The sequence below is a fragment of the Colossoma macropomum genome, unplaced genomic scaffold (genome assembly GCF_904425465.1).
Source record: "Colossoma macropomum unplaced genomic scaffold, Colossoma_macropomum, whole genome shotgun sequence".
NCBI lineage: Eukaryota > Metazoa > Chordata > Actinopteri > Characiformes > Serrasalmidae > Colossoma > Colossoma macropomum.
Window position 1 is genome coordinate 48,039,086 of NW_023494787.1, and position 131,234 is coordinate 48,170,319.

At 39.8% G+C, this 131,234-nt stretch overlaps 3 protein-coding genes across 3 annotated transcripts; 1 reads left to right on the forward strand and 2 right to left on the reverse strand.

Annotated features, from left to right (window-relative positions):
* Window positions 1-19,761: 19,761 nt before the first annotated feature.
* Window positions 19,762-21,212, reverse strand: LOC118805141 (transmembrane protein 74). Its single transcript, XM_036565750.1, has 2 exons — window positions 20,918-21,212; window positions 19,762-20,824 (listed from the first exon to the last, which is right to left on the reverse strand). The coding sequence occupies exon 2, from the start codon at window positions 20,806-20,808 to the stop codon at window positions 20,017-20,019; it is 792 nt and encodes a 263-aa protein (XP_036421643.1). The 5' UTR covers window positions 20,809-20,824; window positions 20,918-21,212; the 3' UTR covers window positions 19,762-20,016.
* Window positions 21,213-38,341: 17,129 nt separating this feature from the next.
* On the forward strand, window positions 38,342-41,542 carry trhrb (thyrotropin-releasing hormone receptor b). Its single transcript, XM_036565565.1, has 2 exons — window positions 38,342-39,112; window positions 41,159-41,542. Exons 1-2 carry the CDS (start codon window positions 38,342-38,344, stop codon window positions 41,540-41,542), a joined length of 1,155 nt encoding a protein of 384 aa, XP_036421458.1.
* Window positions 41,543-61,907: 20,365 nt separating this feature from the next.
* nudcd1 (NudC domain containing 1) lies at window positions 61,908-116,998 on the reverse strand. The gene is made up of 10 exons (XM_036567659.1): window positions 116,759-116,998; window positions 114,979-115,133; window positions 105,993-106,181; window positions 103,460-103,637; window positions 98,217-98,405; window positions 86,091-86,298; window positions 80,250-80,394; window positions 78,044-78,169; window positions 67,143-67,302; window positions 61,908-62,530 (listed from the first exon to the last, which is right to left on the reverse strand). The coding sequence occupies exons 1-10, from the start codon at window positions 116,871-116,873 to the stop codon at window positions 62,244-62,246; spliced, it is 1,752 nt and encodes a 583-aa protein (XP_036423552.1). The 5' UTR covers window positions 116,874-116,998; the 3' UTR covers window positions 61,908-62,243.
* Window positions 116,999-131,234: the final 14,236 nt, after the last annotated feature.

Sequence of the window (131,234 nt, forward strand, 5' to 3'; positions counted from 1 at the left end):
CGAGAACTCAGTCAAAACTTGGTGAAGGACACGTCTTCTGAGGACGTGAATGAATTGTCTACTGATGTCACAATACCTTTATCAGTATAGTGTTGATTTTGAGATCATTTGAGACCTAAACATCGAACCAGACCTTCTTTTTGAGCGTATGTGTGTGACATTAATACGTACAGACGTATGACATGGTGTGAAAAACTCCCAAACCCAACGCCTTTGACTTATAAATGATTATTTCAGGCTTTACAGGGTGACTCATGGCAGCACACACTCACAATATTTTAGCCTGTTTGTATTCTCCTGACTCAGTGATGATACATCTTTTAATCATAACAAAAACACCTTTAAGTTGATGAGAGTTTAATATGATTTTGTTTAAATATGCTTCAGAATGTTACTATTTATTTGAGAATTTTTCATTACTGCAAGCTAAAGTATGATTTTAAATGTGTTAAATTAAAATACACTTGAAATAGCACAATTCAAGTATACTATTGATGCAGTTAAGAATGCTTCCTTTTCACAAGGGGTCTCATGAATCTCCACTGCAAGTGGGCGTACACTCGGGGATTATACGCCACCCCACCCTGTTTAAGCTCGCAGCTTTGACAGATGGCCTCGTTTATTCTGAAAAGCTGCAGGAACAGGTTGCAGGTACACGGTCATGGTAACCAAAAGACTGCGGGGGAGCTGCCAGCATCACAGCGCTTGTCTTCAGCGCTTTCTGCATGGAGGTTTGCATTATTGATGATGATCGCTGGCTGACGATCGCCCTAAAGGGAAAAAAAAAAAATTAATAATCCATCCATCCATCTGCGTGCTCACTTCGAAACTGTAAAGCGAACGGGCGTCGTTTGCCCCCTGCCTGCAGACTTTAAAGGCCAGACTGGGCTAAGTCATGTGGCTGAGTCATCCAGCCAGAACAAGGAGCAGGGCTATTAGCTACCAAACTGCTGATGCTGTAGCTGCCCAGTTGTTTTTAATCTGAAGCATGGGAGAAGTGCTTTATGGTCAGTTTGGGGCTGAGATAACAGAAGCATGCTTTCATCACTGGAACACTGAAGTCAAAGGAGATACTGGCCTGTTTTCATCTGGACCCTAACAGTGGTTTTTAAGCGAGGCCCGTCATGAGTGATTCTGAGTTTTCAGTTTTACTTAGTGCCCCCGCTGCCCCTGCGCACTTAAAAACAGGAGATCGATGCAAAATGGAAAGTTTTCATCTCGGAGCCGTTGACGGAGCCGCGGCAGGACCTGCCAGACTCTGTAATAGCAGCATAAATCAAAGGAAAGGTGAATAAAGTGGTTCCACCGCCAGATTAATCTCACCCCACTCCGCTGCTAAATTATGCATCGTGCAGAATTATGGGGTTATGAGGCCTCCATTCAGGCTAACCAGCCATCTCCACATGCTCTGTGTTCCAGCCTCTCCCATGCTGGTGAGTCAGCACTTTGTGTGTCTGAGTGGTGCATGCTGGCTGACGGATCAGGAAAACTCAAGAAAATGGACGTCACGTTCTGCTGTTTCACACCTGATCAGTCAGCGTCCACCATCTGCCTCTCCTTGTAAACAGATCTCTTATATAAGGCTCTACTGTTATTGACAAGTTGGTGAAATAGTTGGTGAGATAAAACATTGCATGTTGCAGCAAAAGAACCTCTTTTGTGATCCAGACTGTAAAAATTCCTACTTTGCAAGAGATGATCTGATGGTCATTTCTGCTCAGCTTTATTTATATAGAACAAACGCTGCCCCAAAGCAGCTTTCCAGACCCTGACTGAGAAAACCAGTGAAGACAGTGGCAGAAAAAAACACACTCAAAAGTAGAACCCACCTAAGAGCATTAAGAAGAACCACTGGGAGGAAATGAGACTCAAAAGGAGAACCTACCTAAGAGCATGAAGAAGCACCACTGAAAGGAACCAAGACTCAAATGGAGAACCTACCTAAGAGCATGAAGAAGAACCACTGAGAGGAACCAAGACTGAAAATGAGAACCTACCTAAGAGCATGAAGAAGAACCACTGAGAGGATCCACATCTCAAAAGGAGAACCTACATTACAGCACGTACAAGAACCACTGAGAGGAACCAGGATTCAAAAGGAGTACCTCGCTAAGAGCATGAGGAAGAACCACTGAGAGGAACCAAGACTCAATAGGAGAACCTATCTAAGAACATGAAGAAGCACCTCTAAGAGGAACCAAGACTCAAATGGAGAACCTACCTAAGAGCATGAAGAAGAACCACTGAGAGGAACCAAGACTGAAAATGAGAACCTACCTAAGAGCATGAAAAAGAACCACTGAGAGGAACTGAGACTCAAAAGGAGAACCTACATAAGAGCATGAAGAAGAACGACTGAGAGGATCCACATCTCAAAAGGAGAACCTACATTACAGCACGTACAAGAACCACTGAGAGGAACCAGGATTCAAAGGGAGTACCTCCCTAAGAGCATGAGGAAGAACCACTGAGAGGAATCAAGACTCAATAGGAGAACCTATCTAAGAACATGAAGAAGCACCTCTGAGAGGAACCAAGACTCAAATGGAGAACCTACCTAGGAACATGAGGAAGAACCACTGAGAGGAGAACCTACCTAAGAGGATGAAAAAGAACCACTGAGAGAAAACAAGACTCAAAAGGAGAACCTACCAAAGAGCATGAAGACCACTGAGAGGAACCAGACTGAAAATGAGAACCTCCCTAAGAGCATGAGGGAGAACCACTGAAAGGAACCAAGACTCAAAAGGAGAACCCACACAGGAGCATGAGGAGGAACCACAGAAAGCATGCGCGGTTTGGGTGGCCAGTGCTCTCCCTAAAATCTGACTGGCCACCACAGATGCCACATGGTCAGCTTCAACCTTACTTTGGGGCAGATGATTTCACCTTCTAAAGGAGAGATGTTTCACTATCGACGATCTGCGGAACAACTGTCCAACCTCTCTCCAAACCCTCCAGATCTGCCTCTGACTTAGAGAAACCAAGACTCAAAAGACAAACCTCCCTAAGAGCATGAGGAAGAACTGCAGAGAAGAACCAAGAATCAAAGGAGAACCTATCTAAGAGTATGAGGAAGAACCACTGAGAGGAACCAAAACTTAAAAGGAGAACCTCCCTAAAAGCATGAGGAAGAACTACTGAGAGGAACCAAGATTTAAACTGGGAACCTCTCAAAGAACATGAAGAAAAAACACTGAGAGGAACCAAGACTTAAAGGGAGAAACTCCTTTAGAACAGAAGACAAACCACTGAGAGGAGTCAAAAGGAGAACCTGCCTAAGAGCATACAGAAGAACTACTGAGAAGAACAAAGACTCAAAAGGAGAACCTATCCAAGAGTATGAGGAAGAACCACTGAGAGGAACCAAGACTTAAAACGAAAACCTCCCTAAAAGCATGAAGAAGAACCACTGAGAGGAACCAAGACTTAAAACGAAAACCTCCCTAAAAGCATGAGGAAGAACCACTGAGAGGAACCAAGACTTAAAACGAAAACCTCCCAAAAAGCATGAAGAAGGACCACTGAGAGGAACCAAGACTTAAAATGAAAACCTCCCAAAAACCATGAGGAAGAACCACTGAGAGGAACCAAGACTTAAAACGAAAACCTCCCAAAAAGCATGAAGAAGGACCACTGAGAGGAACCAAGACTTAAAATGAAAACCTCCCAAAAACCATGAGGAAAAGCCACTGAGAGAATCCAAACCTCAAAAGGAGAACCTCCATAACAGCATGAGGCAGGAACATTGACAAGAACCAAGACGCAGAAGATGAACCCATCCCATGCTGGGCCTCACAGAGCAGGCAGTGGAGTCAGAGCTAAACTGTATTTCAAAGCGTCCACTTACAGGAGAACTTACATTTACATTTACATCATTCAGCAGACGCTCTTATCCAGAGCGACTTACAAAAAGTGCTTTGTCTATCCAGAGAACGTATCTTTGCCAGTTACCAACAGGTTAGAGAGAAAGTCAGTCCTGAGCTCAGATACTGCTAGAAACAGGAAGTCATTATTGACACCTAGAGAAAAAGGGACAGAGTTAAACACAGAGCAGTGCAATACAATACAATACAATACAATACAATACATAAGTGCAGTACAATACATTACAATCAATACTTAATTCAGTGCTCATTTAGGTGCTGTATAAACAGGTGTGTCTTCAGTCTGCGTTTGAAGACCGCAAGAGACTCTGCTGTACAGACAGCCAGTGGGAGTTCGTTCCACCACCTGGGTTCCAGTACAGAGAACAGTCTTAATGCTTGCCTTCCGCACGCCTTGAAGGATGGCGGGTCAAGCCGAGCTGTGCTTGAAGCTCGAAGGGCTCGTGGTACAGTTCGAGATTTCACCATTGCCATCAAGTAGGGAGGGGCTGGTCCATTTTTGGCTTTGTAGGCAAGCGTAAGGGTTTTAAATCTGATGCGTGCAGCTACAGGAAGCCAGTGAAGGGAGCGCAGGTTAAATGACCAGAGACACCCTTCACTAAACCACAAAGCCACAAATCCATTAGCAAAACTAAAGAACGAACTTATAGACGCCAAACAAGTCTTGGCTGATCGATTAAGCTGGAATATAAGTGGAAAATTTTGCCATCCCCCTGTGGTCCACACCGGACAGTGGACAGCAGTGCTGAGGACGTAAGAGGTCACAGTGATACAGGTTGTACCTCTAGCCCAACTGAACAATCCTCAGCACATGTTAAACATTTACGACACTGATATGTGTTGCTCCAAGTGATGCGTCATTCACACTCAGACCTAGCAGACGACATCTCTCCTTAGCAACAGGGGGAACTTGGTTTCTATGGATATCTGCCCTTCGTGTGTTCTCACAGGACAGCGGACAGACAAAGGGACACTGGTGTGTGGGCGACATGAGACCAGTCGTGAGCATATTCATGTAGGGAGAGACTCAGATGCAGGGAAGCCAATGGGTGCCATGTAAGATAAAGGGTTTGTTAGAGGTGAAAGAGCTGGCTACTGCCAATGTAGCCATAGCGTCCAGCAGATCTACGTACACTCTTAAAGAAATAAATGTGGAAAAGTGTTTTCTGAGATAATGCAATAGAACAGGGGTCCCAAATTATCTTCCTGCTTCATACGACCCCTAACATGTTCATAAGTTATGCTGAAATTTGGCCCAAATCATATTTTCAACTTTTGTCTGCTAAATACTAAACTTACATTGATGAGTAGATTTGAGATTTGGTTATAAATTAGTTATAACTAACTTAGATTGTGTTCTAATTTAGATCAATAGTTAGTTCAATCTGTCTTTAAGGATTCAATCAGGTCACAGTGGTACACGTTTTAAAAAGATGGTTCTTTGAAGGTAACATTCTGACCACCTCCTTGTTTCTACACTCATTGTCCATTTCATCAGCTCCACTTACTATATAGGTGCACTTTGTAGTTCTACAGTTACAGACTGTAGTCCATCTGTTTCTCTGCATACCTTTTACCCTGTTCTTCAGTGGTCAGGACCCCCATGGACCCTCACAGAGCAGGTACTATTTGGGTGGTGGATCATTCTCAGCACTGCAGTAACACTGACGTGGTGGTGGTGTGTTAGTGTGTGTTGTGCTGGTGCGAGTGGATCAGACACAGCAGTGCTGCTGGAGTTTTAAACACTGTGTCCACTCACTGTCCACTCTATTAGACACTCCTACCTTGTCGATCCACCTTGTAGATGTAAAGTCAGAGACGATAGCTCATCTGCTGCTGCACAGTTTGTGTTGGTCATCCTCTAGTCCTTCATCAGTGGTCACAGGACGCTGCCCACAGGACGCTGTTGGCTGGATATTTTTGGTTGGTGGACTATTCTCAGTCCAGCAGTGACACTGAGGTGTTTAAGAACTCCAGCAGCACTGCTGTGTCTGATCCACTCAGACCAGCACAACACACACTAACACACCACCACCACGTCAGTGTTACTGCAGTGCTGAGAATGATCCACCACCCAAATAGTACCTGCTCTGTGAGGGTCCATGGGGGTCCTGACCACTGAAGAACAGGGTAAAAGGGGGCTAACAAAGTATGCAGAGAAACAGATGGACTACAGTCTGTAACTGTAGAACAACAAAGTGACCCTATATAGTAAGTGGAGCTGATAAAATGGACAATGAGCGTAGAAACAAGGATCATAATGATATGCCTGATCAGTGTATAGAACTATTTGCATGCTTAAATGGTTCTCTGCATTGTGAAATGGTTCTTCAGATTGATAGAAAATGTGTTGTATATAGTTCTGTATAGAACCTTTTTGAAAATGGTTCTAGATAGCACCAAAAAGGGTTCATCTATTGTTATAAGCTCAAAATCATAACATTAGCAGAATCTTTTTTGGCGCTATCGCAGTTCCTTGGTTCCTTAAAAGCAGGTTCTACTTTTGAATCTTGGTTCAGTGGTTCTTCTTCATGCTCTCAGGGCATTTCTATTTTTCTACTCATGCTCTGAGGGTTTTTTCTGCCACTGTCTCCACTGGTTTTCTCATTCGGTGTCTGGAAAGCTGTTTTAGGGCAGCGTTTGCTCTATATAAATAAAACTGAGCAGAAATGATCAGTAAACATTTATAAAAGACGGTTCTTCAAGGGTTCTTTAGTAAAAGTGATAGTTCTAGTTAAAACTATGAGTTTTATATAGAACCTTAAGCATGCTTAAATGGTTCTCTGCATGGTGAAATGGTTCTTCAGATTGATGGAGAATGTGTTGTTTATAGTTCTGTATAGAACCTTTTTTAAAAAAGGTTCTATATAGCACCAAAAAGGGTTCTTCTATTGTTACAAGCTTGAAATCATAGCAATAGCAGAACCCTTTTTGGTGCCCTATGGAACCATATACAACACATTCTCCATCAATCTAAAGAATCATTTTACCATGCAAAGAACCTTTTCAGCACCCAAATGGTTCTGTGTAGAACCCATAGTTCTACAAAGAACCATTACCTTTACTAAAGAACCTTTGAAGGACCATGTTTTTTAAATGTGTAGATACAAAAGTCATAATTAAGAAATTAACAGAATTATGCAATAACTTCACACACATTCAGCCGGAACGCCAATGCTTTCAAAATAAAAGTCCCAAATAATTCTTTTAATGTAAGTTTACTTGATTTAATTGAACACTAAAATATTAATTAAAAATGATTGATACTAATAATAATGTTAATATCAATAATAATGATTCTGCAGATAAAATTCATACTTACAAAAAAAGGGACACTTTTTTCTCTGCACTTATCAACAAGCCCCCTGAGAGAGGCTAATGGTAATTTGAGTTTGGGACCCCTGATATAGAAGATCTGGTAACACTTTCTATGAATGTGACATTTGTAAGCATCTATAAACACATTTATAACATGTTATGATGCCTTCATACGGCATTATAAACATGATTATAAACATTTATAAAAATGAATTACACTGGATTACACTTTATAGCCATGTTTATTATACATAACATGTTATAATGTCAGTGCCAAAGAAGTCAGTCCCAGCTTGGAGAGTGTAAAGTAAAGACAAATACCAAGCTAACGGTGGTGAACATTACCTTTCCCACATTGGGTCAAACACTGATGGCAGCTCTAGTTTAAACTCTGACATTTGAAGCCTGTAATGTGCTTTACTGTGAATGTTTTAGTGTTTCAGTAAATCCTTCAATAAATACTTCAACTTGAAGCCTCACTCTGAACGCTGGAGGAGGCTTTAGTACAGTACGCTTCACTTTACTTAGAGCGGACAAATACGACTTATGAGCTCTTATAATTTGTTATGATCAGTACTTATATTAATTTTATGTTAACAATTCATAATGCATAATAAGCATGGCTATAACGTGCAATGCATTTTTATAAATATTTATAGCCATGTTTATAATGCCTTATGAATGCATTATAACATGTTATGAATGTGTTTATAGATGCTTACAAAGGTGACGTTCATAAAAAGTGTTACCGAAGAACCATTTTTGGATGTTTTTTTTAACCATTTTTTTAACCATTTTTGTAAACAAGATATTCCATCATGAAGAAACTTTGAAGGGAGTTTAAAAATCTCCACATAATGTAAAGGCTCTAGAGCGATTGCAGGCTTTTCTACAAACCACAGTTCCAAGCCAAGAACCAATTAGGAGCCTTTCTGTTTAGGAGTGTAGGCTTTTCTTCTACATTTACAGGGAAGCATTTTTAACCCAGTATCACTTCTTTGTCTCACTCTGCTTTTGCTTATGAGATCGCAAGGCCTATTTAAAGGGCCCAACTCCTCTTGCTCAGGCTCGACTCCCCCTTCTGTCGCTCCTTGCTCTCAAAGGAAGTGCGCATCCTCACTGTTCCTCCTGGGGCTCATTACCTTCCGAATCTGGGGTAAGGAAAAGTCAGGGATCTCTTGAAACTGCAGTCTGATATTTTTTTTCCAGCATCCATAACACCGACGTCTGAACAGAACACAAGCTGAAGATGAAAAAGCTCCTTTGTACCGTCGCGTAGGAGCACGTCAACCACACGCTGTTGTCTACCTCGATCACAGCTGCCATGAATTCTGAAGTTGAAGTGGAATGACTGTCTTTCCACCAGAGATCTGCTTCCACAAAATTGAATGAAATTTTAATTTGGTAAAGTCTTTCGCTTGAAATGGTTTGACAAGGTCCTGTTTCATTTTGTACAAAACGAATGCTGGAAACTTTATTTTCTGTACACTTAGAAAAATAAAGGTTCTTCAATCGTTCTTAACTTGAATATACACCGATCAGGCATAACATTCTGACCACCTCCTTGTTTCTAGACTCATTGTCCATTTTATCAGCTCCACTTACTATATAGGTGCACTTTGTAGTTCTACAGTTACAGACTGTAGTCCATCTGTTTCTAAGCATACTTTGTTAGCCCCCTTTTACCCTGTTCTTCAATGGTTAGGACCCCCATGGACCCTCACAGAGCAGGTACTATTTGGGTGGTGGATCATTCTCAGCACTGCAGTAACACTGACGTGGTGGTGGTGGTGTGTTAGTGTGTGTTGTGCTGGTCTGAGTGGATCAGACACAGCAGTGCTGCTGGAGTTTTTAAACACCTTAGTGTCACTGCTGGACTGAGAATAGTCCACCAACCAAAAATATCCAGCCAACAGCATCCTGTGGGCAGCGTCATGTGACCACTGATGAAGGACTAGAGGATGACCAGCACAAACTGTGCAGCAGCAGATGAGCTATCGTCTCTGACTTTACATCTACAAGGTGGAGCGACAAGGTAGGAGTGTCTAATAGAGTGGACAGTGAGTGGACACTAAAAACTCCAGCAGCATTGCTGTGTCTGATCCACTCATACCAGCACAACACACACTAACACACCACCACCACATCAGTGTTACTGCATTGCTGAGAATGATCCACCACCCCAATAGTACCTGCTCTGTGAGGGTCCATGGGGGTCCTGACCACTGAAGAACAGGGTAAAAGGGGGCTAACAAAGTATGCAGAGAAACAGATGGACTACAGTCTGTAACTGTAGAACTACAAAGTGCACCTATATAGTAAGTGGAGCTGATAAAATGGACAATGAATAGAAACAAGGAGGTGGTCAGAATGTTATGCCTGATTGGTATGTGATTCTTGTAAATCCTAGATTGTTTCATTGGTTTACACTCTTAAAAAAGAGAGAACCACAAATGGTTCACTGACCAATGCATGAACTATTCAAAATTATTCACTTGAACCAATCAATCATTCAAACTAATTCAAATTAATCAATCACCCATTGACTGTGTTTTTCCTCTCTTTCTTTTGCCGAGTTGAACAGCTGCCCATCCTGCTGCTGATGCTGCTGCCTCTGCTGCCTTGATTGGGTGCCACTGCTCACCGTGCAAACCTCACCCTCACAACCTGACCCCACTGATGCTGCTGCTTCTGCTGCATGAACTGAACTATTCAAATTAATTGTTTCCTTCACGTTTTACCCTGTTTTTTTGTACTATAATACTTTATACTAACAATGTTTACTATCCGGTGTCGACCAGAGGAGGATGGGTTCCCCTTCTGAGTCCTGGTTCCTCTCAAGGTTTCTTCCTGTTTCTCTTAGGGAGTTTTTCCTTGCCACTGTCGCCACTGGCGACGCTCATGGGGGCTTGGACCCGGATTTCTTTTTGTAATGCTCATTTCCTTGTAAAGCTGCTTTGTGACAACACCTGTTGTAAAAAGCGCTATATAAATAAACTTTACTTACTTACTTTACATAGAAGAACCACTTTTGGTTTCCTAAAGAACCATATTTGAGGAAAGATTTGTGAGTGTGGAGAACCTTTACAAAATGTCAAGCTTCTACATCAGTTTAAGGATTCTCTCTATAACCATCACACTATGTGTAGTTTGTAAAGGTTCTTCACAGTCATGCATCTGTTTTACAAAAATGGTTCTCTAAAGAAGATTTCTTTAAAGAACCCTTTAAAAGAAAGAACCCTTTTTGGCACCTTTATTTTTTAGAGTGTAAAGCTTTTACCTCATGTTGAGGTTCTTCACACATCTCATTTCCAAAACGTGGTTCTCTACAAAAACCATCTAGAGAACCAAATCTGGTTCTTCTGTGGAATCATGCACATAACTCTTTTTGACGTTTATTTTTCAGAGTGTAGAACCTTTCCATTGCTCAAACATCTCATTTACAAAAATGGTTCTTTAAAGAACTATCCACTGAAAGATTCTTCACCATCCTGTTGAGTAGAGGTTCATTAAACTTTGAAAAGGTTCTTCTTCTTATACGTCTCCTTTATAAAAAGGGTTCTTCAAGAAGACATCCACAGAAAGGCTCTAGGGGGCAAAAACATGTTTATTCTATGGCAATGTGCCAAAGAACTCTTTTTAGGGTACTTATTTAAGGGTTCTTCTTAGAATCTTTATGTTTAGTGGAGGTTCTATGTGGGATCGCTTCAAATAACTGTTTTTAGGGTACTTGTTTTAAAGTGTACACTCCTAAAAAAGGTGCTGCAAAGGTTTCTTTAAACTGGTACATAAGAATGACCATAGGTTCCCTTAAGAACCATTTTTGATAAAGATATTTATGAGTGAAGTTTAAAGAACTTTCATATAATGTGAAGGTTCTATACCAATTTAAGAGTTCTTCCTACATTCTTTACATTGAGTGGAGGTTCTTAAAACTTTGAAAAGGTTCTTCACACTTATACGGCTCATTTACAAAAAGGGTTCTTCAAGGAGCCATCCACTGAAGGCTATGGGGGGCAACAAAACATGGTCATTCTTTGGGATCGCACCAAAGAACTCTTTTTAGGGCTCTTATTTTTAAGAGTGCACTCTTTAAAAAGGTGCGTCAAAAGGGTTCTTTAAGCACTGACATAGAAGAACCACCATAGGTTCCTTAAAGAACCATGTCTGAAGTGAAGGTTAAAGAAATTACATATAATGTAAAGGTTCTATACCAATGTAAGGCTTCTTCTTAGAATCTTTATATTGAGTGGAGGTTCTTTAACCCCTTAAAGTCCCAGGCTGATTACATACTAAGGCTTATAATTCAGTAACTACAGGGATTTCAATGCAAACGGGCTGAGCTATTCTTAAGTTATAGTGTGGGTACCACTTTAAAACAAGATTACCCTTATAAAGTGTTCATGAATGGCTGAAAATTAGTTTATTAGTGATTATTAATTAGGTCATAAAGACCTTAAAATCATTAATGAGCAGTCAAAACACGCAAATAAAAAGGGCAACAGTGACCTGTTTGCTTAATGGTTAACCCACATTCATTTATACTGTTAAATCTCAGATTTTTATGTTTACTGATCTTATTTTGTTTTCTCCATCACATTTATTAGTGTTATAACTGCTTATTAATGGTATTTAAAATGTTTATTACCTAACTAATAACCATTAACAAACTAATATTAAATCATGCATAAATGCTTTATAAGGGTAATCGGTAACACTTTCTATGAATGTCACCTTTGTAAGCATCTATAATATAACATTCATAACATGTTATAATGCATTCATATATAAACATAGCTATAAATATTTATAAAAATGCATTATACGTTATAGCCATGTTTATTATGCATTATGAATTGTTAACATAACACATTATAAGTACTGATCATAACAAATTATAAGAGCTCATAAGTCGTATTTGTCCACTCTAAGTAAAGTGAAGCGTACTGTACTAAAGCCTCCTCCAGTGTTAAGAGTGAGGCTTCAAGTTGAAGTATTTACTGAAGGATTTACTGAAACACTAAAACATTCACAGTAAAGCACATTACAGGCTTCAAATGTCAGAGTTTAAACTAGAGCTGCCATCAGTGTTTTACCCAATGTGGGAAAGGTAATGTACACCACCGTTAGCTTGGTATTTGTCTTTACTTTACACTCTCCAAGCTGGGACTGACTTCTTTGGCACTGACATTATAACATGTTATTAACACTATTTATAATGCATTATATTAACAATTCATAATGTATAATAAACATGGCTATAAAGTGTATTTCAGTGTAATTCATTTTTATAAATATTTATAACCATGTTTATAATGCCTTATGAATACATTATAACATGTTATAAATGTGCTTATAGATGCTTACAAAGGTGACATTCATAGAAAGTGTTATCGGGTAATCTTATTCTAAAGTGGTACTGAAGGATGTAATTAAACTTTGGGCTCACCGGTGGGCCCTGGCCATTTAAGGGGTTAAACTTTAAAAAGGTTCTTCACACTCACATTTCATTTACAAAAATGGGTTCTTTAAAGAACTCTCTATTGAAAGGTTTGGAAGCCAAAAGTGTTTCTTTTATGGGATTGCACAAACAACCCTTTTTTTACACCTTTATTTTTAAGAGTTATCCATTCTGCGCCCCGGTCTTGTTTATCTGGGCCGCAGGACCATGTTTACAAATGCCTTCCAGAACCTCATCCCACCTAGGGTCACAAAGGACACTGCGAAGGTTCATTAACGCAGAGCAATTACTGGATCGGCCATCAGTTTTCCACCGCAGCTGTGGGCTATTCTGGTTTAATAAGTCTCCATCTCCTGGACAGCTGAATGGTTTATATCGTTGTTAAACCAGATCTCTCACCACACTGGAGGCAAATTATCATAGCAGGTGAATCCTGAGTCCATCTGTGGTGCTGTTTCCAGGGATACTGACTGCGCTTGCTTTCTCTAGTTGAGAAATGTAGTCCTGTACTCACACGTTCTTTAGCCTAAGTGATGTTGGCTGTTTTTCACTAACTATGTGCTTTTTCTCTTCATGGCCATCTCTTCATTTAAAGTCACGGTGACTTTTTTTTTTTCCTCGTCTTTGACTTTCGCCGTTGCTATGCGACAAACTCCAGGAAACAGGCATCATTTTGTTGAACAAGCTATTAAACAGCATGGATCTAATGGCTGTGCTGGTCCAAAGCGTGACCTGTTCGTAAATAATTGCGATGAGCGGAGCGGAAAAGCAAGACAGAATATGCAGTGAGCTTTGGAGGCTTTGTTTTAGGTCTGCGTGTTGTGGGAGGGAAGAGAAGGTATGTATTTTTATGTTTTCATCCAGTGCTGGGAGGGCCACACCCATGCCCTTGACCCCAGCCGACCCTGTCATCAATCCAATCTCATTTCCTCCTGCCAGTTGCCCTCCCTGATTACACTGAGTGATGCTAGAGAGAGAGAGAGAGGGAGAGAGAGAGAGAGAGAGAGAGGGAGAGAGAGAGAGAGAGATGCCTCCTAAAGCATCTGCTGATCAACAATAGAGCAGAGCTTTCCATCTGGATTTTTCTGAATTGTGCCTGTCAGTGCATTAAATCAGCCTTCATTCATATAAAAGGCCACTGTGCATGTAGACATGAAACTTAAACCTTTCAGTGGTTCTAGATTAGGCCTACCTTCTCAAAAACATAGGTGCCTTGAGGGGTTCATTGAGCAATGCCATAGAAGAACCGCTTTTGGTACCCTGAAGACCCATGTTTGTAAAAAACAAATAACCTTTTAGAGTTTTAAAGAAAGTTTACAAAATGTAATGGTTCTAGGTTAATTTACGGGTTCTTCCTTGGACCTTTGCATTACATGGAGCTTTAAAACGTTTAAAAAAGTTTAAAACGTTTTCACATTCGCACGTCTCATTTAGAAAAATTGTTCTTTAAAGAAACATACATCAAAATGTTCTTTAGAGAACCAGTGGTTGTTCTATGGCATTGTGCAAATAAGCCCTGTAAGGAGAGTTAGTCAAGGGTTCTTTAGTAAAATAAATGATTATACGTAGAACCATGACAACTCAAAGAGCCCTTTGAATGCTTCTTTGAATGGTTAAATTGTTCTTCTCCATGATGTAGAACCTGTTGCATATGGCTGTTTGAAGAACCTTTTTAAAAAAGGTTTTCTGCTAAGAGTAAGTGATGTGTGGGATTTGTGAAAAACCTTTTGAATGTTTTCTAACCTTCACACAATATAGGTTCTATACCAAAGAGTTTTTCTTGACCAAACTACCACGGAGGAACCTTTATTTTTAAGAGTATCCTTGGAAAAGGAGGTTAACCAATGGTTCTTTAGGAGTTGCAATGATTATACACTGTATGGCCAAACATATGTGAACACCCTCCTAATTATTGAGTTCAGGTGTTTCAGCCACACCCATAGCTAACAGATGTCTAAAATTTAGCACATTACCATGCAATCTCCACAAACACTGGCAGTAGAATGGGTCGTACTGAAGAGCTTACCTACTTTAAACATGGCAGGATGCCACCTTTGGCAAGTCAGTGAAATTTCTGCCCTGCTAGATCTGCTCTGGACACCTGTAAGTGCTATTATTGTGAAAAGGAAATGTCTAGGAGCAACAGCTCAGTCACAAAGTGGTAGACAACACAAACTCACAGACCGGAGCTGCCAAGTGCTGAAGCATGTAGCTTTAAAAAATCACTTATCCTCTGTTGTATCACTCACTACAGAGCATCAAACTGCCTCTGGAAGCAACATCAGCACAAGAGCTGCAAGTCATTAACTTCATAAAATGTGTTTCAATAGGCCGAGCAGCTGCACATAAGCCTAAGATCACAATGCGCAATGCCAAGAGTCGGCTGGAGTGGTGTAAAGCACACCGCCTTTGAACTCTGGAGCGGTGGAAACATTCTTGTTTGAATCATGCTTCACTGTCTGGCAGTCTGTTGGATGAATCTGTGTTTGGCGGATGCCAAGAGAACATCACCTACTGGAATTCACAGTGCCAACAGTAAAGTTTGGTGGAGGAGGGATGATGGTCTGGGGCTGTTTTTCAAGCCTTGAGCCACTTAGTTTCAGTGAAGGGTGATGTTAATGCTACAGCACACAAAGACATTTTAGACAATGATGTGCTTCCAGCTTTGTGTCAGCAGTTTGGCGATGGCCCTTCCCTGTTCCAGCATGACTGAGCCCCTGTCCACAAAGAGAGCTCCATAAAGACATGGTTTGAGGAGTTTGGTGTGGAGGAACTCCAGTGGCCTGCACAGAGCCCTGACCTTAACCCCACTGAACAACTTTGAGATGAACTGGAACGTTGATTGTGAGCCAGACCCTCTCGTCCAATAGCAAATGCTCTTTTGACTAAATAGGCAAAAATTCCCACAGACACTCTACAAAATCATGTGGAAAGCCTTCCCAGAAGAGTGAAGGCTGTAATAGCTACAAAGGGGGACCAACTCCACATCAATGCCCATAGTTTTGGAATGAGATGCCTTATATAGATGGTCAGGTGTCCACATACATTTGGCCATATGGTGTATGTAGAAGCATGACAGTTTGAATGCTTCTTTCTTAAGTACTATAGTAGAACCAGTTTTGCTGAGGGTTTGTGACAGTTTTTGATGTAGATGATGTTTTTTCTTGAACCAAACTTCCAGTGAGGAACCTTTATTGTTAAGATTGCCCTTAAAAATGAGACATGTCAGTGGTTTCTTAGTAAAAGCGTAGGTTATCTATAGAACCATGACAAGTCAAAGAACCATTTGAATGCTTTTTTTGCATGGTTAGATGGTTCTTCTCCCAGATTTAGAAGCTGTTGGATAGTTCTTTAAAATAACCTCTTGAAAATTGTTTGATATAGCACCGAAAATGGTTCCACTCTTGTTGCAAGTCACAGAACCTTTTTTTTGTACCACACTAGAACTGTGAAATGTGTGGAATTTAAAGAACCTTCACGTTCCGTAAAAGTGTTTATCCCAAAGGTTTTTTAAAACCACATGTTCAATCCAAGAGCCATTGAGGATCATCTATTTTTAAGGTCATTTAAAATATAAAATTTCCATATGTTTCCATTGAAAACTGGCTCTGAGTTATAAATATTTAAGTAATAGTAAGCCCCCATCCTGGTCATAAGTACTTCTGCATTTGAAACACTCTCAGGAGGCTTTGTTACGGCCTTCGGTTATTAGCAACCTGTCAGCTTTACATACCATTAGCTAGCATTACTCACCATTAGAGTTGTCAGTGTAATGAACAAATGTTCAAAGACACCCTTAAGTTAACCAGACACACATTCAGCTATTAAAGCGCTCTTGGTTACACTGTGTGAGGGCCAGAATGAAGGTGCTGGTGTCAGGACTTTGTGGTGTGTTGGTACAGCAGTCCTGCTGCTTCTGTAGAGCAGGATAATCTGATCCGGCCCACGGTAAGCGTTTCCCATTCTCAAGCTGCAGTGCACAGCACTCCTCGGCAAGAGCAAGAGCAGCTATTGCTTGTGCAAAACCTCCTAAGCATGTATTTAGCCAGCCTGCAACCTGGGAACGAAGCTGAACCAGCACATGAGAGGGAGGGTTAGAAGGGAATTTGACAGATTTTTCAAAAGTCATAAAGATGTAAACAGATTCATTCAGAGAGGTTCGATCTTCAATGTTTCATTGTAGAGAAACATACAGAAAAGTCAGAATTGCTTACAGTGGTCGTGATAGGAACCAGACGGCTGAAGAGTTTAGTGAGAAAGTTATTACATGAAATTTGTTTTCACTTAAAACATATTTTTTCACCTTTGCCACTTTTTTCCATCATCAATATTACATATCAAAACTCATTTATGCTAATTTCTGCTATCACCTCAAAGGGATTTCCAGTGTTATGTTAGCATAAGTTGTGAGATGCTTATAGCTGTGCCACAAATTGGCTTCAGTTAATTGGATTTTAAGACCAGATCTGTCCATTTAATAAGACGATATTTTCATTATTAAATGATAAAACGTTGAATCGATTGCAGTATATAATATTATTTGGCTGAAGGTTCCTCCTTCAGCAATTCATGGTTGCTTGGAAACAACAGCATAGTGTAAACAAACTACATTTCTTGGTGGAAGAATTGATTATTTGTGATTATTATTATAACTATAAATATAACTAAAAGGGCTCTACACCTTTGTCATATTCTGTTGTTTTCCTTTTTTCCTTGAGGTCCACTCGTGTCATATGTGTGATTTTATATGCTAAAAATGGTCATAATTTATCACTATGTACATGTTCTAATGTAAGTCAATGGAACCAGACTTTTTGAGTCATTTCCTTTGGTCCATTTATCATAATATTTACATACAGTGTAAAGGGCAACAGGTATTTGTAAATTATGTCAATGTCAAGACTGAAACGCTCCTTATAACTTCAGCATGAATGGGCGGGGCTAATCTGCTGCAGGCTGTATAGGCAGATGTATGACATCACAAAAACAATGATTTCAAAACAGGCTGATTTTCAGCTTAGTTTCCATATATGGACTGGAGAGGGAGTGGCATGTATTGAAACTCTAGCATTGTTTACATACTATGTTGAAGTCTTTTTAGTTCAGTTTTCCATTTTTTTATGAATGGAATAATCTACAAGAGGCCGTGTGTTACTGTGATCTGACCACGGTCAAAAGATTTTTACTCTGCTTCACGTTTTCCCACTTCCGTGTAACGACCAGCCTCTTGGGGATTACTTCTTTATTTTGACACAAAAGAACTACGACCACATAAATAACTAAACGCATTCTACATTCACATTTTCTTAAGAACTTCAGATCTTAGAACATTTTAAATAATTGCTTCTCTCACTTTACTTTTTCATAAAACTGTCCTTGGCGTTGTAATGCTTTCACGCTTGTAGGAATTAAGGGATCTCATGAATTATTTTGCCGCTCAGACTGTTCTTTCAGGTCATGTTCCGTCTCTAATGAAGGCTTTCTCCTGGGAAATGAGGAGCGCTCCTTTGGGTGTGCTTTACTCAGAAGGCTCGCTGATTAGTGAGACGTGTGCGTTTGTGTGTGTGCTAGTAAGAGACATCTGCTTACACTGATTGCACCCTCTGTTTATTCGGAATGTAGTCTAGTTGAGTATGACTGTATCCCTATTTAAATGTCTACATATTCATTATATGAACAATGCATGCAAATGCGAGAGTTCATTTGACTTGGAGATGCGACATTTGCATGATGACAAGAGATGAACTGAACTGTCACGGTGATAAACTGCAAGAATGCAAAAATACTGAGCGAAAGCAGGCGGCATGAGATCATCTTTATGCTGCAAAATAGGGACTCTGTGTGCGTACAGTACTGAGCACTGTGCAAAAGCCAGAGTCCAGCCTTCATTTAATTAATTTCCAGTCATAAGTACATTTTTCAGGAGATGTTTCCGAGGTGATTAGATATAAGATAATCCACTTGTATCAGGAAAGAGAAAGCTAAAGGAAAATAAGTGAGTTTCCAGAACTGGAGCTCCAAAAAATGAGAAGATAGGACTCCTAACAACCATGCAAGCCATGGTAGACCACCAAAGCTACCCAGATAAACACTCAAAGCTTTTATTTTCGAGAAAGAGGCTCCACTCTTGCTTCAGAATAAACCAGTAAGTGTTTTCGTCCATCCTTCAAGAATGTGTAGCTGTTACTCAGAAAAGGTATCAAGCAAAAAACTGCTGGTGTTCTCAGAACAATGGACTGACCACCCCAAAGTCCAGACCTCAACATCACTAAATTTGTTTGGGATCACTTCAGAAAATGCTAAACCAGCTTCTAAGGCTACTTCCACATTACAAGCCTCATCGCTCAAATCTGTTTTTTTGCTCAAATCCGATCTCTCTGACATGATGGTTCACACTCGTTTAGGTGATTCAAATCTGTCATTAATGTGATGAACTGGCGTCCTGAAATGACCCACATGACCAGATCCTACTCAGCAACGTCACGTGAATGAATCATGTTCATCATCAGCACAAACTAACGAGCAGAACGAGCTTCGCTGAGAAGATAATTAACTCTGATCAGCTCTCAGCTTCATTATTAGAGCGAGACGAAGGTGAAAAAGGTGAGATGAGCTGCTTTTCCACCAATTACAGGCTTTAACTTCTGTTTGGCGCTGCTGCCATGGTAACGCTGAATGATGGTCACACACAGTGGAAAAAAGCACATGAATTCCGATCTAGGCGTCACATTAAGGTCACATGAATTGGATACATATCCGATCTAGGACCACATATGAAAGTGGCTCAGGTCGGATTTGAAAAGATTTGATTTGCATGTCCACACAGCTCTGACAACATCAGATCTGAGTCACATTAGGGCAAAAAATCGGATTTGTGCCACTTCAACCGCATGATGGCATGGCTGCAGATTTGTTTAAGAAACTGGAAGTGAGAAATGGACGCTGTAGTAAAAGTAAAGAGTGGACACACTAAATCAAAGCTTCTGTGCAACTTTGACTGGAAATAAAATAAATGAAGGGTGGTCTCTGACATTTTGCACAGTACTGTATGTGTATCTGCTGGACGTTGCTGCTGATCCCACCATGAAATGCACCTTTTACATTGGTAACAGAATTTATTTCACACTGAACATTTACTATGACACACACAACTCACAATGCTCAGCCTCATGCAGTTCCATAATTGTGATATTCCAACATTCATGGGTTTGGCACGTTTACCTTTTTGGGTTCTTTCTAAAACAAAAACCACCATACATTCAGTATTTGGTTCCCTAGTTCTCTGAAGAATAACATAGTCAACAGCTGTTATAGGACTGACCGTTGCACTCATATGAAGCTGCACAGGTCTCAGCTGGAGATGTCAACAGGCACATCGTCTTCTTCTAGCAACAAATGTGAGGGAACATTGGTTGGGCTTCCAGCGTCTCTAAAGCTGATGGAACCGTAGAGTTTGGCTGAGTGTTTGGAGTACGCAAAAGCCTGCCTCCTCACCATCTCGCCTTTATACAGGGAGATCATGAGCAGAGTCGAGAGCACCACCCCACCCAGGGTGAGAAGACACAGCCCTGCAATCACACACCTGTCCAGGTGAGCGCCCACCCTGGCGTTCTCGCGCTCCAGCCGCTCCATTTCTCGAGCCGAAACGGTGTCCGGGTTGACCTGGACGTCTCGAGGGATGGTGTAGGAGACCACCACCAAGGAGATCCCAGTGACTAAAAACGTGACAGCGCTTATGAACCCATAATCCACTGACTTCTCCGCCGGCTCTGTCATGAAGTCGTCCTCGGGAAGCGCGGAAAGATCTGGAACGGGTTCTTGGAGATCGCTGCAGCTCAAGTTGTCATAGTTGGTCTCCAAACTGTTCGTCCAGCCGACCACGTCGTCCACGCCGGTCTCAAGCTCCTCATCGTGGCATATGTGAACTTCTTCATCAGTCCCCCATTGGGAGAACCTGCGAGGCGGCTGGGGCGCTGTCCGTGGTGCTGAAACCTCCAGCGCCTCCTCCGAGTCTGCTTCAATCAGCAGAGCTCTCTCTGAGTAATAACTTTGCTGATGCTGTAAAGTCCACTCGGCATCCTTCTTCTCCAGCAGGCTACTCGCAGGACCAGAACAGAGGAGCTTTAGCTCGGCCATCCTCATCTCACCTCATCTTTAACTGGAACAAAAAAAGGATGCAGATTAGTAGAACAGCCAGTAAAGCACAGATAATCTGCCTGCAGTTGTAATTAGGCTGATTGTTCCTTCTTACCTGAATGTTTCTCTCTATGGAAACATCCTATTCACCATCCAAGCTGCTTCTTTTTCCATCTGAAGACTTGATTTCTGAGCTGACACAGAACATCATCTCAAAAAGAAAGGGAAAAAGTGGCTCCACCCACCATCAGCAACACTTTTCATGTGTCATTCCTGATTCATAACATCGTAGCCTACCTCGTGCGCCACGCTGCTCCAGCCTTTCTTTCCGTGGCATTTAAAGAAAAGTGACCAAGACACACAATGCTGGGCTGAAGATGTTAATCAGTGAGACGCGAATCGCCCACCCTTCCCTGCACCTCCTCTCTTTCTCTCTCTCTCTCTCTCTCTCTCTCTCTCTCTCTCTCTCTCTCTCTCTGTAGGCTAATCTGGAGGGAGGTTTCTCCGCGTTCCTCCTCCACTCTGATCTGCTCGCAGCACTGCCGATTAGAGTTCTGGGTCCTCCTCCTATCCCACACACCACCCCCAGTCCTCCCCACACACCTCCCACCAAAGAGCGGTGGGTTTTCCAGAGAGAGCAGCGCGGACGAGCGAAAGAGAGCAAGTCCTACAAACATGCTCATTCAGTGTCGACTGTATTTGGCTGACAATACGAAAGAGGAGATGAACATTATCAACATTATAAAGTTGACAGCCAAATAAGACAGTCCTGCTGTCTTTGAAGCGATGTGACTCTTTAAAAAGCTGTTCTTCAAGGGTTCTTTAGTAAATGCAACTGTTAGAACCACGACAACCAGGACAAAGAACACTTGGAATTCATAAGTGGCTCTTTGCATTGATAAATGGTTGATAGAAAACCTGTTACATACACACTTCAAATGATGGTTCTTCAAGGTTCTTTACAAAAGAAAATGGTAGAACCATGAACACTCGAAGAACCCTTTGCCTGATTAAAGCGTTCTTTAGATTGATAAGGAATGTGCTGTGGATTGTTCTATATAGAACCTTTTCGAAAATGGTTCAATGTAGCACCAAAAAGGGTTGTTCTATTGATACAAGCTTGACATTGTAACAACAGAAGAACCTTTTTGGGTGCTATATAGAACCCTTTTCAAAAAGGATCTATAAAGAACCAAATACAACACATTCTCCATCAATCTGAAGAACCGTTTCACAATGCAAAGAACACTTTAATCATGCAAAGGGTTCTTTGAGTGTTCATCATTCTATATAGAACCATTTTCTTTACTAAAGAACCCTTGAAGAACCATAATTTTAAGGTGTATGAGTTGGAAAAAATGAAGAACCTTTTTAAAGTTGATAGAGAAATAAAAAGGAGGTTTTTGGTAAAGGCAACAGTTATATATAGAACCAGTGGTTCTTCACATGATTGAATACCTCTCTACCATAGAAAAATTGTTGTATATTAAGACCAACCAAAAAATAAATAAATAAATAAATAAATAAAGGTTCTATATAAGGGCTCTGCCACTGTTACTCAAATCATAGAACCTTTTCTGGTGCTAGAAACTAGGTTGTATTATTAGTGTACACCTTTAAAATGGGTAAACTATGTAATGAAAATCAGAATTTCCTCAGTTTTTCAAAATAAAAGTTTGATAAAATCCATATATGGACATTAAGCTGAGGAAACAATCCCTTTTGAACTCATTGCTTCTGTCATGTCACAAAAAACACATTTATATACATCTCCATTTTCAGCCTACAGCGGTTTAGCTCCGCCCGCTGGTGTTGATGCTTTTTTAACATGGCACCGTACAGGAAAGCCAATCAGAACAGAGCTCTTTTACATAGAGTTCTGTGCTAAAGTTTTAGCATTTGAAAAAAAGTACATTATTCTTCATAAATGATTTTTTTGGTGCTCTGAAAATGATAATATTAGAAAAAATACTTATCGAATAATACAAAAAGCACTTTTACCTTGGCAATTTTTTTGTCTAACCATTTCCACAGCTCTCCTTGAGGAAGCCCAGTATTAACCCAATCAATACTGCTTTAGTTAATCAATACTTAGTTAAATTAAATCAGGTGCTGTTGAAATCCATGCGATGGCTGGGAGCGTCCAGGAGATAAATGTGGAGCCAAACTTTGGTGTTCAGACTTCCTCACAGGATGTTTTTTTTACAGTACTAATGTTTGTTTTGCATTTATTCTAACGATATATTGTGTTGTTACTTGCAAAAACACAGTTATTGTCCAGATAAACAGTTTTAAAGACCTTTGCATATTACTGCATACCAGTCTTAAAGGCACAGTAACAAAAACCAGCCTGTTTAATTGTAAGGGATAAAGAGAGGATGGAGAATAATGATGTAAACATGGATTATGGCTGTTTTTTTGTATATAAAACCACACAGACTTCATAAACGGACCACAGGGATAAAAATAAAGTTAAACTGAAAAAAGAAAAATGTATGATATGGACATTTTTATAATCTGTACATGTAAGAAATGACACACTAATGTTCAGAACGGTCCATTTATCAGTCTTCACCCAAAGTAGAAAGCAGCTGGGTTTTCAAAGAAGGCTTAAGAAAGAAAATGTGGGAAAATGCCGTATTGTCTCATCACAGTGATGGTGTGCTGTTGTGTCAGTAGGTGTAGTCGATGCTGTTCTGAACAGTGGGCTGTACGTGCTGTTCTCTGCGTGTACACAGAAATATCATGACCTGCTTATTGCACTGACTGAAGGCTGAACTTCTCTCAGTGACTGTATTAAACCAGTAAGATCAACACTGCTGCTGCCCTCAGCAGGTTAATGGGTTAATGTCCAGCCTCCCCGTGAGACTTCACGTGGCCCAGCGCTGCACTGACCCCCCATCCTAGCATAATGCGAGTCGGTGGAGCACGCAGCGAGGCTGCCGTGGGTCATAATTAGCGCGCCTCGCTGCTCCACCCCCCCTCCATCAGCGCGAGGACGATCAGATACCGCGGATACGAACAGCACGTGCTGCATGTGCATGGAGGAGGAGAGGGAGGGAAAGGAGACAGCAAAAGAGCAGTAGGAAAGAGAGAGTGATGCACTCAATCGACTTGATTCAAATCTGTTGATGATTTCCATATGAATAAAATACATCACAGATTTACACAGTCACTGCCAAAAGTTAGGAGACTGAACGAAAAAGTGTCTGACTTAATTATTCGTGTGGAAATGATCATATGTACACATTCAAATCAAATCAATTCAGCGAAACATGTTTATCAATGAAGTAAAGCCAGTAAAAGAAATGAAGGGAGCAAAGGTGGGAGACATAACTGAGCAGTAAAGCAAGGAAAAGAAGAGTAACAGAGTAAAGAGAGTAAAGAGAGTAAAAGGAGCAAAGGGGGTTAAAAAGGGAAAGGAGTAAAGGGAGTAAACGGAGTAAAAGGAGTATGGGGAGTAAAGTGAGTGAATTAGTGAGGAGAGTAAAATGAGTAAAGGGAGTGAAAGAAGAAAAGGGAGTAATAGGAGAAAAGGGAGTAAAGGAGTAAAGGAAGTAAAGGCAGTAGAAGCAGCAAATGGAGGAAAGGAGTAAAAGGAGTATAGGGAGTAAAGTGAGTGAATTAGTAAGGAGAGTAAAATGAGTAAAGGGAGTTAAAGGAGTAAAATGAGCAAAGGGAGTACAGGGAGTAATAGGAGCAAAAGGAGTGAAGGAGTAAAGGGAGTAAACGAGTAAAGGCGGTAGAAGGAGTGAAAGGAGTAAAGGGAGTAAAGGAGTAAAGGCGGTAGAAGGAGCAAATGGAGTAAAAGAGTAAAAGGATTGAAGGGAGTAAAGGAGTAAAGGAATTAAAATGAGCAAAGGGAGTGAAGGAGGAAAGGGAGTAAAAGGAGCAAAGGGAGTAGAAGAGTAAAAGGAGCAAAGGGAGTAAAGGAGTAAAGGGAGCAAAGGAGTTAAAAGAGTAAATGGAGTAAAAGGGGTAAAATGAGCAAAGGGAGTACAGGGAGTAAAAGGAGCAAAGGGAGTAAAGGAGTAAAGGGAGTAAACAAGTAAAGGCAGTAGAAGGAGCAAATAGAGTAAAGGAGTAAAAGGGGTGAAGGGAGTAAAGGAGTAAAGGAATTAAAAGAAGCAAAGGGAGTGAAGGAGGAAAGGGAGTAAAAGAGTAAAGGGAGCAAAGGGAGTGAGGGAGTAAAGGGAGTAAAAGGAGCAAAGGGAGTAAAAGAGTAAAGGGAGTAAAGGAAGCAAATTGAATAAAGGAGTAAAGGGAGTAAACAAGTAAAGGCAGTAGAAGGAGCAAAGGGAGTAAAGGATGTAAGAGGCATAAAATGAGTAAAGGATGTAAAAGATATAAAATGAGTGAAAGTAATAAAGGAAATAAAGGGAGGTGAAGAAGTAAAGAGATGCAAATGGGTAAAAATGTAAAAGGAGCAAAAGGGAGTAAATCTTGGAAAAAATACTAAAGCCAGTAAAGGAAGAAGAAAAGGAGGTAAAAGGTGTAAGAGAAGTAAGGGAGGAAAAGGAAAACCAGAAGTAAAAAGAGGCAAAGTTGTAAAAGGTATAAAAGGAGTGAAAAATAAAATGAGAAAAGGAAGGAAACGGAGTAAAGGACGTACACACACACACACACACACACACACACACACACACACACACACACACATTTTCTAAGCCGCTTATCCTCCTGGGGTGCTGCAGCCTATGCCAGTGCTCACTGGGAGAATGGCAGGAAACAAAGCAAAATGAAAAAGGAAGCACAAAAAGTAGAGGGAGTAAAAGAGTAAAGCAAGTAAAAGGAGTCATGAGTAAAGACAGTAAAGAGAGTAAAAGGTGCAAAGGGAGGAAAAAAGGTTTAAAATGTTTAAAGGATGTAAAAAGGAGTGAAATTAGTAGAGGGGAGAGGAGTGAAGGAAGAAACTGCAAAAAAGGAATAAACAGACTGTTCAGGACCTTTGGGTCTAAAAGAAAAGACATAGTGGATGTGTATCATGTTGTTGGAAGAAAGAAGCATTCTCCCTCTCTCTCTCTCTCTCTCTCTCTCTCTCCCTCTCTCTCCCTCTCTCTCTCCTCTAATAGGATGACTCATTCACTCAGCGGATATGGGACAGAAACCAGGCGAGCTCTCCTCGTGTGGTGACGGTGTGACTGTTCTCTGCAGTGCTTGCTGGTGTAACTGGAGGAACATTGCTGTACTGTGAGTTCAGAAACAACACACAGAGGCAGCGTTTCCTTCAGCTGAGTTTCTGACTGCCACTCACCCGCAGAAGTGTTCGTTAGAGACCGCCGATGTCAACCCGCATCTCATCTGTCAGCACTGACACATTCCAGCTCTCACAGGCATAAAAGTGTGCACTCATACACACACAGAAACAAAAAAGAATCACACATACACTGGCCACTTTATTACAGACACCAACCATGTACTTCCAATATACTTCCTATAATATATATTGGCCACTTTATTAGAAACACCTGCCTTGTACTTCCACTAACTGGCCACTTTATTAGAAACACCTACTTGTACGTCTACTCATTGGCCATTTTATTGGAAACACCTACCTTGTACTTCCACTCACTGTCCACTTTATTAGAAGCACCTACCTTGTGCTTCCACTCAATGGCCACTTTATTAGAAACACCTACCTTGTACTTCCACTCAATGGCCACTGTATTAGAAACACTTACCATGTACTTCACTCACTGTCCACTTTATTAGAAACACCTACCTTGTGCTTCCACTCACTGTCCACTTTATTAGAAACACTTACCATGTACTTCCACTCACTGTCCACTTTATTAGAAACACCTACCTTGTTCTTCCACTCACTGGCCACTTTATTACAAACACCTACCTTGTGCTTCCAATCAATGACCACTTTATTAGAAACATCTACCTTGTTCTTCCACTCACTGGCCAATTTATTAGAAACATCTGTCTCACCTATCTGCTCTGTCCTGAATCTAAGTTTAATGTGTTAGTGTTTGTGTTATGTAGTATTCTGTAGTGCAGCATTATATTCTTCAGCCTCGTCTGTTGGACACAATTCACAATTTTCTATAATTTTTCATGCTTCTCACACTACAATACCCAGCATGCATTATGCAAATACATGATACAACCACTGGTAATCCATGTGGTGTCAACCAATCCTGACTGCAGTACAAAATGGGCACCAGGTACGAGTTTATTTACCCTTTCAACCAGAGAAAAAGAAGAGAAACTGAGGTCTTGATAGCAGAACAGATGCCTTGTTAACTTTGTTGTTCTCCTCATCTGAGGAGTCATTGTTGTCATTTGAGTCCCCCGTAATGATGATTTGACTACAGCTACTACAAACAGCAGCGATGAGCACTAACGTTAGCTATGTACCCTCCTTCTGCATTGGTCACACAAAAAAGTACTTCCTGCCTTCAAGACACACTCACCCTAGAGCCTGCTGCAGCAGGGGAGAGCAGAATGTCTACAGCAAATATAGCGATTTTTTGGCCACAGAGTCCATTTAAAGTGCCCATACTGAGATCCTGCAAACTTGATCTGGAAGATCCTTCATGGGCATCAGCAGCAAACACACTAGACGTCCACATGGTCAGCAGCAGCTGATCAGAAGATCGGACCATAAATAATGTAGGTTCTGTTCCAGCTGATGTGCAGGAATAAGAGCCTAAATCTTGCTTCTTGGAGCTTGTTGCAGAAGAGATGTATGGGTTGGTTCCGAGATGAATAGGGTTGTGTTTATTTACCGCTGCCTCTGATGTGGCATTTCTGCTGATGGATTTTCTCTGAAACAGGAGCAGAGCACAGCTAAGAATAGCTAAAGGCTGTGCAGGAGCGGCCAGGCGCAGGGTGGGTTAGACTGGGACACTGTGCTGCCCTCTAGTCATAGTTCAGATCAGGGAAGTTAAATATATCTAATGTTAGGAAAAAGTAAGATTTTGGCTGAATATGAAAGACTACACACTCTAAGTCTTACCTTTTCTTTCTGATAGATAACGTAACAATTATGGAAAAGACAATTATAATAAAACACAGCAATAATTATTTTTCAATAATTTAAGTCACACAGCTAAATTTGGAGTTTGGCTGGCTTGGGAAGCATCTTGAGTTTATATAAAATACAATATATAAAAGGAAGGAGAAAGTCAAAAGAAAATAAGTAAAAAAACTGGGGTTCAAAATCTGATTAAAAGCTACAGAGAAAACGGGTCTCCTAACAACCACCCGGAAGACCTGGTAGACCCCAAAACTGCCCCCATCAGATAAACAGCACTTAAAGCTTTCATCTTTGAGAGAGAGGAGAAAATCAAGCTGCTTCAGCTTATACATATATATGTATATGAGGTGCTGCTGCTGTTGGGACAAAACCTTATATCTCCATTTTTGCCGTTTTTATTTTTCATCATTTGAAAAGACCAGTTGCCTTTTATGATGTGTCAAAATTTCATAATCAACGAACCAACAGAAACGGTCCAAAATGACTTGGAAAAAGTTATTTATCCATTTACTTCCATTAAAGTTACAATATTTTTCCTTTTCCTGAAAAGTGACCTTTGAAGTGAAGATACAAGGTTTTCTTCCGAAAGCAGCTATATATATATATATAAATATATATATATATATGTGTGTGTGTGTGTGTGTGTGTGTATGTGTGTGTGTGTGTGTATGTGTGTGTGTGTGTGTGTAGGTATGTATGTGTATACATATTTATATAGCATATTTAAAACCAAAGAGCTTTACAATAAAACACAAAAAGGATTTCCTTTCCACCTTCCGATCACCGTACATTAACACAATGGTGTACAGTCCTCAGTCGACAGTTCAACAGTTTAACAGCTGCTGAATAGTAAACACTAAAAGTGTGTTTTTTTTAAGCTTGGTTTTAAAAAAAAAAGGCCAATGATGGAGCATGCCTAATATCTAAAATCTGTGCCCTATATAAGTACAATCATTTACTTTGTGGCAAAATTTCTATTTGCATTGGAAGAAAAAGATCTACTATTGCATATATTGTGCGAATCTTCAAACATAAATTTACAAAACACTGAAAACAGGTCACAGATATACCTCATAGGCTTAAACTGATGTATGTAAAGTATTAAAGGACTGTTTGCTGCACTCTGTACATCACATAATCCTGAAATGTCAGTATTGTAACATGTGCTCTGAGGAGGAACGTGTAGAATTTGATGTTCGATGTACAGAAATCTGGCTCCAGTGGCTGCAGCATATAGATTTCTCACTACAGGCTTGGTTAAGGGTCCTCATGGCAGCTGATGGGGGGAAGGGTCAGTCCTGTTTATGACTGGCCTTGAGTCATCGGCCAGCAGAGCACTGGATGGACACACAGCTGCTGGGCCTCCTTTCGACCTCCCCCCACCCCATTCGCCTGGAAAACCACACAGGCTGTAAATCTGAGCAGTCAAGTGCCACTTCAGACTGTAAATATGCTTTACTGCTTCAGCAGCCTGCTGATGCACAGAGAGAACAGAACTGTAATGTATTCAGAGATGATGGCAGGCCGGTAACGTTTAGAGGAGTAGAAGGAAAAACAGTCCGCTGGCGTGGTCATTATTTGGTAGGATGCTTTTGTGGGCTCATTGTGGCAGATGTGGATGTGTGCTTTGGAGAATAATCGTCTGTGGCTTTAAAAATGCTTTGTTGACACTTGAGGCGAAAGCACAGCGTGCCAAATTGTCTGACTCCCATGAAAGGACCCCAAAAGCATTTTGTTAAAGCTCCAATCAGGACCTGCTATGACAGACACAGCGTTTATAGAAACAAAGCCTGTGAACAAAAAAAAACACTCACACATGCGATTTCATGCTCCCTATTTGCAAACTCTTTTTTGCAAAAGCTTGAACTAAGAGGTTTCAGCAGTTTCTTGATATCTGATTGGGCCTTTAAAGAGCCTCTATCAAGGAAAACTATATTTGCCTTGCTCTTATTTTAATAAAACAGTCTGATGTGTAAATGTAAACATTGTTAAGTTTAAAAATTCACTCACCAGTTCATATAAAGAAGCCATTCTGAAAAAACAGCCTATTTTGAATGGATTTTTTTGTAATGTCACAAAGCCAGCACAATTATATACACCGATCAGGCATAACATTATGACCACTTCCTTGTTTTTACACTCAATGTCCATTTTATCAGCTCCACTTACTGTATAGGTGCACTTTGTAGTTTAAAACACCTCAGTGTCACTGCTGGACTGAGAATAGCCCACCAACCAAAAATATCCAGCCATCAGCGTCCTCTGGGCAGCGTCCTGTGACCACTGATGAAGGACTAGAGGATGACCAACACAAACTGTTCAGCAGCAGATGAGCTATCGTCTCTGACTTTACATCTACAGGGTGGACTGACAAGGTAGGAGTGTCTAATAGAGTGGACAGTGAGTGGACACAGTGTTTAAAAACTCCAGCAGCACTGCTGTGTCTGATCCACTCAGACCAGCACAACACACTCTAACACACCACCACCACGTCAGTGTTACTGCAGTGTTGAGAATGATCCACCAACCAAATAGTACCTGCTCTGTGAGGGTCCATGAGGGTCCTGACCACTGAAGAACAGGGTAAAAGGGGGCTAACAAAGTATGCAGAGAAACAGATGGACTACAGTCTGTAATTGTAGAACTACAAAGTGCACCTATATAGTAAGTGAAAAAAAAAATTATGAATACTAATCTACAAAAACAGCCCATTTTGAGTTCCTTGTTTGTGTGATGTCACAAAAACACAGCACATTTTCATGCCATCCTACTCCTACAGCAGTTCAGCACCACCCATTCAACCCTCCTTACAAGGAGTATTTTAGTTCAGATGGCTTTTTAAACAAGGCACTATACAGGGTTCAGCCAATGTGGTGGTCAAAAAAGTCAGAAAGGTTTCCTTTACTGCTTTAATGCCTGTATTTTCATAAACGTCTGCAGAGGATGCACCCACTTCAGGTGATTAGTTCACACAGTTTTTACCTTCCAAACTCCGTCTCCTCTCGAAATGCATTGTTCTATACAATTTCACCAAGCAAATTCACCCAGACGCTTCTGACATCAGCACCTTACACACGGGCCTCACAGCCCTTTCTTAGAAAACAGCTGGGCCCTTCTGTAAGATAAGGCCCCATTTACATATATCAGTCTTAAAAGGCCCTTATCATGGCAAACCATTTTTTTAATTAATAAAATATATAAAAAGTTTAATTTAGTATGCAAACATTTTTAAGCCTCAAAATTCTCTCCTAATCCATACAGTCCATATATGAATATTAGCTGCAAAAACATTTTGAATTTTTTTGTTTTTCTGAAGTCACAAAAAACAGTGCTTTACATATTAAATCAAGTAAAAACAACAGCCTACACTCTCAGAACATATGGTTCTTCAAGGGTTCTTTAGTAAAGAAAATGGTTCTATATAGAACCCTTTGCATTATTATAGGTTCTTTACATCATGAAAGCGTTCTTAAGAATGTGCTGTAGATGATTTTGCTGTAGATGGTTCCATATAGAACCTTTTTGAAAAAGGTTGACGATGTCAAGCTTGTAACACTAGAAGAACCCTTTTGGGTGCTATATAGAACCCTTTTCAAAAAAGGTTCTATATAGAACCATCTACAGCACATTCTCTATCAATCTGAAGAACACTTTCCTGATGCAAAGAAACCTTTAATCACGCAAAGGGTTCTTTGAGTGTTCATGGTTCTACATAGAACCATTTTCTTTACTAAAGAACCCTTGAAAAACCATCATTTTAAAGAGTGTACATGACAAAAAGAGGTTGTGTCAAAGTGAATTATAGCAGTATTTGGGACATAAATCCACACAATCGCTTTAGAGGGTGAAATAAAACAGAATATGGGCCCTTTAATGTCTTAGTCTAAACACAAGGTGGCAGCAAAGCATCCTTTTGGAAATGCTTGTTAATTCTGAAGGGCGAGTGCTGTCTTAAAACATGTAAACATGGTGTAATATATCAAAATACTCCAGTCATTCATATGTACGTTTATATGCCACTGTATAACATACAACATCACAACATTATTGCATAGGACGATTCATTTGTCAGCCTTATTAAAGAAGCATGGACGTGTATTCATGAACAGATGATGTGCTTAATGCACTCTTGCACAACTCTCATCTGAGGCTTTCAAAAGGAATGGTGTAGTAGGTGTCAAACGAAGGAATAATGACACAGTCCTGACATTGTCTCCGGTGGTACGGCTCCACCGGCTGCCAGGGCGGTGACCTGCCCCCCACTGTTACTCTGACAACGGCCCCTCTAACGTGAGCCTGAAGAAGCTTGGCAGGAACACGGCCATTCTCAGAGCTGTCTTCATGCCATAGTCACAGTTGGTGAGGAGGAGAGTCTTTCTCACATCCATAATGTTGGATGAATAGAACAACTGCGCCGTCCCAGATGAGTCAATTACAGTCATAAAGAGGCCCTGTATATATATGATGGTGAAAATTTCTGCCAAATGTTACTGAACCCATTTGGGTAATGGCTGCAATAATTATGCACACATGAGAGAAAGTCACGATGCGTTACATAAGGAAGGAAAAAAAAAGAATTCATGGACTGCTAAAAAAAAAAGTTTTGCATTAGAGCATGAATTATCCCCCATTTTCATGGATTTCAAGGATTATTATACATAATTACTCATATTTCATATTCTTATTATCTCCTATATTATGTATCAGAAGCCACAAGCACAAGAACAGCATCACTTTCTGATTACTTGCAGTTTAAATCTGTCAGTACAGCAGCCAGTTCATTAATATAGAAGACATGTTTTGTAGAAAATGATTCAATTGAAGGGAAAGTCCACCCATTTTTTAAAAATCACTGCCTAATTCAATCAGAGAGGTGTAAACGAAGTCACGCAGAGTGGTTTGATGTGAAATGTTCCATTCTAGGAAACTGACCAGCACTGGTGGTGGTAGGAACCAGGGGTCGCCATGACTACAACACAAATATAGTCATTTTATTTACTATCCAAAACCAACAGTAAACCTACATGCATATAAGTTTTTATATGAAATGTTGATGATGGTAAAATAATTGTGCATGTTACAAGTTTTCTTTGGGAACTATTTTGCCTCACAATGCCCTGCATGCCACCATGAATGGATTAAAAAAGAATTTTAAGCCAAAATCTTCCCAAAATTATCACATATCTTCTGTGAGGGAGCTTTTAGAGGTGGACGTCTGGTTCCTATCACCACCACTGTGAACAATTTTGACTCAGTATGTTTCTCTAGAATGGAGCATTTCGCACCAAACCACTCTGAATGACTCTGTTTACATCTTAACCATTTAATTATTCATACATCCGTCTTATAAGTCGCTTATCCTCCTGGGTTCCAGGGGTGCTGGAGCCTATCCCAGTGGTCACTGGGTGGAAGGCAGGAAACATACTGACTGGGTCGCCAGTCCATCACAGGGCAGACACACAGACATACACATACACACACACACTCACACCTAGGGGCAATTTAGTATCTCCAACTGGCCCAGCTGCATGTTTTTGGACTGTGGAGGAAACCCACACAGACACAGGGAAACATGCAAACTCCACACAGCAAGGACCCTGGTCGCCCGGGGAATCAAACCCAGGACCTTCTTGCTGTGAGGCCACTGCGCCACCGTGTCAGCCCTAATATTTAATTTTGAAAATAAATAAACAAAAAGAAAGTAAAATAAATGAAGAAATGTTAGATGTACCCAGAATCATAGATGACTGATAATGACTGAAAGCTGTGGAACATCGAAAATGAAATTTTAATAAAATCAATAAGCAGAATGTATTTGGGTATATAAGTGGAAAGAGAAATTACTTGAAAAGATATTTACAGTATATCATTTAACTTCTCAATGTTCCCAACAAAAAACTTTAATTATATAAAACATCTTTTAAAGTACTTTCTGGAAGCTTATCTTATTTCAGTCTAGAAAAAATGCGTTAAATTTAGTAATGAATTGAAAGATAACAAGCAAGTAAAGACTGAAGCAACATGCAACATAAGTAAATATGCAAATGTTTTTCCTTTAAAGTTTTGAAGGTGGGGGTAAACGTGCAGGCGGTCTTTTACAGATGGACGTGTCTGTACTGTACACAGTTTTAATGACCAGCTGAGCAAAACTTTGGTCCAGTTACTTTGTGATTAATGTGAGAGCAGCAAATGTTCTGAAGGAGGTTTATATGTGCACTTTGATCAGACCAAGACATCAGACTAATGGACTTTCCCTCCAGCCATCTCTGGCATGAAAGAGCGTTATTTTGCTGAAAAATCTCTTCTGATTGATCATCTTGTGGAAACAAAATTTCTCAGTAGAAGGAAACAAGCCCTTCTGTGAAAATGTTTTGGTACTCTGTGGCAATGATAGACAGTCAACCGTTCTTCTAGAAACAGTCCTGTTTGATTGTATGTGTGAACACGTTCTCTACAGAAGACACACTTCTGCACATTTAAATGCAATATTTATTGGCTAAATTTAACATATTGAGGAAAAATAAAACATAAAATGTGGCCTGTGCAAATGTTATGGCACATTTTTAGTATTATTATTGTTAGACTGTCTGGGCTGCTTAATTTTTTAAAGTTATTTAGTTATATACTTGAAATAATACATTGATAGCCCATAAAACACAGATTCTTGTTCTGTTAACTTACTATTCAAAATGCAATTAATTCAAAATTTAAGGCAGAAGAAACACTAACTTTTAAAAGTTAAAAACAATGTTTTAAAGCTTTTTCACAAAGTTTTTTAGACTGTCTGTCCATAGCTGACCACTAATCAGCTGAATCAATTTCTGTCCAGATCACACTGACCTAAAGAGCCCACATCATGGAAAACTTTCTCATGTTTATGAAATTACAGAGTTTGATGCAGTATGTAAACACTATTGAAGTTTGAAAATGCACTGTACCCAGTCTGTACTGTCCATATATGGTAACTAAACTGCCCGTTTTTAATTCCTTGTTTTGGTGGCGTCATGAAAGCCAACACATTTACATACATCCATCTATTCAGCTTATAACAGTTTAGCCCCACCCAAGTTTCTTAAGTACATCAATGAGACACTGACCAAAGTAAAAGGAACAGTAGGTGCCAAAACCTACAGTTTAATAAATAAATAATATCAGGTCCAATAACATTTTAAAGGATCCATATTGGAGAAAACCAAATATAATTTTTTTCATTTTTTGAACGAGATGTATGTTAACATTGTTAAAGTTTCTAACTGTACTGTTAACTCCCCAGTCCATACAGTCCATGTCCAACGTTTTGTCATATATGTGGTATATACATATATATAAATATATATATATATATATATATATATATATATTTACATATCTTCAGGTTATATATATATATATATTCCATGTACAGAAACTTAGCTGCAAAACAGCTTATTGTTTTTGTGACATCATAGATAAGTTATAAAGAGTGTTCCTAGTTCAGACTGCTCTTTGAAAGAGAGAGCAGCCAATCAGAACGGAGCTCATTTACGTACATCAGTCTTAAAGGCACAATGACCTATTTAATTCTTGGGGATAAAGAGATGTTGGAAAGCAGTCGTGTAAAAATGAAACGTGACTGTTTTTGGCACATAAAATGGCACAAATACGCAGGTAAATAATAAAATACAAGAGAATTGTAGAATATGAGCCCTTTAATAGTGTTCGACATGAACGCACTGCACTGTAAGCCTGGATAAGCTGAATTTACTTTGAAGATTTGAGGAAACCGGTTGCCTTAAAAAAATAAGTAATGTGTAATGAAAACTTGAGTTAGAATAACTATAATTTTTGAGTTAGGCTAACATTAACATACATTTGCTCAACTCGTAAGGTCTAATTATTTTAATTTAACGTCTTGAAATTGCAATTTAACTCTATGTTTCATTAGGCAATTGAGAATTTTTTTCTATTTAAGTTATATTAACCACTTTGCCAGACACCAAAGGGTTAACCTTTACTGTGAACACGGTCACTGACCAACACGAAAGCCCACTCATCAGCAAAGAGAATGATAACCTTCACTCTTAGCCAACAACACAACGTCAGGGAGCTGAGTAAAGCATATATAAAAGGCAGCCTGGGTGGAACGAAAGCACACTGAAAGTGAGTAAAACAAAGGGAAAGAAACTCTCAGTATGCAAATAGATGGAGCCAGGAGCCAATGGGTAATAAATATACGTTTAATCTAATACAATCGTGTTAACAAAACAAACATGTAACTATTTCACAGCTCACTTAGCTTCACTCAGTTTCACACATTTGTTCAGCAACTTTAATGAGAAAGAAACAATTAAAACCAACAGAAATGTCGTCATTTTTTAATATGGGGTTTCAAAGTTGCCATAGCAACAGACTAAACTAAATAGCAAAAAGTTAATTCAACTCAAAAATGTCATTTGGGTGTACAAAATTATCAGAAACGTTCCCTTAACTTAAAATTGTTGAGCAATGTGTGGGATATACTGAGTTTAATGTACAACTGACTTAATTTATCTGAGTTAAAACTAAATTTACAGTGTGTGTGGACTGTAGGCTGCTTTTTACTCTAAAACTCCCGAACTGTGTTTCATTTAAAAATGCACTCATTCGGTCATCCATTTTTAATTCTTTGTTTCCTTCTTTCTTTATAGCTCAGCGTCCTCCTCATCTCGAATAATGCGCAGATCTCGTGGTAAAACACCCTTGAACTCATTAAAGTTATGTATATCTTTAAGATGAGGGAGAAATATGGACCTGTTCGCGGCCCCTAGCTCAGACTAATTGAGCACGAAAGACGTTCAATACAGCTAAAGCAGCTGCTGTATCGATCACGCGTCCATCCGGAGGATTGGTTTAATTGATCGCGCGTTACTCTCTCGGGAATCTGCGTGTGTTAAGCTATGCGTTCAAAGCCTTTCACGAAATTAACGTTTAAACATTAATGATCCAGCAGTGAACCAACAGCCCGTGCATAAGCCTAGAACAGTGCTCTCCTCCTGGACATCCAAATTCCTGCACAGTCCAGTCCTTCTGTTGTATCTGATCCATCTCCCCAGAAGACCCTGATCAGCAGTCAGATCTAAGACTAATCTCTGTTCTGCAGACAACAGCGTGGAGACCCGACAGCGGCAGGTTCCCATCATTTGAACTCCAGTATTGGTTTCCACTGCTGAGCGAGGAACTTCAGCACCACGGGAGCTGTCCACCACAGACGCGCTGGTTAGTTTCCCCACCCGTATTCCGCCCAAACCCCGCCCCATCGCTCTGATTGGCTGGCTGTATTCCGCCTCTACACGATTGGCCAGTAGCTCGCGCTCACAAGCGCAGTAAGGCGAGGCTTGCCGGAAAACGGGTGGAAAAAAGCAAAAGCAACGTCTAACAGCCGCAACGCGAGACATCACAGCCAACCTCGATACAGCGACAACTCGGAGCCCACCTGACTGCTTCTCTCCCTCTGAACCGCTTACGAGCTCAGCAGCTTTCAGGCTTTCGCAGGAGTCACTTATTTAGATAAGTTATCTCAATAAGACAGAAACTGGGCATCTTTTATAGCCTGTAAGGTCAAAATGACTTTTAATTTGTGTGGTTGAACTACAGGTTTTGTGAGACTGGACTAAAGAAGAAGCAGACCTACCTGAAAACTTAAGAAGATCTAAGCTTTGTAAGACTGAGCAATAGAAGAAGTGGACCTGGCTTAGAGTTTAAAAAGATCTGAGGTTTGTATGACTGGACTACAGAGGACATGGACCTGGCTTAGAGTTTAAAAAGATCTGAGGTTTGTATGACTGGACTACAGAGGACATGGATCTATCTAAAAATTGAGAAGACCTAAGATTTGTAAGACCTGGCAAACATTAAGAAGACTAAAGGCTTGTAAGACCGGACTACAGAAGAATTGGACCTACCCGAAAAAATTGAGAAGACCCGAAGATTTTAAGACTGGTCAACAGAAGAAGTGGACCTAGCTGAAAAACGAATGAGGTCTAAGGTCACAAGAACTAAGGTCATAACACAGAAACTGGGTCTCATTTAAAGCCTGTAAGGTCAAAATGACTATTAAATTGCAGGATTTATAAGACTGGACCACAAAAGAAGCTGACCTACCTGAAAACTTAAGAAGATCAAAGATTTGTACAACTGGACTGCAGACAAAGTGGACCTAGCTTAAAGACTAAGAAGATCTGATGTTTGTAAGACTGGACTACAGAAAAGGTGGACCTACCTAAAAATGAAGAAATCCTAAGATTTGTAAGACTGGATTAAAGAAAAAGTGGACATACCGGACAAACATTAAGAAGTCTTGCAAGACTGGACTACAGAAGAATTGGACCTACCTGAAAAATTACGAAGACCTGGAGATTTTCAGACTGGTCAACAGAAGAAGTGGAGCAACCTAACAAACAAAACTGAGAAGTCCTAAGACTTGTAAGACTGGACGACAGAAAAAAAAATTTAGAAGACCTAAGATTCGTAAAACAGAACTGTAGAAGAATCTGTTTTATCTGAAAAATTAAGTTCTGGACTGCGTCTTCAACAATGGAGAATTTCACATCTCCCAACAACACTCTTGGTCCTTGGACTGACCGCAGTACCGCATACAAGGTGATCAGTGCTTTCCTGGTTCTCGCCATTTGCGCTCTAGGAATCATTGGCAACGTGATGGTGGTCCTGGTGGTCCTCACCACCAAGCACATGCGCACACCCACCAACTGCTACCTGGTAAGCTTAGCCGCCGCCGACCTCATGGTGCTGGTGACCGCCGGCCTGCCCAGTGTAGCGGACAGCCTCTACGGCTCATGGCTTTTTGGCCACGCCGGCTGCCTGTGCATCACCTACTTCCAGTACCTGGGCATCAATGCGTCCTCCTGCTCCATTGCAGCCTTCACCGTGGAGAGGTACATCGCCATATGCCACCCAATCCGCGCCCAGTCCCTGTGCACATACACTCGGGCCAAGAGGATCATCCTGGGCGTGTGGCTGACCACCTCGCTCTACTGCGTCATGTGGTTTTACCTGGCTGACACGGAGGAGCTGGTGTACGAGGACGCGATCGTGGTGGCCTGCGCCTACAAAGTGTCCCGGAACCTTTACTTGCCCATTTACTTTTTCGATTTTGGTGTCTTCTTCGTCCTGCCCCTTGTGCTGTCCACTGTGCTGTACGGGTTCATCGCCAGGATTCTCTTTCTGAACCCTCTGCCCAAAGGGAAAAGCAAGAATGGACACGATGGCCTTTCTGCTGGGAGCAAGATGAACGGCCTCAAAAGTTCAAGCCAGTGCTCAAGTACAACAGCAGCATCCCGAAGGCAGGTGAGGCACATTAGTGAGGTCTAAATGTCCAGTTTTCTGATTACTTTAACAACCTCAAATGGCCAGGGGCCACCGGCAAGACTAAAGTTTTATTACACACTTCTATAACTGAAGAATTGCTCAACCAGTTTGCATTGAAGTCTGTGTAGTTACCAAATAATAAGCCTTAGAATGTAATAAGACTAGGATTGTAAGGGGTTAAAGATCTTTAGTGCACTGCTGACAACAGTAACATAATAATAATAATAATAATAATAATAATAATAATAATAATAGTCAATGCCATGACACGCATTAGATGCATCCAAGTCCATTATTTCACTCTTAAATAATTAAAAAAAATAATTTAATAAATACACAACATATGCCACATTTTTGACAATACCTCCTTTATACACACACATTTTATTGCATCAAAATAAAATTCCTTTTGGGAGGCTTTCTTTTTGAAAGTCCAACAATGTCAGGTGATGTGACTATCCAAACACACATGCAGATTGAGTAAACAATTTAAAAAGGTCCAAATAAAACAGTTTGAGATTATTTTATTTTTGAAACCTTCATAGCAGGTTGCAAAACAAGTTTTTAAAACTATTAAATTCACTAAAAAACTTGATTTCCACAAATGTCTCACAGCACAACTGAAAACAAAAGACTTTTATTCTAACAGGCTTTTAAGAAACAGTAGGCAGCATATTGTATCATATGACAGACCCCAATTAACCTTCATGGTGCAATGCCAAGGACACTATTCAAGACTTGAGTCATTGTTTAGTTTTCAGTTCTAAAAACTCATTTCAGGCCTCAAATCATTAAAAAAATGACATTTTCACTCATTTTTGATATCTTCTGTAAACATTGTTGAAGTTAAAAATGTACTGTTTGCATCCCAGTCTATACAGTCCACATATGGAAAACTGCAAAAACAACCTCTTTTGATGTCATTGTTTTTGTGATTTCACAAAAACGAACACATTGGCAATAACTCATCTATTCAGTCTGCAGCAGTTTAACCCCGCCCACTCGCACTGAAGCTAAAAGAAGTGTTTCAGCCTGGACTGCTTTTTGAATGAGGCACAATACAGGACAGCCAATCAGAGTAGAGATCATTTACATACGTCTTAAAGGTCTTAAAGGTCTTAAAGGTAACAAAACAGCCTGTTTTATTCTAAGGGATAAAGAAAGGTCGAAAAATAGTCCTGTTAGAATGAATTATGACTGTTCTTAGTACAAAAACTCTCACAAACTTAACATAAGTGGTAGGATGTAGTATATGGGCCCCTCGGGGGCCAGTCACACCAGTACAAAGTATCCTGGGAGCCCCCTTATATAGTGGTATCTACAGAGAACACACTTTAATGCACAGGTACTGTTTATTTGCTGAATTTTATTTATTGCGGAAAATGTGGCCTGTGCAAAAGTAATGGCGCATTTAATATTTTATGGGTTTTTTTCTATTATGTCAAACAAAATAAACAGTGATTATGCATTAAAATTTGCTGGAAGATTTCATATTTAGGTTTGTTCTCTGTAGAAACATGATTTGTCCAATGGAATTCAAACTTTTGCATATGATTGTAGATACTGACACAGTTGCACACTGATGAAGTTTTCAGGACAGTTTTTAGGACAGACCCTTTAAAACTTGCAACATCAATTATTGGGTTTATTCACCATTTTTAATGTTAGAATCTTATTTGTCTAATGAGTACTAGTTGGTGAAGTGACACTTTTTGAGCATTTTTTGAGACAAAAACAAAAATCGTTTTTATTAATTAAAAGTCATTTTTGAACTGGGAGTCCATTACATTTTTTTGGCAATGGTGCTCCTATGGCCTTGATGGGAACTGAAGCTTTTTAGGCTCTATTCTTCTCTGTTTGGACCTCATTGATCTGAAATAAAATGCTAAATCTTGAAAATGAGAACAGTGAACAACGACAAAGCGATACCGCTATGAAACCAACAGCCCAGATTGAAATCAGGTATTAGGACGTAAATATGAACGACTAAATGAAAGTGAAACCACTTTTCCCACCCTTCTCCAGGTGACCAAGATGCTGGCAGTGGTGGTCATCCTCTTCGCAGTGCTGTGGATGCCCTACCGCACCCTGGTGGTGGTCAACTCTTTCCTCCAGGAGGCCTACCTGGACGCCTGGTTCCTGCTCTTCTGCCGCACCTGCGTCTACCTGAACAGCGCTGTGAACCCCGTCATCTACAACGCCATGTCTCAGAAGTTCCGCGCCGCCTTCCGAAGGCTCTGCAGCTGCGGTCCACGGGCTCAGGCCAAGCAGGCAGCCTACAGCGTGGCGCTCACCTACAGTGTTGCTAAGGAGACGTCTATGATCGAGAGCACAGAGCACTTCTCAACGGAGATGGACGATCTGACAGAAGGACCAGATGATCTAACAGAAGAGCCCATGGCTAACTAGGAGAGCTGGGGCTGAGCTGCCGTCAATGAGGTCTCATTTAGACACAGCAGAGTCTCATTTAGTCATATGCTTACCAAGAGACTCAATAACATTGGTTCTCAGCACACAGCAGACTATATATAGGCTGTACATTGTTTTAGCTTATCTCCTGGAACCTACCACAAAAATCTTTACAGGCCCACTGTAATCCTTGAAAAATCCATGCAGATTATAGGTCGATTTTCAGTTCCTCTCAGAATAAACCGTGGTGTGGGGGTGCGCTTGCTATTTTTACACACTGCAGGTTCTGCCAGTTCCAATCTGCCAGTCAATTAGCAGATAATAATACATGTAGCTACAATTTTTACTACAAGAAAGGAATGAGAACCACTGAGCAGTGTTGCACCTCAAAGTGAGAAGCATCCTGCATTTGTCAAACGTCAGGGAAGTGAAAAAATGTTTATTCCATCCTTCTTTTAATTCAATAGGCCTCAATAACATGCAATTCAGTGGAGACTGCATAAGAATGATGATGGTAAGGATGCAAAAATACCTATCCCTTTAATATGAGGGATATATTATATCCATGTATATACAGTACCATTGAAAAGCATTTTATGTACAGTACTGTGCCAAAGTCAGAGACCATCCTTCATTCATTATATATACACCGATCAGGCATAACATCATGACCACCTCCTTGTTTCTGTGCTCATTGTCCATTTTATCAGCTCCACTTACTATATAGGTGCACTTTGTAGTTCTACAGTTACAGACTGTAGTCCATCTGTTTCTCTGCATACTTTGTTAGCCCCCTTTTACCCTGTTCTTCAGTGGTCAGGACCCCCATGGACCCTCACAGAGCAGGTTAGTGTGTGTTGTGCTGGTCTGAGTGGATCAGACACAGCAGTGCTGCTGGAGTTTTTAAACACCTCAGTGTCACTGCTGGACTGAGAATAGTCCACCAGCCAAAAATATCCAGCCAACAGCGTCCTGTGGGCAGCGTCCTATGACCACTGATGAAGGACCAGAGGATGACCAACACAAACTGTGCAGCAGCAGATGAGCTATCGTCTCTGACTTTACATCTACAAGGTGGACTGACAAGAGAGGAGTGTCTAATAGAGTGGACAGTGAGTGGACACAGTGTTTAAAAACTCCAGCAGCATTGCTGTGTCTGATCAACTCGTACCAGCACAACACACACTAACACACCACCACGACATCAGTGCTGAGAATGACCCACCACCCAAATAGTACCTGCTCTGTAAGGGTCCATGGGGGTCCTGACCACTGAAGAACAGGGTAAAAGGGGGCTAACAAAGTATGCTTAGAAACAGATGGACTACAGTCTGTAACTGTAGAACTACAAAGTGACCCTATATAGTAAGTGGAGCTGATAAAATGGACAATGAGCGTAGAAACAGGGAGGTGGTCATAATGTTATGCCTGATCGGTGTATATCTGGTACTAAATAGCCATTGCATGGAAATTAAGTAAAGTAAGGCTGGTCTCTGACTTCTGCAAAGAGCTGTACACTATATAATCTCATTCTGAATCATATCTCAGAAGTGGGCCTGTGTATACAAATCTGAAATGAAGATGTTGTTCTGCTGGGTTCCTAAGGGAAATGTAAGATGAATATCGATGTCTAGACAGTGTTTTCAGGCCCTGCTATGCTGATTAATGAGCTTTCCTTCTTCTCCCTGGAGGAAGAACGAGGAAGAACTGCTGATGCTCTGATAGTTCTACTGTCTTAGCCGATCGGTAAACAATGCACTTACTCCAAGTTTGCTGATGCCTACACTCTTAACGATAAAGGAGCCACAAAGTGTTCTTTCCCTAAAAACTTTTTTTATAAAAACATTTGACTTTTGCTTGAGAACCTTTTCAAGATTTTCATAATCTAAAGGTTCACTACCAATTTAAGGGCTCTTCTTTGAACACTTACATTATGTGGAGGTTCTGTAAACTTTAAAAAGGTTCTTTACCCTTGCACATCTCCTTTACCAAAATGGTTCTCCAAAAGAACAATCCATTGAGGGTCTTTAATGAACTAAAAGTGGTTCTTCTTCTACAGTATTGTGCAATGTGTTCTTTTTGCTAGCTTTCTAAATGGCTCTTGGCTTAAATGTATGGCTCTCTTAAATATCATTGAAGAACTGTTTTTGGTTCCCTAGAGAACCATGTTGGAAAAAGAGATTTTTGTGATGAACCTTTTATAAGTTTTATACCAATTTAAGGGTTCTATTAAGAAAGTTCTCTGACATTTTTGCAAACATTCATTTACAAAGACGGTTCTCTACAGAAGCATCCATTGAAAGTTTTTCTTAGGGAATCAAAAGTGGTTCTTTTATAACATTAAGCAAAAGACCCTTGTGGCACCCTTAAGGTATAGATCGTTTCAATTATTTCATTTATTCAACAATATATGGGGGTTCTTTAAAGTTTAAAAAGGTTCTTCACACTCACTTGGTAGTCGTGGGCTGGAGGTGAGGGAACCAGCTTTGTCACCGCAAGGTCATTGGTTCAATCCCCTTGGCCAACAGTACGTGACTGCAGTGCCTTTGAGCAAGGCATCTAACCCCCAACTGCTCCCCGGGCACCGTGGATAGGGCTGCCCACTGCTCTGGGCAAGTGTGCTCACTTCCCCCTAGTGTGTGTTCACTAGTGTCTATGTATGTGGGTCTTTCACTGCATGGATAGGTTAAATGCGGAGGTCTAATTACTCTGTGTGCAAACACAGTTGGCGAATGGTTCTGAATTCAATCAAATTCATATCACACATCTTATTTTTTTTATTCTAAAGAAACATTGGTAACACTTTCTATGAATGTCACGTTTGTAAGCATCTATAAGCACATTTATAACATGTTATAATGTATTCATAAGGCATTATAAACATGGTTATAAATATTTATAAAAAAGAATTACACTGAATTACACTTTATAGCCATGTTTATTATACATTATGAATTGTTAATATAATGCATTATAAATAGTGTTAATAACATGTTATAATGTCAGTGCCAAAGAAGTCAGTCCCAGCTTGGAGAGCGTAAAGTAAAGACAAATACCAAGCTAACGGTGGTGTACATTACCTTTCCCACACTGGGTAAAACACTGATGGCAGCTCTAGTTTAAACTCTGACATTTGAAGCCTGTAATGTGCTTTACTGTGTATGTTTTAGTGTTTCAGTAAATCCTTCAGTAAATACTTCAAATTGAAGCCTCACTCTGAACACTGGAGGAGGCTTTAGTACAGTACGCTTCACTTTACTTAGAGCGGACAAATACAACTTAGAGCTCTTATATTTTGTTATGATCAGTACTTATAATACATTATGTTAACAATTTATAATGCATAATAAACATTGCTATAACGTATAGTGCATTTTTATAAATATTTATAGCTATGTTTATAATGTCTTATGAATGCATTATAACATGTTATGAACGTGTTTATAGATGCTTACAAAGGTGACATTCATAGAAAGTGTTACTGAAACATCCTTCAACTAGTTCTTCTATGGCGTCACTCCCATGAGCCCTTTTTTGGCACCTTTATTTTTAAGGGTGTCCATAACTATTGCGTACCTGTGAATGGTCAGGTCAGTGGTTCTGATCCTTTAATGCATTTGAGTCAATTGAGTCTTCACATCTGCAAAATGCAGACAGTCTTGTGATACAGAACACAGCAGCTCATCTGAGGAAACATCAGACTTTAACAGGCGACATCATTTCATTAATGACTAAGACCAGCTTAAACGATTCCCAACTGTCTGTTCACTGCAGCCATTCAGTTATATTAAACAATCACCATCGTAAGAGAAGATAATGAGAACTCACAATGGGCCTACCCTATTAACAATAAAGATGCCAAACAGGGCTCTTTGTGCAATGCCATAGAACAGGGGTGCACAACTCTGGTCCTGGAGGGCCGGTGTCCAGCACAGCTTCAACACACCTGATTACATTTATCTATTGATTTGCAGGTTTAGTGGGTGTGTTTGAGTGGGGAACCCTCCAAACTGTGCTGGACACCGGCCCTCCAGGACTGGAGTTGTGCACCCCTGCCACAGAAGAACAACTTTAGGTTCTGTAAAAAGCCTTTTTAATGGATGCTTCATTAGAGAACTCTTTTTTGTGAATTAAACGTGTGAGAGGGAGGAACTTTCTTAAAGGAGCAATATGTAAAATGACGGAACCTGTCAAATTCATACTCCAAACAAACAGGGGGCAGCATATCACCAGAAAGCTGTGGTGTCCACCCCGTCATTAGAAGCAAGGAAATGCACAATCCCTCCTCTAACTTAGCAAACATTAACACTTTCAGTAACTTCAAACAATTAGCTACTTTTAAAAGCTATCGCTAAATAGTTGTAACATTAACAGCTGTTTACTTACCAGTCTAGAAGAAACATTGCAAGTTCAGCATCAAACTTCATCCCTTTACTCGCCAAGAGCCCCAGTGGTGAAAACCAAGGCCAATGTTAGCTCTTGTTTGGCTTCTAAAGCAGGCAGCAGTGGTCATACATGTTGCTTGCCATGAGCCTCAGCCAGTGTTCTGTTTATTGTTCCTTTCATTGGCTACCTGTCCTTAATGGTTCAATAATAATACTATAATAAGTTACTTTGATTGACAAGAGGTTGGAATCTGCCCTCAGGGCAGCGCTGCTTCTTCATCCTCTCATATTGGACTGAAAGCGGGCTCAATGCTACAGTGACTCACTATCACCACTTTAGGTACAAAGTGGTATTACAAGACAGGCCGGACCAGGGCTAGTTGGTTAGCATGCTAACTTAAGTAGATATCTCTGCAACACAATACAGAGATGTCTTTGACATAAAGGCAAACTGTTTTTTCTCTACATTCTGTTAATAATTTTAATTTTGGAATGTATGAAGTAAAAATGTTACAAATTGCACATTTCAAGTGTATCGTGAAGAACCCTAAATGCCTAAATAGAACCTTTACAGCATTTACAAATATGGTTCTTTAGGGAAAAAAGAGGTGCTTCAATGGCATCACTCAAAGAACTCTTTGCAGCACCTTTTTCAGAAAAGATGGGTTGAATGTGCAGTTCTGAAAGAATAAAATCACAAAGATTCAATCATTATCCTGTACAAAATGGACATCAGAAACGAGTTTACTTTGTCATTTTAGCCAGAGAAAAGAAGCCAAACTGAGGTAGCATATCTAGATTGCCAGCTACCCTGCTAACTTAGCTTTTAGCTTGTTGTTCTCCTCATCTAATGAGTCATTTTTTGTTATTGCCACTGTAATGAAGTTATAACTTTTATATTATACTTTTATTCAGCAGTAATGTTAGCTATCCGGCTGCCTTATGCGCTCACTGGCTGACTAAAAAACTTAAAAATTCCAAAAAAAAAAATCAAAACAGCCCATGAAATCCACTCTGAAGCAGTTGTAGTTTTTCAAAAGTTCCTCCCAGCTTCAAGATATTTCACATGGAAAACCTACAGCAGCATCGCTGTAGAATACGAGTTAAATCAAAGTAGCAGTAGCTAAATTTTTCTATGTTTCTTTAGGGCCAGAATGTATCAATAACTGTGCTTTTGCTCATCAGCAACAGCAAAATGAAAGAGTTTCTGAACCAATGAATGAATGAACACTGGAACCTTTTGTGAATATCTGTTTGTGAGCATTGAGATTCAAGTTCATTTTGTTGATGTTCTTTTAAGCCCTTAAAATCCCAGGCTTATTACATATGAAGGCGTATTATTCAGTAACTACACAGACTTCAATGCAAACCGATATACAAGTGTGTAATAAAACTTTAGGCCCATCAGTGGGCCCTGACCCCTTAAGGGGTTAAATGTGGTTGAGATGATGAATCATAAGAATTTGTATGCTTTTTGATGTGAACAAACAAATCTGCCATACATGTTTGCATTTATTTAACGCTATTGTGTTCTATTTAATGGAGATTAACTATTTAATGTGAAGAAGAGTTGCCATTCATTGTTGCGCAGTCTTGCTGTTTGAAGTGATTGATAGGTGCAGCTCCAAAAACACAGCAAGCTACTCTTGATTGAGCTGATAAATGATTCAATGGTCTACATTATGCATTGGTTATTTTTTTTAGGCAATCCCTTGAACCCAAGGCAGGTGTTGATTGTTAAATTACTTCTTATTTGGTAGGTACTATGAAAGAAGGGATGTATTGGATTTACCTGATTTGAATTAGCATATAATTTCTACATTAATCAAATACATTAACAAGTTGTAGCCAAAAGTAAACTGAAATACGGAAATGCGCTAATGACGTATATTTTATTCATGTGGAAATGATGCAATTAAATCAAATGAACTCAATGCATTTTTAACTGCACTATGAATTATTTAAGAACTACAATGGAACTAATGTGTAAGTTCTGTGCTTATGAGAGGAACTTAAATGTGGGCCCACCGTTGGGGAAATTGACTGAAAGGTGGGCCCACACTTGACTTCCTCTCATAAGATTAGAAACCCAGATTAAGCTAATGCTACTTTCTAAAAAATTCCAGAGATGATTCACGATTGCCACTGCAGTGTAGTCCAAGACTATAGGCTTAATCCATGTCTGGGAAACCAGCCCTTGTAGTTTAAGGGGTTAAATTCAGATTTTTTTTTTTCAAAAAAGTCATTTGCCAACAGCGTGTTTTTCACACAATGGGCTATAAAGTGTAAAAGACACGCACATACTAGTCGGAGTAATTGTAATGTTGATATAAAAATACTTTTCCTTTCTCTTTTGTGCTCGTGAGTGATTTGGCCTATTGTCTGTACTGCAGGAGGCTTGCTTGTAATGCACACGGCTTTCATAAAGCATGAAATGATCTTTGTAAATGTGTGAAATTATGCTGTCCTTGGGTGGTTAGTGCTCTTACCGTTTGGAATCGTGACCGTCGCAATTTGTGTCTGCTTTTCTGTGATTTGCTGCTGCGAGCATCCTGAATGTCCAAATACAAATGGCACTTTTTTTGTTTTGTGGGGTTATTTTGAAATAAAGCCAAACATAACAGTTCATAAAAGATTTATTTATGTTATTCAAGCTGTGCAAGGTAAAGTGGACGGTTGTGATGAAAGAGTTGTGGCTATCCAGTTCACTTCTGAACTACTAGAAGCTGCTTTTTTTTAAAGGTGCAATAAGTAAAATGTTCCTAGTCACTTTACTGTCAATATCATGCTGTATGATGCAGGTCTGGCAATGTTAAGTCAGTGTTAAAGGGGAATTCCACTTTTTTTTTTCAAAATTTCTGCATAATTCAGTGGTTGAGATTATTTACTATAGAGAAATTTCAGACTCAGATGTCTTTACAGTGGTGGTGATAGGAACCAGGGGTCACCATGACTACAACACAAATATGGCCATTTTATTTACTATCCAAAACCACCAGTGAACCTACACGAGTCTTCTGAGTTTTTATGTTGTGGCATCGGTGTAGAATACGAGGCAAATGCTCTTTTATTGAACAAGCAGCGAGGGAGAACTGGTGCTCTGCACTGCTTAAATGGCCGAGACAGCAGGAGGGTCACTTTTTTGCCATATACTTTCACCTGAAGGCACTAATACTAGCACTAACTGCCCCACAGCTCAACACAGAATAGTACAAATAAACATTAAGTTTACAACCACAACTAACTTACAATGACTGTCTCTCCTACCAGAATGCAACGCTTCTCGAGAGCCTCTGCGCATAGCCACTCTGCATGGCCCCGCCTCACATGCTCCCATAGCAGAGCCAGAGGCAAAACTGGTCTCTGATGTTCAGAATCGCTAGTGTATTTCAAACTGCTTTAACTTCAGGCTGCCACAGACTTCACTTCATTCACTGACATGTACTGACAGCTCTTTTTAAGCAGGCATATAATCAGTGTTAATCACTGAGTGACGGCACAGATAAAAGGATTAGAGAGTGTTTCACTAAAAACTTAGAATCCATTTCAGAGGTCTTTTTGACCCCATATTTTTCACATAAAAATCATAACTAAAAAAGCAAGAGAAGCACAGACATATTACTACAATACAATTACAATTATAACATAATTTGCATGAATCCAATTGAATTTATTTAATTTGAAGTGAAATGCAGTGAAGTGATTCATGCATAAATGTGAATAAGTTGAACTGATTTAAATTCCAGTCAAAATTAAGTACAAGCCATTGAGTACAAGTTATGCATTATTCAGTATAAAAAAATCAGGAAACATAAGTTGTTTGTGTGTGAAATATATATTAATATATCTCTGTAGAGGATGTGTTAACTTATTTTCACTTTGAAAATCAATAAAAGGATATCAGTTAACCAGGGGTTTCAGCATGTCCCTAGCATGATTCTAATCACATCATGCTAAGACAACTAATCACCACAGGTAAGCACAAATCATCCACTGCCCTTGTTACTGAGGGGTGCCTCAGGGTTCAGTTCTTGGTCCCCTTCTCTTTAAACTATACATGTTAACCTTTGAGCAGAGGTCTCAGTTTTCACTGCTGTGTACACATCCAGAAATGTATGAGCACAAATTGAACCACTGAATCACTGTTTTCTCAAATATAAACATGTTTTATGTTAACTTTGTGTAACTTTGTGGTTGTGCATTAAAATGTGCTGCTTCCCAACCCTGGTTTGTCACGTATTCGGCCAGCCAGCCTCAAAACTACGATTCCCAGAATCCTCCGCCTCATCACCTGACTCCAGGAAGATCATCAGCGGCCTATCACCGCTCTAGTTCTCCTGAATATTGATCATTTTCACCTGTTTTAGATAGTATATTAGCCCGGGCTATAGTCAGGTTCAGTGCAAGGTATTGTTTTCCTAGTGAAACTACTGAGCGTTCTTTCTGGTTTTGATCTCCTGTGTTTTGACTTTGTTTCTCGTGCTCACTGATTTTTGGATTTGCCCTTTTTGGTACTGTTGCCTGGTTTGCTGGATATATGGTTTTTGACTTTGATCTGCCTAGCCCTATTTTGTTATGATCGCCTTCTGTGTATTTTTGCTGACTTTGGAACTGACCCATGCCTGTGTACTGACAATCCCCAAGTAAAGCTTCTTCACTGTTTTACATCCGCGAGCGTCTGCTTACTGGTTGCACGTTACATGGTTGAACCACTGACCTGGAAAATCAACAAAACATCTTATTCAACCACAGGTGTCCAAACTTTTGTGCATATCTATACACTTAATAGAAAATTAAAGTTTTGGAGAAACGTCATATAATGTAAAGTTTCTATACCCATTAAAGTTTATTTCTAGAAATGTACATCCGAGCCAAAAACCACTGAGGAACTTTTTTTTCTCAATTCAGATAACATATTAGCGCATTCATATCAGGTATTCAAGCATTTAAACAGAGCGGAAATAGAAATATTCATAATGATGCTTCCGACACGTATGTTAAACACACAAAATGTTAATTCCCCTTTTCTCAGTCTGGAGACTCAGTGACCTTAACAGTCTAAAGCAGACAGTGACAGGAGGTTTCAGTACCTTCAAATCACACTGCTTTGACATCTCAATTTAAAGCTCTTCAGCTGTCCAGGTCCAAGCCAAGGAGATCGTCCTACTGTGTCACCATTACTCGCTTAGTGCTCTTAATATACCTTTATCCTCTCCTCTGCAGAGCCGTCTTTCCTTTAGTCTCCTCCTGCAGCAATCTTTCACTCATATTAAATCTTCTGCCGACTGGTAGGTCACAGTGGGCTGAAAATTAGATTCTGCCGGAAGATAATGGACATACTTTCATTTAAAACGTGATAGATTGAGGAGATTTGGCACATCCATGAACAGCGTAAATCACAGCAGATTCATCTCCAGGTGATTGGAAGAAATGATGCTGTATTATGAACGATCCTGCAATCATGACAGCAAGCGTTTCCGCAAGAACGCAGATGGAGTGAATTTGATGTCTAGACACTTGGCAAAGATTCCCGTTTTCTTAAATGCAAAAGCGTTTGTTTTGTTTGTAAATGTATCCACCATCCTCATTAGAATACAACATAGTTTTATTGCGCATAAATGAGGCTCATTTGCATTTAAATCAACAAAGCAGCAGAAGTACATTTGTGTTAAAGTGAGAATCTGTCTTCCAGATTACCTGATATTATCAGAGTGGGGGGGGCCGGGGGAGTTACCTGCCCTCAAGACTGATGAGCTCAGGTTCGGTACATTCATCAAATTATGTGGGCCTGTTTTAAAGGGACAGCTTAATGAAAAATTCAGTTTATACAGATTTGCCCCTCGCCCTTAACGTATTCAATCAGCCAATACAAGTGTGTTGTTTGAAGTTTGCTCATTTGTTTCTTGAGCTAATGTGGTTAACAAGTAATGGAAGCTTACGCCCCACCAGTTAGCCTGGATAAGGAAGGAAGTCATGTGGAAAAAAGAAAAAAAAAAACAGAAGTTACCAAAACTAATACAAAACTTGTCAAAAACTAGTTAAAACTACATTAGTAACTGTATTGTTACAGTACTGTGCTAAACCAGAGACCACCCTTTCATTTAATCAATTTCCAGTCAAAAGTTCTTCATTTTTGAGGAAATATTTCTGTGAAGATTAAATATAAGCCCATCCACTTGCACAATGAAGGAGAAAAGCAAAGGAAAATTAGTGAAAAACAGGAGTTTCCAAAAGCAGAGTTTAAAAACGATGATATGCTACAGAGAAAATGAGACTCCTAACAACCACCTGGAAGAGCTGGTCGACCCCAAAACTGCCCCCATCAGATAAACAGCACTTAAAGCTTTCATCTCTGAGAGAGAGGAGAAAATCAAGCTGCTTCAGATCTGAAAACATCCACAGGTGTTTCTGTCCATCCTTCCACTGTGAGAAGACGACTCAGCGCTGTGGGTCTGAAAGGATGTGTAGCTGTTCAAGAAGAACCTCACTGAGAAAAGGAGACGGACACATCAAACAAAGAAGCTGAACGATGGACTGACCACCCCAGAGTCCAGACCTCAACACCACTGAATGTGTTTGATTACTTCAGAAAATGATCAACCAGCTTCTAAGTCTGAACTTTGGAGGTGTGGAGAAATGTACCTGCAGATTTCTTTGAGAACTGAGTACGACGGTAATCAATGCAGGTTAAAACGAAAGTGAGAACTGGTGTCTGAGCATCATTATTGTTAGGTAGAGGCCAACAGTGTGAAATGTAATAGAGATGACAAATACAGTAAAAAATCAAACATAACACCAAGACTTATTACAACAAACCAACAAAACAAACCAATCCTGCAACATTGGTGGATTTCTCAAATACACAATGTTGACAGAGAACACTCTAAATTCTATAGGAGGCTTCCTGCAAAGGCCAAATGGTTAAATTTGTTAGGTTTGTGCTCATAAATGTCCGAATGTGTACATAGCAGTGAAAACTCAGACCTCTGCCCAAAGGTTTACATGTATATTTTAAAAAGAAGGGGACCAAGAACTGAACCCTGAGGCACCCCTCAGTAACAAGGGCAGTGGATGATTTGTGGTGATGAATTATTTGTTGGTAAAATGTGATTGGAATTGTGCTAAGGCTATGCCAGAATGCTGATAGAGGAGAGAAGTACAGTCCTAGACAAAAGTTCAGGCTCACCTGGTCAAATTACACCTTTTTTTGTTTTCTAGGTTTTCTGTTTTCTGTGGATTTTAACACACAATTACTATTTATTTGTTAAATTTAACCAATTGGGGGAAAACCATGAAATTCTGACTATGAGAAAACATAATTTATGTTGTTTTTCTTCCAATAGGTCACACTCAGCAAGTAAACAGAAATTCTGCACTAAACTTTGCAGAAAATGTCAGTTTAGTGTGTCCACTGTAGAGAATGAGTTTTTAAAACCACTGTATATCGTAGTTTACAGAGGAGTAGAACATTTCAAATGAATGAGCAAGTCTCAAAAAAGCTCAGTGCTGTTCTGTGTTCTAAAACCAGATTGAAGGGCTTGTAGACATTATTCAGAACAGTTTGAAGATGTACAGCTAAGAAGCAATGACTGAAGTCTGATCTGTTGTTGGCAAGTTCACATTTAGGTCAGTTGTCAAATGAGCAATAGGAGTAGAGACGACAGACAGGCCTTGAAAAGGCTGGTACAGGCAGATCTAGTTGACAGAAAAAGAGTTCGTTTTAGGAATAAATGTGAATGTAATTCATTGCGTACAGTACTGTACAGTCAGAAAACACTCTTATTTACTTTCCAGCTTTTAAGTACATTTTACTTTTTCACCATCTGGAAAAAAAAGAAAAAATAATAAACAGAGATACATAAATAAATATAATATTAATTGTTTCATGCCCTGCGATGGACTGGCGACCTGTCCAGGGTGTGTCCTGCCTTCCGCCCAATGACAGCTGGGATAGGCTCCAGCACCCCACCGTGACCCAGAAGGATAAGCGGTTTAGATGATCTATGTATTAATTGTTTCAGTGTTCAGTGTGTCACTCTTTTCCTTTATTCCAGTTTCCGTTCTTTTCAGGAGACTCACTTTCAGTTCCTCAAAGACTCTGCAGACACACCTCCAAAGTTCAGTCTTAGAAGCTGGTTGATCATTTTCTGAAGTAATCAAACACATTCAGTGGTGTTGAGGTCTGGGCTCTGGGGTGGTCAGTCCACTGTTCAGCTTCTTAGTTTGATGTGTCCGTCTCCTTTTCTCAGTGAGGTTCTTCTTGACAGCTACACATCCTTTCAGACCCACAGCGCTGAGTCGTCTTCTCACAGTGGAAGGATGGACAGAAACACCTGTGGATGTTTTCAGATCTGAAGCAGCTTGATTTTCTCCTCTCTCTCAGAGATGAAAGCTTTAAGTGCTGTTTATCTGATGGGGGCAGTTTTGGTGTCTACCAGGTCTTCCAGGTGGTTGTTAGGAGTCTCATTTTCTCTGTAGCATTTCATCATTTTAAACTCCAGTTTTGAAAACTCCTGTTTTTCACTCATTTTCCTTTGACTTTCTCTTTCCTTATGCAAGTGGGTGGTCTTATATTTAATCTCCTCGGAAACATCGCCCTGAAAAATGAATAACTTGTACTTAATGGCTGTTTTGACTGGAAATTAATGAAATGAAAGTGGGCTCTCTGATTTAGCACAGTACTGTAACTATGCAGTTAATTATCTAATTACATTTAAATGGTTTAGCAAAAACACAACAATTCTGAGGACTAAGACAAGTGCTGGGACACAAAAACAAGAGGGAAAGAAAAGTTCTCATCTTGAGTGTAATAACAAGCTAATTAGAGCGTTCAAATGCTACCATCTTTGAAAAGGACAGTGACTTGACCATCTCTGTTCAGGACTATCAACAAAAGCAGCACTGTATTCAAAACACCTGCTTCTCTTTCATTGCTGTGTCTTGCTTTAACATGAATACGACATCAGCAATGACAAAATTATCACCGAGATGGAGGGAATAAGTGAATAACGAGGGATGAACTGATCACTGGAGGGGAAACACAGCTCATTTTCCAGCCCATTTAGTTTCAGCGGTTTAATGAAAGACTCTTGCTCAGCGATAATAAGAATGCAACACTTAGCACGATCAGAGGGTTAGAGGCGGCGGCAAAGGCACGTTTACCATGATTACAGGCCTGCTTTTAACAAAGGATCATCGCCAGCCTTTGTGAGTAATTATATCTGAGAGGAGCATGTGTAATGTCAAGACCGATGACAGAGAAGATTTGTAATTATTTTCCACCAACAGTGTTAATACCGAGAAAATGTGGTGATCTGTAGGTGTCAACTCCGCAGCGGGGGAAGCTAGATAATGATGGAATTTGTTCATCTTGACTGCTGTCAGCTGTGGTTCGCCTGAAGCCTCAATACAACCTCTAATAGAGAAAGACTAGGCCAAAGAATTACTACAGCACGTTCATTTTACATTCTTAATAGAAACACTTTCCTCGTACTTCTATTCGTCGGCCACTTTATTGGATAGACAAACTTCGTACGTCCACTCACTGGCCACATTATTAGAAACACTAATCTCATATTTCTGCTTGCTGGCTGCCTTATTAGAATCACCTGCCTTGTACTTTGACTCACTGGCTAAATGACTAGAAACACTGACTTTGTGTGTCCACTCAGTGGCCACATTATTAGAAACACTAACCTCATACTTCTATTCGCTGGCCACTTTATTAGAAACACCTACCTTGTGTTTCCACTGACTGACCATTCTATGAGAAACACCTACCTTGTGTTTCCACTCACTGACCACTTTGTTAGAAACACTGACCTCGTACTTGTACTCGTTGGCCACTTTATTAGAAACACCAATCTTGTATTTCTACTTACTGGCCACTTTGTTGGAAACATCTACCTTGTACTTCTGCTCATTGGTCGCTTTATGACCTCTGCCTAGTCCACTATGTAAGTATACAGTTACAGACAAACAGCCCCCTTCTACACCATTAATCATTAGTCAGTTTCTGACCACAGGACCACTGTGTCTAGATATTATTTGGGTGGTGGTCTATTCTTAGCAACTGACATGGCTGAGTGTGTGATGCTGGTGCGAGTGTGTCAGACACAGTGCTGCTGGGGTTTTTACATGTCGGTGTCACTGCTAGTCCATGCTTATTTCAACATGACAGCACCAAGAAACGTTCTGCACGTGATACAACAGCATGGTGCATAATCACAGAGTGCAGGTGCTAGACTGACCTGCCACTGGAAATGTGTGGCACATTAGGAAGCGCAAAATACAAAAATGAATGCGCTGCATGGGTGCGCTGATGAAGACAACGTGTAGCGTAAGAATGGCAAAAAGATCCACTTTTAGAACTGGACCAGTTTGTGTATTCAGTACCCATTATTAGAAACACTAACCTCGTACTTCTATTCACTGGCCACTTTACTGGAAATAGCGATCTCATACTTCTACTCACTGGTCACTTTATTAGAAACACCTACACTGTGCTTGCAGTCACTGGCCACTTTATTAGAAACACCTGCACTGTGCTTCCACTAACTGGTCACTTTATTAGAAACACCTACACTGTGCTTCCACTCACTGGCCACTTTATTAGAAACACCTGCACTGTGCTTCCACTCACTGGCCACTTTATTGGAAACACCTACACTGTGCTTCCAGTCACTGGCCACTTTATTAGAAACACCTGCACTGTGCTTCCACTCACTGGAATGAGTATATATTTACAAAACGTTAAGTTCAACAGATGAAACATCAAATTTTGTGTTTATATCTTTTTTGTAATAAAGCATTGGCCCAAGCATTGATGACATAAAAACCCATAATGCTTTAATTTTTTTTTTTTTTGAGGTGGATTTAAAGAAAATTCCAAGCATGAGTTTAAAAGGTTAGAATTTTTGGTCATTGTGATAAAATCCATCCATCCATCAATCCATCAATCCAATATTTCTAGTGAAAATAGTTGAGCCCATTGTTTATAATGGAGTAAATGGGGCCATTGCGTCAATAATGCAGAAAGTGGTGAACATTAATGCCCATGGTTGCATTTTTCCAACATTCACAAAAATTGCCTTGAATTTGTATATGTACAGCTTTTATTTGTTTGTTGTAGTTTTTTGGGACTAAACATGTTAGGAATGAAGAAAAAATTAATAAAAAAATGATGTACTTGCTTTGATTTTAACCTACTAATAAATTCAGAATATAACTTTTTTTCCACCACAGTGCTACAGTTTAGAGTGTAAACTGTTGGGAAATGTAGTTTTAGTGATGTAAGTCAGACACAGGCATAAAGAGAGTTCTTTAAACAACTGTTGCAGTTTTGCACCAGCGGGTCTCAGAAGGTTAATACAGGCCAAACGGAATTTATTAATTACTTTCTGTTTTCATTAGCATTTCACAAACTGTCCCAACTCTCTGGGAATCGAGGTTCGTAATGTTGCACGATAGTAAACATACTGACACTCAACATAAATTAGAAACTATAACTGGAACAAATACTATGAAAAACTCACTTTTTGGCAAACAACTGTTCATGTTTTACTTCCACAGCTTCTCTAGTGATTCTCTTCACAACGTATGGCTTGATGGTACTTAGATATGGACGACACATTGACTCACACTGCACTCCTTCTAAAGGCCGAGGCTTAATCCTTGAACAGTATGAGTTAAACAATAACCAACACTCGAACACAGCTGCTGTGTGTAACTCCAACAAAATCCACACCGTAATCGTGCACGCTTGTAATGTGAGGCATAGTCAAGCAAAGCTTCCAGCGACTGGTGGCCATTACCATCTCTGGAGCTTTGCAGAAGCAGATGGGGCTCAGAGGAAGGAAACAGGAGCTGTTTAATTCGGTCGTACTATGCGGCGCTGAGCAGATGCTCTTCCATCTCAGAGGCAAAGCTGGTCCCAGTCTAACTCAACTGACTGCGCTTTACCAATAAAGGCCCAAAGTGAACTGAAACTAAGCAAACACTGCTGTTGATCACAGTTTTTTAAACACAGTCATCCTTTATGTATTCATGACTCCGTTATCAGCCCCCTCTGTCAGACGCATTTCCATATCAGGTCAGATTAAAATTCATACGCTGTCATTTGTCTTGTGTTAATAGAGGTCACAGATTGTCTCCTGAACATGATTAACTCCACCAATCCAAACGTCCACTGAAGCACATTAAGGTTACAACAGTATGGTAATGACACATTTTCTATGCATATGTTCAGCCCAAAGGTCGTCCAGTCCGCTGACCTCACCAGACCACAGCCAACTGTATAATAACATATTCATGCATTTAAATAGAGAATTCTCATCACGCAAAGCAAATTTTAAAATGTCACTGATGAACATCTGCACTTTTTCAGGTGTCTCAGATTCTATGTGTACAATGGGTACAATAACAGTTCTAGACTGATCAGTCATAACATTCTGACCACCTCCTTGTTTCTACGCTCATTGTCCATTTTATCAGCTCCACTTACTATATAGGAGCACTTTGTAGTTCTATAGTTACAGACTGTAGTCCATCTGTTTCTCTGATACTTTGTTAGCCCCCTTTTACCCTGTTCTTCAGTGCTCAGGACCACCATGGACCACCACAGAGCAGGTACTATTTGGGTGGTGAGTCATTCTCAGCACCGCAGTAACACTGACGTGGTGGTAGTGTGTTAGTGTGTGCTGGTCTGAGTGGATCAGACACAGCAGTGCTGCTGGATGCAATTTGATCATCCATCGATCTTCTAAGCTGCTTATCCTCCTGGGTCATGGGTGGGGGGGGTTGCTGGAGCCTATCCGAGTGGTCATCAAGTGGAAGGCAGGAAACACCCTGGACAGGTCGCCGGTCCATCACAAGGCAGACACACAGACACACACATTCACACCTAGGGGCAATTTAGTGTGTCCAATTGGCCTGACTGCATGTGTTTGGACTGTGGGAGGAAATAGGAGCACCCAGAGGAAACTCATGCGGGGAGATCTTGCTACATGGAAAGGGCCCTGGTCACCTGGCCGGGGAATCAAACGCAGACCCTTCTTGAGGAAGGGCCTGGAATGTCCTACTAGGGGCACACAAACTTCTGGTACAACAATCTCTCAGTACTCCAAAGAACCCTCCTAAGAGTGTGTGTAAAAAGCATTAACCAAACCATGTTTCCATTCATGCCATTGTTGGAGGACATTAATGTCTCTTAGTCGTCCAGTTGTGCCGGCACAGCAGCTAAAACACTACAGCCTAACCGAGCAGCTGGACTGCTGAACTGCAGCATCTATTCAGCTGCTTTTAAAAGCTCACACCGCACGCTAATTCAACTGTTCAGCTGAAGGCAGTGATTAAATCTGCCTCAAACTAAATGAGGCTTCCACAGCAGGTAAGACAGCAGGGTGAACATTCCTTTCAGCTGAGGATACGAAAGAACATTCGTAATGTCCAGAAGTTAGATAAACAATATCACAGACAGCCTCAACGACAATGACAAGTGCAATTTACTGAGATATGGTGCAGTCAGAGCTGCTGCGCAATTTTTTAATTCAAATGTAATGTTTTCTAATACCATTTTAAGGCCTAAACAAATAAAAATAATACAATGAGTGTGTCTCAATTCAGGGGCTGCTTAGACCTGCAAAGGCTGAACCGAAATGAGACGGTACGGCGGATTTTCTGTTTGCGTCACAGCACCACTGTTCCCACCCTTACTGTTGCGCCACAAAACACCATTCTTGTCAAACTATTTTAAAGTTTTTTAAAGATGGAGCCAGAAACTTTGATTTTAGTTGTTTTACGTTACATTTGTATCGTTTGCCATTCGCCTCAACTACTTTCTACTTATATTTAAAAGTGTCTCTTCAGCCGCCGTTCGCTTCTCTGTTGATGGCGCCATGTTCTCGAACCCTCGCCGGTAGGCAATGAACCTCGGGATATGTTGGCTGCCGAAGGTTCCACCCGTTGGATCCTTCATTGCCATGGAAAAGAAGGACACATTTCTCGGCCACATATGAAGGAGGCTTTGAGATGGGACGGCCTAGTCGCGCCACTGTGACGCAATCGGCCTTCAAATGCAGCCTCCAAAAGATGCAGCCCCTGAATTGGGACACACTGAATTTCTGGTTAACGAGTTGTGCCGTCCTCTGTCCCATCATCACTGGTCAGTTTCTGTTGGCAGACTATTCCAAATGGCATCATCTGACAATTTAATTAGTCCTGATTCCTTTTTTTTTTTAAAAAAACTTGTGCCACATAAAATTTTGTTCTTTTCGTTAAAGTAACACAAACACATTTTTTCTAATCAAAAATAGCAAATTATGAGTCACTCAGCCGAATTGGTTCAGAGTTGAAAACACATTTGGGACTTTTAACTGATTTGGACTTTAGACTAAAATCCTAATATGTTTATTAAAATAAATGACTGAATATTCCATTTTGTTACTACCAAAACAATCATAACACTGCCGAAACTTTACAAGATATTTCACTACTGACACTTTTAGCTCATTTTGAGCAGAACTCAAAAACGCAGCCAGTACATGACCAGCAAACACAGCTCTGAACAGCTGTACACAGAAAATCATCATATTTTTTGTAAAACACAAAAAAGTTTACTTAATTGTAAAAAATTGTGTTTCTGTAGTGACAATTCTATGTCCCACACTGTTTTTCAGACTTCGGGACACATTTACTTCAAAACAATGGGATCCAACTGCTCACCATGTGGTCAGGGATGCGGTCTTACTTCCTGCTCTGTAAAGTGAGGGTGTGGCTGAAATAAGGCCCCGCCTACAAACAATTTTTTTTGTGTTTTGGTAGTGACATGAAGACATGGGACAGCATTTTTGACGTTTTTTAATTTAAAAGTCTTTCAACTTCACTTTAAAAGTAATGGGTCTGTGCAGAATGTCTGTTGAGTGATGAATCACACTGTCAGGCTGATGGACGAGTCTGGGTTTGGCGAATCCCAGGAGAACGTTACCTGCCTGACTGCACTGTGCCAGCTGTAAAGTTTGGTTGAGGAGGGATAATGATATGGGATTGTTTTTCAAACGAGCCAAAAAGATCTTTTGTGTAAATTAAAGGGTTATGGTTTGAGACATACACTATTTTGCAACTGAAACCCTATAAATGATGGTTTTGTACAGATTTAGCTTATTATTATGTCCATTAATGTTTAGGTTTTTGACTTGGGACCTCAGTTTGAACTAATTAAGTACCATGATCCATATCACTGCTGTCAGAAGAAAACCTCATATCTCCATTTTTGTTGTTTTTTAGTTTTGACGTAATTTGAAAATACCTGTTGCCCTTTACATTGTGTGTACATTTCATGAAGAATTGACCAAAAGAAACAACCCAAAATGACTTGTAAAGATGTCTGGTTCCATTGACTTACATTAAAAGTAAAGTAGGTTTTTTCCTTCTCCTGTGAAGTTATCATTTCGGAGATACAAGGTTTTCTTCCGACAACAGCGATATCTATGTGGGTGCGCGGCAGTAATGAAAGTAAATTGAATGAAAAATAAACAATTGAACTTGTGTACTTTGGTGTACCTTAGAGAGCTCCAAGTGATCTAAATTATATGAATACATTTTTATTTGCATGATGACTGACACTCAAATATTTACGGACATTGAAATGGTTTCACGAGAACGGCTTGCATTGAAATCTCTACTCCTTTTGATGCTGTATGCCCACTTCATGAATCGGATGCCGTAAGATGAATCTGTGGTAGTTTCTACACAAATTAGGCCAATAAGGGTCAACGCCTGCCTGACACCTGTATCAGGACAGCTAGATCTAAACACACTACTAACACAAATGGGGTTGCACTTGATTTTCAAATGCGCGTTTGGGTAAAATTCAGATATGGGATGCACTTTATAGCCAATTATAAACAGAGCCTTATTCAACCACAACTAAACACATGAAAACTGGGACATTTTGGATTAGACATTAATGTGTTCCAGCCAAGTAAGTTCTTTACTTTTACTTTATTTCTGCAGCGTAACAAACAGTTGTAAAACAGTGTGCAGCCTTGCAGGGAGGAATGTAGATAAAGCTTTTTCATAATGGATAACATGACAAATACACACATAGTACAAACTCATCTCCTGCCTCTGCAAACAGGACCCTCATATAAGGGCTGCTGACGTCTGTGAGCAATCGAACAAAAGCATCCAGACTGCATGAGCAATGCTGAAATCCATCATCATCACTTTAGGTCTTTTTTCTCCACTGCAGCCTCTGAAAAGTACAGTCTCAGAAAAGACAGTTGGAGCACCTCCTGTGGAACTCCTGAATAGCAGATCTAATTATTCACCTTGAGTATAAAGAGGTTGTTGCGGGTTAAAACGAACAGTCTCTCATTAGTGGCCCTGAAGCCCAGCACAGGGTCGCTGGACTCCAAGCTGGCTACCTGTTGCTTGGCAACCTGGCCGATCTGCCGTCCCTGTTTGCGGTTGAAGAGCACCGTGTCCACTGGAGACGGCTGCCGGTAGATAAAGACTCTCCTCAGGCACTCGGCCAGCGCGGCGTAGGAGAAGTTGGGGGCGCAGGTCGCAAACTTTTTATCCCGCTTCGAAGCCTGAACATAACCTGGACAAGGAGGGAGAGAAAGGCAGCACAATGAGTGGACACAGCTATTAATCACTAATCATTCCCAATGTTTGTTGACAACACATGCAAATTCAGTAAAACTTTGATGCTCCTAAAACTTTGATGCTCTAGTAAAGGTCATGGAGTCATATTAGGGTTGCCACTATTGATAACATTGGTAATATTAATCTACTAAATATTTTCATGACATTAATCAAGACATAACAACCGTGGACAATAATAAACCACGCATAGCCTTTAAAAAAATTCAAAATACTTTAATGGAGAAAGATAAACTAGAAGGCCTTTAAAACGACCTCATTAAAACATACACTGACATTGAAACATTTGGACTTGGAATCAAATATATTACAAACTGTAGGCTAAAAGATGTTTACGTTCCATACTTCAAGAATGCGGTCATCAAGAAGTGAATAAAAGTATATATAACATACTACAATCTTTCTCTTCTTTTTTTTTTATCTGTCCTGAGCTATAACTACACTATTAGGACAAAAGTATTCGAATCTTAATCATTGAATTCAGGTGTTTCGTTCAGTCTCATTGCCAAAGGTGTACAAAATCAAGCAGCTAGCCATGCAGTCTGCCTTTACAGACATTTGTGAAAGAATGGGTTGTTCTGAAGAGTTCACTGAATTCAAGTGTGGTACTGTAATAGCCACCGTTGCAACAAGTCATGTCACAAAATTTCTTTCCTTCTAGACAGTCCACGACAACTGTGTGTGGTATTATTGAAAAGTGTAGGCGTTGAGAAACCACAGCAACTCAGCCACAAAGTGTAAGACCATGTAAAGTTACAGAGCGGGTCACCGAGTGCTGAGGAGCATAGAGCATAAAAGTCTTCAACGCTCTGCTGATCAATAACTGCAGAGTTTAAACCTCCTCTGACATCAACATCAGCACAAAAACTGCACCAGGAGCTTTATGGCAGGGTTTCCATGGCTGAGCAGCTGCATGCAGGCCTTACATTACCAAGCACAACGCCAGTCGTCAGATGGAGAGGTGTAAAGCGCCGCCACTGGACTCAGTGGAAACTGTGGAGTGATGAATCAGCTTCTCTATCCGTCAGTCTGATGGACGAGTCTGGGTTTGGCGAATGCCAGAAGAACGTTACCTGCCTGACTGCACTGTGCCAGCTGTAAAGTTTGGTGGAGGAGGGATGATGCTATGGGGTTGTTTTTCAGGGGTTGGTCTAGAACCCTTAGTTCCAGTGAAGGGAACCTTAATGCTTCAGCACCAAGACATTTTGGACAATTATATGCTTCCTTTGTGGAAACAGTTTGGGGAAGAACCTTTTCTGTTCCAGCATGACTGAGCCCCAGTGCACAAAGCAGCTCCATAAAGTCATGGCTGGGTGAGTTTGGTGTGAAAGAACTTGACTGACCCTCACAGATCCCTGACCTCAACCCGATAGAACACCTTTGGGATGAACTAGAACGGAGATTGCAAGCCAGACCCTCTCGTCCAACATCAGTGTCTGACCTCACAAATGCTCTTCTGGATGAATGGGCAGAAATTCCCACAGACACTCTAACATCTTGTAGAAGCTTCCCAGAAGAGTGGAAGCTGTTACAGCTGCAAAGGGGGACCAACTCCATATTAATGCCTATGGATTTAGAATGGGGTGTCATAAACGCCCATGTAGGTGTGAGGTGTAGGTGGTCCCAAAATGTCTGTCCATATAGTGTATGATACATTTTATGTTAGTTTAATTCTCGATTCTATACTGCTTTCACGGTCATTTTACAATCTTCTGTTTGTTATTGTGGATACACTCAACATTTCTTCATTTTTATTTATAGCTGCCTAGAGTCCTACTAATCACTTGAGTGCCTTGCTATTTCTTTGCTGCTGCAGCACTGTGAATTTCCCCGCTGTGGGACTAATAAAGGATTATCTTACCTTATGAGCACATTAAAATCATTTTATGCATTTCTCTGCAGCAAGATTGGTTTTACAATAATGAAAAGAGTGATTCCAAACTTTTGAATGCTAATGTACATGTTTCGAACTCCGACTCAGTATAAGGATCCATTTATAAATGGATGTGACCAGAATCCATTACTTACTGAATTCAAAACTAAACAACTAATCACTGCTGATTCACTGAAGGGGCGAATTTTAATTGACTGATATTTTTGTATTCATATAAATGTAGTCATATAAAGTATTTTCATGTAATTTACATGGTTAATTCACTCAGGTCATTAATGTTGCTTAGTACTCACATTCTTATACATCCCACTTTGTTGTAGTAAAAGTTTAGTAAAATTAGCACTGCCTTATACGTTACAAGGCTCTGCAAGAACATCATTTCCTTTCACTGCGTATGGTATACATGGATGGGATGATCTTCCTGCTTTGATTCTTGACCTTTTTTGGCCAAAAATGCTGCTCTAACTTAAAATACCTTAAATAACTCAAACTCAGAATAGCAAATGCAGCCTTGCAAATCAAACTCATTAAGAGTTACTGGAAAACTAAAATGTATTGAAAGTCTGGAATGAAAGCGTTTGAGCAGAAGGGAAACGGTAATTAGTCACATTGTGAAGGGGGAAGCCGGCAGCTAGAACTCATCTTTGTTGCCTTTATTTAGCAACACTGTCAGCCAGCAAAAGGAAATTAAGCTGGTTAATTTTCTCTGAAAGACACTAAAGATGAAGAAGACTTCACCCAAAATTACACACTAAGCAGCATTTATACTTCATGGGATTCCACTCCAGTTACAACATGGGTACAACTGATACATCCCACCTTAGACCCAGGACAGCGAGAGCAGGAGCAGCGAGGATCAACAGCAGAGAGCAGGACGTTCTTATTCTGATGAGTTCATTCCAGAGATGGGACTTGAGTCAGCGACTCGTACTAGAGGTCTGCAACCTGACCCGAGCCTAAGTACACCTGACAAAAGTTCAGCCCAGCTTCAGACCAAGATGCACGTTGACTTAACTCAAACCAGACTCCCCTTTAAACGACTCTCAACTCGAATCTGACTCACTTTTAACAGAACTGCAATATGAACTGGACTCAACTCCTATTATGTTCTCGAATCTGTTACATGACTGATGTTTGTGAGTCAATTTTCACCCTATATGGCTAAATCGCCTCTAAACAGTCCAACAGCATATGTTGGTTTATTTTATTCAAGCCTACTTGCCATCTACTTAACCCATCAACAAATCAGACTTTAAAATATTTTATTGCTCACAATTACCTTATTTGCCTTAATATATTACATTCGTTTTCATTAGGAAACACATTTTACAGCGTTTTATTGGTTTTTAAACTGATATACTGGGTGTAAAGCTACTCTTGTGGTCAACCTGATTATATTTTAAGGTGCCATTCTACCAAGAGTTTCAGAGGGGGATGAGGGCCACGCTATTTGTGCATTTTTTGACATCAAGAATTTTGCTACACATCAGTTCCCTCATCAGAGGATAATTCTTCATGCTCTGAACTGATTTCAGCATTGTTCTCTGTTTCAGATGCCTTTTCTTCTATTTCACCATCAGCATCTTGTAAATCACAGCCATTTTCTTGATTAATCATTTCAGGGATTTCACAGACTGCAAGTCTCCTTTTAGCCATAATGGTGGCAGCAGATTAAAATACACAGAGAGAAATGTGGGCCTTCACAAAAGATGGAGCCATGAAGTCTGTGTGTGTGTGTGTGTGTGTGTGTGTGTGTGTGCGCGTGTGCGCGCGCGTGTGTGTGTGTGTGTGTGTGTGTGTGTGAAGCCTTACCAAAGTAATAAACTTTATCTCACTCTGTTTCTCCAAACTGCTGCATTCTCAATTGCCATTTTTTTTCAATCACATTTTTACACATTCATTTCATCAATGGTATTTTAGAGACACTGAATCCTGAAAAGGGTTCATTTCGACCCAGCACATGCTGAGACTTGTGATTTGACTCGGACTCGCCTTTCAATGACTTGAGATTTGACTCAGACTCTCCTTTAAATGACTTGCGACTCAACTCAGGCTTATAATTATATTATCCGCGATTCAACTCGCAACTCAACTGAGATTCACCTTTAAACAACTCGTGTCTCGACTTGGACTATGACTTGTATAGTTGCTATGCAAACTACAGACTAACCTACAGTTTCAGGTTTTGTTTCTGTTCTTTAAACACCACATTTACTGTGTGTAGAGCTTCAGTTCTGTTCTGCAGGTTTTTTTCTCTAATGAAAAGTTTGTATTTAAGGCTGTATTAAACCTGACAGGGTTTTAGTAGGGTTTGCTTTTGTACAATGCAGCTAATAACAAGACTAAACTAAAATTTTCTACTAAAAGCTCGAGACTCGACTCAGACTCGCACAAAGCGACTTGTGAAAATCTGTGGCTAGTACAATGCACTGTGTTCTAACAGAGATAAAAATAGGATAAATAATGTCTATTCATGATTGCTGTACGTCATGATGGCATGCTGCATTTAATGGCCAGGTTCATGAGTCACCGTTTTGTTTTTGACTTGCCGCTGGGTAAAATCCACAAGAGCTGCGATTCAGATCCCCTGACTTTTCTACATTTAAAGCAGCAGCAGGTATGCGGGAGTCAGCAGTACACAGAGATTGTGACTCACCTAGTGCGTTGAAGGTTGCTATGTGTTCCCACATGTCATTGGGCTGCTCGGGTCGCGGCTGCCACAGCAGGGCGTCCACATCGTGCCGGAGACAGAACGCCGGCATTTCAGACGGGTTTATGTCCACAGTGAACAGGTACTGATGGCTACCGAGGTTCACCTGGTGATACAGGAACATAAAGCCTTTAAAACAGGTCTTTCCAGGACAAATCAAGGTAAAACACATTAAAATGCACTGGATAAAGATCCACTCAGATCAACACACTGTCTTATGAGAATATTTCACCATGCAAATTCTCCTCATTTCCAGTATTACACTGTTATAACAGTATAGTAAAGGTAGTAATCATTACTGAACGTTTTCTATATTGTGTGTCTTTAAACGACTCAGGACTTGACTCGGACTCGCCTTTAAACGACTCAGGACTTGACTCGAACTCGCCTTTAAACGACTCAGGACTTGAGTCGGACTCACCTTTAAACGACTCAGGACTTGAGTCGGACTCACCTTTAAATGGGTCAGGACTTGACTCAGACTCGCCTTTAAATGATTCAGGACTTGACTCGAAGTTGCCTTTAAACGACTCAGGACTTGACTCAAACTCGCCTTTAAATGACTCAGGACTAGACTCAGACTCGCCTTTAAATGACTCAGGACTGGACTCGAACTCGCCTTTAAACGACTCAGGACTTGAGTCGAACTCACCTTTGAACGGCTCAGGACTTGACTCGAACTCGCCTTTAAATGACTCAGGACTTGACTCGAACTCGCCTTTAAACGACTCAGGACTTGACTCGGACTCGCCTTTAAATGACTCAGGACTTGACTCGGACTCGCGTTTAAATGATTCAGGCCTTGACTCGGACTCACCTTTAAATGACTCAGGCTTTGACTCGAACTCGCCTTTAAATGACTCAGGACTTGACTCTGAATCGCCTTTAAATGACTCAGCACTTGACTCGGATTCACCTTTAAATGACTCAGGACTTGTCTCTGACTTATATTTAAATGATTCAGGACTTGACTCTGATTCGCCTTTAAATGACTCAGGACTTGACTTGGACTCGCCTATAAATGACACAGGAATTTAGATGACTTGCAACTCAAATAATCTTTAAATGACGAAGTGGACTCGCTTTTAAACAGACTTTTAAACAGACAAAGACAGACTTTTAAATGACTCGCTGCATTTTCTGTGTAGTCCTGTGCAAAAGGTGTATGAAAAAGATTTAAAAGTCTTTATCTCAGCATTAAGTGTATTTAACAATAAATATAAATTAACATAAATACAGTAAAACAAAAGAAAAATGTTTTTGTTCAACTCCATCAGCACCTGATTTAATTTAATGAAGGATTGATTAGATAAACTAGGCATTGTACGGTAACTGTTAATAATTATTATGCTAACACACTCAAATAGAACAATCCCAGTGTATTATTTATTTGTTTAATTTTTTTTTTTTTTACAAATAAATGCTTACTGGAAATATTCTAATTCATATCAGTTGATATCATCCTGTCACAGCACTACATACATTAGCGAGCTAACTACACACAGCTGCTTAATTAGCTTAAATACAACTACAAAGTTTTCACCTGAAAAAAATGCCATCTGCTCATCCTGGAAAGCTGATCACACAGAGCTCGTCTAGTGAAGTAGTACGTTAAAATGTTAAACTGGTTAAATGACGCTGCAGCCTGAAGAACTGTAACATTAATCTGCATATTTATTATTATATCACTTATTTGTGTTATTATGTGTTACTCACCGTAGCTTAAAATGATGGGCTTAAACAACACACCACATATTTTGGTCCATGGTGGCTAATTAGCTCTTGGTGAAATGCCAAACCAACATAGTGAAGCATTTCATACAGGCCACATTTAAACCGATTAACGGATTATTAGTCGATTCATTCACACTAATAATCAATTATCAAAATATCCATCTTTTGCAGCCCTATTTTACAGCCATCTTTCCACCATGCCAACAGAAAAGGACACGGAAAAGGGAGAGACCCATTTAAGTATATAAACACATTCCAACAGTCCCCATCCAAATGACAGCATGACAGGACTCACAACAGACAGAGCGGCGATGTAACTGGCAGTTTTGGCAGTTTGTCAGGACAATTTTGGCCACCTTGACATCAGCCCAGATTAGCATCACTCTCATACAAGCAGAGCCTGAAAAAAATAAGCTGAATAAAATGCCACTCTAGGGATGACTGACATCTCCATGACTGCTTTCCCACTCGGATTCAAACGGTGGTGTGAATCCAAGCTGTCAACACTTCCATTCTGAACTGCCACCTAACAATGTTCAAGCCCGGCAGGAGCTCGGATGTGTGTAACAAACTGGGAAAGAAATAATGGCTAATCATCAACGGTTGCATGACAGCAAGGCAAGCCAAACAACGTCTTACCGCGTTACAGTTAACAGGAACAGTTAACACGTTAAGCGCAGATCCACATCCTGCCTCCAATGAATCTCAACTGTACAGCAATTTCCGAAAACTGTTTATTGCGCTACACTTTCCAGCAGCATAGAATATTAAGTGCAGTTAAGTGGATTCTGACTCTTGTCTCGCACTCGTGACCATATAGATGGATGGTTCTGTTTGAGTCTTCAGGCTTCTTAATATCGTTTTCACGCGATTGTCTCTATGCATCTTGTTGCTGGCTGTCCTCTTCCTCTTTTACTTCAACTTCTAACTTTCTACTTCTGTTCCAAACATAACTGTTTAATGTCCAAATGACTTGGTTCTTCATACAAGATGTCAAAAATAAGAGCTTCAGTTTGGGATTTGAGTGAGAGATGAGGCTTGAGGCAGTAGTGAAATGCTGTCCACTGCTTCTACATCTTCACCAACAACAGCAGCGGTGAAGAAAAACCTTTGTTTTCTTCATCCTGAGCTGAAGTTCTGGCCTTCAGGTCTTCCTGATTTACTGCTATGAGTATTGTATCATGTGCATTTCAATCCTAAATCCAGCCCTGCTTCTCTTTTTATATGCTCAGCATAAAATTTCAACAAGTATGGTGAAAACAGGCCTTGTCTTACTCATTTACTGATGAGGAACCAGCCTGTTTGTTCATTTTATGTCATGATTCCTCATTAGAACAAAAAGATACTCTAGTACAGAGGTCACTAATAGGCGGACCGCAGTCCGAGTCCGGACCCAGACACTGTCCTATGCGGACCTAGACCTGTAACCGATAAACTATGGAGAATTATTTGATTTCGACAGGGTCCTATAACTTTTCTAGCCTTTGCGGTAGCTTTAGCGGCCGGGAGACTCACAGACCAATCGCATACGTTGTAAATATGACACGTGACGCTACTCAGCCAATCAGATCTGTGCATTACGATGAGACTTGAGTGAGTGACACACACACAGGGGAGGGACGAGGCGAGAAACAGCAGTCAGAGAGGAAAGTGAGTCAGAGGCAAGTTATTTCACATGTCGTGCTCTAAAAACAGAAAACTGACGATAAATGTTGTTGAAATATGACTGAATTGTACTTTATTTGATTTTACATTCAGTTGTTGAAGATGTTGATATACCTACTAGGCTACTTCAGTAAACAGTATACGGCACTGAGTCATAATACAAGTTAGACATTATGAGGTTTCGGACCTTTGCTTGAGGAAATTTTCTCTAACTGGACCTTATTGAATTTTAATTAAAGACCCCTGCTCTAGTATATCCACGTTCCCCAAACGGAGAGGGGAGTATATGTATGAAAATTGTTGTAATTCCTATACTGTTAACCGGATTTGGATGTAAAAGCCTTTAAATAAAAGCTGAAAGTCTGAGCTCATCACTTTGAGCTCATGTTCATTAGTTAATTTACACTTATTTAAACTCTGCTAATTTACTAATTTAATAACTCTAATATGCTGCGGCAGACAGCAAAAATCACAAGAATTCTGTCAATGTCCAAATGTTTATCGACTTGACTGTAAAGCTGGGGCTACACTACAAGACATTCTGCCGGATTTTAATCCCACTTCGCCCCTTCCGACATCTGACCCCAGGCCTGGAGCTCCATCAGAAGCGATCGACAGCACAGATGATCTGGTGGTGCGAGAGGCGAAACGAGTCTCTCTTTAGCTTTCCGATTGAGCTCTACAGTGATCAGACACTCTCTGATATTTTCCTAACATGTTTGATTATTACAACTCAAAACATTCACGAGTACATTAGTGTAAAATAGACGCTTACAGTTTTAAACAATTCACTGCTGTCTTGTCGTTGAGGCCAACAGTGCGTTCAAATTGGGCGAACAAAGGAGAACGTTTGCAAGCGGTTTTCTGTTTTCCACGAACGTTTACCACGACTCGCGAACAGTTTCAGGAGGTAGTTCTCCATGAACTGAAAGGGAACAAAGGTTTTTCGTTAAAATGAAATGTTTACACAAAATCATTCAAATTTAACTGTTCATAGAGAAGTTTGCCACAAACATTCGCCGCTTTCCCCTCCGCTCCATCAGAGCGCGTCTTCTCTGCAGCAGGGAGGGAATATCTGCTCTCAGAGGACAGCGAGTCTCTCACAAGAGCATGCAGAGATGCTGACTTTCCTCCATTTCAATAAAGTTTCTGCAGAGTGTAGACAGACAGCAGAATGTACAAAGCACAGACTGCACTGTTTAAATGTAAATTTTAATTCAGAAAGATTTTATTTTTAAATGTACTAAAAATAAGATTAAGGGAAAACTGTTGCTGCTACTTTGCACATTCTTGGTTTTAAATTTTGACAGGAAAAAGATTTTGGAGTTTTATTTATCTTTTGTATTATCAGGAATTTACAGTTCAGTAAAAGAGCGCATTTTTTAATAATTTTTAATTTACAGTTCAGTAAAACAGTGAATTTTTAAAAAGGTTATTCACTGTTAGCAAATGCATAAAACAAGCTCAAGCTAAATTCAAAAGCTGACAGCTACATAAGGCCCGAAACTTCACGCAAGGACGCGAATGCAAACGCCTCGAGCTACACTGAGGGGGTTTCACACGTAGTTGCGTTCAAAAATGTGTCACGACGCATTTCATAACGCAACGCAAGCGCAAGCTGCATTCTGAGCATCACAGCAAGGGGCGCTGTAACTTTAGCCAAGCCTGACTTCACGGCCTTGTACCACCAGCGTGTTTTCTCAACTGCCATAGCAGACGAGCAGTTGAGTCTCACGCAAAAACGGCATAAAAATATGATTAATTATTGCATTTCCAAACCAAGAGAAGAGGTAAAGCAGCTCACTCTCCTCTACTGTCCACGTTTAGCTGTTGAGGCTATTGGAATAACAGTAGATCCCTCTCTGATTTGAACTCTATCGCCCCCTTCAGTACTAAGTGTTTTAACCTCCACAACAACTAAGAACAAGTTTGTACAGAAGGACCGAGCGTTTGCAGTGCGTTGGCCGAGCGCTGTCATTTGCGTTCACGTCCTTGCGCAAAGTATGTTTTGGACCTAAGGGTTATTTGGTAAGTGAGCAATTCATATTCCGAATAATTGTTTATTCTCTTCAATAATCGCTAGATTATTCGACTATTAAAATAGTTGTTTGTTGCAGCCTTTGTCTGTATCATGTGATAATGGGGGCTCTGGGATTTTGACCTTTTTTTTTTGTAGCTGAAAATGTGTATTACACCCTCTCATTGTCTTATCGTCCAGTGTGGGCGCCCTCACGACAGAAAAACAAGAACCTGATCTAGCTTTTAAAGTAACGGTTAGAGAAACCAGGGATAAATGAAGGGAAAATGAACCAGATCTGGACCAGATCTACCAAGAGGTGGGCTTAGTTATGCTTTCTCCCTACCCTCACATAACACAATATACCAGGTGGAAAAAAAGAAACAGAGTACAGCTTCAGGCCAGCAAATAAGGGCAACTTCTGCCCATAGCATAATTATGTAGAAACTGCAGAGAGTGTCCAGCTTTGTACCGAGAGGCGTGGATGAGGCTGACTTTTCCAAGTGGTGTCAACTCCAGGCAAAGTCAGGAAAGAACAAGAGGGCTGATAATGAAACACGTCTCTAAATAACTAAAAAAACAGTACCGGCTTCATTATATTCAAAAGCTTTTTCCAACACCTTGGAGAAGAACTCATAAGCTAACAAGGTTTAATTACCAAACACAGGGCCTAAACCTGCAGGACGAAAATGGCACAGAATGTTCAGGATCTGCATATTGTCTTAGAGCGATCTTATTTCCGTCACGAGGCAGGACGGTGCTCTTCTAGATAATAACCAACCACTTCACAAGTCACTCGTTAATAGGAGAGGCATATAGAGTCATTCCTCTTGGTAATACGCTGGAGAAATGCAATCAGCGTTTAATGAAACATCCTTCACCTCGTCTGAAACTCCTCGGCTGGAAGCTTTTAATACGTGATTCGAGAGGATCTACAGTAAATGTCAAAGCTCTTTCCCGAACCAGTAGCTGCCTTAGCTCGATTCGAGAGGTCAGGTGTGAGTCAGAGGAGATACGCCGCGCTGAAGGAGCACCTGAAGACCTTTCGGCTCTGGTCCCATATCCAGCTGGGGCACACAAACGTGCAATTGGAAGTCTCGGGGGCAGCCTTTTCGGCAACGCCAAGCGCGAGGCTTCTTCAGGGAGTGAGCGCACTCAGAGAAAGGTCAGCATCAAAGCAAGTGATTTAGCAAGATGGAGAGTTGATATTGTCGATGGGAAGAAAGAAAGAAGCACGAATCAGGGAGGGTTCTTCTTCTTCCTGTGTAAATGGAGCACCTGGTGCTCCGAGAGACATGCTGCACACAAAAGGTGCATTAAGAGTAAGTATAGAAACATGCGGAGACAGAAAAGCACCACGGCTCTCTGGAAAGGTAGACCGATAACAGCAAGAAAATAAAACGTCTATTATAAGCTCAAAAATAGAGAAGAATGACGTCAAATGAGCAACCAACATGAGAATTAGCCTGACATTAATAAACAGCATGGAATGCAACATCCTGGTGGCTCCGTCTGCCCAACGTGAACTTTGGCCCTTCAGTCCAGCTGACTCCAAAGAAAACCAAAAATATGCTGGACATTTCTTTCTCAGTTGAATACCTAGAGACACTGAGCAGAAACAAGCAATCTGCTATTAGATGTCTCCGGATGGCACGACAAATCGACGTGTGCAGCATAAGCAAAACCGGTGGAGAAAGCATGACGTGTTTTTCTCAATAAACAAACCACTGGAATCTTAATCTGATTGGCTTGGTTACTCTCCATCACGGTAGATCAGTATGTGCTTCTAACATAAGCAATAAGCTGGTTGCATTTTCAGCTTCTAATGATCCAAGTAATCCCAATCACATTCAGTAGCCATGTTTACATGCATCCTGATAATCTGTTAATAATCCAACTAATAGCTCGATTGGAATGGAATGCGTCCAGGTAAACACCTCAATCGGAACAGATTAGTCTGATTGAGGCCATTCGGAATAGCATTTCTATCCGACTGATCGAGGTGGGTAATCCTGTAAATAATCTGTTAAATAGAATAATAATATCCGTGTAAACGCCTGTATCTGATTACATTCCCTATCGGAAAGTTTAAGCCCGTTCTGATCATGTTCGTCACGTCATAGTGAAAGTTTATACCGTTCAACATGGCGGAGCAGAAACTGGTCTGCAGAGGAGACAAAGTTTATGCTCTGATCTTTAAAAGACGGCGGTGGGACGGACGTCCAGCTTATGTGTCTCAGAACACGACGTCTTCCTCTCAGCCTTCTTTAATAAGGACATGTGAAGGACATTTTCCTGAGTCTGACATCATTTTAAAGCAATTAAAAACACAAGCACTGCTCACTGCTGCTCATCTCACTCTGACTGGACTCACGTGATGCTGGTTGTCATGGTAACGTCTACACTAAGTGGTTCTCTATACATGCACGTAATTTTGGATCTGATTACTTGTAGTGAGCATGTAAACAGAGATTTTCCATGACGTTGAGTAGAGTGAGAATAAACACCTCAGTCTTCATCTATAATCGGAAAGTGTTCAATCAGATTGGCAAAAATTGTATGTAAACAGTGATGTTGAGGTCTGGGTGGTCAGTCCACTGTTCAGCTTCTTTGTTTGATGTGTCCGTCTCCTTTTCTCAGTGAGGTTCTTCTTTAACAGCTACACATCCTTTCAGACCCACAGCGCTGAGTCGTCTTCTCACAGTGGAAGGATGGACAGAAACACCTGTGGATGTTTTCAGATCTGAAGCAGCTTGATTTTCTCCTCTCTCTCAGAGATGAAAGCTTTAAGTGCTGTTTATCTGATGGGGGCAGTTTTGGGGTCTACCAGCTCTTCCAGGTGGTTGTTAGGAGGCCCATTTTCTCTGTAGCTTTTAATCATTTTTGGAACTTCACTTATTTTCCTTTGTCTTTCTCCTTTCTTATTCAAGTGCATTATCTTATATCCTGATAAATGAAGTACTGTACAGTGAGAAATTATTGACAACAATAACAAATATGTTCCCTTCAATTTATTCCCCTCCACAAGATTTCTCCCAACTGCTCCTCAGAGAATCTTCACTTACAAAGTGAAGGCTGCCCAACACTCACTGCAAGGTCTTTAAATCCTGAGGTTCTCCTTATAAGTCACTGATTTCGGTTTGACGCAGCAAACACACATCTCCTTTAAATGTAGATGAGTCATGGCACTGAAACTTCAGAATGGATTTCTTAGTAAAAGTCAATGCAATCTTTCAATTACCACAGCTACAGCTGCCCGGAAAGGGTCAGGAGCATAAATCACTATGACGTCAACAGCGTTGAGGCTACCACGAAAAAACATACATGTACACACATTAATAAACGGCTGATAAGTCTCATTTGCGCAATCGCAGTCTCAAGGTGCTCGGGTTCTCTGGCTGTACAGTCCAAATGTATTCATGTTCTAGCTTTGGACACAATGATGGCAGCAGACGGATGAAATTTTAAAAATGCACTACATCTTATAGCCAAAGAAACCCATTTTTATGAGAATGCATTTATTGGACATGCTTTTCCATGCAAAAGTTTCTGCGTAATTTAATCACAAGGGTCAACCGCCGGTCACAAACCACAGCCTCGCAGCCTATTCATTTTGAACCTTTTATTTATGCAGGCCATCATAACCAAAGTAAGGCATAAATACTTGTTATGTTGTATGGGGTTTTGTTCATCATCTGCGGCCTCACTTATTTCATTCTGACAGTCTAGTTCGAGTCTGTAAGTGACATTTAATATTCAGTTTCTTCATAGGTCAAGCCTTGTATTGTGTACACATAATGCAGAACTAAAAGACGCCAAGTACGCAGCAGGGTATTTACAGAAGCTAGAGAAACATCCCAAAAAGCAGGATTTGACGAGTGAAACTGAAGAAGCTTAAAGGGGAACTCCACCAATTTTGCACATTTTTTTAAATCATTCAACCGTTTAGATGTAAACAAAATCATTCAGAGTGATTTGGTGTGAAATAGTATTCATTTACAAACGCAATCGCCATTCTCAGAATGATTTTCAGTCTTAGTAAATCACACTGCAGGTGCCAAATCCATCTATTTGCATTGACACCACCTTGTATGTTGCACTCTTTGGAAGACATGCCAACTACATACTCATATTCATTAAGGCATGTGCCTGCTGGTTTAGTGCATCACTGTTTCTCAGTACTTTGAAATATAGAGATTTATACAACAGGTAGTTCCGGCCACGCGAGCTGATTGGTTGAGAAGCGTTCTAACTGTGCTGATATTTCGCCATAACATCACAGGTTTTTCACAAACACTGTATCACTCCGCTGAGATGCCGTTGCTAAGCAACGACTTTGACAGCTGTAGGAGACGCTCAAGCCGTTTAAACATTTTTACTTCTTACTTTGCCACAAACAGAAAATGGATACTTTTAAGATCACATTTGACCGACAGCCGATTTGGTCAGACTCTGAAGATGAGACGACACTAAATTCCCAAACTGTCAGTCGGTCTGTGTGGAGCTGGAGAACGAACTGCCGGCTGTGCAGCGAGTGGGCGGAGCTCATTACTCTGACGTAGCAACAAGCTGCTTGTTAAGGAACTATAATTTGGTGAAGGAACTGCCAACATTAAAACATATTAAACGCCGCGTTCACGGCCCAGTTTATTAATTTATTACTGTATTTATTTAACTGTTGTATAAAAGCAATAGAACACTCGAGGAGTGTGTTATCACCAATAACATCATGGCTGTGATGATCTACGACCAAATCACAGCTGTGATGTTATTTTGCGATAACATGCGCCCTTTTGTGTTCTATTGCTTAAGTAGCTTTTTTCTGTGAAGCTATAGATTTTGTAATAACAAACAAGCACCAGTCTGTGAATGGGGAGTATTTCTTTCCCTGATTAATCTGAAGAAAATCTGGTTAGTTTGTCCTGCTGCACTGCTTGCTCAAGTTTGCTCTTTGCTCACTGACCATCTTTATTGGTGACATTAATGATGACTTTTTTTTACTCTGGCAGGTTTTCTGTCGCAGTGCTGACTTTTTACTATGGGATGCATCTCATTAGCTGAGATTGTGCTGAATCTGAGGATATATAATACTTAATGTTCAGCATCCAATCCAATGTCACCATCATCAGGCAAAGCATAAAGGTAAGCAAAGGCAGAAAGACCATAATGTAGGCCTGAGAGGGTCAAGGTGCAACAAGAGAACAAATATGAGATTGAATTCCTCATATTTGTCAGCCGATGTGAATGCTCATCATGTCACATTTACAACTGTTCACAGGATCTTTTTATTAGAAAAGTTTTAACAACTGTTTTTGTTTTCTTCCAGTAGCTTTAACCAAGGTTTATTCAAGTGTATTTTAAGTGCCTTGGAGGACTAAGCAGAGCCCAGTTCACTGACCAAAGCGTGTGCGAGGTACATGTGTTGCCTTACCACATGGGTGGGCTTCAGGGTAGCTCCATCAAATCGCATTAGTGTCGAACTGTCCTCTGGAAAGCCATCGCACTCCTCCAGCTCCTGAGCATTACACGGGGGCTTGTCTTTCTCCGGGTTAGGATTCTAAAAAGACAATATAGCGCATGGGGTGAAGCATTAAAAGGAAAAGTAATCCAGAGAGAAACAGGTGCAGGAGAAATTATTATTGTATAAACAAACAGGATACAGACAGGACTGCCTACTACATTTGACAGCAATGCTGGAGACCTTTGTTTCAAATAACCAATATTAACCTGTAAGAAATTTTACACATGTCCAGAATGATGAATGGAGCAGTGGAAGACTTTATGTGGACATAAATGTCCAATGAACATGCAGAATGGCTGATATTTAAAAAGTGCTGATCAAATCACGAGGCAGATAACTTCACAGGAAATTACTATAAATGGATAATTACAGTATATTATTAATCATTTAATCCTCATGCTGTTCCCAAAGATATGAAAGAGAGAATATAACAATGCCTTTCAGTGTCTATTATACAGTACTTTAATCTGCGCTATGTAAGTAATCCCTGAATAAATTATCTATTTGTTAATTACTACTAGCCCTGTGATGGACTGGCGACCTGTCCAGGGTGCTTCTTGCTTTCCGCCCAATGAGCACTGGGATAGACTCCAGCAACCCCCACGGCCCAGGAGGACAAGCGGCTTAGATGATGAGTGAGTGAGTAAATAGCAGAGCCAGTTTATGAGGAGCCTGGCCACTTCCTATTCCCCCCCCCCGTTAGATCAAAAACAGCAGAGGGCGCCAGCGAGCGAGTCCTCAATGAATGGGAGTAAATGGAGCTCAACGACTAAAAACGAAAAGTTAAAATAGTTTCTAATCACTCGCCCAGAACTTTCCTTTAGTTTTAGAGAGCAGAAGGATGTATTTCACTAAAAAAGCAAAGAAAACTCACCTGTATGTTTCCTTTTTTCTACAGCAAACGGGTTTTGGGCAGCAGGACGCTGGCATTACTGCAACTGAGAGCTGACTGGCTGGTGAGCGGAGCAGCTCATTGGCTGTTTGCGCTCAGAGACAACATGACCGTACATGAGGCGTCGTTTTAAACTCCTATAACTCCAGTTTAAAATGTTTTATGCTATTCATTGTTCAGGATATGATTTTATTCTTTTACATTAAAAATGTTTCAGCATTTATAAACTACGATTTTGCTCAAATGCTCCATCTTAACCCATTCATTTTGTACTCGCTCGGGAGCGCCCTCTAGCGTTTGAGAAACCCAGAAGACATTATAGAGTGGTAAATCTCCTCTCTACAAGTTCTCTGGTAATTACTATTATTCAAAATCACTTTTGAATGGTAGTGTATATCAGAGTGCTGGTGCAGAGCTGTTCTATTAGCAGGTGGCATTCTACTGCACTAGCTTTGCATGTTACAGCTTCGCACCACAGCACAGGTTTATTTTGGCTCACTGAAGCTTCACTTACAAGTTCAGAGAATAAAGACTCAACTCTGAGTGAGTAAATCTGTGTTTTGTGTGTGAAGCTGTTAGCTTTAGCTACTTTTAATTCATATCACTGTTAACACCAGAGGCAAACGTTAGCCTAGAAGGCTAAAGCACCAGCAATTCTGGCTCACTGATGCCAAACCGAGGCGAGTTTAGAGAATAAAGACTCAAATCTGAGCGAGTGAAGTTGAGAGACAGACAGAATCTTTCTGATTATTAAAATTACAGCAGAAGCTTATTTTTCTTTCGGTCTCATCTGTTTGGTATGTAACACAGATAGAGACATCGTGCAGGGTGGTGTGAGGGAAAGGGTGGGGTTTAAATAGGGAGTTAAGGGGGCGTTTACAAATTATATAATCGCATATATTCACAGATCTTCTCATTGTTAGTGAGCGTTGAGGTTTAGTGGTCCTCCTATGCCATTTTTAGTAGTTTCTTGGGCAAAACAATAATACATCAAAATATTGTACAATTTATTATTCAACATAGATTATTTGTCTGTGCACTTTAATACTTGCTAGCTGTCCCCCCTACCATAATATTCTGGCTATGCCACCTGTGTATCTGTACAGAGCTTGTGTTTAAATCAGTAGAGCACGATTACTGATGGGCTCTGGGCTGGAGTGACTGATGAGAGAGGATGAGGATGAAGACAGGCAGAGAACGAGAGGGAAACAACATCACACCAACCAGTTCTTCAGCAGTGAGGTGAGCGAGTCTCTGGTGGAGTTGTGCTGCCTGCTCCTCGTTCATGATGTACTCCCCCTTCCTGTCGCCCAGCACCAGCTCAGTCCACAGCGGACCCTCGCTGCGCTTCTGCAGACTCACCTCCAGACTGGACACACACACATTACAGTCATACACAGTGGACGCATGCATCGATGTTTGCATGCGTATATGATGTACACATGCAAAAACATGGTATCGCTTTAAAGTCTGGGGTTAATCAAGAACACATTTAAGAAAAATGAAAATATTGGTGAATGAGGCCCAATGTTTGAAATAAATGAAGTCAAAAAATGATAAAAATAAAGCAAATATATTACTGCTGTGGAACTTCTCAGCCTTGAAATAACTGGCCAAAGCTGTAGTTCCAAAGTCACGTCTATGTGCTTTTCATATTCTGATTTTTGTCCCATCATTATAGCAGAGACGGGTTCTGAAATTCATCTTTAGATGTCATGAAACCATTTATACATTTATATTGGTGGTTGGTGGACTATTCTCAGTCCAGCAGTGACACTGAGGTGTTTAAAAACTCCAGCAGCACTGCTGTGTCTGATCCACTCGCACCAGCGCAACACACACTAACACACCACCACCATGTCAGTGTTACTGCAGTGCTGAGAATGATCCACCACCCAAATAATACCTGCTCTATGAGGGTCCATGGGGGTCCTGACCACTGAAGAACAGGGTAACAAAGTATGCAGAGAAACAGATGGACTACAGTCTGTAACTGTAGAACTACAAAGTGCACCTATATAGTAAGTGGAGCTGATAAAATGGACAAAGAGCTTAGAAACAAGCTCATTGTGTGTGTATACATATTATATATATATATATATATATATATATATACACACACACACACACACACACATACAGATTATTTAACCACACTGTAGATTTCATCTGTTTGATTTATGTTTTCCATCTTTTCAGTGACTATAATGGTTCTCCTATCGATCTAAGGAATACTTCTCAATTGCTTCCCTGGCTAACAATGAATGAATGAATGCTTCTGGGGCCAGATTTTTTTTTTTGGAAGAGAGCCAGAGCGGAAATGTATTCTATTGATTATGGTGTTCTTTCTTCATGTTTTCAGAGTGAGTACACTTCAGCATGGAGGCTTTCCAGTACACATTTCTAATAAACAAAGGTGTAGATGTCCCTCATAGATATTTGCATTCTAACCAAATGCAAATCACAACCACACTCACTCAAACAGAGACATAGACTCCAGGAGAGGCATCAAGGGGCCTCCAGTGGAATCGAGGGCCTCAAAAGCATAAACATGAAAATGGAGGAGACGCTGGAGGATGACATGGTTTGCCGTGGATTAGTGGTTAATAGGTTGAGAGGAGATGTCAGGACTGGAAGGAATGGAGAGGTGAATCAAATGAATAATGCATGAAAGAATCCATAGACTACATGTACTTTAATCAGTACAACCCAGTCACTGACATGTAGTAAAAAAAGTTGAAATAACTGGTGTAGTTGGCGACAGTGGGGTGACTTGTGTGCAGCTGCAGTTAGCCAGGAAGCTAACATTCCAGTTAGCAAGCTGGCTAAATTGTCTAAAACAAGCAGTAAAACCACAAAAGTAGAAGAAAACAACAGAGTCTCTCGACTGACTATTAGTCTCCCTTTCATAAGTTTATTTATAGTCAGTGCTTAAAGGTTTGCGCTTAGATGCTGGTTAAATTAGCGTTCTCTGTTTTGGATTTTCAGTGCTGCTATATCAAGCCCCGCCCCATCAACACAGGTCAACACAGCTAGTGAAGCAGCGCTATTAGGAGAAGATATGGATTTGAGTGTCGATGTTCACCAAAGATGAACTTGATGTGAAATTGTGCACATGAAATTAATTTAAACTCATCCCCCTCAGCATTGGGGGCAGTCGTGAGCTGGAGGTTAGGGAACCAGCCCCATGACCAGAAGGTTGCCAGTTCGATCCCCAGAGCCGACAGTACGTGACTGAAGTGCCCTTGAGCAAGACACCTAACCCCCAACTGCTCCCCGGGCGCCATGGATAGGGCTGCCCACCACTCCGGGTAAGCGTGCTCACTGCCCCCTAGCGTGTGTGCATTCACTAGTGTGTATGTGGTGTTTCACTGCATGGATGGGTTAAATGCAGAGGTGAAATTTAATAATACTAATACGGGTCACTTAAACTTAAAAATGCCACTGAAAAGAATGCAACTTCACTTGCAAAAAAAATGCTGGCAAATGCTAATTTGACCAGGCCTTACTCGACAAATCCACCGACATGCATTTTTCAGGGCTCATACTGATTATTAGTAAAGAAGAAGAGCATTAACTGATAATTGGGGCCATATTTCACTGCTCATAAATACAGTGTGAAAACAAACAGAAATTCAATTCCTACACAAAACGAACAATAATGGAACATAACGTTTAATGAAACACTAAACATCTGAACATTATAAAAAATTAAAAGCATAAAGCTTCCAGGCAGTATAAATGTTTGGAAATGATCATTAAAGATACAGCGAACCTTTAAAACCAAACTTTGACGAGACAGAAATAATAACTTGTAAATAACTCTGAAAAATAGGTAGTAGGTAATAAAAATCTTCCAGAACCATAAAAATTTAAAACAATGAAGTGCATGAAGGACCCAGACAGTATGAACAATAATGTATATTAAAAAAGTATGTAATTAAATGAATAGCGTGTATTGTCTAAGGTTTGTCTCATTATTATTATAACTAATTTTTCATTACTATTACATTATTATTCTTGCAAAGCTTTATCTGTTACCATCAAGACTGCTTCATTAAGTCTTCAGCTCGTTTCGCTGCATAAGTAACACTGAGTGCGTATAAATGCACTCAATAATCCGATCATAATCGGATTTCTGCAGTTATCCGATTATTAAAATGGTCATGTAAACATCATACTCCGATCTAGAAATCTGATTAAGAAATCTGATAAAGAAGCTGAATTTTAGCTCAGTAATCAGATTTCTCAGTGCATGTAAACTCGTACTCCGATTTCTCAGTCTGTGCATGCACGAGATCAGACGGTGGATCTCGCGAGACACAGCGAAACACTGTTGGAGCGGTGCTGAAACCAAACACGAAATAAAGGATTTGAATATTCTTCATCTTCTAGATGATCTATGTTCATATTTTCAGGTAAAGTGGTGTGATGTTGAAAAAAAAAAGCTGTGGTATGAAGTTTGAGTTTTACGTTACGTTTACGTCACGTCTTCTTCTGTGAGTTTATTGGCCGGTTGCAAAGCAGAAATCTGATTACTGTCTGACTCATGTAGACCTGGAGTTTCCCCATTATCTTATTACCCAAGTGCATGTAACCGTGTTGATCGGATTACTGACAAAATCTGATTTTCTGCAGTTATCGGATTATTGAGTGAATGTATTACTAGTTGTAAAATGTAAATGTGCCAATGCAGAGCTAAAAGGCTCACATATCCAAAATTAGTTTACAGATGCAGGAATGTGCCAAAACAAGGAATAAAGAAGCGTCTGCACACTGCGCTTTCACTGTGTTGCGTTTTCTCCCATGCACAGTCACTAAATGGCTCAAATATGCTGCTTTTAGGTTTCGAGTAGCATGCAGAAGTTTGTCTGGCTACAGTGAACTTGTGCATCACAACAAACTTGAAAATCTACACACAGCCATCCTCTCAGGCTGCAAGCCAGAGTGAGTGAGGTCATGTTATGCTCGGAGTAGAAGCAAGAGCAGACACAGCTTTCTTTTTCTTTTTTTGCTCGTACAACTCGTTACCCACATCTCTCACACAAACACAGAGACGACACACATTAGAGTTTGATTGTACTCGTCGTGTACTCAACATGCTTCGACCAATCCAGTAATGCTGTAGGCACGACACTGAGACAGGCTACTGGTGTGCTGATTGGTTGCACCGGACATGTCGTACATATGCTGACCAGTCCAGTAAGGCTGTCGGCGGGAAGTTGAGCTAGAAGTGTTTTTTCATTCATTGCTGTGTTAGAAATGCACATTCGTCACAAATAGCTGTCTTCAGCAAGGAAGCAAGTTTATGTGCGAACTTCGATTAGAAAACTGCAAATATCGACTCAGATTATCAGACGTGCCTTTTACGGTATATTCCTCTGCAGCCCCACAGAAATAAATTTTATATTTCTATGTAATTCTAATCCAGGTACATGTAGCCCCGATTTCTGCATGTCATGTTTTAAATGTCTCTGTTTCTGTATCGGAAGATAAATACATGAAAAATACCAGCTATTGGCATCGGCTCACGATTCCCATAATCGCTGCCTCCCTAGTTATTGGCCAAGACGTACTGTGGCTTTGTACCACCTCATACCAGCTCAGGAATGGAGAGTTTGTCAAGAGTTAGCTGGCTTACACCAAATGTTAAAAATTCAGTAAATGATAATGAAAGTTTTAGTCCATTAAATCTGCACGAGTAGAGTGCAAAATTAACCTGACGTTGTTAATCTGAGCTTTTTTCTTTCTACATGCTACAGCTGCTCTCTGTACTATCCGCTGCACGGAGGTTCTTGTCTGATGTGTGGTAGACTAGCCTTTCCATCTTTGGATTAAACAGATAAGAAATTCCTGCCAAAACATAAGATGCAGGCTCTTAACTGCCCTCTGGTGAAGTATAGACACATCATGATTCCTAAACATAATAATTTATAACATTAGACAGAATTTACTATTCACTTTTTTAAGCTTCTCCAAAATTCCGGCTCATCCTTAATAGGAAATTTCATATTATTTAGAAAACTCAACAGAGTTTGAGAAGAGTGTCCTTTGTGTCTCCAGTGTAAACTAAGACTAAGGCCCAATCCCATTTCTTATTTTTACCCCTACCCCTGTTTTCGAGTGTCACTTTGCCCCTGGACTGAGTTATAAGGGGTGGTGGATGAAATCTTCTCCTCTGAAATGAGACCCTTAAATAAAAAGAACATCACTTCATTAACAGCTACTAGCGCTGCTCTGTAGGAGACCCTGCCAGTCTGCAGTGACAGCAGAGGAGGGTAAAGTTCAGCTCCTCACTGCTGGGCTTTACTTACATTTAGGGAATCGTATGACTTCAAAGGGGGGGCAATTATTTATTATCACCCACCCCTAATTCTTCAGTGATATGAAGCTGAAGTCAGATATTCACCAGCTTCCTGTTAGAATTATTCCGTTCCACCTTAAAAGGTGCAGCAGTTACATTCTGACGCTTCAGGCGTCAGAACTGCTCCATTCAAGGTCGGGCAAGAAATTTAGCTAACTAGTTACAGAGACATCAGCACTACTAGCGATTTTTTATGCTTGTTATGAAGAAAAAGACCATAATACACTGGAACAACATTAAACTGAGATAATACAGTGGTTATCGTAATTTTTTAATGTAGAAAATTCTCACATTTGTGGGTTTCTTTGGTCTCTTGTTCAGCCATCCTGCCAGTTCTTCTTTTTTATCATAACTCTCTGTTTGGAGTATGACTCTGAAAATCCTCCGTTTGGAGGGTCACGTAGTCCTAACACTTCACCCTACCCCTCTATGTCAACAAGAATCGGGACACCCTACCCCCTAGGCATGAACACACAAAACGGAGGCCTAAGGGCCTAAGGGCTAAATGGTAGGGGCGAAATAACATCAGACACCAAACATGTCTTGGCTGATCAACTGCAGTTGGAAAAACTGTTTCAATTTGATTATTTAATAAAACATGCTAATTAAAAATCTCAATCGTTTCATTCTCCATAGAGTAGATGACAGTGGGTCATCAGTTCAACAGTAAAACAGAGATCTTATTAAGATGCATCTCCCACCTCTTGCCATCTTTAATGGTCCAGACACTGGCCTCAGGGTCCACTGGGGCAAAGAGTTGACCCTCCAGCAGGGGCGCGTAGTCCCGCACGCCAACACACAAGCAGTCCACCGAGAGTTTGAAGCGTATGTCATCTTTAGTGGTGCCCTCTGGCAAACGGATACATACTGTAACGTCCTCCTCTGTCTGCTGCCAGAAGTAGATTGGGTCTACAAACAGAGCACAGAACAATCAGCCTGTGAAACTGTCTCTCAGGAGGCCTGCTGTAGTTATACTGCACTGCTGAACCTATAAAAAATAACATTACGATACTTAAAGCCTTTTTTAAGATACACAAACCTTTTTTTTCACACTTGTGAGTAAAACTTTGCCCCAACAAAAATTTAGTCATATTAAAAAAAGACTTTCAAAAACAAGGTAATGATTTTGTAAAGGGGACATCCTTTACATTTTTCTTGTATTTTACTTTTTCCCCTGAGCTTCACTTAAAACACTGGTGTTGTTTTACGTAAAGGTGGGCAATATGGAAAAATGCTATATCACGATACTTCAGGAAGTTTTTTACAATAATCAAACATTCAGTTAGGAAGTGTTTTTTTAGTACTGACAACATCCACGATATGCTCAGAAAAACATATTGTGATAGAGGTGTTAAAAAGAACAACATATTCTGTCTCTAACTAGACACATCAGTGTGTTCAGTTGGAGACGACAAATTCTGTGTTACTTTTAACACAATATGAACTTAAAACCATTCATGTGATTCATTAAATTCATATGAATATGAATTTAAAACAATATGGCACAAAAAGTGTTAAAACAGGTGACATAACTGAGTGTGCTGTTATTTAACACATCACTTTTTAGAGTGTACTTCATCACAATAATGATAAATATTGTCATACTGGCCCAAAAATGGTCTTAATCCTGTAGAATTAAGCCGGCTGCTTTTGTTACTGTGCCTTTAAGACCGCTATATGTAAATGAGCTGTGTTATGATTGGCTGTATTGTATTGTGACTCATTCAAAAAGCTCTCAGAAGTGAAACACTGCTTAGAATGTGAAATGAATGGGTGGAGCTAAACTGCTATAGGCTAAACAGGTGGATGTATGTAACAATCAATTCAAAACAGGCTGTTTTTGCAGCTTAGTTTCCAAATACGGACTGTATGGAGTGAGGACTGAACGGTTTTTTGAAACCTTAAAACTTCAAACCAAACCTTTCCTTAAAAAACTACTTTTTACAGAAAAAAACTACTGTTATTTAAATATTGTTGAAAAAAACATGGATTTTTACTATTTACAGACAATTATAAAAACACAAAACTAACATGCATATTAATGCCATCTTTCATGTCAAAGTCCAAAACTAGGGAGCCCCTGAGAGGCCGTGGTAAAAAAATAAATAAAAAATAAATAAATAAATAATCACATTGCGTTCCCTCGCAAATGTTTTGTATTATGATGCAAACAGTTTGCATTCGCTTGGAAAAGCTGTGCTTTGCTTAAGCTCAGACATGAAGCAGCTCACTGAATTTTATGTTGATCTTGGATTGAAATATAAAGACGTGTTGCTTCTCAAAATCAAAGATGATTCTGTTCTTAGTGACTCAAACTGAAACTGAGATCGAGTGTCCTCGTGCAGTAAAAGCTACATTTACAGACACTGCAGAGAACAGCAGCTGAATAAGCTCAGCACAAACCGGCGAAACTGGGAAAACAGCCTTTTTTTAATGTCAAGGTTAAACGCGAGAGAACACATTTTTTTGCGAGGGAATTCAATGTCATTAACTTTTTTTTTTTAACCACGGCCCCTTAGGGGTACAAAACTGACGGACTGAGATGCTGCGTAAAATATTTAATAGGACCCGATATGTTGTACAGATGCTTTTTAGTGACTGTTTACAGCCTTTGTTATTTATTTAGAGGTATTCTGGTGTCAAGTCTGGTAAGAACTGCAAACAATTAATTAAAATAAATACATACATCAGACCTGAAGCGATTCCACTTTCGTTCAAAAAAAAAAAAACACTGAACTTGGTGTGAAAAGGCCTTGACTATGCAGTTTATGCACTTACAGTGCTTGTTGTTTACAGACTCTTATAATTGGTCTAAATCTGTATTTTTATGATCAGTGCAGTTGTTCAGTGTTCTACAGATACTCACTGTACAGAAAGTATCTAAATGCTAAAAGTATCTACAGAAAGTATCTAAATGCAAATTTTCATGTTCGCTTGATCAATATTACATCACGTGTAATATGCCCATAGCTGTAAGACAAAGACAGGGTCATTGTCTCAGCAGAGCACTCTAGTATGATGGATTACAGCCTTGTGGGGAGTGACAAAAGACTCCATTGTGAACCTTCACCTTGTGAATGCACATTAACCCATATGCTGCCCCTTTGATATTCCTTTGTGTAGCATAATGAACACATCCCTGCATAATCTACCTCACCGCTCTTCCGCTCTCTCTCTCTCAAATGCACACAATTCCTTTTCATTTCATTTGTTCCAAGAGTGGCCTTGGCAGATCCACCATCTCACATCTGTTTCATTCAATTCAAACCTCGTTATATGTGCACCTTTAATCCTGGCTAACACAATGAGTTCCGACCACGAAACGGTATCTTATCGTAACAGCTGCTCAAGGAGCTCAAATTCAACCTTCAGATTTCTCTTCACTGAATGGCTGTTATTCATCAAGCTGCATAGCAATGCGTGTAGACTGGAGTAGCAGAACTACTCCACGTCTGATTCATGGAACTGCTGTAGAACAGTGACTTGAGCGCAACTCATGAATCATCTTCAGCTGTCTGGAAACGAGCATCTGCCCCCAGTCCCTTATTCACACATAACAGGGGTGCACAACTCCGGTCTGGGAGGGCCGGTGTCCAGTACAGTTTGGAGGTTTCCCTACTTAAACACACCCACTAAACCTACCAATTAACAGACAAATGCAATTAGGTGTGTCTTAGTAGGTAAATCACCAAACTGTGCTGGACTCTAGAAGCACCCCTGACATAATTTGCAAATGGCTTGCCCCAATTTAGCCTCACACACAGCAGGGTCTAAAAGTCTGAGACCACTTGTGAAAATGCTTCTATTTTGTATTCCTTTCTAAGTCCATTCATAAAAACCCAATTCAAAAAAGGTTGGAACAGTGTGTAAAATGCCATTTATTAAAATAGATTTGTTTATGATGTTTTATGAGCATTTCACACTGGTTCTCATTTACCAACCATTCTTACGAAGAAATTTCTTCTTAAAATCCACTTACGCAGTTTTCACGAAGATTCTGAGATTCACCAGTGTTTTCTTATTTGGGATTTGTTCTGAGGTAAAAACAGAATCTACTCACTCTCAAGAGCACAAAGGTGTGAACAGTTCTGCTCTTTAAGAACAGCCCTTAGTTTAGGACCTTTCTCAAGAACACATTTAAGAAAAACTTCGGCAGATATTGGTGAACGAGGCCCAATGTTTCTAGTCTTAAACTGCCCCTGTCTCAATTTCTTGCAGGCATCAATCTCAGAATAAGCACATTTTTAACAAAACAAATTACCAAACTGATCAGCTGATAAAACATTAAATATGCTGTGCTGTTTTGTCCCGTTTAATTAATACATTTTCATTTAAATCAGGTTAAAGTTGGTTTACTGTCCCTACATTTTTTTGGAATTGGATTTGTATTATCAGCATAACAGTTTGAATGCACCTTTGAATCCGTAGGATCTTTGAAATTTTAACATGAACGTCAGAATTTCTTAGAATGTCCCGTTTGCACACGAGCTGCACGGACCTGTTTGTGCAGAACCTCCTGAGAGTCATCTGAGTATGAGCTGCAACGGAAGGAACGGTCTCAGACTTTTGGACCCCACTGTACATATAATTTGCATTAAATGCCTTAATTTAGGTACAGTAGACCAATAAAATTAAAGCAATCAGCTCATGAGCTTTTTGTTGTCCACCATGAATAAACCCACCCGGTCACATAATTCTCTTTCGCATGCAAGCACAGCACTGAGCTTATCTGGGAGCTGAATTTGCTGTGATATCTTTCAAAGTGTTTGTCTGTGTAGAATTAATCCAGTTAAATTGTTTGTGGATACAATATGTTTTTGAAGTTGAACTGACAAACCTTTTTTATAGTATATTTACTGCTCAGCTGAAGGACTAATGAGCCAATGAAGAATCTACATCTACAAATTCCTATTCACAAATTACACTCTGATAATACACACACACACACACACACACACACATCTTCTAAGCCGCTTATCCTTCTGGGTCACTGGGGGAGCTGGAGCCTATCCCAGCAGTTATTGGGTGGAAGGTCATTCTAATAATATTCAAACTCAAATACAAACTAACTCTGTATAGAGACTGAACTAAAAGAATGATACCACAGGCATAATTGTTATTTGCATTCACTCCTGTTGTTGTTGTTGTTGTTTATATTGATATTATTGACGTTGATCATAATTTTGATAAACTAACTGCACAACAAGCTATTTTTCGGGCTGTTAAAACAGGCGCAGTCCAGCCAGATGCACGATCAGTCACAGGCATACGCCAATGATAAACGTGATAAGTAATAACACTTCGGTGAAGTTTGCACACAGTGCTTTTACTGAGTTGATCTGAACTGACTGTACGCAACTTTAATGAATAAAGTCTTAACTGATGCTCCCTCAAGGACATCCAGAAGATCCCTGTCTAAACTTTAGGAAATAACACTGAGGTTGGACTGGCGCAGCTTCTTTTGCAACTTCGGCACTTCTTCTGGATTATGCAGATGACAGAAGATCATTATGCAGAAACAGTGGAGGTGGAGGTGTTCTTTTAACTAGGGACTGTATAACAGAACAGAAAAAAGAGTAAGAGAGAGAGAGAAATGGAGTGAAAAAGACAGAGAGGGCTGATTCACACACACCTACACTTCATAATTTCTGGCAAAACCTTATTACTGAAATTGGAGCAATTTTCCCACAGCGAACGCTCAGATGAGCAAGCTGTGAATGTGACCCGCAGAAACCGCCGCGGCTTCATTATTCTCTTTTGTTGTTGATCTAGTCAAGCGAGGTCTGAATGAGATAAAGGAGTGAGGTTGGCGTGATACCTGTGATACAGTGCACGTATACATATATAGGCGTCCACATCCACAGCGCACCTCTATCAATCTCTCACCTCCTGTCCATCTTGTATGCATTAAAGCCATTCAAACCCTGCTTTCCTTCATCTCTCTCTCTCTCGCTCTGCTCCCCATGGGTTCCTGCAAATGAGCATCCCTCCTTGCAGTGAGCGTTAGTGTGCGCGCGTCAGAATTAGTGGTCTTTTGTGACTAGTGTTGCCCCCTCTCGCACAGGGTGCCTAATGCATCCCCAAAGCCTTTTCACAAAGCACCACACAGCTTCATACAATACAAGGATACAGAAAAACTGAATGATCCATTAGCCCCTGTACGTCAAAGCAAAAAATGTCCGCGCGGTCAACAGAAAACAAGAGTTGTCCTCAATTTTCCGGTCTTGGAGGGAAAGCTATTCATGCCCTAAGCAGCGGATGTGGACCGCAACCAATATATTTAGGCCTAAAAAAAAAACTAAAGGGGTTTGTTTTTGCAGTCCCACAAAACAGTTGGGAAAAGGGCAATTTAAGACTAGGAATGGTGTAAAATGTTCCAAAAACTTTTTTAACAAGGGTGACGCAGACAAAGTTGGGCATAAAAGAAGCATCCAGGAACGGCCGAGTCCTTTAAAAGCCGGGATGAGTTGAGGCTCGCACTTTGCCAAAAAATGCATGCAAGGCCAAAATCCAGTATTCGCTGGCCGTGATCTTTGGGCCTTCAGACGGCACTGCATTAAAAACAGACGTGAAATCACTGCAGTGCCGTCTGAAGGCCCAAAGATCATGGCCAGCAAATACAAATAGTTTTTGGCCTTGTCCCTTACATACAGAGATTTCTCCAGATTCTGAATCTTTTAATGATATTATGTACCGTGGATGGTGAAAAGCAAAAGTTCTTTGCTATTTTATGTTGAGAAACGTTATTCTTGAATCGTTGCACTATTTGATCGTGCAGTCTTTCACAGAGTGGTGAACCCCTCCTCATCTTTACTTCTGAAAGACTCCGCCTCTCTGAGACACTCATTTTATATGCAATCATGTTACTGACCTCTTGTCAATCAACCACCATGTGTTTTTTTTTTTGCATTACACAACTTTACCAACTTTGCCCTGCGATGGACTGGCGACCTGTCCAGGGTGTATCCTGCCTTCCGCCCAATGACAGCTGAGATAGACTCCAGCACCCCACCGTGACCCAGAAGGATAAGCGGTTTAGGTGATGGATGGATGAATGGACAACTTTACCAGCCTTTTGTTGCCCCCATCACAACTTTTTTAGAACATGTTGCTGGCATCAAATTCAAAATGGGCAAATATTAAAAAAAAAACAACACAATTCATCAGTTTCAACATTTGATATGTTGTCTTTGAAGCATTTTCAATGAAATACAGGGTTTAAATAATTTGGCCATCATTGCATTTTGTTTTTATTTACATTTTTCACAGCATCCCAGTGACAGTTCGGGATGACAGTTGTAGATGCTGTCTTTTTCAGGGATGTTCATGCTTATTTCAAGATGACAACACCAAGAAACATTCAAGTGTTACAACAGCATCTTTGTATATTATATATATATATATATATATATATATATATATATATATATATATATATATATATATATATATATATAGGGCTCTGTTTTGGGATGTTCCCTGGACAATTTTGAGGTGGTCACAGAAAGGAGGACACTTAAACTATTATCCATCCTGGACAACGCATCACACACCCCTGCAGCAGAGCACTTCAGCAATAGTCATTCAGCAAGAAATGGTAAAGGAGGTCTCTTTGCCAACAGCGATCACCCTGTACAACAGTTTATCACTGCACCAGGACATCACTGTGCTTTAGAAAAACTTCTTTGAATAAGCTCGTTGGACAGCTGTTTGCATTCTTTGCACTTGGTGGTATGCTGTTACTGCACTGCAGCCAGCATACCATATTTTTTTCTGCACTATACTGGACACTGTTTCATCATTTTTTACTCTGATGCATTTATTTGGAGGACTGGTGTTTATAATTGTTTTACTGTTATTTTTCTTTATTTCATATATCAAATGGAGTGGATTTTCTCTAATCACTCACTCTGATTTGGAATGTTTCATGATTTTACATAAGCAGGCTGAAAGAGGGCTATCTACAGAGTCGCACTGGGAAAATAAAGCTTAAATAAAGGTGGACAAAAGAAAACCCTCATGGTTCTCTCTCTCTCTCTCTCTCACTCTCTCACTCTCTCTTTCTCAAAGTCTAGTGTTTTGTTTTGAAGCATTCTGTCCGTATGATTCCTTCTGTAGTTTCTATGGCTACCAACTCAGGGACATTGTGTGAAACTATGGCAGCCTAAGCTCCAACACTGGGTTATTTTTTATCTTATAAAACAAGGAAACAAGTGTTTACAGTTTTATTCAGTCTTAGAGGTCCAGTGTTGTTACTGTTGTTTTGCTATTCTATATTAAGTATACCTGACAGTTTGCAAAAGTCAGACAAAGCCCGTCTGCCTCAGTCACTGCTGCTGTGTCAAACTTCCTGTTCAGGCTATCTGGTAGCATCGGTGCCACTTGTGCTAACAGATTGAGGCTAAGCAGCTCTGACACGCCGAGGCATGGAGTCCCTGAAGACCTCTGAAGGTGCCCTGTGGTATGTGGCAAAAAGATGATCCTTTAGTCCAGTAGATTGCAAAGTGGGGCCACCACAGATTGGACTTCTTGTTCCAGCACATCCCACAGATTGAGATCTGGGGAATTTGGAGGAACTCCATCAAGTTCCTCAAACCACTCTTGAAAAATGTATGCAGTGTGGCAAGGCATGTTATTATGTTGAAAGGGCCACTGCCACTGGGCTTTTTACAACAGGTGTGGTCACAAAGCAGCTTTACAGAAAAAAAAATCCAGGTCCGAGCACCCATGAGCGTCGCCAATGGCAACAGTGGCAAGAAAAACTCCCTAAAAGCAAGAGGAAGAAACCTTGAGAGGAACCAAGACTCAAAAGGGGAACCCATTCTCCTCTGGTCGACACCAGATACCAGATAGCAAACCAGTGATTATCATCACTATGCAAGGCTGTACCTGATCCGCACTCCCTCTACTGGCTCATCTAATTTATTTTGGTCTAATTTATTTAGATATATTTTTGTATATGTTTAGTAGTTTTCAGTAGGTTGTGCACTACAATCTTATTTATTTATTTTTTATTTGATTTATTTTTATTTCTTATTTTTATATAATTTATTTAGATCTACATCAATTTATTTTAATTATTTTAATTATTATCGTCTTTTCCTTTTTTTATTTGTTTTTCTCTTAAAATATAGTTCTAGTTCAAGGAAATCCACTGTTGTCCAATTTTTTTTTTAAGTTCAATAAATGCATGATGTTTCCAAAGTCAATAAGTAATTATGTTAAATAATCATGATCTCAACATTGGCCAAAATAATCGTGATGAGTTTTTGCAATAATCAAGCAACCCCAGTTACCCAGAGAGAAACCCCAGTACCCTACTGAATTCATCACTGAAGTTCATCCGAAAGCAATGAGCAGACTCACAACCCTGCACTGAGACTGCAACCAATCATTTCTCTGATTCATTCTTTTGAGAAAACAAGACACGATGTCTTCTCAGGGAGGTATAAGCATGATGTGGCACCAGCCCACTGCGACATAAGAACATGACTAAAGAAACACAGAAACTCATCACAGTGTGACATATACAGCATTTGAGACATCATAGGATAAAGCACCATATCAGAACAGCTCACTGTTATCCTGAGAATCCTAAAAAAGACATTTTTTGCCCTTTCAGCAAAAATCAAACCACCTTAGGAGCCACAACATTTTACGTCCATTTTACCATCTTGGCTGTAAATATGTCTCAGCATGCGCTGATGTTCTAGTATAGAATAAAAAATATAAGATAAACAAAAATGCAGACTCACTTTGCTCTGCTTTAAGCTTTAGCTCAGCTATAGCTGCTTTTCTCACATCTCCAGCAGGAAACTTTTCCAAAAGTAGAACAGTTTCTTGCAAAATGTCTCTCAAATGTCTTTTTACGACCTGAAGTTGCTTCTCATTCTCTGGCTTCTTGCATGAGTTTTCCCGTTCCACCTTAAATAGTGCCTGATGTGTCAGAATGTAACTGCTGGACCATTTAAGGTGGAACGGGAAAATTCAAACAAGAAGTTGGCGAAAGAGAAACTGACTTCAGCTTTGCGACTTTTTAGTGTTTGTCAGTTTCTCGTTGCAGATTCAACGTATCAGGAAACCAGCTGGAGTGATTATTAATGCAAATCTCAAATTATTGATGTTCATCTTAAATTGTTCTCTTTGCCTTTTTGTTAGCTACAAGCTAGGCCAGATTCTTATATGTGTTGCCATGTAACCAGCAGTCTGCGTGCCAACCTTCAGGGTTAAAGGTTGGTAAATTAGCAGTTCTACATTAACAACAGCGTTTGTTAAAACTGTGTTGAACGACCAGCAGAGCTTTATTTTACTGCACAAGAGGAATATTTTATGTTTACCTAGGACTCACCATCACGTTATCCAAACCACTGAGATATTATTTTGGGTAACATGATGTTCCAAGACAGTTCATCCAAATGTTTGACTAAATCAAAGTGTAATGTCTGATGGGTTCTAGCTACTAAACTGGAAAAAGGATATTGTACAATACTGGATTGAAGCATTAAAGTAAACTGCTGCAAAAATCTCAATGTAAATGATAAGGAGTCAGTAAAGCCACAGTGAGAACCACCTCTTATGTCTTCAAACGACTTTACGCCACCTTTTTAGCCCTCATAACTAGCTACTACTTTGAGATTTTTCCTTCATAAACATGTGACATTACAGTGAAATGTAGTGCATGTATTTACTTCCTTGTTACTCCAAATATAAAGCCAGTTACGAGATATTTGACTAAATCCTATAGCTAGAACATGTTCGACATTTCAGTGTAATTTAGCTGAACTGCTTTGGAACTCATATTAACCAGAAAAAAAAAAATCTAGTACCTTGGAGTTTGTACCTGACACTTATCTGGTTAATGATTAGAACTTGGGGGACAGTAAAAGAAAGCATTACTGTAATTTCTAGGCCTCTATAATCAGTAATTAACATCTTATTGTTGCTGATATCGATAACTATTTTTTTGCATTGAAGTAGAATGAGCAGACGACAGATTCAAAATCTAAAGATGGATCTTTCATTGATTTTTCACAGTCGGGAGATAGCTAAATCAAACAAACAGAGTGATTTTAAATGGTGACTATTATTATAAATAAATAAATAAATAAATATATATGTGTATATTATATATATATATATATATATATATATATATATATATATATATATATAAATACTTCACATTACTTAGCTATTCATAACAGTAAGTGAATGCTCAAGACTTTTATTTTAGGTTTTTTTGGTATAGACCTTATATATTACACAAAAAGTGTCTCAAAAATGATGCTAAAAACTGACTAAAAACTTAAAGTAAAAGTTGTGAATTTAATTATTGAATTTAATTTATTTGTGATTTTAAATGTTATTTTTATATATATCTTCACATTACTTAGCTATTCATAACAGTAAGTGAATGCTCAAGACTTTTATTTTGGCTTTTTTTGGTATAGACCTTATATATTGCACAAAAAGTGTCTTGGGACACTTGCTGAATACTATTTATGCCTTGTTCGCGCCTTATTTACCACTCTGCAAGCTCAAGTTGTCACTTATTCATTCATATCCATGAAAAAAAGTCAGAAATAGTGACTAGGTTTACAGAATGAAACTCAAAAATGATGCTAAAAACTGACTAAAAACTTAAAGTAAAAGTAGTGAAACATTATTTCTGTAAACCTACATCTCCATAACGTCTCTCAAACTGCAGCCAGGCCTCCAGTAAGGCTGTACAGACTTACTGATGTGGTTCAGGACACAGTACAACTTGTGAACAATAAAAATGAACAAAACTGCAGGCAGCCAGGCTTTGTATTCAAAAGCACCTCAGGAGTCGGAGTGCTGATGTAGAGTTATCATTTGTTCATTTTTGTTGTTCATAGTAAGTCATACTGTGTCATAAACCACATGTAGAAGTTTGTGTGACCTTACTGAAGACCTGGATGTGGTTTGAGTGGTTTCAGAGAAGTTCTGGTGATGTATTTGTACAGACACTATTTAGGTGACTACTGAGATTTAGGCCCAATCCCATTTATTATTCTTATCCCTACCCCTTGTTTTCATCATGAGTGTCATCCTAACCCCTTTGAACTGACTTACAGGGTAGTGGTTGAAATCTTCCCTCTGAAATGGGACCCTCAAATAAAAAGAGCATTACTTCATTAACAGCTACTAGCGCTGCTCTGTAGGCGACCCTGCCAGTCTGCAGTGACAGCAGAGGAGGGTAAAGTTCAGCTCCTCACTGCTGGGCTTTAGTTACATTTAGGGCATCATATGATCTTCAAAGAGGGGGGCAGTTATTTATCATCACCCACCCCTAATTCTTCAGTGATATGAAGCTGAAGTCAGATATTCGCCACCTTAAATGGAGCAGCAGTTACATTCTGGCGCTTCAGGCGTCAGAACTGCTGGACTATTTAAGGTGGAACGGGCGAGACGAAGGTGAAAAAGGTGAGATGAGCTGCTTTTCCACCGTTTACAGGCTTTAACTTCTGTTCGGCACTGCTGCCATGGTAACGCTGAATGATGGTGCACTCGCCATGGAAAAAGAGCACATGAATTCTGTAATGCTGAATGCTGTAACTTCAATATTGGGCTAACAATAAATAAATTTTACCATTTATTGACAATATAATCAGCCATCAACTTACCGTGCACCCTTACTAACAGACTTCTCGTCTGAGTAACAGAACACTTTCAAGGTGAGAGTTTACTGATATTTTAAGCTGCTAAGTAATCTTATGCACCATGACGAATGTGATCTGCTGCACACGTATCATCACTGACACTCTAGATAATCATAATCATAAACAGCAATATTTTTCACTCACCTGAGCGCTCAACCTCCATGTCCTCAGCTGGTGCTTCCTCCAGTGGAACTCCATCCACCTCCTTGAAGCTGAAGGGTTTTTCTGATGCCACCATCAGCCCTTTCCCCTGAGGCTCCAGCGCAGCATAGTGAGGGACTGACCTGCCCTTCATCAGCCTCCTCTTCCTCACTTCATACTTCTTCTCCTGATCTGGACACATTAAATCATGAACAGAGTTTATTTATGAAAGAATCAGGACCCACTTATAAGAAGGGATGTTCTGACATTACAGGGCAAACATTTGGAAGCAGAGTCTTTCAGAGTGGTTTGACATGAAACGTTTCTAGAGAACACATTCAAGTCAGAATTGTTTACAGTGGTGGTGATAGGAACAAGACAACTTAAGCACACTTTCCTCCTACATCACAAAGTTATTACATGCTATAGTTATGAAATTGCTGCCTGATGTCTCAGACATTGTTAGTTTTGTGAATATTTTGGCCTAAAATGTATTTTTTTTTAATACATTCATGTTGGAGGGGGACGTGCAGAGCATTCTAGGGCAAAATAGATCCTAAAGAAAACTTATTTTGTAGATTTATCCCTATTTTAGCATCATCAACAATCCTCTTAGGCTCTCTGGTGGTTTTGGATAGTATATAAAATGTCTATACGTAGGCTGTAGACATTGTGACTCCTGGTTCCTATCACCCCCACTGTAAAGAAATCTGAGTCGGCAATCGTCTCTACAATGAACTGCTTCATATCAAACCAATCTGAACGACTGTTTATACCTGAATGATTTAATTATTTATAAATTAGTGGAATTTCCATTTAATAGTGCTAGTAAACATGAGGGATGCACAGGTCGTGAATTTTTAGTGCCAATTTCTTAACAGCCAAACTGGCCAATAGCTGATTGTCTGGCCAATTTTAAAACCCGAAACTCACACTATTGGACTAAATGAACACAGGAAGCATGCTAACACGTTTCCAGAACTTTCTTTTAGACAAATTCACAACAAAAATATCATTAGTTGCTCTTTAATGAGCCAAACTGGCATTTTAAACTCTTAAAAGAATAATCAGTTGTCTATTTAAGCAACATGAATCAAATAAAATGCTACACTGAAGAAAGTGGCGACTAGCTATTCTACACAGTGAGCCGTATGTTATAATGCCACAACACTTTTGGCACAGCTGTAGCAGCAGCCTTACAGCACCAGTGCACTTACCAGCCTTTGGACTGTGAACTTGAAAAATGAACAAAGCTGCAGGCATCCAGCTCTGTATTTAAACAACCGGAATCGGTGTGCTGATCTAGAGTCAGTATTTGCTCATTTAGTTTATCATAAATTATAGTTTATACTATATGGGTGACTATTGAGTTCTAGTGTTTGTCAGCAACATTTTCATCGTTGTTCCAGCACTAAACTAAAAAGGAAAAAGACATGCAAACATGTTCTGGTTAATCGACTACATTACTACTAATCTACTACATTACATTTGGCTAGTCGATTACATTAAAAGTGGAAAATCAGTTGCCTATATAAATAACATGAATCGAGTAAAGTTCTACATTGAAGAAAGAGGCGCCCAGATATTCAGTTCTGTGAGTCGTGTATAATTATGCCTTGACTTTTTGGTTCAGGTGTAGCAGCAGCCTCACAGCACAAGCGCACTTACCAGCCGTTACATTATGTACGTCATAAAAATGCAAGCCAGGCTGAATCTCAAATGGCTCCCTACTGTCTATGAAATGCACTATGTAGGTCACAGAACAACCCAAAATAACACATTACATGTGCAATGTAAAGCCATTTATATTTAGCCATAAGTTGCACTGCTCCCTGTCTAACATTTAGAGCACCATTTAGATACAGAAGCCATAGTTTCATGATCGGTGCAGGACACCATACAGGGAGCAAGGAGTCATTTGAGGATCAGCCTCAACCTCTGCAGCGGTAGTGTATACAACTAACTGATTTTTAATTCGCTCCTGCAGAGTTTTATTGCAGCTCTAATCAGATCCAGCTGATTTGCCCATTCAGATGCTTCTGATGGCTTGATGACCTGAATCACTTAGGAGGTTGCACATAATTAAAAAACGATTAATGTAAGGCACTGTAATTAACAAAGACTGCGATGGTTCTTCCCAGCCAATATGTCAGACCATAATGACACTGCAAAAGAGTGGAACAATTTGGAAAAATATGCTTACATATTTTAGTGAACACAGTGCACTTCAACTGGAGAGAGCAGTGGACCTAAAGCATACTATTGATTTACTTGCCCCAGTTTCTCAGTTTCTTGAGGAGCAAAACAAAAGCGGCCAAGCTGCTGGGTCATAAAAAATCAGATTCAACAAGAAACTCATTTCTTGGGCTTGAGTTGAAAGAATGTAGTCACAAAACATCTTGCTTCATAGCTAAGTAAATGCTGTTGCTATTCATAAAGCTCAATTCCAAAAATCTTGAGACAATATGAGAAATGAAATTAAAAACAGAAAGCAGTGATTTCTAAATCCACTTTGATCTGCTTTTAAACAAAAACAGTAAAAAGATAATTAAGTTTTACCTTATCAACTTCTTTGTTTTTGTAAAATATACAGTCATTCTGAAATTGCCTACACCATGTTCCAAAAAAGTTAGGACAATTTAAGAGCTCCTTAAAAATGTAAGTATAACTATCTTTAACAGGTGAGGCCATCATACTTGGGTATACAAGTAGCATCCAGAAAAGGCCAAGGCCTTTATGAACAAGGAGGGTGAGTAAGAAATAATGCAACAGTTTAAAAACAATCCTCACTGAGTGACTAGATTTTACATATTTCATCCTCTACAGTGCATAATGTCATCAAATGATTCAAGGAATTTAGAGAATCTCTGTGTCTGAAGGGCAAGGTCGAAAACCACGGCTTCGACCCCTCAGATGGCACTTCATTGAAAACTGGCAGGTTTCTGTGATGGGTATCACCACATGGACTTTGGATCAACATATTCTGCCTTCTAGACATTAATGCACATTTTAACATGACAACACCAAGAAGCATTCTGCATATTACAGCATGCAGGATGGCAGCATGGCCGAGTAATCAGTGTTAGAATGGCCTGTCTCTATCCTACTGAAAACATGTGGCACATTATAAAGTGCAAAATGTGACAACAAAGGCCCTGTACAGCAGCACAGCTGAAGACTTGCGGAAGAATTGTCACACCAGGATCAATCACCAGTATTGGTGTCTTCAGTTCCCAAAGGTTTAACAGGTGCTGTTGAAAAAAAGGGTGATGCAACACAGTGATACACATGCTGCTGTCACAACTTTTCTGGAACACGGTGCAGGTGTCAAAAAGTTCATAAGCTAAAACATGAACTACTGAGATTTTATACCATTTTCAATTTAATACAGGTCAAACAGAATTTACAAATCACTGCTTTCTTTCCTCTGCTCTCTAAAGTTGATTTAGTGTTATTGATATAACAAATGATAGAAACATTAACACTCTTGAATGGGATCTGCAGTTTTCAGTGATTCACTCTGATTCACTCTTTGTTGATGGATGTCCTGCACATACAGAGGCAGTGAAAACTACATTCAAACACTGTAACGTCCAGGCAAAATGCTATGCCACCTCGAGCCGCTAGGAGGGGCTGGAGTGCCAGGACTGAGTAACTGGGGCTGAGCGGTAGCAACTGTGAGCACCCTACTTAAGGGGTGCTCACATGCTGCTCACCGCTCAGTCTTGAGTTCACGCTGTCACGCGCACATAACCTTGTTATCGGTCTCGAGTTTTGAGTCTTTGCTTTTCTCGAATTGTTCTCCAGCATAAGTATTAAAAAAACATTTGAGTGTGTGACCCTTTTGGATTCAGTTTTGAGGAGCTCTCAGTTTGGGTCATCCTTTTAAGTCATTAGTTAGCACACTCATTATCCCCTTTGGTGGCACACTGCATAGCTCGTTAGTCTGGCAATGCAGTGAGGGTTTGATTCCCTCCATGACCAGTTACTTTTCTTGTATACTGCGTTCCCTCTTTAATTCGTTCCTTGTCTAGTGTTCTCCTAGCTGCATTGCACCTTTCTGCCAACACTCTTGCTCTGCACTTGAGGCCGTCCTTTAGTGTCTGCCAAGTCATTCTTCCCATTCTTCCCCAGCACTCCCCACTACTAACATAAGGGTCGTGAGTTCGATCCTCATTTAAACATCCTGTATAAATTTCTGATGAACCTCATTTGAAGATCTAGCTTGTTTTTACCAAACTATGTTCAGTATAAGGAATTTATTTTCATTAATACAACAGTTAGTTCCGGCCACGCAAGCTGATTGGTTGAGAAGCATTCTAACTGTGCTGTTATTTCACCATAACATCACGTTTTTCACGAACACTGTATCACTCCGCTGAGACGCCGTTGCTAAGCAACGACTTTGACAGCTGTAGGAAACGCTCAAGCCATTTGAAAGTTTTTACTTCTTACTTTGCCACAAACAGAAAATGGACACTTTTAAGATCACATTTGACCGACAGCCGATTTGGTCAGACTCTGAAGACGAGACGACACTAAATTCCCAAACCGTCATCACCACTGAGCAGCTTTTCAGTCGGCAGCTGTGACAGAAGAACAGCTAAACAACCTGGAATCAGCCAGAAATGAACCCAACACCATTCGCCAAACTAAATGGGCTGTAAGATGCTTTACAGACTGGCTGGAACAAAACAACATTAATATTGATCTGGCAAAAATGGACAAAACTGAGCTAAACTTGATATTGCGGCAGTTTTATGGCTCAGTCTGTACTTCAAAAGGCGAGGCTTACAGCAGACTGTGAAGCGAGTGAGCGGAGTTCAGTACTCTGACGTAGCAACAAGCTGCTCGTTAAGGAACTATAATTTGGCGGAAGGAACTCCGAACATTAAAACATATTAAACGCTGCGTTCACAGCCCAGTTTATTTATTTGTTACTTTATTTATTTAACTGTTGTATAAAAGCAATAGAACACTCGAGGTTGTGTGTTATCGTGAATAACATCACAGCTGTGATGATCTACTGCACTCGCCCTTAGCCGTTATTCCGCGATAACACACTCCCTCTCGTGTTCTATTGCTTAAACGATGCAATTCTGATGGAATGTGGAACATTTTAAAACATTTTAAAATAAACACAAATCTGACTAAGAAGGTGAAAATAAAAATTCAGCCTCGCTGTGAATCAAATCATGGTGTGCAAATACCGTCCACAACACACTTTCATACACCGAGACGCTCACCAGCAGAGTTGCCCACAGTAATCCACTGTAGTGACGTGCAGAAGCCGCTGCCTTTGGCATCAGTCGGGTCCTTCTGGATGCGCAACAGCAGAAGGTCGATAGTGTGGACTCCCGCCTGGACGTGGGAGAGGCTGTGTAGGATGGTGAAAGGCTCCCCCAGACACTCACTGAACATCGGCTGTTTCACAGGGGTGAAATGCAGAGCATCAGAATCAGGTCATGAAACTAGAAGCGATATGTGCAAAAATCTGAACACCCCAAGTCAAATTACATGGTTTAAATATGGCATTTTTCTGCTAATTTTATCACACTGTTTCTATTTATTTGCAGAGTTTATCATTTTGGGGACAAAAATAAATAAATAAAAAATGTGCCATACTTTTTGCACAATCTCAGAAAAACTCAGAAAAAAATATCGAGATGCAAATTGTGCATCATAAAAATGTTGTGAAGTATCATGATATTATATTCATGCCAGACAGACAGGCAGAACCCCAGCAGCAGCATTAGGTATAACTGATCTATCAAATAAGGACATGATTACTCAACTAAAGTTAAAATAAAAAAAAAAAACAAGCATTTAAGTTAAAAAATATATTGCAGTTTTTTTTTATATATTGGATTTTAAAATGTACCTTTGCAATAAATTTAACAAAGATTAAATGATAATGCATATTTATTCATTTGAATTCAGCTTTATCTGAATTTGTAAAGCAACATATGGTTTATTGTTTTGTGTTCTAAAAAATTTAAATATCACTTAATTATGAAAACCATAGATTTATTCAACTACTAATATAACAGTAACATAACAGAAACAACAGTGCACAGGCACTGACAACACGCTGGACGCAGCTGCGCTGAGCTGTAATGCTGAAGCAGAGAGAGCCAGGGTCTCTACAGATCCCTCATTGAAATGCTAAGCCTGGTGAGCAGCGTTTAAGTCACGCCAAATCGATGCGTAATCTCTCGCCTAACAGCAGGGGCACAACTGCAGGGGGCTTTAATGGGTAAATACATTCCAGTAGAAAAAAAATACAGACTTGCATTTACAGAGTTATTTTGTGTATAACCTTGTTTTTTGAAATCACAATTTTAAAGATTTACACAGCTGAATATAAAGGTGTTAAAGGTTCTCCAGCAGTCCATCCCCTAGTCCAGGGGTCAGCAACCCAAATGTTAAGAAGAGCTATTTTGTCAAGTTTCAACAAAAATCAAACCACCTTGGGAGCCACAACACTATGTCCATTTTACTGAAGTAATGTTTTACTATTGTTGCTGTAAATATGTCTCCGTATGTGCTAATGTATTAGTACAGGCTAAAAAATATAATACAAACAGAAACACAGACTTACTTTGCTCTACTTTAAGCTTTAGCTCAGCTATAGCCGCTTTTCTCACATCTCCAGCAGGAAACTTTTCCACAGAAGTGAATAGTTTCTTGTAAAATGTGTCTCAACATATGACTTTTTTACGAAGCTGAAGTCTTGCTTGAACTTTCCTGTTCCACCTTAAATGGTGCCTGAGGTGCCAGAATGTAGCTAACTACGTAGCTAACTGTTGCACCATTTAAGGTGGAAAGGGAAAATTCAAACAAGAAGCTGGCGAACAAGAAGCGACTTCAGCTTCGTGAATTTTTAGTGGTATCAGGAAAATCAAACTGTCGGTGTTCGTCTTAAATCTTTCTCTTTGCCGTTTCTTTAGCTACTAGCTAGGCAAGATAGTACAACTTAGTAAGGAGTGGGAACAAGATGGTTTAGTTGTGGCCAAGATTTAGTAAGGCGTGGGAATGAGATAGTTAAGTTGTGGCCAAGATTTAGTAAGGAGTGGGAATGAGATATTTAAGTCACGGCCACGGTTTATAAGGCATAGAAACAAGACAGTTTAGTCATGGCCATGACTTAGTAAGGAGTGGGATCAAGATAGTTTAATCGTGGCCATTATGTTTATTAAGAATTCATAATAACCATACTGCACTTGTTAGCTGCAGCTTAACACTGCTTATTTTCTACTTTGGCACAAACAAAAACACAAAAACACCTATATGCTGTGACATCACAACCACAACTAACTGGCAGTCTGGCACACCATGTTCAGTGTTCAAGTCACAAGCCAGATAAAGCAGATATGCTGATTTTCTGGACCAAAATAAAACAGGCCTGGATCTTAATTCAAAAATTAATCGCAATTCAAACTGGAGTCCCAACATTGGTTGCTAAAAATTGCAAATAGATATTTCATCCCAATCGTTCAGCCCCACCCCTCAGTAAGCCTTTCAGTCAGCAGTTATGATGAAACACCTAAGACTGGAATCAGCAAGAAACTAACGGAATACAACTCAGTGAGCAAGATGGGCTGTGAAACACTTTACAGACTGACTGGAACAAAACCACATTCAGCTGTTTAAACCAGCTTTGAGCCAAAAGTTTTCAATATGTGCTTTTAACGTTAGTCTGGAAATGAAAACTGTCAAATCCTGAATTTGAGGTGGTGCATATTTACAGTAGTATCATTTGAGTGGGTTTTCTCTTACTTCCCATTTGGTGTGGGAGCTCTCTCCTCTCTTGCTGGTGCGCAGCAGGGTCAGATTTCCCGCCCCGTCCGACAGGGCGGCCCAGGTCGCCGACGTCAGACTGAGAGACGCACACACTCGCTCGCCTGCGCATGAGCTCGGCTCAGGGGTCATCCGGAACATCTCCCGCGGCTTCCCCAGCGCCGTGTCCTGACAACAGCAGAGGAAATTCGGTCATGCTGACAGTAGCAGAACCCTTTCTGGTTCTCTGCAGGAGACGTGGTTGATGTAGAAAATACAATATCACAAAAGACAGAATGTACCAGCAGTGATATATTTAAAGAAACACTATTAAAAACTATGAATACAGTGATTTCTATTAAACACTGCACACACTGTGCTGCTCTACATCCAGTTAAACAGGCTTCTTTCTGCCTTCTTTTTAGTGAGCCGTGCAGTTTGTCAGTGTTTATTTTATATATATATATATATATATATATATATATATATATATATATATATATATATATATATATATATATATATATATATATATTAAACACTGACAAATATATTATAAGATAATAAGATGATAAATTCACTATATAAAATCATTTTAAAGGGCCCATACCCTAGTTTTTGCTTCTATTTTCTCCCTGTGAGGTCCACTTATGTTTGTATTTGTTTATGTACCAAAAACGGTCATAAATCTGTGTGCCTTCATAGCCTGGTATATGTAAATGTGCTGCGTTTTGATTGGCTGTCCTATATTGTGCTTCATTCAAAAAGCGGTCCAGTCTGAAAGCACAAATGGGCAGAACAAAACTGCTGTAGACTGAATAAATGGATATATCTAAATGTACTGGTTTTTATGAAATCCCCAAAACAATGCATTCAAAATGGCCTGTTTTTATAATTCACTCCTTAAACTGTATAAGATGTGAATGATTTAAAGTTTAAAACAACGTTTACTTACTCTATCAAAACTTTTTCATTTCAACAAAGTAAGTAAATTTGGTTTTCCCAGATATGCACCCTTTAAAAATCATATACAGCAGTGTTTCCATCACAGAAAACGACCATTTAAGTGTGTACAGAACCATTCTCTACGTAACCATTGCCCTTATTAAAGAACCCTTGAATAACCACTTTTACTAGTTTATACATTTAGTTAAGTGACCCTTATTAATCCCACAACGGGGAAATTTCACCTCCTCATTTTAACCCATCCGTGCAGTGAAACACAACATACACACTAGCGAACACACACACTAGGGGGCAGTGAGCACACTTGCCCAGAGCGGTGGGCAGCCCTATCCACGGCACCCAGGGAGCAGTTGGGGGTTAGGTGCCTTACTCAAGGGCACCTCAGTCACGTACTGATCAGCTGAGGGGATCGAACCGGTGACCTTTCAAATTTGCATTATATGTAATCAACAATACTGAAGTTATTATTGAATAAATAGCAAAGATAACTGATTCCAAACTTTTGAATGGTAGTGTAGAGTAACATGCTCATCAGTTGATAAATGGGCTTTAAACTGAGCCCCAGTAGTGCTGATCGCTAAGTACACATCCTCTACAGAGAACACCCTTCTGCACATTATAATGTGCAATTACTGCTTATTTGCTCAATTTATCATATTGGAATAAAATATAAAACATTAAATGTGGCCTGTGTAAAAGGCACATGTTTTATTTGATGTTTTTCCAATATGTAAAATTCAGCAAATAAATAGAAACTGTGCACAAGAATTTTCAGAAAAATGTCATATTTCAGGGTGTTCATTGTGGAGGATGTGTTAACTTTTTTCCCCACACAGGAACAAACACATAATTTCCCCGGGGGTGTGTAAACTTTTGCATACAACTGTGAAGGGCCATGAAAGTCTGGGCAGGACAGATTACAGAGCTGTTTTTCTCATGCCAGACAATTGTGCATGTACACTGTGGAACTCGATGATGTACTTTGTGTATTGAAACTGTATTTTTTTTTAATGGTAACATTTATGATTACAGGCTTCCTGCACACAGAATAGCTGCGACACGTGATCCAGACATGAAATCAGAGAAACTCCTAAAATTAGTCATTTAGCACTAAATAAGGAGAAAGCATTAATATTAGGGTTGCACAAAATAAGAATCATAACCACTTAAAAAGAAAAAAAAAAGACAGTTATTTAGATTTGGCTGAAATTTCAAACCAATATTTGATGACATTTATTGCAAAATAACAAGGTGACACTGAGCTACTGCAATAAAATATGTTGATTTTATTTACTTTTCTTGCATTTGTAACTCAAATAGAAGTAAATAGTCTTTCCCTTCAATGCTAAACCATGAGGATCTCATGCAGAAAAAAATGGGCCAAACCCAAAATGGCAAAACGTTAAGCACCTTAACAAACCATTAAACAAACAGATGCAGTAAGTTAGCATCCTTTGATTTCTTTAAATGTTGAAGTTCATAAATGGTAAATCGTGCCTCTAGTCTTGGGGCAAGCTGAGCCAATGGCTCAACTTACCTCAAATAAAATAAAAAGTATATTTACTTAAATATAATTGGGTAAAATATACTCAAGCATGTTATTTTGCAGTGGCATTGCAGAATTTCCACCATGCCAAGAAAACACAAATGCGGAACCAATAGAGACTCAGCTACACTGGAACATCTGAGATGAGCAGCCAATCAAGATCAAGATAAAGATTAAGTGACCATAGTCCCACATTGGGGAAATTTCACCTCCTTATTTTACCCATCTGTGCAGTGAAACACCCACAAACACACTAGTGAACACACACACAGTAGGGGGCAGTGAGCACACTTGCCCGGAGCAGTGGGCAGCCCTATCCACAGCACCCTGGGAGCAGTTGGGGGTTAGGTGCCTTGCTCAAGGGCACTTCAGTCACGTACTGTCAGCTCAGCTGATCAAACCGGCAAACTTCCAGTCACAAGGCTGATCCCCTAACCTCCAGCCCACAGCTGCCCCAGCATCAGAAGGAAAAACTATTCGGTCAGCTGATCAGATTTTTAATGGTAAAAATCATCATCATTGCCAACCACATCGACTTCCACACTGGAAAAAATTAACAGAGAGCCTTTAAAAGTTTCTGCTGGTTGCTGGTGGTGTCCAATAGTAATACACGGTGTTTATGTTTTGCTGATGGGTTGATCTCTAATGGTTTAACAGGTGTTCTGGGGCTGATTCCACATGATTTCCTGATGGGATCTAAATGTGTTCTACAGGCTAATAGTGGTGTCTATTGGTAGCCATTAAGCCATTTAAGTTGAGAAATGGCATTTCTGTTCCTGAGAACTGGATGCAGAATGAGCAAATTTGATTGACTGATTTATCTATTGATTCCTTTTATTGCCACACAACGTGTCTGTTGTAACTGTATCCAGTGCAACAAGATGTAATTCAACTCTGTTGTAACACAATAGCCATAAACATACAATATAACACATATACAGTAAACTGTATACAACACAGCACAAAGTATACTAGATTTAACATAATAGAATCATGAAAAATTGCACAGTAATTTCATCCATGCATTCTGAAAAGCTGGAAATCTTACAGTCAGACTATATTCATACTGCCCAGAGGAGTTCAGTAACCTGACAGCAGTAGGAAGCGGGTTGTCTTTATGGATCTATTGCCCATGTGTCAAACACAAGTCAGGCCCGTGACACAGTCCTACTCGGCCTGCAAATTATTTTAATTTTCTATCCTTATTAGCCCGTTTCACCCTGAGATGCACTACAGTCCCCAGCATGCACTGCAACATAGTGTGCATTCTGACCCCCAACAACAATCTATGGGTCAGTGGTTACACAGAAAGAAAAGATGCCTGGTGACTAGTTCAAGCAAATAGGCAGTTTTTTTTAAAAAGTACCAACTATTTATTTTGTATTTAGTGCCTATTTTGCTGTTGCAGCTTTGGCATATTTTGAATAAACAATGGCCAGTTCAGGTCATGGCAAAATGTTAAGTAAAAATGCATTAAAAACACAGCTGGGCCACGGATTTGCTGAGATTTCTTAATATGGCCCTTTCAGTGGTTGAGTTTGACACCCCTGATCTATAGTGTCTCCCAGAAGGAAGAGTTTGGAAAAAAAAATATTGTGAATTATTTCATTCTTTTTCAGTCACACCTATAAACTATAAATTACATAAACATAACCACTCTTCTTTGAATAACACTACTTTGAGTAACATGAACTAGAGCCGAGATTCAAAATGCATTAAAACACAGCTGGGCCACGGATTTGCTGAGATTTTTTAATATGGTCCTTTTAGTGGTTGAGTTTGACACCCCTGATCTATAGTGACTCCCAGAAGGAAGAGTTTGGGAAAAAAAACTGTGAATTATTTCATTCTTTTTCTTTGAAAACCACTACATTGAGCAATATGAACTAGAGCCGAGATTTTACACAATATTTTTTCTCCTCTCCACATTCTGTAAACGTTTATGCTCCAGCAGATACATTCATGAAAGTAATTAGACATCAGCACCAGCCCACGATTCCCATATCAGTTCTTCCCTAATTAATACAAGGACAAAAACAAAACAAAAACAACATAAATGTCTCCACGGTTTCTTTAATTAAACAACTCAACTTGAAAAACGATCACAGTCCTTGATAACTGTTAATGCTGTGATGATCAAAGCAATTTCATCAGGCAGCCACTGAACCGCAGTCGCCATGGAGTGTGGAGCGCGCTAACGTTATCTCTCTTCCCACCTTTCTGTTCTGTTTTCTCCTCTGACCTCTCAATAGCTGTGATCACAGTGTGATACGCGGTTCACTCTCAGCCGTTCACAGAGCGCAGGCACTCGCTCCGACAGAGAGATAATTAGAACATAATCACAGCAATCATCAAACAATCTCAGAGTAATTTTACACCGCAGAGTGTCAGAGGATCAAAAGACGACGAAGAACAAGAACATCAGTGAACGTCAATGTTATGTTGATGTGAAAAATGTCAAGTTCAGCTGACCAGGTCCATCTCCTGAATTATAAAAACATTAAAAAAATAAGCTGGAAAGCTGCCTGTAAGAAACTGCACTTTAAACAACATGCAGTAAAGACCTTTTCACAATGTGCAAGCAGGCAGGACATAACCTTAAATGAGGCTAAATCAATTTCCCTGTGCTTTACATTTTAAACTTATGTTCATAAGGAATTAAAAAGAGTTGCACAAGATGTGCACCTTCACACATAATCACACAAAATATCTTAAAGGACTGGCTGACGAAACGCAGCAACAGGAAGAGAATCAAGAGTGAAGCTGAAAACTGCCAATGATGTCAATGTTACACAGTGCAGTGCACCGAGCTACAGACAGCCACAAACATGAAGCTTGTGTGCCCTCTAGTGTCGACATAAAGTAACACATCATATGGCAAAATACCAGAGAACTGGTAGAGAGGAGAATCACCACTCTAATGTCTTCTGGGTTTCTCAAACGCTAGAGGGCGCTCCTGAGTGAGTCCAGAGTTAATGGGTTAAGATGGAGCATTTCAGCAAAATCATAGTTTATAAATTTATTTAATGAACAATGAATAACATAAAATATTTTAACTCTGCTGTTTTATTTTTAAGAGCTTTTGAACTCGAGTTATAGGAGTTTAAAACAGCGCCTCATGTGATGATGTCAGTGAGCGCGAACAGCCAATGAGCTGCTCCGCTCGCCAACCAATCAGCACTTAGTAGCAGTAATGCCAGCGTTCTGCTGCCGAAAACCCATTTGCTGTAGAAAAAAGGAAACATACAGGTGAGTTTTCTTTGCTTTCTTAGTGAAATTCGTCCTTCTACTTTTACTCTGTACTACAAAAGAAAGTTCTGGGCGAGTGATTAGAAACTATTTCAACCTTTCGTTTTTAGCCGTTTAGCTCCGTTTACTCCCACTCATTGAGGACTCGCTCACGGGCGCCCTCTGGCGTTCTGCAATCCTGCTTTTGATATAATATGGGAAATAGGAAGAGGCCAGACTCCCCTTAAACCTGCTCTGAAAATAGAACAATCTGAAAAAAGAAATCTGCACTGCAGTGAATGTGCGCCTTTAATGCAGTGACTACTACTGAAAGCTTGAACTTGAATGCGCAAGTCAGAAAACAACTAAACATAACAAAAGTAAGAATGTTTTGTGACAAAAACAAAAAAGTAAACAGAACATTCATTTAGGCTTCATGAAACTTTAACTGGTCTTATGTGACGGTTCGCAAATGGCTTAATGTTATATTTCTTTGTAATTAGTTGGGAACAATTTGGACTGTGTGGGATAGTTGTAATTCTATTTGGATTGTGTGGTTTTATGTAGGGGTCGACCGATTATCGGCCCAACCAATAATCAGAGCCAGTATTTAGCATTTTTTTAGCGTGTTTTGTTATGTTTGCACACATCTGAACACACGGTCACAGACTTATGTAGTCTGGCAAAATGTCCCGTCCACAGCACTACTGGATTGCTTGAAATGTACAACCAACCAGCACTTCTGTAGTCTGTCTCTGTGTCCCGCCCTGTGTTGAGTAAATCCAATCAAACCCGCTTTTCAGTGTTTGAGAGAGACGCAGGAGCAGCGTTTCCACAGTGAGAGGCCGAGACTGATCAACGCAACTGGCAAAAAGCTCAATCGTCCTCTGCAGTAAAATAAAGCTCTGCTGATCGTTCTAACAGTTTTAACAATACATGGACTTAAACGCTGGAGTTAATGTAGCCTACATCTGCTAATCCACTCTTTAACCCCATTTAGATTAGATTATTAGATATAGATTTGCGCGCAAATTGCTGGTCACCATAGCAACACAGACAATAATCTCGCCAAGCTAGTAGCTAACAAAAAAAAACAAAGAGAAAGATTTAAGACGAACATCGATAATTTGGAGACGAATGGACTTATTTGCATTTATAATCACTCCAGCTGGTTTCCTGATACAATTAATCTAAAAAGTCAGTTTCTCGACTTTGGCCTAATAAAAAAAATCAAACGTTGAGAGACATTTTACAAGAAACTGTTCTACTTTTGAGGAAAAGTTTCCTGCCAGAGATGTGAGAAAAGCAGCTGTAGCTGAGCTAAAGTTTAAAGCAGAGCAAAGTGAGTCTGCGTTAGCGTTTATATAATATTTTTTAGCCTGTATTACTACATCAGCACATACTGAGACAGATTTACAGCCAAGATGGTAAAATGGACATAAAGTGTTATGGCTCCCAAGGTGGTTTGATTTTTGCTGAAAGGACAAAATGGCTCTTCTTAACATTTGGGTTGCGACCCCTACCCTAGCCAGAGAAATATGACACACGCGTGCAACTCAAGCCCTGCCCAAAACATCACGTTTGGTGAGAGTGAGATTTGTGTGGGTGGGAGCAACACGCTGTATGGACCCAAACTGCTTCTGTAGTAGATTGAACACATTCACAACGTGTGTGCATATAGCAGAGCTTGAGTAAGGCCAACGCAGACAAGCCTCCAGAAAGCAGTAAATTCTAAACCATAATGTATTGTTTTACATTTAATAACTAAGCTATACACAATTTCTGGTCATTTTCATTTCTTTTCGTGGTCGTTAAAAAGACAGACAGCTGCAGCTCGCTACTTCCAAAGATTCCACTGCTCTGCTTACATTAAACAAGCCGTTACCATCGAATCATGCAGCGCAGAATACATCTGATACACTTAACGGTCCAACTACTGCTTGTTATCGCATAAAATACAAATCAAATAAACATGTTAACATTCATGTTCCCTCACTGTTGTTACAAATTAGTGACAATTTTTACTGCAAGATTGCTCAGATGCTTACTGTAATATAATGTAATAGCCTGTACTGAGACTTTCCCGCTTAAACCCATATACTGAAAAGGCTCCTGATGAGTTCTCAACACTGTCAGTGACTCATACTATGTATTTGTTTTACATAAAGATTGTGTGAATATATTCGTAAAAGTTTCACACTACAAATAAATTATGGTAAATGAATATCGGCCCCAAATATCAGTTATCGGTGTCCTTGATTACTAAAAATCAGTATCAGTATTGGCCCTGAAAAAACTATAGTTAGACAGATAGATGGATGGTGCTCAGTGAGGCTGTCCTGCCAGTGGCTCAGTATACAGTAATGTCCCGGCACAGTGACGAGCTGCTGTACAGTGCGATCACTGTTGGTACAAACAATGTCCTGTACTGTTCCTCACTACAGCAGAGCTGAATGAGTCTGTTGCTGAAGGTGCTCTGCTGTCTGACCAGTAGGTCATGGAGGGGGTGTGATGGTATTGTCCAGGATAGCAATGAGTTTATTCATCATTCATCATCATTCATTATACCAGTCGACACCTAGTTTTATGTAACAAAAACCATCATAATTGAGTTTTAAATGACCAATTTCCAAGCTCTCTTTATTCCTTAAGATTAAGCAGGCTGAATTCCTTAAAATTAAACTCCTTATAACTTCAGTGTGAGCAGGTGGAGCTAAACTGCTGTAGACAGTAGAATAGGCAGATATACAGATTTTTAAATTTTTTTCGTGGCATCACAAAATCAATTAATTCAGAACGGCCTTTTTGCATCTTCACTTCCATATATAGACTTTATGGACTGGGGAGTGAACAGCATAGATCTTTACATACCACATCTATTTTATTTTTCTAGAAATTAGAGAAAATCAGTTTTTCAGGGTATGGGCCCTTTAAGTAATCCAATGTTTTGTGTATGACGTGACACACACCAAATGTCTTCACTTGTCTGCCAACAAGGGTAAGATCAGAGGACACATGGACAAAAGGAGCAAAAAGGTTGCTGAGCTGATGTTTGAGTACATACATGTCTGAACTTACCCGTGTCCTCTACTATACATTTTTGGAGAGGAGAGTGGTTCACAGCACAAAACACACTGCAGTCGCAAAAAGTTTTCACCCGTGCTGGACCTTAAAGTCTGGTGATCCCCTTTTAACTCCATGGTCACAGTAAAACCACTAAATCTAAACAGAACTCAAAAGACTTACCAACGTGACTGTCAGACTGAGCACCCTTCCCTTGCAGTCGACAAAGTAAACACTCTCTTCATACCACGGATCAATGTGGAGGTAATTGTACATGCCGAACGCCTTCATATGGTCCAGAGTGTACTGACTGTCTTTCAGTTTAACCTCCGCCACAGCTAAAAGAAAGAGAGAGAGAGAGAGAGAGAGAGAGAGAGAAAGAGAGAGAGAGAGAGAGAAAGAGAGAGAGAGAGAGAGAGAGAGAAAGAAAGAGAGAGAGAGAGAGAGAGAGAGAGAGAGAGAGAGAAAGAAAGAGAGAGAGAGAGAGAGAGAGAGAGAGAGAGAGAGAGAGAGAGAGAGAGAGAGTAAGGTTTTAAGGGGAATTCCACCTGTTTTTCAAAAATATCTGCATAATTCAATCACTGAGATGTAAACAGAGTCATTCAGATTGGTTTGGTGTGAAATGGTTGATTGTAGAGACCCAGATGTCTTTACAGTGGTGGTGATAGAAACCAGGGGTCGCCATGACTACAACACAAATAGAGACATTTTATTTACCATCCAAAACCACCAGTGAATCTACAGAGATTATTTATGTAATGTAATAATAGTAAAATAGAGCTAATACCAAAGGAAAAAGTTTTCTTTGTGGACTATTTAGCCTTACAACGACCTTCATGTACCTCTCCGCCATGAAGGAATTTCAAATAAAAATTTTGGGCCAAAATCTTTCTTCAAAAGTGTCGTAAGAAAGCAATGTCTCGTTTAATGTGATTTCTGTCACCAACAAACAATTCTGACTCTACATACTTAAAAAAGATGGTTTCCTTAGTAAAGGCAATGGTTCTATTCAGAACCATAAGTTCTACATAGAACCGTTTCATGCTTAAATGGCTCTTTGCATAGTGAAATGGTTATTCAGACTGATGGAGAATGTGTTATATGGGTTCTGTTATTGTATACATGCATGCCACTGTAAAATTAGCAGAACCCTTTTCGGTGCTACACAGAATTATTCTAAAAAAGGTTCCATATTGAACCATAGGCTACAAATTATATTCTCCATCTATCTGAAGAACGATTTCACCGTGCAAAGAGCCATTTGGGCATGCAACGGTTCTATACAGAACTCACGGCTCTCAACAGAACCATTCCCTTTACTAAAAACCCTTGAAGAATCAACTTTTTTTTAAGAGTGTAAATCTCTAGAACAGAGCATTTTACATCAAATCACTCAAAATGACTTTGTCGATATCTTAACAATTTAATTATGCAGAACTTTGGAACAGTTAATGAAATTCTCCTTTAACATAAACATCATAAGGATGTTATGCACAGTTTCAACACCTCTCAATCGAGCTGTGGCTCAGACATCTCAATATTAATATTATATAATATTAATATTAACATTAATGTGTTCATATCAGCAACAGGAGATTGATGGGCACAGCATTTAACATGCACCAAAACAATACAAGCACTAAAAGATGCATACATGAAACAATGTACAGCATTTCCAGCACTACTATCAACTGGAATATATTAGACTACACAAAAAAACATTAGAAAAATAGAAAGGCTGCTTTAATGAACCTTAAATCATAGTGACAGTATAACTGATCACACTAAAACTGCAGATCAGAGCCTCCTCTTCTCACCACAAAGCTGAAGTGTAATATAATTTCCCCGTTCCACTTTAAATGGTGCAGCAGGAATGTCACTGCTGCACTATTTAAGGTGGAACGATTAAACTGGAATAAGAAGCTGGGGAATAGGGAAGCCAACTTGCAGCCTTTCCTCTCACCTGCATCCAGCTCTACATTATAACATGGAATTGAGTCTAAGGAGAGCCTGTAACTCTCAAAGCTGGGGTCCAGCAGCTGCCTGTTCACTTTCAACGAACAGTTCGCGTAAGCCATGTTCCTAAAGACGCAGAGCCTCAATCGCCCGCACAATTCAGACCAGCTACAAGCTGAAAACAAAAGCTAGCTTAGCCAAATCCAGGCTGCCGTTCATCAAGTGGAACTCGTGTTTCCTCCCTCGCGCGAGCCTTCTTCGTAGACGGACCGCTCGCTCGGGCGGAATTCTGGGAAATGCAGTCCATGCGTTGTGCGTCCCGACCAGCGTTCGTGGTATTAAGGTTTGCGAAGGGGCAGCGCAGCTAGTTTTACTTAAAAAGCGTGTTAGATATGATCGGTTTTCCAACAATGATCCTGCATATCATCATAATAAGTTATTCTACAAATCTACATCGCAGTGACTCAGTTTACCATAATGCTTTGCGGCAGCATCGGCACTTAGACACGAAAACTTGCCCTCCGGTTCACTTCGACAGCAGACACTCTGCTGAACTTTGAACAATTTTTATTTAAAGGGGAACTCCACCGATTTTTCAAACAACAACAACAATGATAATAATAATAATAATAATAATAATAATAATAATAATAGAGAAACTTACTGAGAAACTCTACTGAGTCTGAATTGTATATGGTGGTGGTGATGGGAACCAGACTTCCACCTCTAAAACCTCCCTCACAGAGAGTTATTACATTAAATACTTATGAATATATTGCCTGATACCTGAAGCATATTATTATTATTGATAATAATAATAATTATTATTATTATTATTATTGTTGTTGTTGTTGTTGTTATTATTATTATTATTATAACAATGATAATAATACTACTAATAATAATTATTATTATTATTATTATTATTATTACACTGATTAAATGGTTAAGATGTAAACAGAGTCATTCAGAGTGGTTTGGTGTGAAACGCTCCGTTCTAGAGAAACTTACTGAGTCAGAATTGTTCACAGTGGTGGTGATAGGAACCAGACGTCCACCTCTAAAAGCTCCCTCACAGACAGTTATTACATGAAAATCTTATGAACACATTGCCTGATGTCTGAAACACAGTTTTATGATAGTTTTCCGATAAGATTTTTGCTTTAGATGCAATTTTTTTAATCCATTCATGACGGAGGAGTAGACAGTGTCCAAAACAATTCAGGTCCTTTCCAGCGTTGACTGGCTGCTCACTCGCCATCACAGCACTGATGCTTCAATGGCAGCAAAATGTTTGGTTTAACAGTCCTACTTCTGGAGATGCTCTTTTCCAATTTGGTGATGCGCTCTTCCTCACATTAACTGAGATCTCACACATCTCCTCTTCTGTCTTCAGTGTGAGAAATAACAGTTCATTCTTTCCAACAAACTCTCACGAAATTGAGCAAGCTTTAAGATTTACAAATATGTTACGACATATTGTTCAGTTTTTCAGAGGTATCCGGGCGTGGTTACAGTTGCTAGGCTATGAAGGACCAACAGGATGATTTTCGGGGGAGTTTCCCTTTGACAGTAAGGTATTGTTTATATATAGCACCATTGCACCATACAGTAATTCTTGTTTTCAGAACAATGCTGTAATTACATAGTACTGTAGTCTACTGTAGATACCTTACTACTGACACAAGTCTCAAAAGCTACGTACAAGCCTCGTTGCTCAAATCCGATTTTTTGCTCAAATCCGATCTCTCTGACAGGACGGTTCACACTCGTTTAGGTAAGTGATTCAAATCTGTCATTAATGTGACGAACCGGCGTCCTGAAATGACCCTCATGCACACATCCTACTCAGTAATGTCACGTGAATGAATTACGAGCATCATCAGCACAAACTAACGAGCAGAACGAGCTTCGCCGAGGAGATAATTAACTCTGATCAGCTCTCAGCTTCATTATTAGAACGAGACGAAGGTGAAAAAGGTGAGATGAGCTGCTTTTCCACCGTTTACAGGCTTCAGCTTCTGTTCGGCGCTGCTGCCATGGTAATGGAATGGTGGTGCAAGCGCAGTGCAAAAAAAATGAATCTGAGCGTCACATTAACCACGAATCGGATACGCATCTGAGCTAGGACCACATATGAAAGTAGCTGTGGTCGGATGTGAAAAGATCAGATTTGTGTGTCCACACAGCCCTGAAAACATCAGATCTGAGTCACATTAGGGCAAATAATTAGATTTGTGCCACTTCAACCTGGTAATGTGAACGTACCCAAAGAAATATTACCTGTTGTTGAATTTCAACTAAATATAATTATTCAAAGCCAACTGTATGATCACACTATGAATCACACCATCGTTAAACTGTTTATCAAGCACATTATACACAAGACATTATGGCAGTCATGTGTATTTATACCAGTCTTTAAAATCACACAGCTGGCAGTAACTCAATGTCTGTTTTAATATCACACTATACTCCTAAATGGATGAACTACACTCCTAAAAAGATGGTTCTTCAAGGGTTCTTTAGTACAGAAAATGGTTCTATATAGAACCATGAACACTCAAAGAACCCTTTGTATAGTTCTTTGCACCATGAAAGGGTTCTTCAGATTGATGTGCTACAGAATGTGCCAAAGGGTTCCACTATGCTTACAAGCCAAAGAACCCTTTTTGGTACTATACAGAACTACTACACTCCTAAAAATGAGAGGTCAGCTCAACTCAAAATGATATAGTAACTGATTTCATGGCTTTTCTTTAGTTGACTCAACTTGAGTTCACACAACTCAAACTTCTTAGTTGAGTCAAAAGTTCTCTTAATTTTTTAGTTCTGCATCTCAGTGAGGAAAATAAAATGAACTTGTTTTTTTACATTACCCACAAGTCAGGTCTCTTTCCATCATACAATCCTGCTGGACATTTTTCCTCTTGGGTACTCACTTATGGATGGCTGTGGCATCGCTGGGGCTCAAACTCACAACCTCCTGTCGGGCTGACGGCTTAGTCCACTGCACCACTCAGGAACACATGAAGCAGCTCAGATTGTGTGTCTACAAATGTTTAATACACCGGAGAAAATATTAGTTGTTTTAACTTTAAAGCATGGCATCAACTCATGTGGTGCAACTGTCTAATAATCCATTCCCAACATCAGGAGGTTGTGAGTTTAAATCCCAGCAATGCCACAGCTGTTATATCTGGAAGCCCAAGAGGAAAATATGCCAGATAGGACTGTGTGATAGAAGGAGCGCCAGCTAGTGGAGAAACTGAGTAATAAATGCAAATTCAGTTTGTTTATCTGACTGAGACGCAGACCTAGAAACAGTAGCTGGGAGAGTTTTTGACTCAACTAAGAAGTTTGAGTTGGGTGAACTCAAGTTGAGTCAACTCAAGAAAAGCCATGTAATCAGTTACTATATCATTTTAAGTTGAGCAGACGTCTCATTTTTTACAGTGTAAGAGTGTAAAAGCTAACAAAAATAAAGATGAACAAAACCTCAAGGAATGCTGGGGAGATCCGGTGCTGCAATGTTCAGCTCCAAAGGCTAAAAGAATTAAACGTTACTTTCCCAATATGCTTTGCAAATGACATGCAAATTACCATGAAATCCAACATGTACATTTTTTTGACAAGAAACTTGACCCGTATCTCCCAGATTGCATCATTTTTTACAGTGATCTGTTGTATTTAAGTAATACAGCAGGTTATTGCAGTGTTTCTGCTGTAGATTTACGACAGTTGTTTTTTAAAATTAATCAAAAATATATACTTTTCACTTGTAAAACTGTCCATGATGAAAGCATATGCTGCTCAAAGCTGGATCACTTCAGTTACATCCTAGTACGCCAATCAGAAATGTGCCATTTCATTGTAATAAAGGTGTATTATGTGCTTAGATAAATACAGATTTTAAGGCTGCAGTACTAGAAATCTCCTAAAATGATGTAAATGAATATCCACTGGGATATTCATTTACAAGCACATAATAATAAAATGAATGTATTAATTAAAAATGTTTATGCAGCACCTTACAAAGTGAAGAACTAACAAACAGATCTGCAGAATTAGTTTTCTATTTAAAGGTACTATGAGGCAGAGGAAGACAACGTGACTGACTATTATGGTATGGATGAATGGAAATGTAGGATGTGCAGAAACACCTGTAATCCCTGGCTGGGTCATTATGATGTGTGCTCAAGCGAAAAAACAGAACACAAATTAACACAACAGTGAACCCAGCTACTTACATGTAGGCCTAGAGGAATTTATTGAGGGGATTCTGCCCCTCCAGTGCAAAAAATAAAATAAAAAAAGTTGAAACTATTAGTTTTATACTGTGGACAAGCTTGTTTTTTTTTCAGTCCAGCAGGGATTCACTTACAGCAATACCACCTACAGCAGGGCTGCCCAGAGTGTGTTCTGTGGGCCAAAGTTGGCCTGTAAGGACTGACTGACCTGCCAGAAAGTCAGAAAGTAACCCTATACCTAAATTAACTAGAAGAACATTAAAGTTTACACTGTGGACAAGCACAGTGAATGGTTCTTAAAGGACCACTCCTCTTGCTTTTCAAAATGTCTGCATAATTCACTGGTTGAGATGTACATCAGTCATTCAGAGCGGTTTGATGTTAATTTGTTCATTGTAGAGAAACAGGGGTCGCCATGACTACAACACAAATATAGGCATTTTATTTACTGTCCAAAACCACCAGTGAACCTACACATGTTTTCTGAGTTTTTATATGTGGTAAATCTGAAAAAAAAATTTTATTGGGTGCTCTAGCCTGCAGAGCTGAGAGATCTGTGACTGAAGCCCGAAAGAGTGCAGCTGATCACCACAGAGACCGACTGAGGCTCAACGTACTTCTCTCCAAATGTAAAATGTGTTTTGTTCCATTTCAGTTGAGTCATAACGGATCTGGAACTATTAAACACGTTTTAAGACACATGAGCTCTCCGGCAACAGGAAGAGAGCGATAAAACATCATAATCATCATAATCTGAAAATAAATAGTATGAGATCTGAAAAAATAAAACAGGATTTACAAACAGATAGTGTACACCCATCAGGCATAACATTATGACCACCTACTTGCTTCTACGCTCATTGTCCATTTTACTATATAGGTGCACTTTGTAGTTCTACAGTTACAGACTGTAGTCCATCTGTTTCTCTGATACTTTGATGAGCAATCGTCTCTCACTTTACATCTACAAGGTGGACTGACAAGGTAGGAGTGTCTAATAGAGTGGACAGTGAGTGGACACAGCGTTTAAAAACTCCAGCAGCACTGCTGTGTCTGATCCACTTAGACCAGCACAACACACACTAACACACCACCACCACGTCAGTGTTACTGCAGTGCTGAGAATGATCCACCACACAAATAGTACCTGCTCTGTGAGGGTCCATGGGGGTCCTGACCACTGAAGAACAGGGTAAAAGGAAATATATATATATATATATATATCCTGTTCCACTGCACTGGCCCATCTCTGATCAAAGAGCACACATACTCTTCTGTTATATAATGCCTGACACTGGCCTCTCACCTCAACCTGCTAGAGTTCAGTACTGAGCAAATTACATGTAGATCAGAGTCCAGAAATACATTCACTCTGTAAATCATTTCATTTATGGTTTTTCATATTTGCATATATTATAGACTTTTATTTCTATTTCACTTGATCACTGGCTGTCTAACATATTTCACAGCACAGAAAATAGTAAGATGTTTAGTGCTAGAACTGGACTTGGGTGACCCTACATTTAAGGATAACATGAAAACGAGAAATTCAAGAAAGAAACTGACCTCAGAAGAACACAGTGAGGGCAATGAAAACAGACTGGTAACTATGACTGAGTCAATGCAGACCATAAGCAGGAACAGCTTAAACTTTTACGTTATTATGTTTCACCTGGTTTGCATACCTCCACACAGAATACTGAGTATTTAAATAATTTATGAACAAGGTGCAAAATACAGGGTCTAATTAACCTCTTGGAGCCCCTAAATATCTCAAAATCAAAATTCCTGGGGTGGGGATAAACTTATTAGGATGATAAACTATCCTTTAGGGAAAAATAGATGCTCACATACAAATTCAGTGAACGGTCATTGTTTAGCGTTATAGGGCCACTCTTAATAAAAATAAAAATAGTAGACTTCGAAAATAAAGTCGTAATATTTAGAGAAGTTGTACTATTTCGAGAAAAAAAAGTCATAGAATCACGACATTAAAGCGGCATTAATACCAGGAAAAATTGCAATATTGTGGCCAAAGGCTTTGCAAAGGGAAGGCAGCACCTCCTCGTGTTAAATATTGAATTAATATAAAATATTACAACTTTTTTTCTCAAAATATTATGACTTTATTCTCAAAACCTACTATTTTTATTAACAGTGGCCCTAAAACGCCATCGTAGCTTCCCCCACAGTCAGTGAGCTTCTGTCTTTGATATTCTTAACAACAGATGCAATGCTTGTCGGCCTCAGGGTGGCGCTTTAGTAAATTAGTTCAATGAGTTGGTCCTTCATGGACTAGCAACTGTAACCATACCCAGGATACCTCTGAAAAACTTTACAGTTTGCTCTAGCATATTTGTAAATATGAAAACCTGCCCATCCCAGCAACCCCTCAAAGTCCGAGAAGAGTTCCTGGACCTGTGCTGCCCCACGCGCAGGAAAGAAGAGGAAATAGGAAACTCTTGACTTGACTAGACATAGCATTTTGAACAGATGCTCTTTTATTTACATGCACCAGGAAAAACAAACTGGGTTTAATGTACATTTTTGCTGAACAGAGCACAGCACAGTGCTATTCATTTGTTTAATCTCGTGCGTGTAGCAAAGATGCAAATCACTGCTGTCGGAACAAAATCTCATATCTCCAAAATGACAAATTTACAGGAGAAGGAAAAACATACTGTACTTTTAATGCAAGTCAATGGAACCAGAGTTTTTTCCCAAGTCATTCTGCTGTTTCTCTTGGTCCATTCATCATGGAATTAACACACAGACGTTTTCAAATTATGTCAGGTTTTGTTACGACAGCAGTGAAATGTTTGTACGTTGTTGTTTAATCCATTCTTTTTATAGACCACTGGAGTACTGTCTTAGCATATGATGATAAGATACAACACAATAAAATAAATGCATGTACTAGCGTTCAAATGTTTGTATGTTTTTTGTTTAACCCATCCTTTTTATGGACTACTGAAGTACTGGATCTTAAGATGACAAGATGTTATGATATGACACAATAAAATGAAAATATGGACTAACGTTCAAATGTTTGGATTTACTGTTTTCAATAATACAAAATCAGTTTGGTTGAAAATATCTGTGTTCAATGATTCTAATATGGTAATATTATTCAGCTTTTGTTGAGCTGTATATAATTATCTGATAATAGAAAGCTGTATAGCATTGAGAATGAACTTATATTAAAGTTAATATACAGAATACCTCATATTTGAAAAACAGTGACCAAATTTTGCTCAAATAGCTATTCCTAATAATTTTGTGATAAGAAAAGACTATAAATATGTATTTACAGTTTATTATTGAATAACATTTGGTATTTTTCACCATGTTATAAACTCTCAAGTTAAATACTTTAAATTGTGAATTTAAAGTATTTATTTTGGTGTTTAGTCTACAATGCTTCAAACTGCAATGTGTAAGTTATTAATAAATAGCAATCATTAATGACAAGTGAACAAGTGAAGTTTTGAATGGTAGTGAATGTGCGTGTGGCTTTAGGATAAATTATCACTCATTATTCAAACATATTCAAATGATAATATTCAAACCTTTCCACAAACATTTATTAGAATTTCATTACAGTCAGTTTTTTGAGCTAAGCATGTTCTAGTTTTGCATACTGTTCAAAAGGGTTTTCCTTGTTTGTCTCGGCTGATTTGCAGAAGCTTGTTCAGGTTGGCTGGATGACGCTTGTGGCCTGCTGGAGGGGACAGCTGTGGATTTGCTTTCTCACAAACCTTTCTTAATTAATGGCTATATTTTTTACCAGCCTCATTAGAAAGAAAACAGTTCAATGTCTTAACCCATGTGTGTGGTGTTGATGTGTTTGTTACTCAGTGGTCTGGTGGACCCACCACATTATTGTTTTTTTAAATGAATACAGCCACAACAATTTATGTAAAAATACCAGATGTTTAAAATATCACAAGTGTCCAGCGTAGGGTTCTCCTTTAGCAGCTATAGCCAGTCAGCAGCCGGTCTATGTTGTCCACCCTCACACACACACACACATATACAAACACATACACACACACAGACACACACACAGACACACAAACACACTAACAGCAGGCCATGTAGGAGGAGAACAGAGTGAAGGGACACAGCACCTCCATGCTTTTATTCCCCGTGGGTTCACCCAACACAGCATGTGTAATATAAATGTGTGGGGGGTGAACAGAGTGAAGACACTGAAAATGTGTCATTTAATATGTTCTTCACAGAAAATGAGCAAAGGCCAAGGAGTCTGAGGTTGAAATAATAAAAAATCGCATCATTTTTTCTTTTAAAGAACATTGAAAACGGGTCCCACAGACCCCAACACCACACAAGGGTTAAGTATATAAAGTACTGCCTTGTTAGCACAACATTCATGTCATTTTATGTACAAAAAACAGTTGTAATTCATTTTTACATGACCATTTTCCAACCTCTCTTCATCCCTCAGAGTCAAACAGGCTGTTTTTATTACTGTGCCATTCACTGTAAAAACCCAAACTCGCTAAGTGTTTAGCTAAGTGCAAGTTTAAAAAATACAGTCGGCCCAACTTTCTCATGATGGTTTAACTCACTCAATAACCTGTACTGAGTTCATCACTGTCTCATAGCTGACGCTGCATCAGCTGACAATTTCAAGTTGATGTAAGGGTTTTACATGGGTTCTAGTATTTGGGTGGGTCGCTGTCAGTGGTGGACAGTAATGAAGCAAATGTAATTCGTTACTGTACTTAAATAGTTTTTTCCTGTATCTGTACTTTACTGAAGTATTTCCATTTTTGGTGACTTTTTGCTTTCACACTACATTTCAATGTCAAATATCTCACTTTTTACTCCACTACATTAGGCAAAATCTGTAGTTCCTTTTGGCTTATTTGTGTATAAAAACGTAACATTTCAAAACAAAAGAAGTGCAAAGCAAGAACACCAATCAGGGCACAGCGCACTTTGTTTTGAGCTTGTTTTGACCTGTTGGACATACCGACCTCATGTAAGTATATTCAACGGCAGTGCAGCAGCGTAAAATTTTGGGAGGCCTATTCCAACATAAATGATGGAACTAACCTAACTTTGTGTAAATAGACCACAATTTTGAAATATGTACACATATGCAGTTGTGACTGACGTGTTTCTTTTTTCTGAATTCATACAAACATTATTTCATTTTATAGTAAATTTGTTTTTGCTAGTTTATGTTTATGAACAGAGACCTACAGATGCAGTTTAGTAAAGGAAAACTCATTTGTGAATCTGTGATTGAAGCAAGTTTTTATTAAACTTAAACTTGTAACTAAGTTGCAAATAAATCTTAAACTGAAACTTTGCTTGTTTGCAAAAAGTTATTTCAGAGCCATTCAGTTCTACCTAATGGAAATTGTTTGCCTTCAGTGTTTTGTGCTTATGATAATTTTAATAAACATCAGCGTCACTAATTAATGACATTGTATTAACAGATTGGTTTACCAGGAGTGACACTGGAGTATTTTCACCTAAAATGAGTTAATGAAGCGAGTCTTGTTACAAAAATGGTAATAGGACATTAAAGTTATAATTAATCTTTCAGTACTTTTACTTTTGATACTTAAGTACATTTGAAGGCAAATACTTTTGTACTTTTACTCAAGTGGTGGTCTAAAGGGAGGAACTTCTACTGTTACTGGACTAATATTTTACCTTGGGTATCTCTACTTTAACTCAAGTACATGATTTGTGCACTTCGTTCACCACTGGTCGCTGCTAAGCGAACTGACCCAGTAGCATTCAACTGATTCTCTACACACATTGAGCTACATAGCAGTAATATTAAACCCAGTGTGCAAAACTACTAAGTTAACAAAAACAGCCATTAGCAGACTCTGTTTGGTTTTTATTGTACATTCTCAGTATCTGCACCAAGCATATTTTCCTATAGTAGACTGGCTCTTAGCTAGCTAGCAAGCTAGAGGTTTGGTACATCAGAATCAGGACAGGTATGGGTGAGGCTCGACAACTGAGGTAGATTCCACCTGACTTAAGGAAGATTCTACTGGAACTGAGGTAGATTCTACCTGTATTGAGGAAGATTCTACCCGAACTGAGGTAGATTCTACCTGTATTGAGGAAGATTCTACCCGTACTGAGGCAGATTCCACCTGTATTGAGGAAGATTCTACCCGTACTGAGGTAGATTCTACCTGTATTGAGGAAGATTCTACCCGTACTGAGGCAGATTCCACCTGTATTGAGGAAGATTCTACCCGTACTGAGGTAGATTCTACCTGTATTGAGGAAGATTCTACCCGCACTGAGGCAGATTCTACCTGTATTGAGGAAGATTCTACCCGCACTGAGGCAGATTCCACCTGTATTGAGGAAGATTCTACCCGTACTGAGGTAGATTCTGCCTGTATTGAGGAAGATTCTACCCGCACTGAGGCAGATTCCACCTGTATTGAGGAAGATTCTACCCGTACTGAGGTAGATTCTGCCTGTATTGAGGAAGATTCTACCCGCACTGAGGCAGATTTCACCTGTATTGAGGAAGATTCTACCCGTACTGAGGCAGATTCCACCTGTATTGAGGAAGATTCTACCCGTACTGAGGTAGATTCTACCTGTATTGAGGAAGATTCTACCCGCACTGAGGCAGATTCTACCTGTATTGAGGAAGATTCTACCCGTACTGAGGTAGATTCTGCCTGTATTGAGGAAGATTCTACCCGCACTGAGGCAGATTCCACCTGTATTGAGGAAGATTCTACCCGTACTGAGGTAGATTCTGCCTGTATTGAGGAAGATTCTACCCGCACTGAGGCAGATTTCACCTGTATTGAGGAAGATTCTACCCGTACTGAGGCAGATTCCACCTGTATTGAGGAAGATTCTACCCGTCCTGAAGACCCAGACGTCACCAGCGCTGCACCGCAGAGGCGGGAAGCGCGCGCTTAGCGCAGCTTCTGGAAACCTCGGAAGGCTTAATCCTGTGGTTTGTTAGTGTTGAACTCTTCATATGTTAAACAGCAAAATAAGCATCTCTTGCTAAAAGTCAGTTAGCTCACCATTATCTGCTGTGGTAACGCTAAGCTAGCTAATTTACGTTAGCTAGACTAGCGAGTCGCCTCTTTTAGATGAGTGTTTGCTCTCACAAAATAGTTTTTTTGGAACGGTGTTGAATTTATTTTCCATTTTTAATAAACTGGTGTGTACATTTGTTAGAGTTGTTTGCTAACTAGCTAGCTAACTAACTACCTAATTTGTTTGCGTAAGCTTAGCTAACGTTAGCAAGCTAAGATTCTAGTTCTGCTGGAAGACCAGCTCAGTTCCGGCTAACGTACGCCAACCCACGACGAATAAAGAAGGCTCAGACAACTGATGTTTCGGCATAAATAAAATAAAAGGGCAGACACCCATACTGAGGCAGTTGTAAACGTACTGTGGTAGATTTCACCTGTGTTGAGGCAGATTCTACCTGTACTGAGGAAGATTCCACCTGATTTGAGCCTGATTCTACCCGTACTGAGGTCCGAGCCGTCACCAACGCACCATCGCAGACGCGGGAAGCGCGCGCTTAGAGCAGCTTCTGGAAACTTCGGAAGGCTTCAAACCGCGTCTGGTAAGTAAACACTTGGTTTATTTGATATGAGTAAACGTCTGACTGAAAAACTTGGCATTTCTTTTTACTTGAAACGGGGCCAAATTTATATTCAGTTTTTAATAAACTGGTGTGTACAATTGTTAGAGTTGTTAGCTAACTGGCTAACTAACTAGCTAGCTAAGCTCTTCGCTGACCTCGAAGCCCAGAAGAGATCAGGAACCAAAAAAGTAGCTTATTTGCATTTTTTAGGTGTGGAAGCCGCGTCTTTACTGGATTTGAGAGGCTTGAATGCTTGTGTAAGTTTAGTTAGTCAACAGAAATATACTTGTATCTGTTTCAGTTGTTGAAGTTTGCATTTTAAACTTTTACCAAATGTTCTCGCTGGTTCTTCTGGTTCTCGACTGATCAGGACTGCTTTCACTTACAGTATTGTTTATAGTATTGCTCTTTATATTATTAGTACATATTTCATTACATATTTTACTACATGTTTGAGCACTAAATGTTGCCAATATTATGAATTTTAAGATGTATTTGTAACGATGGCTCACATGCTTGGCTTTTTTCTTTACTTTTCAAAACTGCTGCATGAAAGCAATAGAGCTTTCAAGTTTGTGTGCTGTTGTGAAAAATACAGTATATTGTTTTCCACATTAACTCGCTCCTTATTGTTTCTATTGCATATGCCTTTTCTTGTTGTTGATTTATATGTTTATTTTTCATACTGTCTACTTTTTGGATTATTCTCATCTTTTGAGATGTTTTGTCTGGTGAGTGTTTATTGCTAATTTTGCTTAATATTTTTGATACAGACATGAAGAATCCACCTTCACAAGCTGCAAGTGATAAAGAAATTGAGCAGAGACCTCCACATCTGTTAAGGGACGAGTGTATTTATCTCCGTGAGGTGGGCTTTAGATGTTCATTCTCTTGCTGTCTCTCTCTCCCACACATATGTAAACACTCGCTGGCCAGTTTAGCCTCTTGTGCTCGTGGGTATATTTCGTTTTTCCGTCTGAATTCACATACCCAAATTCTAAGGCAAATTATTCAGTAACTGCATGAAATAAATGTAAATCTCAGTTGTGGAAAAGTTCCCCACAAATTAACAGAAAATGTGTTTTATGATCATTAACATGTTGCTATATGCTTACAATTTACTGCTGAAAGTCAAAAATCATTAGATGCTCTTTGTATTTTTTTTATAAAAATGATTTACAGTGCATATCACTGAAGAGACGCCATCTGAGATCCAGTTTATAGCTCAGATTTGTGGAAAAAATTATTACAAAGTTTTAAAATTACATTACCCATGTATTTGACTGGAAAGAAGACCCACCTTAGGAATATAACTTATAAAATATGAAAGCTATGAAGTAAAGAATTTGACGAAGTGCGTCGTGGAACCACTGGTGGTTCCAAGTAGTTAAAATGGTTAAGGTACTCCAGCTTACAGATTGCAGTATGTCTGTTTCTCTGCATACCTTTTATCCCTTTTCATCCTGTTCTTCAGTGGTCAGAACCCCTTCAGCACCCCATCAGAGCAGGTATCATTTGGTTGGTGTACTGGACACAACAGTGATGCCGTGGTGTTTAAACATTGTGTCCTCTCACTGTCCGCTCTATTAGACACTCCTGCCTTGTTGGCCCACCTTGTAGATGTAAAGTCAGAGACGATAGCTCATCTGCTGCTGCACAGTTTGTGTTGGTCATCCTCTAGTCCTTCGTCAGTGGTCACAGGACGCTGTTGGCTTTTGGTATTCTCACCACAGCAGTGTTTAAAGCACTGCTGTATCTGATACACTAGTAGCAGTACCACATATTACCATTTCAGAGTCACTGCAGTGCTGAGAATGAAATAATAGTAGTACCTGCTCTGTGGTGGTCCTGGTTGGGGTCCCGATCATTGATGAGCAAGGTGAAAGGGTTAACGGATTACGCTACAACAATTACAGTCTGCAAAACTACAAAGTGCACTTATACATTAAATGGACCTGATTAAATTGAAAATTAGCATAGATACAAGGTATCTGTACATAATTAAGCAGGCAGTGAGTGTACACATACGTACTGCACACACCAGTTTAGTGTGTAATTTTTTGATTAACACTATTGTGACTGTTTCTTTACTTACTTGATTGCTATTCCACTCATTTTGTCTGAATTGTACATTCTGTATCTGTTGTTCAGACAGTTAAAGCAGTTGCTTCAAGATGCTTTTTGGTGTAATCAGTTCATGCCCACATACTGGTGAACACAGGTGAGCTTTAAGAAGTGTCACTTTTAAAAGACATGATACAGTACGTAGTGTCTTAACGTATGACATTATTTCCTTTCAACTGTGGCAGCTTATTGATTGCTCAGCTGTGATCACCTGTGTTGTACCACCTCCGCTATTTCTTTACACATTCACAGTTTAACCATAGAGCTGGACTCCCATGTTCTTTAAGTTTCGTGACTCAACTTATATTCCTTAGTACTGATTTCCAATTAATATTTTAGCTTCAGAAAGCTTTGTTTAGTGAATGAGGATGTAATGGTTGCATAAACTAAACTTTCTTTGTATGTTAAACAATGAAATAAAAGTTAGCACATCTCAGAGCTTTGCTCAAGACTAATTGTACTTCTTAGTACAATAAATG

Excerpts from the sequence above, each read along its gene's own strand:
- LOC118805141 (XM_036565750.1), bottom strand. The coding sequence starts at position 20,808 with ATGAGGATGGCCGAGCTAAAGCTCCTCTGTTCTGGTCCTGCGAGTAGC.
- trhrb (XM_036565565.1), top strand. The coding sequence starts at position 38,342 with ATGGAGAATTTCACATCTCCCAACAACACTCTTGGTCCTTGGACTGAC. Across the intron at positions 39,113-41,158 it reads CAGCAGCATCCCGAAGGCAG|GTGACCAAGATGCTGGCAGT; the intron begins GTGAGGCACATT and ends ACCCTTCTCCAG.
- nudcd1 (XM_036567659.1), bottom strand. The coding sequence starts at position 116,873 with ATGGCTTACGCGAACTGTTCGTTGAAAGTGAACAGGCAGCTGCTGGAC. Across the intron at positions 106,182-114,978 it reads TCAGTCTGACAGTCACGTTG|GACACGGCGCTGGGGAAGCC; the intron begins GTAAGTCTTTTG and ends TGCTGTTGTCAG. Across the intron at positions 78,170-80,249 it reads ACCTCACTGCTGAAGAACTG|AATCCTAACCCGGAGAAAGA; the intron begins GTTGGTGTGATG and ends TTGTCTTTTTAG.